General features: G+C 38.7%; 5 protein-coding genes across 10 annotated transcripts; 3 read left to right on the plus strand and 2 right to left on the minus strand.

Moving 5' to 3' along the window:
• The first annotated feature begins 2,664 nt into the window (after positions 1 to 2,664).
• Positions 2,665 to 57,346, plus strand: LOC131955520 (serine-rich adhesin for platelets). Its single transcript, XM_059319669.1, has 13 exons — positions 2,665 to 2,673; positions 3,841 to 4,010; positions 24,133 to 27,915; positions 30,367 to 30,407; positions 38,828 to 38,930; positions 39,827 to 39,951; positions 40,611 to 40,692; positions 41,290 to 41,396; positions 42,957 to 43,046; positions 47,062 to 47,151; positions 47,830 to 47,919; positions 49,262 to 49,357; positions 55,604 to 57,346. The coding sequence occupies exons 2-13, from the start codon at positions 3,962 to 3,964 to the stop codon at positions 55,643 to 55,645; spliced, it is 4,698 nt and encodes a 1,565-aa protein (XP_059175652.1). The 5' UTR covers positions 2,665 to 2,673; positions 3,841 to 3,961; the 3' UTR covers positions 55,646 to 57,346.
• Positions 57,347 to 58,170: 824 nt separating this feature from the next.
• Positions 58,171 to 68,164, minus strand: LOC131955521 (sperm-associated antigen 16 protein). Its single transcript, XM_059319670.1, has 16 exons — positions 68,079 to 68,164; positions 67,606 to 67,683; positions 67,142 to 67,209; positions 66,802 to 66,926; positions 66,500 to 66,637; positions 66,190 to 66,297; positions 65,644 to 65,807; positions 64,609 to 64,751; positions 64,069 to 64,202; positions 61,790 to 61,933; positions 61,322 to 61,422; positions 60,581 to 60,665; positions 60,119 to 60,245; positions 59,603 to 59,668; positions 59,297 to 59,488; positions 58,171 to 59,115 (listed from the first exon to the last, which is right to left on the minus strand). The coding sequence occupies exons 1-16, from the start codon at positions 68,116 to 68,118 to the stop codon at positions 59,005 to 59,007; spliced, it is 1,824 nt and encodes a 607-aa protein (XP_059175653.1). The 5' UTR covers positions 68,119 to 68,164; the 3' UTR covers positions 58,171 to 59,004.
• A 274-nt stretch (positions 68,165 to 68,438) lies between these two features.
• Positions 68,439 to 73,339, plus strand: LOC131955523 (glucose-6-phosphatase 2-like). Its single transcript, XM_059319674.1, has 7 exons — positions 68,439 to 68,624; positions 68,896 to 69,053; positions 69,372 to 69,481; positions 70,924 to 71,008; positions 71,423 to 71,541; positions 72,176 to 72,418; positions 72,811 to 73,339. The coding sequence occupies exons 1-7, from the start codon at positions 68,562 to 68,564 to the stop codon at positions 73,050 to 73,052; spliced, it is 1,020 nt and encodes a 339-aa protein (XP_059175657.1). The 5' UTR covers positions 68,439 to 68,561; the 3' UTR covers positions 73,053 to 73,339.
• Positions 73,340 to 73,702: 363 nt separating this feature from the next.
• LOC131955524 (myeloid differentiation primary response protein MyD88) lies at positions 73,703 to 83,034 on the minus strand. Of its 5 annotated transcripts, none has more exons than XM_059319675.1 (11): positions 82,822 to 83,032; positions 81,738 to 82,004; positions 80,719 to 80,866; positions 79,870 to 79,941; positions 79,387 to 79,440; positions 78,452 to 78,653; positions 77,265 to 77,356; positions 76,934 to 77,100; positions 76,300 to 76,410; positions 75,756 to 75,813; positions 73,703 to 75,209 (listed from the first exon to the last, which is right to left on the minus strand). In XM_059319675.1, the coding sequence occupies exons 2-11, from the start codon at positions 81,927 to 81,929 to the stop codon at positions 75,091 to 75,093; spliced, it is 1,215 nt and encodes a 404-aa protein (XP_059175658.1). In that variant the 5' UTR covers positions 81,930 to 82,004; positions 82,822 to 83,032; the 3' UTR covers positions 73,703 to 75,090. The 5 variants fall into 5 exon arrangements, with proteins under 5 accessions (XP_059175658.1, XP_059175659.1, XP_059175660.1 ...); XM_059319676.1 differs by having other exon boundaries at positions 82,813 to 83,032; XM_059319677.1 differs by having other exon boundaries at positions 82,809 to 83,032.
• Positions 83,035 to 93,824: 10,790 nt separating this feature from the next.
• Positions 93,825 to 106,403, plus strand: LOC131955522 (SWI/SNF complex subunit SMARCC1). Of its 2 annotated transcripts, none has more exons than XM_059319671.1 (25): positions 93,825 to 93,954; positions 95,468 to 95,587; positions 95,797 to 95,882; positions 96,377 to 96,627; positions 96,726 to 96,795; positions 97,147 to 97,219; positions 97,310 to 97,396; positions 97,514 to 97,567; positions 97,708 to 97,811; positions 97,963 to 98,090; positions 98,512 to 98,597; positions 98,829 to 99,049; positions 99,260 to 99,373; positions 99,486 to 99,642; positions 99,751 to 99,870; positions 99,959 to 100,157; positions 100,275 to 100,397; positions 100,527 to 100,664; positions 101,234 to 101,292; positions 101,428 to 101,517; positions 101,699 to 101,875; positions 102,331 to 102,465; positions 102,757 to 103,017; positions 103,673 to 104,414; positions 105,029 to 106,403. In XM_059319671.1, the coding sequence occupies exons 1-25, from the start codon at positions 93,841 to 93,843 to the stop codon at positions 105,112 to 105,114; spliced, it is 3,795 nt and encodes a 1,264-aa protein (XP_059175654.1). In that variant the 5' UTR covers positions 93,825 to 93,840; the 3' UTR covers positions 105,115 to 106,403. The 2 variants fall into 2 exon arrangements, with proteins under 2 accessions (XP_059175654.1, XP_059175655.1); XM_059319672.1 differs by having other exon boundaries at positions 105,053 to 106,403.
• The last annotated feature ends 37,776 nt before the right edge of the window (positions 106,404 to 144,179 follow it).

Consider the following 144,179-nt stretch of genomic DNA (forward strand, 5'->3'; position numbering starts at 1 on the left):
AACGTATGTGATAGAAAAATCTATCAGGGCTAGTTAGCACTAGGGTGATTAAACTACCAAGGTCTAGTTTTTACGCTATGTACGACTGTCAATATGGGATTTCAGTCTAGATTATGGTTGGTACTTAAGGCGCGTGGAAACTATCGTAAAAGGGAGATAAGTCTACGCCACAACGCTTACAACAGGGAGGTAAGCCGTGTATGCGGGCTGTAATTGTTTTTAACCGGAGAATAGATGGGATAAACTAGTATTAACAGGAGGTAAGGGGGAATAATTGTGTCTGCATCTGTGTTCATAATAGGGAGGTAACTCGTATAAGGGACTTAAATATTGATAAGGAAAGATACAGGGTTTATAATGGTGTAATTGTGATGTGGGGGGGGGGGGGGGGCGAGGGGAAATAAATCAATTTATGTCGTTGAAAAAAATGAATTATTTTTATATTCAGTCGCAAACAGCTGTGTTCTAAAAAAAAACAAAGTAAAATTTTAGCTAAATAAAACCTTAGCTAAATTTTTAAAATGTGTATAGTGCATATAATCATAATTTCACAATTATTATTATTCATTGAATTAATATATAATATGTCTGATGAAATTAAAAACAGAGGAAATAAAAGTGGGGAATAAATTGATCACCTTTTTTCTGCTGCAATATACACATTTTTGTAAAAATTTTGTATCAAGATACTAGGGTCGGCGTGGTCGAGTCGGTAAAGCTCATGGTTGCAAACCGAAAAGTTTCAGAGTTCGAACCCTCGGGCACATGAGCCCCTTGACTTCTGGGAGAGACAACTCCAAAATCAAATAGCAAATTCAAAAAGAAAAGCAGGCTGAAATCGGAGTCAACGGCCTGTATGGCCACATATCCAGCATATACTCAATTTGTGTTGGAGGGAATCTCTTCCAACACTAAAAATTGAGAACGCTGAAGAAAAATAAGAATAATGTTACAGACTAACGATTAGAAAAAACACTGATCCAATTGTTTTTATTTGGAAATAAAAGTAATTTTTGTAATTCCCACAAATATGATTCCGAGTTCGAGACTTTCAGGTTAGGCAGGCATGAGCTCTGCTGTCCTACCAACCCGTCCCACATTGTTACTCAGGGAGTCTATTTACCTGTAGCTACCAGAGGTGACGTCCATCTACTCTTTTTTGGGTCATCATTAAAATGACGACGCCATGCTTCGTCACAAAAAAGCAGACACTTCTAAATGAGTGTTCTCCCCCCCCCCCCACACACACACACCTAAACATAATACTAACCAAAACTTGTTTGTCCTTTTAAAATACTAAACATATGCTTTGTCACACACAGTCTTCAGCCAATACTTTGTTATACTTTGTTACACATTTGTTACACGTTTCCTCACACCATCACACACACAACCACTCACGCACGCGCAATACCCACAGGATAATGACGTCACGAAAGATCCTTTAATCCATCGGTGAGCAAATAAAATGCTTTTAGAGTTCCAAACTTTGGGGTAGAGTTGCTCTACAGTAACAAAGCGCTTAACCTTTCCACCAACATGTAAAATATTATCCCAATTGCCTTGTCGTTTTCTAAATATTTAAATTCAAACACCTAAGTCAAGTATTTATTTTTCATGGTTTTTTTTTTTCTTGGGAGTGGGGGAAGGGGGGTGATTTATTTTAGCAACGCCCCTGGCTTTCAAAAAGTAGGTCAGAATATAAGTGGTGATTACTGTCTATGACGAATCGCTCAACTTCCTAGCTCTCGTCCTACACTAGAATTTTTTTTTTGGGTTTTTTTTTTTTTTTACTTTTTTTTTTTTTTGGTTTTTTTTTTGTCAACTTTTATTTATTTTCGTTGCTCACATTTTGCCTACAGCTATAGTTTTTTAAAATGTGTGTGTGTCAATGTTTTTATTTTTTATTTTTAGTTTTTTTTAGTTTTTTTCAACTTTTTAATTACTTTTTTTTTATGGTTTTCACGAAAAGAATAACGAGGATAATTTAAACTGTCATGTTTGTCCAAGCTAATAACGATACAATTTTTACAAAACGGGAATAAAATTAATTAATAACCGGCACGTTTTATTGCGTAATCGGTGCTCGAATATGCATTAAATGCGAGGATCGATTATTTCCATACATAAACCGAAACGAGATTTGCATCAGGCCTTAGTTTTCGGTGAAAATGTCATCGAGGCGAATGGATGCAGAAAAACGGCTAAAGAGTCATTCTTAAAATAATGGTGATGTCTGGGCTGGAATTATACGACAGGGGAGGAGTGGTGGGGGGTGAGGGGAGGGGGGGGGGGGGGGGTTAAGCTGGAACTATGGTACCAGACTGTGTTTACAGCGGTAGCAGACGAGAGAGTTTCCGTTGCCATCGTCCTGCTGGCGTGGCCCAGGTCGTCCGGCACGCGTGCTGTGTGCACACACACACACACAAACACTCACACTCACGCACGCCCGCGTACACACACACTCACACTCACACACGCGCACACACTCGCGCGCCCCTCTCACCCTACACACCAGTCTGCAGTGAAAAAGAGAGAGGGGGGGAGCTATCGATTCTGGCGGTGACCTCATCCCACAGAAGCTCCAAGCCCGGCTCCATCGATACAGAAGTGTAGCCGCTGCCGGCTGAATATTTCTCTGGGATATTAATACATTTTTTTTTTTACCAAATTGTGAGTACCTATCAACGTCTTTATCAGCTACTCGTCTCGTCTTTTAACTCGTCTTCCGAATTACACTGTTTAAAATCACACTGTTTAAAATCTTATTTCTGAATAGTTATTAGGTTACAATAAAGATTTTTAAAGCTTACACTGGAATTGTTCCTCCCTAGTGTATGTCCTTTATGATAAAAAAGGCATCCATTTTGATTTATTTAAATGGAATCGATAAGGTTTAAACGTTGGGGGTTTAATGTTTAGGCCGGTATGTTTGAATGACGTTAATACCTTGATGGTTGGGTGGGTGACTGACGTAAGTGTCTAGAAATGCCAGACTGGCATGTATGTTTGACGTGGTTTTGACAGACGTGTGTTCGAATGTGTGTTTTTGAGTTGTGGAATGCTTGGGAGAAAATAATTCTGGGACGGATGAAAATGTTTGACGGATAGAAATTTTTTGACGGATGGGAATGCTGTGCAGCTCTGTTGATGTGTGACAGACAGCAGCAACTTCTGCTGTAGTATGATAGACGAGCTTCTTCTAATGTAATTCTATGACAGGCGTGTATTTCTTTACATGCTACGACAGACAAGTACCCCCCCCCCCCTCTCTGATATTGTATGACAGATGTATTTCCCCGATTTTTGTATGACAGACATATTTCTTCCGATGCTGTAAGTTTGACAGACAGGATTCCTCTGAAGATGTATGACAGACTGGTATTCTCTGATGTTGTATGACGGATCCCAATCCTCTGTATATACTGCGATATAAGATAACACAAAGCCCCGATAAATAGTCATATGACGTCATTTGTTTATTATAATAGTATCGAAAGAACTGCAATTTAGATATGATAAAGATCACGATAAATAATCATTTAGTTTTAATTTAGCAGAAACTCTCAGTGTTGACACAAAAAATAAACAAAGGATATAGTTTAAACTGCAATATTCGCCAGTCGAAAGTCTATAAATAAATCAATGCGTAAATTCTGGAACTTTCGTCACGTAAACAGTTTTAGTACCTTAATAAGTGGGGGGGGGGGGGTGGAATTTATGCGCAGGCATATTTGACTTTTGATCTCGCCGGGTTTTTTTAAAACACAAGACCAAAACAACAATGTAAGTTTCTGTGATTTATAATTCAATTTAAAAATATTTCTTTTTTTTTTTAAGGTTTCTTCGTTCATCGGGCCATAGTGACACTGGGACCTTCCCCTGGCCAGTAATTTTGGTCAGTGGAAGCCAAAATTTTATTGATTTTTGGCCGCGCTACTCAGGAGGGATTGGCACAAAGATGGCGGACTTTGAAGACGAGGGTAGTGCCAGACTGGCAGCGCAGACTGGTGAGTAACGGCTTTGGATTCTGTCGTGTTTCGCTTCCTCGTCTAACTGTGGGCGAGGGACTGTTTAGCTGCATAGCTGGAACACTTCACAGCCATAACGTGAAGATTGTTGTGACAACTCAAATCGATTATCGTGACATTGGTGTTTTATTTTTTATTGAAGAATGTTTCACGAAAAGTTGACACGACTTTCATAAGAATGCTAAAAATTTCTCCAAATGGTTTTAATTGTTTACAAAAAAAAAAATGCGTATTTACTGAAATATATAAAGGATTTAGTTTATTTTTGAAAAACTTAAAACAACTTTTACATTTGAGGAAACAATTAATGCTCGATTTCAACTAACATTTTACATTTTTACAAATTTTTTTCTGCTCATAAAAAATCTGTAGTTTCAACTATCTTGTTTACTAAACACAAAAGTTCGACCCTTAGCATATTTTTTCGCAATTTCTTTAAAATTGATAATCAAATGCTTCGAAAATTAATTTGTTTTTTGATGACTGGTTTAAAATATCTTTGCTTAAAAAATCGTATCAGTTATTGCAATCGATGTAAACTATACCCCTAGCAACAAGCATTCCAAACATATGCATCACAAACCACCTAGTATCTGCCACTGTCATCAAATTCTACTATCATACACATCACAACTACCCACTACCATCAAAGTCTACCATCATACTCATCACATCTACCCACTAGCATCAACCTCATTACAAGCTACTTCCTACCACGATATGATATACCCAAACCATCACTAACTTTACTCTGCCACCATTAAATATGCCATCACTAATTATGTAACCCCTACCAACCCCATCTAACCCCTACCATCACCATCTAACCCCTACCATCACCATCTAACCATACCATCACCATCTAACCCCTACCATCCCCATCTTACCCCTACCATCACCATCCAACCCCTACCATCACCATCTAACCCTATCCTAACAACACAACCAACACAACACCAGCCCTACCCATCCAGCGGGTATCACCACATTTAATTTGATAGCCCTCTAGTCGCTGGAGATCAGATAACATCACATAACCCAGGTCCAAGTTAAGTGCCAAAGGATCAAGTAACCTAAACCACTTAACCATGACCTGATTAAACTACCCAAAAAATTCATTAACAACGCCTAGCTTAGCACACACAAAAAACAAAAACAACTTCTAATAAAAGAACATGCCTTGCATTTCTTCCCCCGCTTCTGAATTCCACGTTCCTAGGCCGTGCCCTTTTTCTACAATACCTTGGGTTATCTCCCCTGCTACAATACCTTCGCATTATCTCCCCTTCCTACTCAGTCTAATCTCGCGTGAAGGATGCTGGGACGGTGCGTCCTGTCTACTGTCTGTCGTTACCGGGTAATGCTCTGCGCAAGTGTGCGGATGGGGGTGCGGGTGTGGAGGGAGGAAGGGTGGATGGGGGGGGGGGGTGGATATCGTGTTGTGTCCATTTTTAAACAAGCGTCTTCAGCCAACTTTAAGCTAAACGTCACACGCTAGACATCCAACATTCATTTTCAACAAAACCATACACAAACGTCCAAAACATCCAACTTTCCTCTAGAACCACGATAAAAAAACCTTTTTTTTTTCTAACGGAAATCAACGTTTATTTTTTAATCACCCTAATAAACACCCATCAACACTATTCAACACGTAGCCTTAGATAACACAACATGTGCCGTGACTTAGAAAACCTTTTTATTTAAAATCACGAAATAAATAATTGATACTCATAAAAATGTTTGAAAATAAATGTTAACTGTAAGTCACAGGAAAAAATAGTTTTAAACTTTAAAATTCATTTCCAGAAACAATTTTGTAATAAGTGATGCATTATTTTTTTTCTTTATTTCAACAACCCCCCCCCCACCCCACCCCAGCCCAACCCCCCCCCCCCCCCCTTTTCACGACTCATGATACATGAACCTGTAACATTTTAAAGCATCGACGTTGATGTTCTAGTATTTTTTTTTTATTATTAAAGCATTCCGTTTACATTTTTAACTCCTCCCCCCCCCCCCCACACCCCTACCTTACTATAACATAAGATTGGACCACCCCGTTGTTTTTTTTAAGTTATAAAAAATATCTCAATGTTTATATAACTTTATCTTCCGTGTCCGACATATTCGCCCATCAGACACGAAACTTTCCCGAAATATTATCAAGAACATGCATGTGCTTCTACCAAAGGGGGGTGTGGCGGGGGGGGGGGGGGTTGTTCGTCCCAGGGTGTCTTTAGTGAAGGGCACCGTACAACACGAACTCGCGCGTTCGCGTGTGGAGGCAAGTCGAGTGTTTTTAAGTCAAAAGACGAGGGAGGTAAAGAAAAATATATTTACATTGTAAAATGTCAATGGGTTTTGAAACTAACGCAAAGACAGCTTTAATAAATGTTATCAGCCGAAAAAAAAAATTAAAAATTAATCAAAAAACACTTCTGTTTGATAGAACGTACTCCAGAATTAACCCCCCCCCCCCCCACACACACACACACACCACAATATTTTTATGAAAAATACGTTATCAGCCACTGTTTTCAACCATCCCGCTCCCCACCCTTAAAAATTATTTATTTCCCTTTGACAAAAATACCCCCCTCCCCCTCGCCCTTTCATACTACAGATCTAATATCACGAAAGACATCACTAATTGATATAAAGCTTGCTGTTTGATGTGTTTGTTGACAAAATGTGCGTAATTTGATTGGTATAGATTTACCAGCGTTATAAATACGTAATGGCGTGAAAGATGACTGGATATATATATATATATATATATATATATATTATATATATATATATATATATATATATATATATATATATATATATATATATACATATATATATATATATATATCCCATGACTTTCGCTTCAAGGGATGTCACTGTGTCTTATTTATCTTAAGAAACCATTACTTCCCTTCTCCCTGCTTTGAGATACTATTTAAATACTAGATAAATGGCCCGTTGAGGAAGGGTACAACGGGCGCTAGGCTGATAGTGCTGTCTCTTTTCTCTAAACTAAAACCACCCCCCACCCCCCCACACACCCCACCCCCCACCCCCCCCCCCCACCCCACACACCACCCCCCCCCACCCCTCCACCACCCCCCACCCCCAAAAAAAACATGTATACCGTCCCATTCAACGAAATATAATTATATACTTTTTCCAGTGTCCGCCCCCTCCCCGAAAATTCTAACCCCCGCCCCCGAAAATTTCAAGTACCCCCACCCCTCTCCGGGGAGGAAAAAGTCTAAACTAAAACCACCCCACCCCCCACACACACCACCCCCACCCCCCCCCCACACACACCACCCCCCCCACCCCCCACACACACCACCCCCCCCACCCACCGCCCCCCCCCCCCCAAAAAAAAAACATGTCTACCGTCCCATTCAACGAAATATAATTATATACTTTTTCCAGTGCCCGCCCCCTCCCCGAAAATTCTACCCCCGCCACCGAAAATTTCAAGTACCCCCACCCCTCTCCGGGGAGGAAAAAGTCTAAACTAAAACCACCCCACCCCCCCCCACACACACCACCCCCCACCCCCCCCCACACCACCCCCCCCCCCCCCCCCACACACACACCACCACCCCCCCCCACCCCCCCCCCCACCCCAAAAAAAAAACATGTCTACCGTCCCATTCAACGAAATATAATTATATACTTTTTCCAGTGTCCGCCCCCTCCCCGAAAATTCTACCCCCGCCCCCGAAAATTTCAAGTACCCTCACCCCTCTCCGTGGAGGAAAAAGTCCTGAAAGAAACACTGGTGTCGCGCATAGCCACTACGCGAAGAATTGCATTAAAGAAATTGCAAGAAAACCACTTTTTTAGATTAGACACATTAATTAGGTGGTAATTTTATTATAGAGTATCGATGAGGAAATTTCTTTTGAGTTGGGGAGGGGGGGGGGGGCTCAGACGTTCTTACGCGGGGGGTGGGGCTTCGCCCCTACCCGAAGAATTGTATGCAAGAAACTCTTCACGCAAACCATTAAGATTAGACAACATTTCCTTTTTATTCAATGTTAACGCGAAAATCAATGACGTCATATAACTGTGAGCACTCTCTGGGTTTGAGATTATTTTCTACTCTGTGCTAAATGTGTCGACGTCATACTTCGTTTTTTCGAATTACTGTGCATGTTTTTAAATTGCTTGTCTTTTCTCTAGAGCGTTCTTGTCAGACAGATAGATAGATAGATAGATAGATAGATAGATAGATAGATAGATAGATAGATAGATAGATAGATAGATAGATAGATAGATAGATAGATAGATAGATAGATAGAGAGACAGCGAAACTATTATTATAGACTAGATAAATGGCCCGTTGAGGAAGGGTACAACGGGCGCTAGGCTGATAGTGCTGTCTCTTTTCTCTAAACTAAAACCAACCCACCCCCCCACACACCACCCCCCACCCCCCACCCCCCCCCCCGACCCCCAGACACCACCCCCACCCCCCACCCACACACCACCCCCACCCCCACACACCATCCCCACCCCCCCACCCCCACCCCCCACACACACCACCCCCCTCCAACCCCCCCCCCCTCCACCGCCCCCCCCCCCAAAAAAAAAAACCATGTCTACCGTCCCATTCAACGAAATATAATTATATACTTTTTCCAGTGTCCGCCCCTCCCAGAAAAATTCTACCCCCGCCCCCGAAAATTTCAAGTACCCCCCACCCCTCTCCGGGGAGGAAAAAGTCTGAAAGAAACACTGAAACCAACCCACCCCCCACACACCACCCCCACCCCCACACACCATCCCCACCCCCACCCCCACCCCCCACACACACCACCCCCTCCACACACCGCCCCCCCACCCCCACCCCCACCCCTCCAACCCCCCCCCCCTCCACCGCCCCCCCCCCCAAAAAAAAAAAACCATGTCTACCGTCCCATTCAACGAAATATAATTATATACTTTTTCCAGTGTCCGCCCCCTCCCAGAAAATTCTACCCCCGCCCCCGAAAATTTCAAGTACCCCCACCCCTCTCCGGGGAGGAAAAAGTCTGAAAGAAACACTGAAACCAACCCACCCCCCACACACCACCCCCACCCCCCACCCCCCCACCCCCCACCCACACACACCCCCCCCACCCCTCCACACACCCCCCCCCCCCCCCAAAAAAACATGTCTACCGTCCCATTGCAAGAAAACCACTTTTTAGATTAGACACATTAATTTTATTATAGAGTATCGATGAGGAAATTTCTTTTGAGTTGGGGAGGGGGAGGGGCTCAGACGTTCTTACGCGGGGGGTGGGGCTTCGCCCCTACCCGAAGAATTGTATGCAAGAAACTCTTCACGCAAACCACTTAGATTAGACCAAATTGCCTTTGTATTGAATATGTTTACTCGATAATCAATGACGTCATATAACTGTGTGCACTCTCTGGGTTTGAGATTATTTTCTACTCTGTGCGCTAAATGTGTCGACGTCATACTTCGTTTTTCGAATTACTGTGCATGTTTTTAAATTGCTTGTCTTTTCTCTAGAGCGTTCTTGTCAGACAGATAGATAGATAGATAGATAGATAGACAGCGAAACTATTATTATAGACTAGATAAATGGCCCGTTGAGGAAGGGTACAACGGGCGCTAGGCTGATAGTGCTGTCTCTTTTCTCTAAACTAAAACCAACCCACCCCCCCACACACCACCCCCACCCCCACCCCCCCGACCCCCAGACACCACCCCCACCCCCACCACACACCACCCCCACCCCCACACACCATCCCCACCCCCCACCCCCACCCCCCACACACACCACCCCCCTCCACACACCGCCCCCCACCCCCACCCCCCCACCCCTCCAACCCCCCCCCTCCACCGCCCCCCCCCCCAAAAAAAAACCATGTCTACCGTCCCATTCAACGAAATATAATTATATACTTTTTCCAGTGTCCGCCCCCTCCCAGAAAATTCTACCCCCGCCCCCGAAAATTTCAAGTACCCCCACCCCTCTCCGGGGAGGAAAAAGTCTGAAAGAAACACTGAAACCAACCCACCCCCCACACACCACCCCCACCCCCACACACCATCCCCACCCCCCACCCCCACCCCCCACACACACCACCCCCTCCACACACCGCCCCCCCACCCCCACCCCCACCCCCCACCCCTCCAACCCCCCCCCTCCACCGCCCCCCCCCCCAAAAAAAAAACCATGTCTACCGTCCCATTCAACGAAATATAATTATATACTTTTTCCAGTGTCCGCCCCCTCCCAGAAAATTCTACCCCCGCCCCCGAAAATTTCAAGTACCCCCACCCCTCTCCGGGGAGGAAAAAGTCTGAAAGAAACACTGAAACCAACCCACCCCCCACACACCACCCCCACCCCCCACACACCACCCCCACCCCCCACCCCCCCACACACCCCCCCCCCACCCCTCCACACACCCCCCCACCCACCCCTCCACCCCCCACCCCCCCCCCCCCCCACCCCCCCAAAAAAAACATGTCTACCGTCCCATTGCAAGAAAACCACTTTTTAGATTAGACACATTAATTTTATTATAGAGTATCGATGAGGAAATTTCTTTTGAGTTGGGGAGGGGGAGGGGCTCAGACGTTCTTACGCGGGGGGTGGGGCTTCGCCCCTACCCGAAGAATTGTATGCAAGAAACTCTTCACGCAAACCACTTAGATTAGACCAAATTGCCTTTGTATTGAATATGTTTACTCGATAATCAATGACGTCATATAACTGTGTGCACTCTCTGGGTTTGAGATTATTTTCTACTCTGTGCGCTAAATGTGTCGACGTCATACTTCGTTTTTCGAATTACTGTGCATGTTTTTAAATTGCTTGTCTTTTCTCTAGAGCGTTCTTGTCAGACAGATAGATAGATAGATAGATAGACAGACAGCGAAACTATTATTATAGACGAGAAAAATGGCCCGTTGAGGAAGGATACACCGGGCGCTAGGTTGATAGTGCTGTCTCTTTTCTCTAAACAAAAACCACCCCCCCCCCACACACACCACCCCCACCCCCACCCACACCCCCACCCACACCACCCCAACCCCCCACCCCCCCCCCACACACCACCCCCCCACACACCACCCCCCCCACCCCCACCCCTACACACACCACCCCACACACACACCACCCCCCCACCCCCCACCCCCCCCCCCCCCAAAAAAAAAACATGTCTACCGTCCCATTCAACGAAATATAATTATATACTTTTTCCAGTGTCCGCCCCCTCCCCGAAAATTCTACACCCGCCCCCGAAAATTTCAAGTACCCTCACCCCTCTCCGGGGAGGAAAAAGTCTAAATTAAAACCACCCCCCCACTCACCCCCACCCCCCCCCCCCCCACACACACACACCACCACCCCCCCCACCCCCCACCCATCCCCCCCCCCCCCCCCCCCAAAAAAAAAGCATGTCTACCGTCCCATTCAACAAAATATAATTATATACTTTTTCCAGTGTCCGCCCCCTCCCCGAAAATTCTACCCCCCGCCCCCGAAAATTTCAAGTACCCCCACCCCTCTCCGGGGAGGAAAAAGTCTAAATTAAAACCACCCCCCCCACTCAACCCCCCCCCCACCCCCACCCCCCTCAGACGTTCTTACGCGGGGGTGGGGCTTCGCCCCTACCCGAAGAATTGTATCCAAGAAACTCTTCACGCAAACCATTTAGATTAGACAACATTTCCTTTTTTTCAATGTTTCAATGACGTCATTACATTACTGTGTGCACTCTCTGGTTTGAGATTATGTTCTACTCGACGCTAAATGTGTCGACGTCATATTTCGTTTTTCGAATTACTGTGCAGGTTTTTAAATTCCTTGTGTTTTCTCTAGAGCGTTCTTGTCAGACAGATAGATAGATAGAGAGACAGCGAAACTATTATTATAGACGAGAAAAATGGCCCGTTGAGGAAGGATACACCGGGCGCTAGGTTGATAGTGCTGTCTCTTTTCTCTAAACTAAAACCAACCCACCCCCCCACACACACACACACACCACCCCCCCACCCCCCACCCCACACCCACCCCACACACCAGCCCCCCCCCCACCCCACCCACCGCCACCCACCCCCACCCCACCCCCACCCCCCAAAAAACATGTCTACCGTCCCATTCAACGAAATATAATTATATACTTTTTCCAGTGTCCGCCCCCTCCCCGAAAATTTTACCCCCGCCCCCGAAAATTTCAAGTACCCCCACCGCTCTCCGGGGAGGAAAAAGTCTGAAAGAAACACTGGTGTCGCGCTTAGCCACTACGCGAAGAATTGCATTAAAGAAATTGCGAGAAAACCACTTTTTAGATTAGACACAATAATTAGGCGGTAATTTTATTATAGAGTATCGATGAGGAAACCACCGCCCCACCCACCCCCCCACTCACACCTCCCCCCCCCCACCCCCCACTCCCCCCCCCACCCCCCCCACCCCCCCCCCCACTCCCAAAAAAAACATGTCTACCGTCCCATTCAACGAAATATAATTATATACTTTTTCCAGTGTCCGCCCCCCCTCCCCGAAAATTCTAACCCCGCCCTCGAAAATTTCAATTACCCCCACCCCTCTCCGGGGAGGAAAAAGTCTGAAAGAAACACTGGTGTCGCGCTAAGCCACTACCCGAAGAATTGCATTAAAGAAATTGCAAGAAAACCACTTTTTAGATTAGACACATTAATTAGGCGGTAATTTTATTATAGAGTATCGATGAAGAAATTTCTTTTGAGTTGGGGAGGGGGGGGGGCTCAGACGTTCTTACGCGGGGGGTGGGGCTTCGCCCCTACCCGAAGAATTGTATGCAAGAAACTCTTCACGCAAACCATTAAGATTAGACAACATTTCCTTTTTATTCAATGTTAACGCGAAAATCAATGACGTCATATAACTGTGAGCACTCTCTGGGTTTGAGATTATTTTCTACTCTGTGCTAAATGTGTCGACGTCATACTTCGTTTTTCGAATTACTGTGCATGTTTTTAAATTGCTTGTCTTTTCTCTAGAGCGTTCTTGTCAGACAGATAGATAGATAGAGAGACAGCGAAACTATTATTATAGATTTAGTCTTAGCATTTTGTTTCATTGCTTCTTATAATGGATTTAATTTTAGAAAGATTGTTTGTTATCAAGTGGGAATTTTTCTGTTGTTTTTTTTTTTTAAATATTATGAATCAGTTGTATGCTACTTCATAATGATATGTGACCATATACGGCGTATGGACTAACTTTGAATGAAAGCATTTTTTTCCGTAACATTATTGAGAAAAAAGTATATTAGTACATTTATGACATAAAATACGGAATCCGATAAAACAGAGTATCAAGCATATAGCCCTGGGCATAATGCCTATATATAGAGACATATAACACTAGGCCTACAACATATAGCCCTAGGCATATCGCATACATAGGCCTGCTACATAGACATATAACCTTAGGCCTAGTACACACATACAGATAGAAACATATGGGCCCTATGCATATTGCCTGCCTACATTTAGAGAAATATATCCCTATACCTACTACATAAATTACATAGATACATACATACAGACATATAACCCACCACCCAGCTGATAGAAATGAAATACGACCCGGAAATGGATCCTCAACGCGTGAGTCACTGCCTGGCCAGGATATGCCTGGTTGGATTTGGACTGGCTGGCTCTACAACTTAACGGTGCTTTTACGTGTTGTAAACCGTGAAATATTAGCACATTTATCTCATAAAAGCTGTGTGCTACAGAGTATAGAAATGATGGTTGTACGAGTGTGTTTTTTTCTTAGCTAGGTAAGTGTACAGTGGGGTTTGGTTTCATTTTCTAATTCTTTGAAAATTTTTATTAAAAATTTTGCTACCGTTTCCTTAATTAATAATTGTATGTATGCTTTAAACTTTTTAAAAAAATTTTTAAACCTATAAACCCCTTAGCCTCCTCTTTTGTTATACTATCGCATTATGTATAGAACCTTTACATATACATGTATATATGTATATATATACTTTATATATGTGTATGTATATATATATATATATATATATATATATATATATATATATATATATATATATATATATATATATATATATATATATATATATTTAAGCATGCTATTGCTACATAGCCTCCCTAAATGTCATACACCACACATGTATGTAACAGCCCCAACCTGCCCCATATATTGGCCTCCCAATAGCTCTTATTTTCATCACTACCGCCGTGTGTAACATTGTGACATAACGTTTCCATCAATCTCAAACACGTTCACTAAAGCGTGAAAACTCGGCGCTAAGCTTATTGAGCACAATACACACTTCTGAGCCCACTACACACTTCTGAGCACACTACAAACTTCTGCGTACACTACAAACACTACACACTGCTGAGCACACTACACACTGCTGAGCACATTACACACTTCTGAGCACATTAAACATCGCTGAGCACACTACACACTGCTGAGAACACTATACACTGTTGAGCACACTACACACTGCTTAGTACACTACACACTACTTAGCACACTACACACTGCTGAGCACACTATACACTGTTGAGCACACTACACACTGCTTAGTACACTACACACTACCTAGCACACTACACACTGCTGAGCACACTATACACTGTTGAGCACACTACCCACTGCTGAGCACACTACACACTGATGAGCACACTACACACTGCTGAGCACACTACACACTGCTGAGCACACTACACACTGCTGAGCACACTACGCACTGGTGAGCACACTACACACTGCTCCAAGTGTTTCACTTCCCCGTTTTATTTGGTACTCACTCGAGACTCGCAAAGGTCAAGTGTTGCACGTACATAACGTTGTGGGTGTGGGTGTTTATACGTGCTGCTGTGTTGAAGAGTGTGATATTATGTGTGTACTTGTATGTTAGTCAGCTGTGACAGTGTTCTTATCTTTATGTATGCTGATGTTGTTATTTTATATATATATATATATATATATATATATATATATATATATATATATATATATATATATATATATATATATATATATATATATATATGTAAATGTATATATATGAGTAGGATGATGTGTCATGATGTGTAATGATGTGTGTAAATTATTCACTTTGTAAGCGGGTTATAGCTCTGTATCATGTTGACCTGTTTAGTTACGATGTTGTTCTTTTTGTGATGGGACTGGAATGTATGTGTATGTGTGTATCTGTGCTAGGTCACAAGCTGAATCATAATATGTGTGTAATCCCCACTTTATATCTCATCCTATGTTTTATGCGTGTATGTGTTGCTTCTCCTATGGGTGGGGATGACTCCTGTAACCGTGTCAGTATCTCCCTGTGTATGTTTACATGTGTAGTGTGTTGGGTCAAGTAGTTAGTGCTTGTAAAGATGAATGAACGTAGGATCTTCTAAGCCAGAGAACTGCTCCTTTAATTAATACGCCTACACTTAACCCTTGTACTTGTAACCCCAGCTGGCTAGAATGTAATATAACCACTGGTATGTTGAAAGCTATGTGTGTATGTTTCTGTGTGTGTTGAACTCAGTCAAGCATGACCTCAGGTCATCGTGCACTGCAGACTCATCGAAAAAAAAATCTAATGTTCATTCATGGAGTAACAAACTGGTTTATCTGCCCCTTGTCGTCCCACGGTTTTGTCAGACGTAAAATTACGCTCACGCTCAAAACACACAAAGACCGTGCATATGCTGCACCCGACGAATCAGTTGAACAACATAAAGACACTTTTTGTGTGTACCAAAATTTAAAGCGATGGTGTGTTCATTGTTATGTCTAGTGGTATAGAACTTCAAAGACCACTTCAAACATTATAACCGCCAATAGCTCATACAAACTGCATACTCAATATTGATTATTGATCCTAGGCATATATATATATATATATATATATATATATATATATATATATATATATATATATATATATATATATATATATATATATATATGGACACATAACCCCACTCTATCCACACACCTACCCCCCCCCCCCCTAGACACCACACACACAACTACCCCAACACCTAGACGCACAACCCCCACATTACCCACACATCTGCCCCTTAACGCAACCCCACACACCACCCACACAACTACCCCAAAACACATTCATATACCTCCCACACACTTAGACACACAACCCCCCACACCACTCACACACTACCCCTAGACACACAACACCACAAACCTACCATTATGCACAACCCCCATACCACCCAAACAACTCACTGAAATAATTAAAACGAGCACACAAAAATGCCTCTGCCCCACTTTCAGCACTCCGTTCCTTCGTTGCCTAGTGCATGTGTATATCACCCACTCACACACACATAAACACACACACACACACACATGCGTACCACCCCCGCTCCCAGTAAAATTATCACCGTTTAGAGGGCCAGGGTGCGGCCCCCTTTTCTGCCCCAACTCGAGTGAGCTATACATTTTCAACACGTAACTCTGTTCTCACGAGCTGATACCCATCACTAAGGCTATGTGATGTATGAACTCAATACATAACATACATACACAGGGCATATTCAATGTGGAGGACAAGGCACAATATTGATGTTAGGCTTAACTTGTGAGACCTTGATGTAATATAGCATAAGAGAATATTGATATCGCACAGCAAGACCTTGAAATAAATTACTTAACATCGTGGGACTTCAATAATACATAGCTATAACATAGTGGGACTTAAATATAACATAGCTATAAGATAGTGGGACTTTGGAATAATTTTGATATAATTCTGAGACCTTGAGATAATTTAGCCATAACAAAGAAAGCCGATATGATATTGATACAACCAATTAGAATCTTGGTTAATTTGATATAACAACGTAGATCCTTGATATAATACTGGCATAATGGGACCTTGATGTATTGGTATAACTAGAGTGACACCTTGGTATATTATTTGATATAATGTGAGTCAGTACCTTGATATAATATATTGATATAACGCGAATCAGGAGCTTGATATAATATATTGATATAACGCGAGTAAGGACCTTGATATAATATATTGATATAACGTGAATCAGTTTCTTGATATAATATATTGATATAACGCGAATCAGGACCTTGATATAATATATTGATATAACGCGAATCAGGACCTTGATATAATATATTGATATAACGTGAGTCAGGACCTGGATGTAATATATTGATATAACGTGAGTCAGGACCTGGATATAATATATTGATATAACGTGTCAGGACCTTGATATAATATATTGATATAATATATTGATATAACGTGAGTCAGGACCTTGATATAATATATTGATATAATATATTGATATAACGTGTCAGGACCTTGATATAATATATTGATATAATATATTGATATAACGTGAGTCAGGACCTTGCTATCAATCATTGATACAATGTTAGCCTTGATACCCCATAGCTGTAGCCTACCACGGGCCGAGCAGCGCGCGCTGAACATCTATCGTATGCGATCGATCTAGTCGCATCTGGTGCCAACATTCCTAACATTCTTGCTAGGCGTGGATTTTTTATACATTCTGTTTACCTAGCTAGTATATTTACCAAAAGCTGCTTGTAGTTAGATGAAAAGGGGGATTTTTTTTTTATTTTGTTGAGCGCCTAAGATCGATAATTGTAATGTTAGTAATAGTAACATATTTGTTTCAATATTGCTTAGGTTAATTTTAGCTCTTAATTGAATCCATACTTATAAGTGTAATGTTAGTAATAGGAAAATATTTGTTTCAATATTACTCATGTTAATTTTAGCTCTTAATTGAATCCATACTTATAAGTGTAATGTTAGTAATAGGAAAATATTTGTTTCAATATTACTCATGTTAATTTTAGCTCTTAATTGAATCCATACTTATAAGTGTAATGTTAGTAATAGGAAAATATTTGTTTCAATATTACTCAGGTTAATTTTAGCTCTTAATTGAATCCATACTTATAATTGTAATGTTAGTAATAAGAACAAATGTGTTTCAATGTTGCTTTAGTTAATCAATACTATCAATACTTGTAATGTTAGTTATAAGAAAATTGTTGTTTCAATGTTGTTTCAATTTTGACCATTATGTTAATCAATACTTAGACTAGTATGTATTGTACAAAGGAGCAGATTTTAAAATATCATTGGGTTTGTATCGTATTTGTCTTTGTTGTATAATAGACCTATACCAGTGGTCCTTTACCTGGGTTCGATCGAACCCCAGGGGTTTTGGTGAGTCAGTCCTAGGGGTTCGGCGGAGGTTAAGACACACACCCGACTCATATGATTCACGATCGGATTTTGTCAGTGTGGACTATAGAACTATTAAGAAGAGTTCGATGAATGCGTAAATAAAACGGGGGGGGGGGTACCTCCAAAAAGATTAGAACCTCTTGTCTATAGTAAAGTAATTATAGTAAGCATTCAAGTCTAGCGTTCACGTTCATATGTTGTAATCATCGGTTTCTTTGACCTAGGAATATGAAGGTACCGTGTGGTCATGTCTATGTCCGGCAGACCTTCCTACGTGGACACAGAGGCGTAGCGACGAGGGAGGTACATATGTCCCCGGGCGCCGACCCTAGGGCGCCAAAATGGGTTAAAAAAATTAAAAGCTCATTTTAGCTGCAGTTTTGAATAATAAATATAAAAAATATATGGGGGGGGGGCGCCAAATTGAAATTTGTCCCCGGATACCGGGAGGGGTCGCTACCAGAGGCGTAGCGACCCTTCCTGGCGCCCGGGAACAAACTTTCGATTTGCACCAACCCCCCCTCGAACTTTTCATTTGCACCCCCGCCCTCAAACTTTCGATTTGCACCCCCTCGAACTTTTCATTTGCACCCCCCCCCTCGAACTTTTCATTTGCACCCCCCTCCTCAAACTTTCAATTTGGCGCCCCCCTAAGGTCGGCGCCCGGGGACATATGTCCCCCCTCGTTACGCCTCTGGTCGCTACGCCTCTGCGTGGACAGAGGCACCTACTCAGACAGAATGGGTAGACTATGGGGTATTATATCGACTTGAACTCGGTAACCGAACTAGAGGTAGCTTTCGGCTTAGCAATTATTTTTGCTTAATATTTCTGTATTTTATTAATATTATATTATTTTATTTTGCAAGCTAACTATCCGAAACAATACCGTTGTTTTAGGCAGCTTTTTGTTTTTTCTTACATTTGTTTATCAGGTACGCCTACCTGTTCTATTTTTAGCAAAGATTTTTTTTTCTTTTGGGGCAGATGTTTGTTATTTGTGAAACGGGTATACCAAGATGCTGAAAATAGAATCAAATGTTGAGTCATCTCCAAAAAAAACCCACCTCAAGTTAATTACTTAATTAATTAACACCTGAAGTCGATTCCAATGTTAGGATGGGTACCATGACGATTTAATGTAGTGCTCAAGTGGCTGTTTTAAGTCTATAGAGTTCATGCACATAACGAAGATGCAGTTTGTCATTATATTACGTTGTGTGAAATGGGGTACGGTGGTATAGAGTAATGCTTCATAACTTAGAGATGGCGCACATAACTGGAAAAAAAAGGGGGGGGGGGGTAGTTTATAATTTTGTGAATATGGTGTTGAATATATTGTTTATTAAGAGGAAATTTTATTACGTATACAACTTTGGATGAGGTTAGGACTAATCGAAAATCTCTCATTTTTGTTGTGTAATATTTATTGTAAACGATCTCTAACTATATATTATGTATAGAGTTTCTTTCAGGCATATCTATAACAGATAGAATTTGTATACAAAATACAAAGTATATACTTCTACCAGTATCTGCCCCCCCCCCCCCCGGAAATATAAGTCGTCCACCCCCCCCCCCTTTCTAGAGAAAATGTCTGAAAGAAACACTGATTGTGTTTGGTCAAGCCAAGCTTTACTTTTTGTCTCAGTGTAGGCCCAAATATTTTAGACTTGACAAAAAAACTTGACAGAAAGACAATTTTGTATTCCAACCCTGTGGCAAGTTTCACGCTATACTCTTGTTTTTAATTATTTTCTTTGTGGCAAGTCTCCATTCTGTCTAATAAATACAGATGGCTGACTAAAGCTTGTCATCAATATCTGTACGTATATTATTGGACGATCGATTGAAATGGACTTTTGTTAACATCGCTGTTTCAGAGTGAATAGGTTGGTTATAAAGTTAACATGAATTATTTTTTTTATTATCAAGTGTAGGTTTCTGTTTTCTTTGTCGTGGTTGTGTACGGGCTTTGGGTTTTTGTTCATGTTGACGGTGTTAAGGAAATATGGGTTTTTGTTTAAGGTTGTATGTGGGCTATGGGTTTTTGTTTAAGGCTGTATGTGTGCTATGGGTTTTCGTTCTTGTTGACAGTGTTAAGGAAATATGGGCTTTTGTTTAAGATGGTATGTGGGCTATAGCTTTTTGTTCTTTAGTGATGGTTTATCTGCGACTGGAGCAGTGGTGTACGGTCCGTTAACTCACGGAGACTATGTTAGTCTCAAAACAGTCTATTTTTGGCAAACTGCTATGTAACGGCAAGACCAAGCCAGTTGCGGATTTAGAACCCATGTTGTCATTGTGAATGTTTTTTTATTATTATTATTCTTTCTTCGTCCCTAGCTGGTCCATGGTGGTGATCCCACCGCATACCACTGGACTTGATTTTATTTTATTTTTATTATTGCCGGTGGCTGTGTATAATTATCTGGGCCTGTTTCATCATAATGATCAATACATCTAGTTCAACAATTGTCAGATTAATCAGTACCCATGATCATAGTGCCACTATCACCAAAGTAATCTTATACTTAAAACTCTACTGCCACTACTGCCTACAAAAGCCTCACATAACCACATATTGACTGGAACTTTTTTTTTCCTCACCGACGTAAACAAAAATATTGGCGTCGCATCAACGATTTTATGCGGTCTCTCACTGCGCATGTGTGAGCCTATCGACTGCGCGCATACCCTCAGTTGAACCTATTGCGCACTTTCATCTCTATGTGATCTAACTTATCTACCTGAGCTAACGGTGCAATAAAAGGCATTTTTTGTCACTTTTCCCAGTTCAAATATTTTTACCTTTCTGAAAGTAGAAAGTTCACCTTAACCTTACTGTTCTAAGCTTACTCATATTCAAAATATTTTTTTTATTTTCTATATCTAAACTTTCAAATATTAGAATTCATACAACATAAAATTTAGAACAAATTTAAATGACTATTTTAATGCAATAAAAATAATACTAATTAATAATAATTGTGATTTTTAAAAAAAGAAACTAATCGCTATTTTTTAATTGCATAGCCTCCCCTGTTCTGCCCCGCTCACCGGCGCGAGAATGCGACAAGTTCCGATTGGTCAATTCAGCGAGGACAAAAAACCCGTAGCCTAACTCACGCACAGCTTTATCGTCTGCTGAGCGTACTTCGCAGACTGTGAGTCACTTCTGGGATAAACCGTGTCTAAATTCATTTCTAAAATTTGCGTGTGTTGTTACATGACTTATCTTAACTGTGAATTGGAATAAGGTAAGGTGTTTCCAATTTTTATGTGTTGAACATTTGATTTTACTTGCTCTTTCTGTTGCTAATTTTTTTACTATTTTCCTGCCTTTAGACCATTTTAATTAAATATGTGGTAAAAATGACTATAGATAGGCTCTAAATTTTAAAACAAAATATTGAATGTCTCGCAACTTTGTTTATAAACAAACAAAAAACATGTGTTACATTAACTCTGTTATTGAAAACAAATCTTAATGTATCTACACAGCCCTAAATCGGGTTAGGTTTTGTTTCGTTAAATTAATTGTAATTTTTATCAAACACGATGCCAAACTATGAGTCTGATTTCTTAAAGATAGAAGGCATTAAAGATTCAATATTGAGGTTAGGTTTATTGTGCTGTAATAAAATCGGTGCTACCCTCCCCTTCTGTACACTCAACATACTCTCTTTCTCTACCTCTGTCACACAATAACTCCCCCCCCCCCCCACCCCCACCGCCTCTACAAATAAACAGGTACGGTACTCATTATGCATTGAGTAAATTTTTGTTAAGTTTCTTGCGGCAAAATTAAAATTACAATACATAATGAATGTCTAGACTATATTTCTATAAGATACATTGATAGCCTATTTAACCGTTATGCATCTGTTGTAGTTGTTTCTGTATTGTATGTAAAAAAAAATCAGTTGTTTTGTTTGGTCAGTTGTTATATCTTTTTATTATATGACAAGTGCTCTACGTGTTTCTATGTATTTGATGTTCTCCCCATATATCCCTGACCGAACTAGATCTAGTTACTTAATCGTTAATTCCCTAACTAACCGACACTACAAATAATGAAAATTAAACATACACTTCAACAATTAGTACAAGTACACAACGAAGTATAAAACCATAATTGTAAATGAGTTCAAGTTGAACATAGTCTATTTAAAACTAATTTAAAAACTAATTTATTTCCTTCCTATCAACCTAAATCTAGTGAGCGCCATTGTACAACCCGGGCCACGATAAACCCGTCATTGAACACCCCTCGGCGTGAATCATCGTTTGTAGCGCGGTTACCGACGGAGATTTGCTGGTCAATATGTTGCCAACATCTGTCTTAGCGCTGGGGATTTATGTGTGAGCTTGAATACATCGATCGTTTAAGTGTGTGGGTTAGTAGACAATGGGTGGGGGGCTTAGTGAGGTGGGGAGTGTGTATGAGTGTGTGTGTGGGGATGTGAGTGTGTGTGTCTAAATAAATTTGAGGATATATTCATATAAATGTACTTTTGTGTGATTTAGTACTACTCTTGATTCTCTTGTTGTAAGCTATAAGCTTCTTTGAAGGTTGGGGGAGGGTGGGAGGTGTCTTTATTATGACGTAACATACCTGGGAAGGTCACACATTTTTGTTTGATGTCTAAGGGTGGGGAGGGAGGGTTGGGGATTATATATGACGTCACAATGAATCTTTTTCAAGCATCTAATTTTTTATTTTTTTTTTGGCACAAATTTTGTTACGTCTCATTACCTACGTCACAGACTAAACCAAGGTGGTAAACGATGGAGGTACTAAACGCCTCACCTCTAGGCCCAGGGCGTAATTTCTGAAACTTTTTGGGGGAGGAAGGAATATTTTATGACGTCATGGTGTGAGTAAGCGCTCTACTGTCTACCCCCCCCCCCCCAAAAAAAAACAGGCTCCGTGGGGTGGGTCTTTTTTTTTTCTACCTGCCTCCTTTGTCATTCAGCTTTTGTAAATAGACTTCTCGACACTTGCAGGATAAGGTAACTAATGATGACGAATGTGCAAGCGCTATTTTATCGATTAAGGCCCTTTGCTAAGAAGGGTTTTATTTGACGGGACGGAGCTTACTAGTAATATGATTCGAAGATAAACATGTAAAAACGAAAGTGTATGCTGTCCACATTTTGTTTACACATCGAGATTAGGATTTAGTAACAGTGAGGTTAAGATAGGATTTTAAAGATTACGCTAAACACTCATATGATCCAGATAGAAACAATACGAAATAATGAAAGTTTATCAGTTAATATTGTGGACCATTTCCGTGTTAACCAAACTCTGGTTAGATTGTGATGCCCATGATAGACGATGGATAGAAACAAACTTTGTGAAGCCTGGGGCGCTAGTTAACTGGCGTTCTTTTCAGGCATCTCTTCGGTGGGCACTTCCCCACCTAGAGGGCATGTCCAAAGTCCCTCCCCTCCTCCTGGGACCAGTGTTTCTTCCAGACTTTTTTCTCCGGGGGGGGCGGTCAACATTTTTCGGGGGGGGGGGGCGAACACTAGTAAAAGTGTATGTTTACTATATAAAATCCATCTCGTTCGAAGAGACGCCTGGAAGAAACTCAGCCTGGGACGAAATTGAAAACGTATTTAATTTATATAGATAATATACCGCATACTTTAACCTGTGCCCCCCCCCCCCTGCCCGCCCGGAACTTCAAGTGCAGCAAATGAAAAAAATGTCTGAAAGAAACAGTGCCTATACTTATATTAAAGCGCGTTTTATTTACTTTTGAATCACGTTCAAACATGTTGTTTTTCTCATTGTTCCCAGATGAAGGCGCCGATCCTAGACTAGGAGCCGACCACCACACCGCATCAGACCTACAGTTTGACCCTCTCGCGCCATCCTACGGCACGGGGATGACCACCCACGGGTTCGAGGACAACCTGCCCGCCAACCTTGCCGGCTCCGACAGCTTCGGCTACCAGGGCGGCGACCACGACCTCCCGGCGAACTTTGCTAAGCAACACGTTTCAGACGATTACGGACACGATTCGGATGACGTCATCGACCACGCCAACGGGTCGAACCCGTTCACGGACGACGGCAGCCAAGACGTCCCGGCCGGGTCGTACAACGCCAGTGACGACCGCCCCATCATGGGGTACAACCCGTTCTTGAACGACGACCGCGGAGCTGGGGGTCAAGGTCGGTTTGAAGACGGCGGGGACGCTGGTGATTTTAATAAAGAAAACGAAACCAGGATGACCGGATACGGCAGGTTGGATGAGGAAGTGGAGGACGCGGATCTGGATATGGATCCAGTGGAGAACATCCAAGACAACCAGGGCGATTACAGGCACCAGGAACCAGAAGTGGGAGACTTTATGAGTCACGAAGACCCCAGGCAGATAGCCGCAAGGTTTAGAGATGACGAGCGGGAAGGGGAGTCTGGGGAATACGGTTACCAAGACGATGAACGGGGTCAACATGACCTGGAAGAGGAACCACAGAGCAGGGAGTCTTACAATTACGACGACAGTGAACAGCCTGTCAAGTTTGAGGCTGTTGGGTGTAAACTGTACGGGGAACAGCCTGCACAGGGAGAACAGCCTCAGTATGAAGAGGAACCTGAAGAAGACCACGCCCCAGCTGATTTTGGCGAGGGTGCTGGGAGTGAGCATCAAGCTGAGATTATCAGGTATGATGGCGAGTACAAAGCTATCGGGTGCAGCATCTATGGCGGTCCGACACAAAAGGAGCCCAGTCATGAAGAGGAAATAGAAGAACAAGAAAGTCCAAATGACGCTGACGACAAACCTGAATATAAACCTGAAATTGTCAAGTGTCAGCTTTTTGGACCTGCTGATGATGAGGCAGAACAAGCTGAACAGGGAGACCAGTCATACGATGATGAAACAATCCAAGAAAAAGAACCAGAAGATAACAAAGATGATGATGCAAATGACCCTGACGAGAGACCTGCATACAAACCTGAAATTGTCAAATGTCAGCTGTTTGGACCAGCTGTTGATGAAGCAGAGGCTGAGCATCCTATGGATGCCGGCAATGATGAACACGATGAGCCGGATCACAAAATTGAAGCCGTTGGTTGTAAACTTTACGGCGACGAAGCAAGCCATGAAGAAACAGAAGAACAAGAAAACAGAGAAGATGCTGAGGAGAATCCTGTGTACAAACCGGAAGTTGTCAAATGTCAACTTTTTGGTCCTGCCGTTGACGATGCCGGACAAGCCGAGCAAGGTGACGAGCAATATGGCGGCGATGAAGAAGATCACGGCGCAGCTTCTCAAGATGAGCAGTTGCCAGAACAATACGCTGGTGAAGAAGAGGACCACGATTATGAAAGAGAATACGAACAAACACCCAAACAGGGCAAGGATGAAGATTTGGGAATCGTCAACCAAGCTTTTTCAGACGACGCCGAGTTAGAAGATAAGAGAGTGATAGAGGAAGATGAAAGTGAAGAGCGGGAGTTGAAAGAAGACGACACAGACAAATTTAAAGAGGAACAGTTTGAAGAGGAGATTACTACAGCCAAAACTGTTGCTGGCGTAGAATCCGCTAACAACGCCACCTACTCAGACCATGAAGATGAGATAGGGGATGAAGATGTAGGCGATGATGAATATACAAAAGAAACACATGAATCACGGGAAGAACGAATAACGGAGGAATTAGGTCACCAACCAGATGTAACCGGTACTTCACAACAGTTTGATACAAAGGGAGACTACTCGCCTAATAATTTATCAGAAGACGAGGAAGAGTTTAAACAAGAGAAAATGCAGTCTGTAGAAAAAGGTTTTGAATCTCGTTTTACCGATTCAGACACAATGTCATGTCAGCAAGAGGACCGTAGTTTTGTTGATAATCTTTCAGAACTTACTTCCCCTGACACCATCCCGCAACCTCTGCCCTCCCCGCCTGAACCTAGAGACATGTCACCCTTTGACCCCACCGCCCCCTCCGATTCCCCGTCTCCTTGTCATGATAATCTAGGTCAACACGGTGAGACGATTCAACACGAAGCGACAGTGGATGAGAATAACACAGGTGATTTCTTAACGGACGGCGAGGTAGAAGGTGAAACGAAGTTCGGTGTTGATGGTACAGCGATTACATCAACATCTTCTAGGAATAGTGCGTTTTTAAATTCAGAAGACGAAGAGGAAGAAACAGAGGAGGAATCACAACAACTAGATCAAGGTTGTCTTACTACAACCGGCACGACGGAAACGGAAACTAGCGTTGACGATAAAAGCGGTGAGTACGGTACTGGTCAGGGTTTCGAACCTAACATGGAAAATAATGATAATGCTTTGATGTCCATGTCAATGGAGGGTAGCTTTTACGATGATGGGGGTGAACTCATAGGCGGAGAAGATAGGCGGGCTCAGGAACACCAACACTACACAGATGAAGACAGTTACGACCAGCATAGTTACGAACTAAATCAACACATTCAAAATGGGTTCCCCCCTCAGCCAAGTCAGGATGCATTTCAACAACCAAGTACAGATGCATTTGAGGCTCATGAGGATGAGTTTACATCCACAAGCCAGGATAATGTTTCCGCTGCCCCTCCTAATGTCAGTGAGGGTCAGGACTCCCTCCTCGACACCCCAGTTGTAGCTCAGGGTCTTCAAACTCCCGTTACCGAACACAGCTCTGTGGATTCCTCTGTGGATAAGGCTGGTATTGATTCTTTTGTTCAAGATTTTCAATCAAGTGTCCATGCTGCTCCTCCAGAAGCAGAGCATGAGGAGCCGGAGGTGGAAGAGCATGGTGAAAGCAGCATTGACGCTGTTGGAATTAGCAGCACCCCAGATGAAGGTGAAGCTCAGCGAAACTTAGAAGAAGCTTTACAGAGCTTACAAGTATCAGAACCAGTCCCAGAAAAGGCGGAAGAGCCGTCATCTTCCGTAGATGAGCCACCACCACCACCCTCCAAAACTGATGATGCTCTTGCGGCTGCCGCTGCCCCGGCCGCAGCTGGTGTAGTTGCTGCAGCAGCTGCTGCGGCTACAGCCACCACTACAAAAACAACGGTAAAGAAATCCACACCAGCCAAGGCTGGTACTAAAACAGCAACAACAACAACAACTAAAGTTAAGGAGACCAAAACTACCACAGCCAATGGTAGACCAGCGAGTGTGAAAAAAACCGAAGTCACTACTACAACTACTACAAAAACAGCACCAAAGAAACCTGCAGAAGCCAAACCAACTTCTGCCAGTACAACTGAAAGGAAGACATCTGCGAAACCTTCATCAGCGTCTCCAACCAAGACAGCAGCCCCAGCTGCGCCTAAACCCTCTGGACCTATGCCATCGTATGCGCAACCAATCACGCCTAGAAAACCCAGAGAGCCCAAACCTGCAAGTCCAGACGAGAAGAAAGCCCCCACACCCAGAACACCCTCAGCCACACCCAGGACCCCTAAACCTCATTCTGCTACTACAGCAAGTGCTACTACTACCACTAGCACCATCACTAAAACAACAGTCAGAACGACGTCTGCCACTGTTGCATCAAGCAGAACAGCTCAGCTGGCGCGTCCTAAATCTTCACCCACCAAACTTACTAATGGTAAGCATTTTTATTTATTTTTAAATTATACTAAACACTAGAGAATAAGCCCTCTTTGTTTACGTTTTAAAGGTACAATGCTTTTTATAGTAGCCACATAATGATAATTGAATCACAAGTATTGCAGATAATGATACTTCAGGTTGAACCCTTAAGGTTCAAGTGTTATTAACAATAACAGTAGGATTATTTAGGAGGAAAGGCACTAATGATAGAAAACAACCACTAGATGTTCAAATAAAAGAAAATGCCTGACATTTTAAAAATATAGGCCTAGGGCCTATAGCAGAAAATAATATAAATTATATACCATAATATTTTAGGCCAATAAAAAATAATACTGAAAAATATTCTCGAAAAATTCTAAACATAGCTCTCACTTAACTATCCTAGTTGTAAGTCTTATGTTAACTTTTGAAACATTCTTATTGCTCTCTTTTGGGCTTAGAAAAGATAAATGGATGTATGATTGCACAAGACATATTTTGGTTTTAGATGCTAAAAAATTTTTTTAATATTTGATAAAATAAATCATAAAAGATTGATACTATTATACATGTATAAACAGTGCTGAATGTAAAACATATTTGATTTAATATGTAACCTATTAATTAATTGAAAACTAATACTATTCTGTTCACCATATAGTATATACCCAGTGGAGTTTCTTTATTTCATGCTTCAAACTACCACTTCTCCCACAATTTTGTTTTTCAAAATTATTGTACTGATAAATTTATATTTCAATATTTTTAACCAGTCTTTTTTTATATGCAGATTACTGCCTAAATTAGACTTTTAAAAGTAAAAGAAAATAACTTCTTGAAATGCTAAACTGTGACATAGTACTTTCTTGAGAATACGCTTTTGTCATACGGCATTGGATACAAAACCCTCTCGTCCCAGGTGTAACATCAGTTATGGTTGAAACGTAATACTAGTAGTGATACCTGCAGGAAAAGTTCTGTATCATAGAAATAAATCGGTGAATAAAATTACTTTTATCAAATAATGGTATAGGACTAATACCATAGGACATTTTTTTATCACTAGCTTTTTAATTTATTAAGAATGAAGTATAACCAACAGTTCAGCTGTTTGTATGATTGGGTTAAAGTATCAGCTACACAACTGTACGGCTGTTTGTATGAGTGGGTTAAAGTATCAGCTACACAACTGTACGGCTGTTTGTATGAGTGGGTTAAAGTTTTACCAGAACTACCAGCTGTTGGTAAATGAGAGAAACTGCTGACTGCATAATTCTTTTGAAATCCATAATTTTGAATTACAAGCGCATTCACTCTTTTCTTGATTTAATCAGCAAGGAGACTTGTTTATCAAGTTTATTTTATTTGTTTTCTTTTGGTTTATTTTGCTTCTTGCAAATTTTTATTTAACTGCACGTGCTTTAAATTCAACTGTACTGAGAGCTAGTCTATTTCACATTTTTACAATAGCAAGATTTGTATCATTTATACCAAAGTTAAATAACTGTTCAAAAACTGATAACCTGAATACTTATATTTCCGAGTCCACCTAAAATGGGATAATGTGGTCTGTTCTATGCCCAGCCTCCTTTACTTTCTCTAACATGGGTCAGGTGTCCATAAGAGCTGGGCGGACTTAAGGATGTCTTACGGACTCAAATCTGGCATTTAAACTCTGGATTTTGAAGTAAGCAGTAATGCACTCTACTGTCTGACCACAGTGCCCCATTACTTGAGTCAACCTAGCTTCAAATTAATTTGAAGTTGAGATATGAAATTGGTTTTAGTCATTTCCTTATATATTGCAATATATATTTTAAAAAATGTTATGTTCAGTTGTCTAGTGTTGAATTTATAATAAATGGTCTAGTTATCATTTAGTTTACAGCATATAAGGGTAGGTGGTTTTAATAGTTTCCAATCTGAAAAGCACTTATTCCAAGTTATATTTTGGTTTCCCCTGCGAGAGAGATGCACTGGTGCAGTGACAAAAAGTGTGAAAGCAAAATTGGTATAGATATTAGTTATATTTTTTAAAAGTAAACTAAAGGTAAAAAAAAAAATTTTAATTAGCAAGTAATTGCTCGTGTACTGTAGCCAGGTATAGTGTGTCAAAGCTGTCAGTTTTTTAGAGGTGTAAGTACCAAAACAAATATTTCATAACTTTCCACTCCCAAACATTCAAACTAGTAGGGTTGTTTACTTGGCATATCCTGTCCATCATATGCTTGCTATTTAGGCCTTTTAACTAGTATTATGTAGGCCCTTTTAATAAGAATTCTTTTCTATTTTATATATAGGCCTATACAAAATTATATTTGTATGTCTGGATTTTTATCTTTTTATTTTATGATAATTCAAAGAAAAATAATGTTGCTGTTATTTGTTTTTTTATAATACATGTGTGTACTAGTGATAATACTTTAATGTTTAGTAAAATATCCAATTGCGTTTCCTCAAACAGGTACCAATGGAACTACTGCGGATACTCATAAATCCCCCACTGTGAGTAGCTTACCTTCTATATCATTCAATCATAGCTTAAAATTTCAGTTCAACCTGTTTTCATAAATACTTCTATGATCGCTGGCCCATATCAAGTATATTTTGCTGGTCCCATAGCTGCTATACCAGCAGAGAATAAAACCTCAATACAACACTGTATTGATTCACAGTTTATTGTCCTCTATTCAGTGTAATGTATTGTTCTACTGATATTGTATTGTCCTACTGATATTGTATTGTCCTACTGATATTTTATTGTTCTACTGATATTGTATTGTCCTGCTGATACTGTATTGTCCTACTGATATTGTATTGTCCTATTGATACTGTATTGTCCTACTGATAATGTATGAAGTGTATGGCCCTACTAGTACTGTATTGTCCTACTGATATTTTATTGCTCTACTGATACTGTATTGTCCTACTGATACTGTATTGTCCTACTGATAATGTATTGTCCTATTAATACTTTACTGTCCTACTGATAATGTATTGCCATCTGGCATCATAGCCTTAAAACCTCAAAGTTTAACTGTTCAACTGATACTTTACTGTCGTGTAAAGGCTCTACTAATACTGTATTGTCCTTCTGATACTGTATGACCCTACCCTAGTGATACTGTATTGTCCTACTGATAATGTATTGCCATCTGGCATCATAGCCTTAAAACTTCAAAGTTCAACTGTTCAACTGATACTTTACTGTCTTTAAAGGCTCTACTAATACTGTATTGTCCTTCTGATACTGTATGACCCTACCCTAGTGATACTGTATTGTCCTACTGATAATGTATTGCCATCTGGCATCATAGCCTTAAAACTTCAAAGTTCAGTAAAAGTAGCCCTAAACAAATCAATTGTTGTTAGACTCTGTTGTTAGAATATGTTCTACAAGGTATCAGGAAACTTGTTCAGTGAATAAGTTGAAGTTATCAAAAAAGATGTTCAGGGAATATATATATATATATAAGTTGTCTAGGTATAAGGCAACATGTTCAGTCATTTCATGGAACAAGTTGCCTAGGTTACAGGTAAAACACTTTAACCTATCTGTGAAGGTTGACATCTTGTATGAAAAGTAAATTGTATCCAGCAGTGTATGTGTGTAGTCTTGGGTAATGTTACTAGAGTACCTGTTTAGCATAACTGGTTTCACACATTACAAAAAAAAAAGTTGAAAAGGATTATCTCTCTGGTGTATTTATGTTTCGTCAAGCTTAAAGTTCTAGTTGTAGATTGTAGATAAACAGCTTAACATTCGAGTTAAATGATGAGACGGTTGATAAGAATTCACAATTATTTTTTTTTTAGGTTGACTTTAAAAAATGACCTCGGTAACAGTTTGCACAATGCATTAGGCCTAATCAGTTGCTATTTTTAGACACATTCCCTGTGCTTTGTTTTAGTAAACATGGATAGGTTTTATTGTGAAGCTTCCCGTTTTTTTTTTTACTTTTCATTGTTTCGTATCTTAAGTGTTTTTTTTTTTTTTTTTTTTTTTTTTTTTGTAAGAAACAGATTAGTCAGTCTAAGGTTCAGTTTTAAAAAAAAAAATGCAGCGTTTGAATAAGATGTAAAACTGAGGTGTTTGGTTACTCAGGTGTGAAGAGATGCTCCTCTAGCTTATGTTAGGTAGTGGGTGACATGCACACGCAATGTTTTCCGACCTATTTTTAGCCGGGTCACATTACCTCTCCCGACTAAACGCTTCAAGTGTTGGTTTTGTCACAGGCGAGTTTTTTTTTCCTGAGGCGCTTACTTTTATTTTTCTATTTAAGTGTCAAGATCTACAAAGCGTGTGCATTTTTAGACACTTTCCTCTGCTTATTATCTAGACCCAAGTTCATCTGCTCATTGTTAAAGTATATGACGTCTTACAAAGCGTATGCATTTTTAAACACTTTCTTCTGCTTATTATCTAGACACGAGTTCATCCACTCATTGTTTTAGTATATGACGTCTTTGTTCAAAAGCTATTTTATTTTAGAGCCTGTCTTCGGATGTTAGACCTTTTATGAGTGTTTTTTTTTTCTGGTCTACTTATGTTTTAGGTGTATTATCGTCTGTTGTATGTTTTACTCGTGATTTATCTCTTTGCTCATATAGTTTAGGTACTGGCTCCACCTGTCTTAGAATTGTCTTATCTGCTCTTTGTGTTTTCGTGGTATTAAAAGACGTGCAGTTCACATCCACGGTTCGATGGTGGAACTGCTTAAAATGGTGGGGGGGGGGGGGGGGGTATCGGAGTTTAGTAGTTAAAAGTATGTAGGGGGGGGGGGCTATATCAAAGATGGTGAGTTAAGGTTTGTTACAGGTTTTGGGTCATACCTTGGGGTGGAGATGGGGCTATACCTTGGGATGGAGATGGGGCTATACCTTGGGGTGGAGATGGGGCTATACCTTGGGGTGGAGATGGGCTATTATACCTTGGGGTGGAGATGGGGCTATACCTTGGGATGGAGATGGGGCTATACCTGGGATAGAGATGGGGAAATACCTGGTATAGTGATGGGGCTATGGTGGGATAGGGATTGAGCTATACAACGGGATAGTGATGGGGCTATAGCATGTAACAGATGGGAGGTAAGATACAGTTTACTACAGCTTTGGCTTATACCTTGGCATAAAGATGGGGCTATGATGGGATTAAGCCATACCACGTGATAGTGCATGTAGCAGACATGAGGCAATTGTATCACTGATGGGAGGCGGGGATGGCATGGGATGAGGTAGGGAGCGAGAGACTAAAATAGTTCTGTCTTTAGTCACTCGAGGGACGAGCTCCAGGCACTTGTTATGCAAACACTTCCTCACCGCGCTGTGTCCTGAGCAAATCTTATCCCGACAAACGTTGGCCAAAATAAGGTCACGTCTTCAACACGAAATCTCGTCATGCGGAATTTAGTTGAACATTTTTGACATGTTCCTTATTTTATTTTATTTTTATTAACCGAAGATATTTAGGGTTTTTTTTAAAGCATTTGTTTAAAACGTATTGATTGTATAGGCCTTTAGGTCTACCTAAATGTTAATGCAAGCGTTATATCTAATATGGATGTTTAAAATTTAAAATGCACAAAATGTATCGCCTACATCAAATATTGATTAACACTCAAGTAGAGAAAATTGTAGAAATGTCAAGATCTAGTATTGTTTTTTTTTAATACGAGTGTCATTTATTTTCCTTTTTTTTTAAATAAAGACATATAAAGCCTGAGAAAAAAGCTCTAAAAAAAATGCAGTAAAAATCAGTGATGTTTGGTCAATCATTAACCTACTTCTCCATAATAATACACTTGGCATCTGCTTTTGTTATTAGAAACCAACCCTAAACATAACTATAAAAAGGATTTTCGATAAAGGTAACAGTTTCGTAAAGAATTCACCGCTATGAAGAAATAAAAGGATGGTAGGTCTATATTTAAGCCTGGGTATCTTCGAAAATTCTTTCAAAAAGTATCTGCCCCACTACTTTATCGTCTGTTAGCTTGTCGTCTGTGGGTTGAGATGTTTCATTGATGCCCAGAGAACCCCTTTGCTAAGCATGAGGTCAGACACACCTGGTCATTAGTCATGCAGTACACACGTCTAGTCTCGTGTGCAGACGTGTTAAGTTATTGATAAAAGTTTTATTATCTGCAACATTTACACCTCTGATTGTTGGTGGTACGTGATCAGACTGCCATAAAATATGTACCGTGTGTCGTTGTACTCTTTATTAAATCTGTACAGTGTGTCGTTGTACCCTTCATTAAACATGAACCGTGTGTCGTTGTACACTAACCCGTCCCTACCCCAGCTGTTTCTATCTATTATCTCATTCTGTAAAAGCGATAAAGTGTGGCGATATAGGGTTAAAAATGAAGATAAGAAAAGTTGGATTGAAAGCAGCGGAAAACAAATTAAAAGGGATATTTGAAACGTTTTCTTTTTAATTTTTTTTTTGTTAGCTTAGGTGTCGATTTCGGTTTGCTTATATTTTTTTAAAATCAACATACAAAGCATAGTTATCTCATTAGTTGCCGAAATGGCTCCTGTGAGATCGGTACACAAGTGATATGTGCTTTTAAAATGTAAACAGAAAACATTTGTACTATAAGGGTTACTCGTAAAGTATGTCAATCAGAGGCGGGGACATATGTACCCCCCCCCCCTCGCTACGCCTCTGATGTCAATTGTATCGGGGTGAATGGAAGATCATACGTATGGATGATGTGCTACATGGCGGAAGGTGGATCAGGAAATGTTACGTTACATATATATTTTAGGGGGGGGTATCAAAATGTGCGTTATAATTGTAGCTATTGTGTGCGGAAGTGCTGAAACTGTGACTTCGTTTTCGGTGGAAGAGAGGGTTCTGGCTCTTTGTGACGCCGTGAGGCGATTTGGAGAGGGGGTGGTAGAAATGTTCCGTTAATGGCCTACACCTTAGTCAAATTTAGCTGGTCCATCTAGAGTTCAAATATTTTCGTTACCTACGACTCTCCACTCAACTAGCATAACCAGCGCCTCACAAAACAACCCTCAGTACCCGTGCATGTTTCTAATTAAATATTGCGTTCGTTGTGTGTAGAGTACGTCTGAGTTTCACCGACATCCTCTAGCACAGCTCGTACTTGGCGAACGTTCGTTTTCTCAACAGCCAACTTATATCACTCCTAGAATGCCAGCTGCGCTTTATCATTCTCGCCAATGAACGAACGGGAGAGGCTGCAGTCGTTGACAAATAAACATCTCTTCTTTGATCTTAGTTGTTGAGCTGTTAGTGGTCAAAACAAATGTATGCCAAATTATTATAATTCAGGGTCCACTTTAGGAAATTAAATGGACACTTATATTATTTTTATAGAGAATATAGCCCATCTGTTAAATGTAGTACTAAAGCTTAGCGTTTTCGCTGAAAATTCGGATTTTCTGCGAAATGGTTTAAAGAGGCATCGTAATGCGGAAAGTGCTATTCACACTCTCATTTGGTTTCTTGTTTGTCAACATGGCAACCCTGTTTTCATTTAAAGTCGTGACCCACTTTTACCTTGCGCTCGGCACTCACTTTTTTTCCCGCTGTTGGAGTGATAAACAACGAAGTGAGTTTTTGTAGCATTGCTCGCAGTAGAAAGGCTTTGGGGTCAAGGACAAGGCTACACACATCCAGTGTAGTTGGGTTAAATCATATCAGGGCCAAGATCTACTTACACGAACAATCATTCTGTTTCCTTTGCCACTTAAACGAATGCATTGCTGATTTAAGACCTTGTTCAAAGTTGTTTAATATGTATGAAATGTATTCGGAAAAACGGGAAAATCCTCTGACTAATTTAGAATCTAGATCTTGACTATCACAAATTAAATAAAAGAAACATTGCGATTATTTGAAATACAACTAGAACTCTAGATTATATCTAATCTACAGTAAATATAAAATTTAAAATTATTAAAAATGGCACACCAGTTTTCACATTTGACATATATTTTTTTTTTAACTGAAGAAGACAATGTGCTAGACTTAACGTTGTAGATCAGGATCCTTGAGCAGGCAGTCACTGAATGTCAAAACTAAATCTATCTAGAATCTAGGCATGCTTGAGCACGCTGCTGCATGTTTAAACCACCCTGGGCCAGTGTTAGCACATTCTAAAATATGTTTGCCAGAAGAGTTGGCATACAGCATCACACTATAGAAGTTTACAGGCCTTTCCCGTTGTCATCTCACATCACTGATTGAGATTTTCACAATAATTCTACCAGTTAAACCATTAGTCTTAGGCTAAATTAAACGTGAGCATTCTAGTTATTACGTAAAATATAGATCTACATATCAGTTGAGGCCAAACATAAGCTTATATATTGTTGATAAAGAATGGTATCTTGTTAAATCTTACTCATAAATGCTGTCTTAATAATTACTAGAAATTTAAATAGAACTAGTAGACAATACAAAATGCTATTTTTAGATTTTTTGCTGTGATTTTTTTTTTCAACAACCAGCTGGTATATTTTTAAAGGTTGTAATGTGCAGAGGTGTCCTTGAAAAGAGATAAAGGCCTGAATTATTTTAGTCCAAGCAACTAGCACATACATAAAAAACAACACTCCAAAACAGGTTGATCCCTAATTGCAGTTCACAGAAGTTGTCTTCAAAAAGGAAGAGCTACTATTATAGGTTTAGATACTGTGAGGTTACTTCTCCCCCTTTATCTTAGAAATCTTGTTTTGGATTTATTGCCTGGTTGTTGGGTTGTGTATGTACATAGGTAAAGTACATACCAGAACTGTTGTAATTTGGGGGGTGGGATTTGTTTTGCTCTAGCTCGCAGTGGACCAGTCCTGTATAAAAACTGATATCAACTCAGTAAGGCGTTAACCGTGTTTTTAAAAAAATGATATCTACTCCCTCGGGGTATAAAAACTGAAACCTAGTCCTAAGAGGCCATATTGTTTTTGGCAACTGAGAGGATTTGAACACACATTTCAGAATGAGTGAAAGTGTAAGAAAAATTTTATTTTGAACATTGTGTTTACTAGAGATGTTCTTCTAATATGTATTCTGTTAGTTGCTGACCGTATTAATTAGTGACACATTTTTTGTTCAAGTATTTGTTTTGGAAAATAGCTCAATAAGGTTTATCCTGCTTTTAGTGCAATGGACTTGTTTGCTTTTTTTTTATTGTTTAGCATTTTGAGTTTTGACCTTGAGAAGTCCAGTACATGACACAGTTAACAATGGTCTGAAAGGTCAAGTATGACTGTGATTGATACCTGGTGTCCAGTGTGTTACCTGGTCGTTTAATTAATTAATGACAACTCAGTCTAAGCCAGGGTTGTCAACCTGTATCTCCATTTCTCTCTGTGTTGAGGTGATGCTTTGTTTTATTTAGTGGATCTTTATAAGACTTTTGTAATAAGAAACAAATGGATATTAAACTTAATAAACTTAAGTTGTTTATTTTTTTTTATTTTTTATTTTTTATTTTTTTACAATTTGAAATATCAGAACTTATGATTTTAATTTTTGTGTGGTTCCATTTTTGTTGGGCTTAAGTAATTACTTGGCTGTTTACTCCAAGGTTGTTCGAGATCTCTTATCATAACATACAAGAGACCACTCTTTTAAAAACTATAATGGAATGAATATTGAAGAAAAAAAAACATTTTTTTATAGATGTGCAGCCAAACTATGCTGAAGCCATACCCAGAAAAGATAGTCTTATCTTTAAATCAACATGTCTGCTCAATTTTCATCTCAAGTGTCATTAGTTTTATCCTTTCTTGTGTAAGCCTGCTTGACAGGAATAGAAAATTAACATTTTGCCACTGGACGTTGTCTTTCATTCCCCAGGCCATAAAACCACGGTGCTGTCAGTTGTGATTAATAGTTTCTTATCTGTTGTTGTATCAGCTGTCAACATGACAGGCACCGTTCTTGTTGTATACACGTTTGGTCTTCCAAGTAGTGCTAATGTAGTCATTCAAGTAGAGCTAGTGTAGCCATTCATGTAGGGCTAGTGTAGTCATTCAAGTAGGGCTAATGTAGTCATTCAAGTAGAGCTAGTGTAGCCATTCATGTAGGGCTAGTGTAGTCATTCAAGTAGGGCTAATGTAGTCATTCAAGTAGGGCTAGTGTAGTCATTCAAGTAGGGCTAGTGTAGTCATTCAAGTAGGGCTAGTGTAGTCATTCAAGTAGAGCTAGTGTAGTCATTCAAGTAGGGCTACTTTAGCCATACAGGTAGGGCTAGTATTGCTTTACAGGTAGGGCTAGTGGAGCTTTACTAGTAGGGCTACTTTAGCCTCATGAGTAGGGCTAATGTGTAGCTTTACAAGTGGGGCTACTGTAGCCATTCAAGTTGGGCAGGTGTAGCTTTACAAGTAGGAGTAGTGTAGCCTTGCATATAGGGCTAGTGCAGCCTTTATTGACTCAAAATGTGTCCCACTGAAACCTATTTTCTAGCATTAAAATTACTAATCAGCATGGACCCCAATCACATTGTACTGTGTGAATCAAGTATTCTTGGTGTTAAGATATTTCTTTATTTTCATGTTGACTCTATCTTTGGAAATAGAATGGAGGGAGAAATCGCTTGTGTTTACAAGAATGTGTCTGACCCATATTTTAACTACAAACAAATCATGGTGTTAACCTTATTTTTTTTTTTGTTGTAATGTGTCTACACACAATAGACAAAATGGTGTGAATACACCAAAAGACTTGTCAATGTGTATATATCAACACACATGTTGATTATTTGCTAGTGTTCAACGTTTCCCTATAAACCTACATATTAAAAATTAGTTCATGATTTTCAATTGGTATTTCATCCACAAATGTAGGCATAGTTATAGTTATCTCACAATTAATACCAGATTAAAAGATTCCTCTTTAAAATGATTTTTTTTTTTAAATATTATGTTCTTTCTACTTGTAGAAAAAGCCAGCTGATTTGAAAAATGGTGTGAAGCCAGTAACAGAGAAAAAGGAAATAAAGGCCACATCTACAGCCACAGCATCCAAGCCCTCTACCCCAGCAAGTTAGTATAAAACTATTCAAATTGTTCTACTTTACTTCTCAAATGCTATACCGTCATGCAATACTCATATTATAGCATATCATATTTGTTTAGAATAAATTATTGGAGTGAAGTGGAAATTTTAATTTAGATATACTCTAATATAATATGCATTTGTAGCAATTAAAAGATTGAAAGGTATGATAAGCTACCTATCTATCAGGTCAGTTTTAACAGACTCAGCAAGTTTTTGAATATTTAAAAGATTAAATGACTAGACTGTAGCCATATGTGGTCAAGCCTCATTGACTGAAGTTGGTCAGGGGGTTTAATTTGGCTTGAAACCTGAGTTATGCAAAAATTTAAAGTAAATGTAACTTGCATTATCCTGCATGATGCCTCTTGTGTCATAACTTCAAAATTAAAATTTTCAACTTTGTGAACTCATTCTTTCTTCTTCTTTTTTCTTTGTTCTTAATTCTAGTGTTGAAAGGGATTCCCTTCATCACAATTATTACGTGTCAAATTGTTATGAGCCATTCATAAATTAAAAACTTGTTTGTTTTCTCTGTTAATTTGACAGCATACATCCCGCTGTAAAATTGTATATTGTATTATCCTTTATGAAGTTGCAGTCTTATCATTTCTTTGTTTAGATTTAAATTGTACTAAATTTACTTACATTTCCATCATACAGTTTTAATCTTGAATATTTTGTATTAGGCACTTTTTTTTAAAATAATTTTTACAATGAATGGTTTATTTAGAACCAAATAACAATGTTTGATTTTGATCGTTGCTTTTTTTTTACATACTTGTCCACTCACAAATTTTAGACATACTTATATTTAACAAGATTTAATTTTTATCACGTTTATTTTAAACTAATTTTTTTAAACCTTTTTCTAACTTCTCAGCACCAAAATCCCCAACAAAAACAGCATCACCCAGAACACCATCTGCAACTACACCCAAGAGTGGGGAGGTCAAGTCAAAGATTGGTTCACTTGATAAGGCAAACCACACCCCAGGAGGGGGAAATGTAAGTGCAGGGTCCTTGTAATAATAGGTTGGTATTCCCTCTAAGGTGTGTAATCAATCTGCCATGTAGTAATTGTCAACCTGCTGCACAGTCATGGTGTAGAATACAATAAACATTTTACTGGTTGTTGAACAAAAAGTGCGCACCAAATATTTGCGCACCAAATATTTGCGCACAAGTTTTTGCTGGTTAGAGAGACTAGTGGAGCTGGGTACTTGGCTATATTAAAGAAAAACAGAAAACTATGCCCTTGACTGATTAGTCTACAAAAAATGTAACTATTTTATTCCAAAAAATTATAGACAAAAATGTAAACACACGTGTTTCTTGTTAACAGTCATGGAGATGTAAGCACTGGACCAAACTCAACAGTCATGGAAATGTAACCCTTTTACCATAAACAATGGTCACAGAAAATAATTGCATGATCCTAGCTAGACTAATTGCTAATATCAATTCCTAAACCAAAACATCTGAAAATGAACATGCATTTTTACAAAACCAATCTAAACAATAAGTGATGCTTATTTCAACTGCAGTTCATTTAAATAGTTCTTTTCCTCTGCATGTAATAGAGATGTTAAGATAATCCAACATTTTTTTGTATTGATTTATATTCTGTCAGAATGATCTGCAACATGATTTAATGTGTTCCCCAGGTGAAAATTATTCACAAGAAACCTGACTTGTCAAATGTCACCAGCAAAATTGGGTCAAAAGATAAAATGGACCATAAACCAGGTATTGAGCAAACTAAGCTAAAATTGCGCTATTTTTAGCATTTTTAAAATCAAAGCTAGGAAGTCTACCTAGCTTTTAGTCATTCGCTGCAATTGTTTTTTTTTTTAAAACATAGCTAACTTCAAGGCCCTTTCAGCATTTTTATTAATGAAAAAAACGTTCTTTTTATACTAAAAGGATTTTTCTCTTTTTTGTCGACATGTGAAAAATGTGTCTAGCAAAGTGTGATTAAGGGGTTAGGGTGAATGTACACTGAAGTTTTCTGAACTGACTTTGACGTAATCCTTCGTGGCCCTTGGGTAGCATAGGTCTGCAATAACACCTCTCCACCAGATTTGGTTTTGGGCAGCTCTCCTTATATCCACCCACGTTGGCCCAGCGGCCTTTGCCTCCTCTTCTACTGATCTTCTACGTGATCTCTTAGGCCATCCCATTTTCACTCTTCCCTGGGGATTCCACCCCATAGTTTTGTTTATAATATCTTCTTCTCTTCTAAGGGTATGTCCAACATTTAGGGGCTTTTCTGAACTGTAATTATATTATTGCCAATAACCTTGTGTTTACAAAAAGTTCTAATTTTTAAAAATCTTGCTTCAGGTGGTGGCAATGTAAAAATTGAAACTAAAAAGTTGAAAGTTGAGGCCAAGTCTAAAATTGGCTCTTTGGAGAACGCCACACATAAACCCTTGGGCGGAGACAAAAAGGTATGTCCAGCATCTTCTTCTAGTGTCCACTACACCTAATTATTTCAGCTTAGTTTCACTAGTCATTAAAAAAACACTTAGCCATCTTTCTTAGATGTGAACCTGCACTTTAAAAAACCTAGTTTTCTGACTAGATGTGAACTAACCATTTTAATTGGGATTTGAGGTTTGTAGTTTAAAAACATTTTCTCACAAAATACTGTATGCCACGGACATTGCGGCATGTAGAAGACTCACATCACCCTTGATACCTGACATAGTGAATGTCATCCTCATATGCATGAAACATTCACAGCCCGAGTACCCTGAAGTACATCATCTCATATTCCCATTTTGAAAAAAAAAATTGTTTTTCATGAAGTTGTATTTAAATATTTATTTTTAATTAATGATGAGTATAAAATTTGTTTGATACAAATATTGTGTGAAATATGATTTAGTACAGTGTGTGGAATATGCAAGGCTGAAATGAGCTTAAATTTATGTAAATTTATTTTTTATTTAAGGATGTGGCTTGATGTGTTCATGTGTGTTGTGTTTACTTTTAATTGTGTTTAACAAAAAATGTAAAATATTAAGCATAAAATGTGTACGGTTGAGATAATTCATGATAGTATTTGTTTCTGTTTGAATAGAGTGAGTACATTTTGTGTAGTGTGAAAAATATTAACAACCGTTTCTCTACACTTTCATACTGTTTCTCTCATATTTACTTTCTACTCATTTCTTTTTTGTGTTTGTTGCCATAGAACACGGGACTAACTTTTTAACACCATTTTGTTTTTGTTATCCTTTGACTAATTTCTAAAATTTATTTTGTCATCTTTAACTTTTTAAGCCCAGAATTGTTTTCACATTTTGCCAAAAAAAGGTTTATTTCTTTATTTTGTACTACACCACAAGAAGACACAAGATTTTTCCTGTTATTTTTTTTTCATCAATTAAAAATGTGCTCATAATAGAATACTCTACACAATATAATTAATATTAAATAATGATTTTTTATATACTTAGTTGCAAAAATGAACAATAAAAGAATGTCAATTTTTTCTTCTAAAATTGTTTAAGATTAGATTAGTATTAGACCAATATTTTTTAAAGAGGGAGAGGTTGTGTTTTAAAAATGCCAATATACGATTGCTTAAAAAATTTTTTTTTACAAAATCTGGTGAGAAAAAAAGATGTAAACAAAACTGCAAATGGCTACTGTAGTGATATAGTGACCTACAGTAAAAACTTGGATTTTGTAAAACAACAAAGTATATGTATATATAATATCTTCTAAAGCTTGGAGCATCAGTACAATACCTCAAGCTAATAGACCAAATGACGGGAGCCTCATTCCAGTCTTAAAGAGTTAAAGCCCACAAAAAAATTATTTCAAATTTAACAACTTTTTTGTTGCCATTCTTTAAAAACCCCTACTAATTTTTTAACTTTGTTCTGTTGTCTTCAAAACTCACTGGATATGTTTTTTAAAAACTTGCTTTTTCTTCTCGAGCTGGTTCCTCCTTGCTTGGCTTTTTGGTTGCTATTTTTTTTCTAAGTTTTTTCCTGTAGATTGAGACGAAGAAGCTTGAGTGGAAAGTTGAGTCTAAAATTGGCTCTCTTGATAACGCCAAGCATATAGCAGGCGGTGGGGACAAAAAGGTATGATAAAACTAGCAGCGGAGGTGCTGTTATTTTTATTGATGCTGGTGATACAGACGTAACCTGATCCTCTTTGTAGTCTAGACGACCTTCACATTGTTACAGCTAGTCTTTAAAACTCAGTAGCTGCTTTCATTTTGTTCACCTTTTCTGCAATAAATGTTTTAATCAATAACTTTGAGCCGATGCCACTTAGCAGCAGTTGTTCTTTCTTAACTGCGCTGCAGCACATATTCACTTTTAATAAAACTTTTAAAATACGTCAAGACTGTATAAGTCATTTAAAAAGCCCCCTAAGACATGCATTTCTTGGCAGCTTCTAGAATATAACTTTAGATAAGAGAATTTAATATAATTATTACTGTGATTAGACTAAATGCACGATTACCTGTGCACTAAATAAATGGCCTGTATATTGGAGTCACGGGAAGAGCTGTTAACTATTTCCTCTATAGTTGGAAGAGGACCAAATTTCTTTGTACAATCTCATCAACAATCAGAAGCACATTTTCTATATTTGTTTTTTAAGAAATACAGAGGAAACATTCCTCACCCAAAGAGAGTAATTTTTTTTTTCAAGCATGCTTTAAGAACCTGAGGCTTACACGTTATGGCTAGGAATTCCAAATACCTGTGAAATAGATATTGAGCAGGTCTACAGACATTCCACTGATTAGCACTGCTTTACGCTGCCAAGTGGCCTTGCTCTAAATGTTGCTTCACTGTGTAGCTCTAAATGTACTCATTATTGCATATTGTGTAGCCACCATTCATTTCTTCATGTACTGGAATATTTACATATTTTCCATATTGTACTTAATACTCTTAAAAATCAATATCTGAATGTAATTTTAGATCATAGTGAACATATTTGCTAACCTTTCATCTGGGTAGTGTTTATGTATATATATGTACACGTGTCACATACATATTTATACAAATACCTACACACACAGAGTTAGATAGGCAATAAATAGACTAAGAGCAACCAAGGGCCCTTCAGGTTAATCCTCCTGTTCACGGATTAACTTTTGACATGACCCTGAGGTGTCAGAATCAAAAGCTGAATACTTAATGAATGAATGTACTGGGTTATTCAATGTTAAGGGTGGATTAAGTCTATTTATCTTATTTAGGGTGTTCTCAATGGGACTCAACTATGTTGCTAACTATTACTTTCATATAAATATTACAATAGATATGTAGTGTAGTGTGGAAAAAAAATTATTGATAGTAATGTAAAACTTTAAACTAATTACTTTTTGACTGTGTGGACTAATCAAAATAGGAAATAAAATCATTGTCTTTGAATCAGTGGTAAAGATATCAGTAGCATGAGTTAAAGAGTTTTGAAGTTTTAAAACATATACCTGGACAGACTCAAAAAAATGTGTAAATTTGCAATTAAAAAGTCTTGTCTTGTCAGCTGAAAGTCATGTAGATAGTTGAATTAGTTTTTTCCTATTTAAAATTGAATAATTTGACTTTTTAAAAATTCTAATGAAAGCAACCAAGCAAGGACTTTACCAAAGAGAACTGGTTTAAATTAATCCCGGGTAAAACCCTTTAATCTGACCCTATGTTCAGCTCCATATGTAACCAGGCTATGTCCTAGACATTTTAAATTATCGAGGGTATGTCAACATATCTTCTAATCAAATGTTGAATACACCAGTGGGATTTCCTTATCTAAAGATAAGATCCAGCACTGCACAAAATTGTTTAGCAGTAACCAAATTTAGTTCAAGACTCCTTAAGCACTTGTTCAGACAACTGCATAAAAGAAATCCATTTTTATTCCTAAGAGAAATGTTCTGACATTAATGTGAAAAGGTTATGAATGAGTGGAAGAAACATTTGACAATTCTGGTAATTGCAGGGGAGGGGAGGTAACTCCCACTTATTTTTGTGGCATTCCTTGAGTTGAATGCTTGCTCACTGAACTACTCAGCCAGCCATTATTGAATTAAAATATCTGTCTACTCAGTGTTTTTTGTCATAAGGAATTGCATTCTCTAAAATAGAAGTTATAATTAAAACCACAATAAGAAAATTAAAACTCCTTTCATAAGAATCATTAGTAATGTTCTTTTAAACAGTTTTGAAATTTAGAATTAGTGCATTTTATCAGAACTTTTATTTGAAAACAGAGTGTTACTAACATTTACTTTATTTGCACTTTAACTTATTTTTGTTTCTAACCACAAAAAGTTGTTGTAACTGGTACCTCCCTCTAGTTCAGCTGTGTTTGTGTCCCAACTACCACTACATTTTTATTCTCTTGTTTGTCAAAGGTCTAGGTTTTCGTTATCACTTTTAAACTTGTTTTCTCACCTTGGAATCTTAATTCCTTCACCTGAATACTTTATTTCTTCACTTTTAAATTTGTCTCTATCATTAAACTTTACGGATCACAACTAACACTTATGATAATCACAATTTTCTTTATCACTTTTAAACTTGTTGATTTCTCCCCTGGAATCTTAATTCCTTCACCTGAATTTCTTCACTTTTAAATTTGTCTGTCAGTGTCATTAAACTTTTCAGATCACAACTAACACTTATGGTTTTCAAAACTAATAAATGTGTGTGTGATAGAACTAGGGGTGTGTGACTAATTGTCTTGAGTCTATTTTTTAACTGGTTTTTTTTTTTTTTTTTCATTTTTTTGTTATAGTTAGCTGACAAGCTTAGCTTTCTGCATTTTTGCTAAATATCATTTATATTTTATTCTTTTTTTCCTTTTTATTTCCCATTTTCTCATTTACCCTACCATCCATTCATCATTCGCTGCTTTAAGATTGAGACAAAGAAACTTGAATGGAATGCAAAACCTAAAATTGGGTCTTTAGACAATGCAGCCCATGTTCCTGGCGGTGGTGACAAGAAGGTTTGTAACAGTCTTGCTCATTGGTCAGTAGTTAAAGCAAGTCACATGCTCTGTACCAAAAGTAGTTCACTTCCTCTGGAAAAAAAATTTTCACTATTAATTTAAAAAAAACGCAAATTAAAAATTAAATTTTCTTAGTAAAAGTAAAAGCGACCAAAATTTGTCTAGACAAGAGTTATCAAACTTGGTTAAGTAGAGTTATTGGAATTGATGAGACAGAGTGACTAAACTTGCTGTGACTACTTTAGGGGAAGCAACTTTGAGGTACCCAACCTCTTTGTTTCTGCTCCAGTATGAGATGATTGTTATCACTAGCTAATCTTCTAGAAATAATTGCTTCGGTTGTTTCTATACTTTTGTTAGTACCCTAACTGATATTTTATCAACTAATTTTTTTTTAAATTATTTAGTTAACAAAATACAAAGCTTCAACAAATTATTTTTTTTAATGTTAGTGGGTATAAAGTATAGATTACAACATTCAAAGTTTAGTTACAAATTACTGTAGTACAATCTGGCAAAGGGTGCTCAATTAGTTATTGTTAGTAAAAAAAAAAAATTTAAAAAAAAAACCTTTTACTCAACTAATTGCCAAAAATTAAAGGCATTTTTTTTTTCTTGAATGGACAAATAAGATAAAGTATCAAGAGAATCATTTTGGCTAGGTGAATGTATCTGTCGTCAAGCTTCAGAGAAAGCACTGCCTCCATCATTATCACAACCTCTTTGCTTGCATTCATCACACCATTATAGCATGAGTAGTGGCTGCCTTGTAGCATCATTTTATCATTATCATGGGTCAGCTGCCATGGTGTCCATGTGGTCACCACAATCAGTTGCTCCAGGGGTTACCATACATAGTAGCTAAGCTCGTCTGGTCACTTAACCTTCAGCTGGTCAGTTGTCCAGTTGACATTATCACTTTGAATTTAGAATCAATCTGCTAGATTTTTTTTTCGCTAGTTTGAGATATTGCTGCTAGCCTGTTTGGTCAAGTGGTGGTTTGAATAAGAAATATTAGCAATGATTGGCTGATCTGGTCATGTGACCGTGTCTGATTGGTGGAGATACAGTTGACTTGACGCAGGCGGACACTTGTTAAGATTGTATGACACTCTTTGTTAGATTGAGGTCCAAAAAACAGAGTGGAAAGCTCAGTCAAAGGTCGGATCATTAGACAATGCAAAACACAAGCCAGGTGGTGGGGATAAACAGGTGAGATCAGGTGTAACTGGTGAGAAAGGGGGAGAATCAATATCAGACTAAACTGGTGAGAAAGGGGGATAATCAAGATCAGGTGAAACTGGTTAGAAAGGGGGATAAGATCAGGTGTAACTTGTGAGAAAGGGGGAGAATCAAGATCAGACTAAACTGGTGAGAAAGGGGGAGAATCAAGATCAGGTGAGAAAGGGGGAGAATCCAAAAGTTAAATAGAAAGGGAGGGGGGATCAATATTATATCAGGCTGTAAGTTTCTATTCAAATGTTAGGTGGGGTGATTCAAGTAAGCAAAATAAAGAATTGAATCTATTTTATGTTGATTATCAGTGAGAAAAGGGATGAATCTTAGCAATTTCAGGTTATTTAACATTTTGGAGAAAGATACTCATTCACAGATAAAATTGAGTAAGGGTAAATTTATGTATAGCTCATTTAAAATGTATATAAAAGGGAGTTAATCCCAAATAAAACTGCATAGAAAAAAAGGGTAAATCATCCCCATGATAGAGTGCTTGTCATTATTGGCTGTATGCTGCTGCTTCTTTGAGTTTGGTGCTGGCTGGTGTAAAAACTGCATGTGGCACTGCTCTGAGTGGCTGCTGTTTTTGTTTCTTCACCCTTTCATTGCTCCACGCTTATTGTCCAATCATGCTGATAACATAACCCTATACAGATTCGATCAGAAAAGCTGGATTGGAAAGCTGAAGCTCGCATTCGCTCTCTGGAAAATGCAAATCATGAGCCGGGTGGTGGAAATATCCAAGTAACTTCTCCATGTCTAGATATTTTCATTTTTTTTCTTGGATTCCCCTTACCAGTGATGATGCCATCTTGATTTTTTTTCACTCGTAATATAACTTGATTATCTGGTTGTCTTGATATTTTCATATTTTTTTTTTTCATTTTTTTATATTTTTTTATTTTTTGGATTCCCCTTACCAGTGATGATAGTCTTGATTTTTTTGTTCCACTCGTAATAAAATTTGATTATCTGGATGTATTTTTTTTTCATCAACTTGTGATAAAACTTGATTGTTTCTCTAGATATACTTCTTTCTTGGAATTCCATTTTAAAATCTGAAAAGTTCATCCTATTTCATTTTTAATAGATTTTTTTGTCTTCGAGACTTTAATTTCCTTGTTTCTTGGCCATTGTGAAACCGTTCTATATATCACATGTTTTAGTATTGTTACGTGTAGATAATGGATGCACCAGTGTCTGACTACATTCTGTTGCCATATATATATATCATATACTCTCTGTAGTTTATTCACCAAAAGATGTTTTTATTTCTTTTTAAAAAGTTCATCGTTTTAAGTTTCAGTGACAGTGTATGTAGCAAATGTGTATATAGTTTACCATTATTTATTATATTCGTTGTTCTTTTTAATAAATTAGAAGGAAACAATATTAAGAAATAATTGCTAAATCATGATGATAAATACATATTAAAAGAAAAAAAAAGATTTTCAAGATCAGCATGTAACCATTTTTAAAAAATTCTCATCAATCTGAGCATTTCTTTTCTGAATTCATATCATTTGTTCATGATGAAATCTCCATTATTTCATTCTATGGTTATTTTTTTTTTCATTTAAGTAATCTCCCTTTGTCTGTTTCCCTCCCTTGAAGACTTCATATTTGAAGTTCAGCTCAGCATGATATGTGTGAGATCAAACGAGTGCATTTTTCAAAGGGTTAAATGTTTACAATTTTGTGTTAATTATAAACTATTAAAGAAAACACTTGCCAACACTTAAACCGTAAATGATTTCCCCTCATGCTAAGGTAAAAAAAAATATTAAAAAGTCAGCTTGGCAAGTTTCGATAATGGATGGACTATCAGCCAAGATGTGTGCTACTAGGCAGCTAAACAAAATACCTCAAATAATTGAATACAAATGTGATAACAAGCTACACTATTTCTCCTTAAGAGGATAATTCGTTTTTTTATTTACTTTTAGTGTTGTAAAATAAACTGGGGTTGGGTTTTTTATTTCTATGTTGAGCTAATGAGCAAACCCTCAGTGCGTACATACAACATGCTGAAAACAAAGTGTGTACAACTTGTGTACATGTTGACATGGCTGGCCTGTTTCCACAGATTGAGACCAGAAAATTAGACTTCAAAGAGAAGGCTTCTCCCAAAATTGGCTCCCTGGATCAAAAGAAGTTGAACTCAAGTACAGAGGGCGCTGCTGTAAGTTCTTTAATACATAACTTTCTTTTAGGCTGTAGAACAACACTATCTTTACTATTTATCTTTATTTTATATTCAAGTTTTTCTTGAAAAATGATGAGCCTGTGGATCAGTACTAGTAAAACAACTGCTTCTCTAGTCTGGTTGAAATACAATGTAGACCCACACATACTTCAACCTCCATGACACCTTGTATAGTGTTTCTTTTTTCTCCCGGGGAAGGGGGGTGGGGGGACAATGCCGGACACAGGTTGAAATATATATTTTGTATAAAAATTCGATTTCGTTTAGGGGACATTAGACGGGGGGGGGGGGGGGGGGCAAACACGTTAAAGAAATGCCTGAAAGAAACTCTGACCTTGTTACACCACCCACCCCTCTCTGCTAGAGTAAAATCTAGATAAGCCTGAACGTATGTGCTTCCACGTTGGCCCATTCTCGGGTTTTAAAGCATATTTCTCCATAGATTTCCACATAATGAAAGATTTTTTTTTTTTAAATACTCTTAAATGTCTGTTGATAAGCAAATGCTTCCTGCCATTATGTTGTTTGTTCTGTCGCTAACATTTTTAGCTAAACTTCTGGTATTTATATATATTTTTTAAACTTCTGTGTGTTTTATATTATTTGAATTGTTCGAGCACTGTTTATTTTTCTTATTACCCACAACACGTATTTGAGTGCCCTGAAATCTGACGCTAGTTTTCTCTTAAGTGTTTACTTTAACGGATCATTGTATCACCCTGCTGACGTCAAACCCTCGGGTAAATTGCTTTTATACCGTGTACCCTTTTTCTTGTCAACTCCAGTTCGATCGTTTTCGTTTCGCTGCTCCAACTTTTACATTGGTCCCAATTTTCAACCACGTGTTTTGACTTCCTATCCAACACCAGTTAGATCTAGATCTAGATTTAAATAGTTTCTCTGTACTTACTGTTTTTACCTACTTGAGATTTTATTTCTTGTTTAAAAAAACATATCTTGTGACCGATAAAATTAAATTTCCCAAATCGAACCTCTTACCCCGAGGTACCTCGCCGTTTATCTGATTGATTGATGTGTATCGATTTCTGGTTCTACTTTTATTGCTTTTTTATGTAAATGGGGTTTTTTTTTTATATCCGACTGTACCTCCGTTGTTTGTGTAAGAAAATTTTTAAATGGTTCGATTTCGTTGGTAGTATTTGGTCAAGTGTATATGGGGAGGGGTTGTGGTTCGCTATGGTTGCGATTGTTCAGTTGTAAAGGCAAAGATTAAATGGCTCTTGAATGCGGGTGACTTGATCTTTGACCTTTGGGTGTCTTGGTGTATAGGAGGAGCGATCAATGTCACACTCGAGATTTAACTTGTGTTATAGGGGTTGGTGTGTTTGTGTTGGGGGGGGGGGGGTTCATTAGATGGGGGTGGTTGTGGGGCGCCCTCTTGGTTTCACCGGCAAGATTGGGGTTGGGTAACTCAGGAGGATTTGTTTTTCATAGGTGTGAGAAGGTTGGGGAGGATCCGTTACTTGATTTTCAGTTCGGGTGGATCCGTCAGTGGATTTTCAGTTGGGGTGGATCCGTCAGTGGATTTTCAGTTGGGGTGGATTTGTTTCTTTTTTTCATTTGGATACCAACGATTTTAAGTTTCATATGTATGGTGTTGGGTCGTGTTCGTGTGATTAGGGAACTTACGTAATGTTAGCCATTTGTGTTTATCATATCCAATTGTGGTTATGTTAGCCAATTGTTGTGGTTATTTTAGCCAGTTGTGATTGTTATGTTAGCCAGTTGTGGTAATATTAGTCATTTGTGATGGTTATGTTAGCCAACTATGATCGTTATGTTAGCCAGTTGTGGTTTGTTAGCCATATGCGATAGTTATGTTAGCCAGTTGTGATGGCTATTTTAGCCAGCTGTAATGGTTATGCTAGCCAATTATGACGGTTATTTTAGCTAAATGCGATGTTTATGTTATTGGTCATTTGTTTTAGTGATGGTAACTCTTGATGAGAGTGATGTTAATCTGCCGCAAGCCAGTAGTGAAACTGATCTCAGCCCACTGTGATTACACCATCCACTGTGTCTAACCACTGTAATAACAACAACCGTTCAACATGTTAAAAATACACTGTCCGTGACGTCACCCCCGTGTCCCTGTATGACGTGGAACTCGTGTCGCGTGTCTGCGGAGGCTGCTCACATGTTGCTGACGTGCTAAAACGATTATCTTTACATTGTTTACGCTGTCGCCATCGTGTCAATGACGTCAGTTTCATTCTATATTTAACCATCCGTCGTCTGATTATAAATATTAAATTATTTTTTTCAAGCCGTATTTTTAATTGGAAATGTATTTTAAGATACATCTCAACACTCGACGGTGTTTCGGGTCAGACATCTCTCTCCTTGTGGAGTGGGGTCAGACTTTAGTGGCTATAAACTGCATGGTTTAGGGGAGGGAGACACTAGTTTGACAGCATTTTATACTGTTCAATCATTAACGTAATGAAATACGCTGATTTTTGTTGAGTATGGTATTTTGTGTAGGGGCTGACTTGTTGTGATGATGTATTAGGATGGGGGGGGGAGGTTAAGTAACATAATGCCGTTTATGGGGGGACCTCCCCTATCCACATCACCTAATCCTGAAGACACGGGTACCTCTTTACCTCACTTTTAAGTCACGCGTAACTCTCACAGTCTCTGTGAGTACAGTATACTACAACCTTACCGGCGGACTTACCGTCCCAGTTGTTGACTGAAGGCCAGACGACGCCCGCCACAAAATGAGAGTTGCGACTGTCCCGGCCTAGGCTATCTACACCATCCTACCCTCGACCTGTGTTTTACACATGACAAAAGTTTCACACACCTTTGCCAATCGTATTCGGTTGCGACATAGACTCTAGATCTATTCCGTCCTGCCCATTATGTTTAAAACTTCATCCTCTCCTACCGACCTATTACCGGGTCCTACCCTATCGGAAAATGCGGGTAGGCGTCCAGGGACACGATGTTCCTTTCTAAATTCGGAGAGACAAATGGTTTAGGTTTTTATTCCCCACCTGTAGGCTTAACTGTAGGTTTCATGTAGTTGGGAGCTGTAAATGTTGTGTACTCCATCTTGTGCTGTATGTTTCTTGTGGTTAGGGGAAGCTGTAGGTTTAGTGAGGTTGGGGAAGCTGTAGGTTTAGTGAGGTTACGGAAGCTGTAGGTTTAGTGAGGTTACGGAAGCTGTAGGTTTCGTGTGTGGTCGTGATCTGTAAGTTTTGTGTACTCCATCGTGTGCTGTAGGTTTTATGAGCACGGCTACTCACAAATCAACACACTGTAGCCTGAAGCTGTATATTGTTCTACCCTGGTAAAACCGACTCAGCCTATGATGACGACCTCACATATTATTTCCTTTCAACACGCGGTAGAGACGTAGACAGAGTAATAATCACGTATGGGGGGGGGGGGGGTGATTGGTAATTTTTAACGTGGCCCTAGCACCGCTATTTACCACGTTTGAACGTACTTTCAGAGCTGCCGTAGTGCTGAATTTGAATGTTAATTCTAACCACCCTCCATACCCAACCAACACCTTATACTGGCCAACTCTGACGTCACTTAAAAGTCCTCCGCCCCCTCCTTTCCCCTCCTTGCCAAAAGTAATGCCGTCCTTGCATTCTCTTGATATATTCATATATGTAGATCCTCTCGATGTCTATAGCCTTCGTTTGGTTGCATATTTCTACCCCATTTCTATAAATAGAAAACCTGTTGTGTGTTTACAGTGCCGGTGCTGGGGTCAACCAATAGATCAGTAGAGATTGAAAGGTCTTTGATCACCATTTAGCTAGATATGGGGGGATCACGTTGTATGGTATTGTATGGGGATCAAGGTGTGTGATATTGTATGGAGTTTTTTAAGTGTGATCAAGTGGAATTGGATCTTATATATTCCAGTAGCTTGAAATCATGAGTGATAATTCCTATGGTTTTATGGATACTATCGTGTAGATATTGTTTGGTAGTTTTATTTTAAAAAGTCAGGACTTAGAAATTTTGTTATGTTAACTTGTCACAGTTGGAGGACTACCCAATAAAGCAGTAGTTTTTGTCAGGTTTCTATTGTCATAATTTCTTTCTGATTGGAGCTGTTTCTGTTTTTATAGTTGCTGGCGTGTTGCAAATATTCAAAATATTCATATTACATCTGTAAAAATTAAATGACTAAGAACAACAATAAAGAACTAAGTGGCCAGACTTTAAGACACATTAACAACTAGAAAATTGATATGACTGATGAAAATTTTGGCTTGACTGATGAAAAATCCAACATGGCAGATGAAGTGGAAGAAAAACACGGCCATTACCTGGCCACATACAACGGGAATGTGACTCACAGTGAGAGGAAATCTCCCAACAACTCTCCGCGCCTTGGTGAATCTCCACGCCCCGGCGAATCCCCTCGCTCTAGTCCGTCACGTCTGTATGACGGCATGGAGTACCACGATGGGTACCGGCCAGACTGGAAGTACTGGCCTAAAACTAATTCACTGGAGATTCCCAAAGACACGGGGAAGCTGCCCCCTATAGACCTGGGCTGGCAGGCTAAGCCAATGATAGGATCTCTGTCTAACCTTAACCACAAACCTGGAGGAGGGGACAAACTTATTTTTGATGAGAAGATCAAGTGGAAATCAAAAGCCAGAGTTGATTCGCTGCAGAATTTCAACTACCCTGGGTCTCAGGTCGACCTCAGCGATCCGTCTAGCCCACGGGTTGTCGTGGTCAATAAATACTACATCCCCGGGGTTGGGGAAATACCTACCGTCAATAAAAAATTTGTCGAGGTCAGCCCTAAAATAAATTCTTTGGAAAACATGTCCTACTCATCAAGGGGGGGTAATGTTGTTATACCCAACCAGCATCTGTCATGGAAGGGCAAAGCTAGAGTGGGCTCCCTTGAGAACATCCACTATCACCCTGAGACAGGGGAGGTGTACATCATGAACCAAACTGTCAAGTGGAGAGCCAAGGCTAAAGTCGGCTCCTTAGAGAACATCCACCACCAGCCCCGCACCACTATAGGAGCCATCCCCAACTTGAGGGAGAACTGGGACGGCTCACCCAGGGTTGGCTCTCTAGAGAACATTCACCATACCCCCAGGGGAGGTAATGTTGTGATACCAACATGGAGACTCAACTGGAGGCCGAATGCCAGGCCTCATTACTGCCACATAAAACATGATCACGCTAAACATCATCACTAGCTTGTTCAGGTAATGATTAGCTCCCTTTTTATCCCCACCTACTTTTTATCACGGAGGCCAAGTTGGTTCAATTTTTGTAGTTGGATCTTGTGGCTGTAAAATTAATTTCATTTTAGAGAATTCTTTCAATTCTGCCTCCACATAGTCTCTACACATTTCTAGTCAATTAAATTGTGACGAAGTAGCCTAGTGGTAAAGCACTAGATGGCTAACACTAAAGTCTCAAGTTCGAATCTGGGTTCAAGTCAGTACAACATCCCAGAGTCCACCTATCTCCAATGAGTACCTTACTCATGTTAGAGAAAGTAAAGGCAGCTGGGCATTGTGCTGACCATACTATCCCTTTAAAAGCCGGGGTAACAGAAACAGGTGTATTCTTCACTTGTTCTGTGGACCATCAAGTTCGAAAAAGGAACTTTTTTACTTCTAAGCTTGAGTCTAAATAATAGTGAGGAAACATTTTGACAGATTTTAATAAGGGATTACTACGTAACAGGTGTGGAGTAGATGTCACAAAGAATGGAATTGCTATTGCTGTTTTAATTCTCTTGTACTTACTTCTGGAAACTTCTTTTACATTAAAATGCGGTGTTTGCATCACAGAGTTTTATATTGTCAAGTTTATTTTCTCTTGTTTGTTTTATACTCCTTTAGCTGATGCTAAAACTGGCAATGATGTGACTGAACACATCATCTAGATTAACTTACCACAACACTAAGACAGACAGTTTAGCGGTCTAGAATTGTATCACTGCTAGGCACCTCAATAATGAAATAATTTAAAGCAATAACATTGTTTTTATTGATTTTCATCCTCTATTAGTATTTGCACAATGGATTAAATTTATTACTCAGATTTTCTGTTCTGTGCGTAAGGGCTATCAGTGTTAAGAATGTTGTTGGACTATTTTCTTTACTTGATTTATATCATAATGGTCTTGATATTATTTGATAATTTGAGTGTCTATTGATTGTCTGTAATTTATGCATGTGTTTGTTTCAGACTGAAGTCCCAGCAACAAATGGAGCAGTGTCAGACAACTGAACCCAACCCTACTAGTGGCTCATTAGACCATAGCAACTGTGTGACAAAGTCGTCCAATGAAGAGCAAGCATTTTATCCATCCAGCCAATGACATGCTAGCTTTCATTGCCCCAGACACAAGCTACATCTAAATTAAGAATATTTTTTCTCTCATTGCTACCATATGAAGATTTGACAGTGTGCTGATGTTAATCACTCTAAAATATTGAGATTTATACTTTTAAAATTACATTATAGTGGTAATTTTTTTTCATTTTTACTTATATCAGGGAGACCCACTTGTAAATTTATCTTTATTTAAACTCATTGATTTGAGAAAAATCGGGGGGAAAGTGAATGCTCTCAGACAAAAGTACTTTTTATAAGCAGTCCTTTCATTTCGACAATTTCGCGTGGTTTAAAAAAAAATTGGTTCTGACGCTAGCGCTGCCAACATGGCACAGTAAATTAAAAGGACTGCTTTGAATAGAAAGATAAATCCTTTTATTTTACTGATAGCAACTTAAATCATTTTTATATCACTACTTTGTGAAAGTATTTAATGACACAAATTTTCAGATAGCAACTGGTCATAAACAAAAGGCTATCGTACATTTTCTTGTGAGCCTCCACGTAGTCATGTCATGAGACCACTTTGGTTGCGTCGCTAGCTTTCTGTTGACATCTCTCGTGTTTATATTGATATTTGTTATGTGCATTCAGTTTAGAAAGATGTCTATACTAATGCTTCATTGAATCAATTACTTTTTATTAGAATTTTAGACAACATAGGAAGATCATCTCAACTTAATGTATTTGTTTTCCCTGGAATTTTTTTGGTATTTGATCGATTTAAGTCTAAAAATGTATGGTGCAATTCACAGGAAGTAGACTAGCCTGTCTTGTCACATAGTGCAGGGTACAGCTAACAGCGTGTTGCTGTGTATAAGATTGGTGTAGACTTGTCATATTTTTCTCTCTGCCATCACGTCGCATTTTCCAGTAGACACTTTAGAAAGTTTTGCCACCATTTTTTACAGTTTAAAAAAAAAATTGATTTCTTTTTTGACCATATTTAAAAATTCCATGTAACTTTTTTTTCTAATTTTGCAGAGAACAATATTTTGCTCACTATTCCATATAAAAAAATTATTTTATAATCATGCTAAAAATGTCATAAAAATATGAATGCATTATACTTTAAATATTTTTCTTTGCTGTTAAAAAAAACTTTTATCAATTATTTGGTTTATATTAGTCTTAATTTGTGCCTCCGTGTTTGCAATAAACGCTTCCGAAACAAAGAAATTTTATTCATAGGTGTTTTTCTACTGCTCACACCTATGTTATTGAAATTCTTTTCACACAAAGAGTTCTCTACTAGGTATACAAAATTTTCACTAAATCAATTGTTACTGATATATTTTTTTTCTTTGCTTTAAATGTTGATCAGATGCTCCCAATTTTTTTTTTTTTACTTTATTGTGATAAAGGTTAATGCTTTCTATGTGTGTAATGATATCATGCAATATTTGTTCCATTACTGTACATGAAAACATTTTTACTGCGTCTTATTTCTAACTTTGTACCAACTAAACAGTCGAGAGCAAACCGCTTTTTTATGAGTTAACACCAAGTTTTTTTTTTTATTTCCCTCAAAGTGGATAGCTAATACTTTTTTTTTAACATTTGTATTCTCAAATAAAGTATGTTAAAAATGTATCTCTGTTCTAATGTCTATGGCATCTGATTTAACGCTTGTTTGTCGTCTTCATTAACTAGCCACACTTTTAATTTTTGTTGCAAAAATTAGAATATGTATATTATGTAAACAGTAAAAAACAAACTTCCTGTCTGAAAGTTGGAACCATTTTGTTATAAATCTAGTAACTGGTCTTAAAATTATCCAAAAATTAATGAAAAGAAATAATTTTGGATTAAGAACAAATAGAAAAAAAACTTGTTATAAGTTTTATCCTCAGGGTTAGAATAATATTGATAATTAAATTTAGTCTTTTTTGACAAGTACTGAATCTCACTTGTAGCTGAACTACCCAGTTTGGTGTCCAGTTCCAGAATCAACGCTTGATTAAACCAATAAACACGATTCTCTTAGAGCAAACCAGTTTTAAGGCTTAATCTTCACTTGTTCATCAGTCCACAGCTGTTTTATTTGTTGTTTTGTTCCAAGTAACACAAACGTGGTGTATAAACCTAGTGTAAGGCGTTTTCTCTCCTCAGTTTTTGCCTTGCTGCTATCCAATGCTGGATGTTCAACCATTTTTTTATGAATATTAAAACTTGTTCTGATTCTTCATCATCCTTATTAATTATGATAATTATTGTACGCATGTTTTATTGGCTGTAAACAAGAGTCAAAATAAACACAAAAAAATCTTTGTTAGAAAAAAGCTCAGTGTTTCACATGCAGATTGTGTTAAGACTTGCTTTACTGCTCAACTTACCAGAGCCATTTACTAAGTTATTTTTTAGTCATTAGCATGTAATTTAGCTAGGCTGCAGAGATTAGTATAGAACAATAAGCTGAGCAAAACCTGGAGGATTAAAGTTCACAAGTCTCAGAATACTAAGTCATGATTAGTTTATAAGACCAGTCTTTCATACAAGTATCTCACAATGTATTCCTGGTAAAGGAATTATCTAACATCCAAAAACAGTATCACAAAACCAACAGTTCATGAACATACAAACCCAGTTTCAAGCTATGGTTTGACTAGTAAGCAAAATGCTCACTAGTTATGTCAGTTTTCTTACCCATTCAAAAAAAATTATTTCAGAAAGTATTTTATTATATATTATACATATCACAGACATTACTTTTAAGAAACCATATTTTAGTTTTCCAATAAACTTGAAACATTTACTAACTATATAATGAGCTGCATTAAAATTCAAAAACTTTATGAAATATAGATCTAGGTGTCCATGAACTTCACCACTTTTCTAGATTTGTGTGTAATCATACAATCATTGTATGTACTTTCCAGCATTTGAAACAAGATAATTTTCTTACAATTTAATTATCTGGGAAATATTAAAGTTTAAAAAAAAACAATGTGTCAGCATATTTTCTCCATGACAGGCTTGTGGGCATAATGATGCTTTATCTTTGTAATACAAAGGTATCCATTTCATTACCAAACCTGTGCTGTGCATTATTAAAATTAGAAGTTAATGGGAAGATAATTACACTGGTAGAAGATGTGTTTGAAATTTTTAAAATTTCAAGTTATCTTGATTACAATACGTGTTTTTAAATTCAATCAATATTTAAATTAAGATTTGCATAAAGACATGGAAAAATTGTATGTCATTAATATTTGTATAAAGACATCATGGAACAATGGTTGTATGTTGAACTAGGACCAGATGCGTACAACGTTATCACTTCCTCCAGACACCATAAATTCACCACCAACATCAAAAATCAGACACTGTACTGCATCCTCATGACCAGCCAAAGATGTGATCTGTAGAACATCATTTGATTACAGATTCACAATGGTTCTTTATTGTTTAGACAAACTAAATACATTTACGTATACTTTTTTAAAAATAGTTTTTTAAACATAATTTTAAGAGATGATGTATTGATGAATTAGTTATACATTGTCTAAATGTTAAGAGCAAAGTTTTAAACTTGTAACTTACAGTTCCAGTGGCAATCTCATACATTTTAAGCATGCTGTCATTACAGGCAATAGCCACGACTCCACCCGAGGTGTCAAAACCAATTTTATTGGCAGAGTGGGGTCCAATTTCAAAACTAGCCATTGGGGCTACACTGCGGACATCCCATAATTTGATCACACCGTAAGCATCACAGGAGCCAATAATATCACCCTAAAATTAAAATTTTAGAATTTATAAATTTTGCTTAAGATGATCCAAACTATTGTATTTCCAAGGTTAAGAGATGAATAAAGTATTTAAAACCAGATAAGAAAAATGGCTTACTCTGAAGCTGAATGTTGCATGATTGACAGAATGCATGTGGCCATAAAATGTCTGTGCACATAGACCCTAAAATTATAGAGCATAAAAAAAATTAGTTATTGGTAACAGCAATGTAAAAATCACACTTTTTTTATGAAATAATTCATAAAAAGATAAATAAATATAAATATTTGAGATGGCTAGACTTAAAGTATGATAGCGAGTGGCACCTATAATAATCATAGAATTAAAAAATTTTAAAATTTTACAGTACTGATAAGTATTCATTTTTATAATTTAGCATGGAAGGATTCTGTTTTGTACATGCCGAACAAACTTTTTAAAAAACCTCTAAGACTGCTGGGAGCCTGTAGCAGGGAACAGGAATCTTAAGTAGATCACAAATTAACCTCCCCTCTATGGTTTCTCCTCCCTCCCTTTTCCCCAATAAACCAGAGATGAAAAAACTCAGGTAAATGGAACATCCAACTAAAGTTTCAAATACCTTACGCCCAACCTAGAAAAGCAATGACTTACAGTTCTTCCATCCCAGAGTGAGACAGTTTTGTCAGCCGAGCTAGTCAGTAGAGTGTTGCTGTAAGGTAGAAACTCCACGCTGTTCACTGAATCCATGTGACCTCGCAATGAGTAGCGACAGCGCAGGCTAAAAGAATTTTTTTTTCCATTTTAACAACATTGGGAGGATTTAATTTGAATTAGTAAATTAAATGCAAATATTTTCACAACATTATGGTCCACAAAAACGACAACTGTCTGATGTTAATTTAACAACTAGTGATGGCCTCTTCATGTCCATTTTAATGCTTTTAGTTTAATATGCAACTTTATGTTCACAAAAACTTGTTATATATGTGTAAATAGAGAGAGACAGATACATTATATATAAATGGAAAAAATATGTAACACCCCACCCCCACCCAAGATAAAATCCTAAATACACCCTTATCTGTATGTTTTACAACACCCCTTCACCCGTACCTGTTGAGATCAAATACTTTAGCGGTGTTGTCCATGGAGCTTGTGGCAAGGAAGTTGCCGCAAGTGTGCCAAGAACAGCTCCACACTGTAGAAAAAATAAACATTTAATCACACACATCTTTACACAAGTCTGCCAAGAACAGCTCCACACTGTAGAAAAAATAAACATTTAATCACACACATCTTTACACAAGTGTGCCAAGAACAGCTCCACACTGTAGAAAAAATAAACATTTAATCACACACATCTTTACACAAGTGTGCCAAGAACAGCTCCACACTGTAGAAAAAATAAACATTTGATCACACACATCCTTACACAAGTGGCAATCTCAAACAGGATAAATTATACGCAATGAGCAACTACAGAATTAAAGTTAATGCCATTTCTAAAACAATATAATTTTTTACAAAGGTTACAAGTCACATTCACATCAGGATTTTTGTCAAATGGCCAAAGGTCTGATGGGTACCTAACTCATGTTAGGGAAAGTAAAGGCTGCTGGGCATAGTGCTGACTACACTACCTCTTTATATGCAGAGGTCACAAAAACAGGAGAAGTCTACTTCATTAGCCCCATGGACCATCAGGTTCGATAAAAAAAACTTTAATCACTACTTTAAATGGCTAGGGTTAGGGTTAGGGTTATTGATAAAAAAAAATTTCTATGTGGGAGTTGGTGTGATTTCGTGGAATAGATTTGACTGAGTATTAAAAAAATATTAAACAGAAATTCCCACCTGCAGCGGTGTGGTCTGTGAAGGTATGCACACAAGCAGCTTTAGAGAAGTCCCAGATTTTTACAGTTGAATCTCCACTGGTTGTAGCAAGACTTGAGCCACTAAAAAAATTCAAATTTTCAAGTTTTTAAAAAACAAATTGTCAATTATCTGTCTCCTATCATTGAACAAACAGTATGATGTCAAGCCCTAATAGAGATAGAGAAGCCAGGCACCTATACATCAATTTTTATATATACAAATATTTACAAATACAATATGAGAAAAAATATCAAGTCTTCCCAATTATAAGTATATCTACATTGTAAAATCAAGAGCTTGCCCTAGGCATTGATGCAATCTGCTACTTACTTATAGAATAAAGGAAGTCATCATCTGTGTAAACCTTTCCTCCCCCTTTCCTCCCCCAAACACATACTTACATAGGATGAAAGTCACATGTGTGACCTCCCCTAAACACGTACTTACATAGGATGAAAGTCACAATCAGATACCCAGTCTGTGTGACCCTCCCCTGTCATGATTATCTCTCCACTAGGAATGGCCCAAATTTTCCATGTCTGATCATCACTTGCTGTGGCCAAAATTTGCTTTCTAGGGTGTAGAGCTAAACTGCAAAAACAGAAAACATAAACATTAAGTAAATAATGCTTTTAAGTCTGTTATACTATATTTATTGAACAGGAAGAAGTAATCAATAAATAAACACTACATAAATATTCTACATATGGATAGAAATATTTTGAAAATAGAATTATAATTTTACAGTTCTTAATTAGTTAGGCATGTCAGAATTATTTTTAATTTAACTATAGTCCCACAAATCATGTTACATAATAATATATTTACAAACCAAAATAAAGCTATCTCAAACTTTAAATCTAACCATAACTGATATTTTTTAAATAATCCGGCATGACAGTGAAAACAACAAGAGTGTATTTGTGTTTACCAAATGCTTCTACTTGATTATAAAAATAAGGTTTAACTCAAACATCAACAAATACAAGATAGGGCCATATGGGTATAACAGTAAACAAGACTGGCATCAAGTATCTACCATTACATACAATGGAAATAGAATATTTGTTATAATAGCAAGGCTTTATCTAGGTGGTAACATTTCCTGGATTTAAATTATCATTCAAAATTTGATTGCTCTTGTAGCCATTACATAACTTTATATTATTACTATGTAGCCTGTCTTTATTGATTGTATATTAAATGAAAGGATTTTTACCATAAAGTCATTTGAAAACAAGAATTTCATAAGAAGGAATCATGAAAGCACCAAGTCTCTTCAATTATAGAGAACTAACATAATTTAGTTTTCTCCATTTTAGTAAACTTTACAGAATTTTTTTTTTTATTTTGGGCAATAAACCAACAGAGTGGCATTGATAGACATCTTTACAAACTACATACATACAAATATTTTGTTTGTAAAATTTGTAGCAAAAATAGTTGATATACTTGATAATTTTTTTATAAAAAATTAAAACATCCCCAGGTACATATTGGATAATATTACAGATCTTGAAAGAGGCAACGCATAGAATGTATAGAAATATTCTGTAATGTGTAAACTTCTAGAATTAAGTATTAAAAACTATGTCACCTAAATTACCCTTGAAAACAGAAACTATAATTAAATTACTTTAATTTTTAAATTATGTTTTGTCTAAATGATAATTGATTTTATAAAATCCATAATTTCACCTTCATAAAATGAGTACAATATTTTGTTAAATGGTTTTGAATTGTGTAATACATTCATTATAGTGGAAGCATTTATTGAAAGTCAATTTATTTGAATCAAGCCAAAAAAAAACTTTGGGAAAAAATATGTGTATGCTTATGAAAGAGCCATGTAACCCTATCTAAAAAAACAGATGTATGTGTTAAAGGACCATAAGAGAAATATCAAAGTATGAAGCTACATTACATGTTGGCCCTCAATAATAACCAGTGCACATAATTTATCATTAACAGATTAATTAATTTTTAAAATGTATAAAATTTACATCTATCAGTCAAGTCATTTTAAACTAGATCTGCAACTTGAAGGAAATCACATTAAGATTTTTAAATAAAATGTTTTATATATTTACATAGTTTGGCTGAAACTTGTGAGAATTATGAAGTCCTTTAACACAGCAAGAATTTAATACCAATTTTAATTTGAAAGAACATGTTACTCTACAAACCCTGTAACAGGAAGTTCATGGGCTTGAAATTTAGCATGACTCTGGAATGAGAGGCTTCCACTATGGAAACAGTTCATTTTTATTTCTTTAACTCCAACTTTAAATGACTTTTTTTTAGATTGTTTGGCTTTTACGTCTTTATTTTACTATGAAAGTGGTTTTTTCTATATTTCTATAGGCTAAATTTGAATTCCAATTTCATTAAAATTTTACATGCATTGCTTTAAATACAACTATCTAATTCTTAAATACTCAGAAAAATACTGTATATTTCTGCTTTAAACATAAAACAAATTAAGAAATGTCTGCTAAATAAAGAAAAATGAACCCACTTAAACCATTAAGGTGGACAACTTAGTCTTAGAATGCAGGGGTGGCGTAGGGGGGGGGGGGAGAGGGGGGTTAATGAATTACTTAAATACCATAGGAGGTCAGGGTTCATAGAGTTCAATGTATTAAGTTAATCTAACTTTTAAAATAATTTTTCTTGAAATAATACTTTCACATAATATTAATTTTCAAGTATAAAAGAGTACCAACCCACTGATAGCATGAGTATGAGCCACAAAAGAATTGGACAAACGGAAGCCACCAGCTCTTGCAGCATTAGCTGTCATGTATTTAGACTGATTTAGGAATGGATTGATGCCATGATCCACAGGAAATTCTGAGTCCTAGATAAATAAAAGCAGCATTAAGTTAAACAAATCACATTAGGGTTCACAAAAATCACTAGTAAAAACAAGTTTAATGAATATTTTTTTTTAATTTAATAAGTGCATATTAATTATAAACGGAAAAGGTTACGCAATTCAAATGTTCTGACATCATAAATAAAATCATGTAGTCTGAACAGGGCTGATTATTCCTTTAATTTTAAATGATTAACCAAAAGATGTAGTACAAGAATGTTTTCAGTTGTTAAAAAAAATCAAAAAATTATTTTTATCTAGATAGGCTATTGAATATAATGATAAGCTGACAGTTTTCTAACAAATAAAATGAAAAAAAATGTTATCCTATTATCCTGTTTTCACATAACTGTGTGTAAATAAACATATTATGTGACTGTATCCTTACATTGACATATCTTTTGAAACCAGGGGCTTGGTTCCCAACATCACCATCAGCACCAGCAGATCTTTTCTGTCTCTCCATCAACAGCTGTTTGTGTGTTGGACCTTTTGTGTCTTTCTTCTCCTCTACTTTTACACCTGAGCCTCCTATATAGTACAATATTGTTGGACATTGTTCACTTTATTTTAATTGCATTTGGTGTTTTATTATTTTACTAAACATTTACTTTAGTATAATTAATTTATCTGGCTATGTGATGTCAGGTTTTTGGGCATGTGACATTTAACTTGGTATGTTACATTTAACTTGGTATGTTACATTTAACTTGGTATGTGACATTTAACTTGGTATGTGACATTTAACTTGGTATGTGACATTTAACTTGGTATGTGACATTTAACTTGGTATGTTACATTTAACTTGGTATGTGACCTTTAACTTGGTATGTGACATTTAACTTGGTATGTTACATTTAACTTGGTATGTGACATTTAACTTGGTATGTGACATTTAACTTGATATGTGACATTTAACTTGGTATGTGACATTTAACTTGGGATGTTACATTTAACTTGGTATGTTACATTTAACTTGGTATGCGACATTTAACTTGGTATGTGACATTTAACTTGGTATGTGACATTTAACTTGGTATGTGACATTTAACTTGGTATGTTACATTTAACTGGGTATGTGACATTTAACTTGGTATGTGATATTTAACTTGGTATGTGATATTTAACTTGGTATGTGACATTTTACTTGGGTTGTAATATTTAACTCTGCATGAGACATTAGTTTATTTAAGCATGTGACATTTGTTTATCTGGGAATGTGACATTTGTTTATCTGGGCTAGTGACATTAGTTTATCTGGGCATGTGACATTTGTTTATCTGGGAATGTGACATTAGTTTATCTGGGCATGTGACATTAGTTTATCTGGGCATGTGACATTAGTTTATCTGGGCATCTGACATTTGTTCATCTGGGCATGTGACATTAGCTGATCTGGACAAATGACATTAGTTAACTTTACCTTGAGAGAGTTCCAAGTTCTTGATGGTACTTTGTAGACCTGTGACTTGCCCAAGAGCACGATCTCGCTCCAGGTTAGCCAGCATTTTTTCTTTCATGGCAGCTTCATATTTTTTCTTGAGAGCCTGCATGTTATCTGGGTACTGGGAGTAGTGGCGCTTTAACCTAAACACAGACAAATTACATTTAGCAAACACATATTTTGTCAAACTGTATCAGATGTATTTGTTAGAAAGTGCTCATCCATAAGTGATGTTACACACCAAGAGGACAGTATGAGTTAAGACGTGTGACTATGTACTAAGTGAGGGAGAGGAGGTGTCAAGAATGATGCTATAATTTGAAAATTTAAAAAGAAAAACAAATGAAAATTAAAGTTATTTTATTGATGGGTTGAAATTTATTTTGACTTAAGGGTGGGAGCAGTAGGACTTTTTGCAACAAAAATGTGACAATAGCTGACTTGTAAAGGAGGGTGGAGAGGTAAAAATTAGCACAAATAGGTTTCATCATTTACCGCATACTCCCAGAAAGTGTTTGAACGTACCTCTTTATGTCATCAATAAGTTTGTTTTTCTCCTGCACAACACGTTTATGATGCATACGATGAAAATCTCGCTCCTTCCTCAGTTTAACATAAAGATCTTTGGCTTTACTGTGATGGAGGAGGAAAAATACCCTTTAAATCCATCATAACTTTTATCTGTGTTACCTTTAACTATCCATCATAATCTATAGGTTACTTTTTACTCAAATATATTTAATAAATACATTGATTTACTTCGTAGCTTGTAGAAACATTGATGGGCAATGACACATTGTAACTCAAGATTAGATTTTTTTTTATTTCGACCTACATGGCTGCATTTTGAAACTTGGTTGCTTCTTTTTGCAGAAATTCTATTTCATTTTCAAGTTCTTGATTTCTAGTGTAAACATCAGGAACTATTCCTATATCAGCATACTTTAGAAGTCCTCTTTCTTGCAATTCATACCTTAGAATAAAGGGCAACATTAGTATAAGGAATGAAATTAAAGCCTAATCTAATTCCTTTATTATTTTTTTAACAAGGTTTGCAAAATTCATCACTTAAGTTATTTTTAAAGGAATGTTTTTGTGGTTTTTATTTTGTTCTTTCATTTAAAGTTTTTAACTCACCATTCTGTTTGAAAGCAATCAAGCGTACGAGACATTCCCATATGGATGAGAAAATTTCTGACAAAATCATCAACAACCTCTGGTTTCTGATAAACTGCAGGCTTGGCAACTGGTGGCCCAGGAGCCTAGAAAAACATTATCTAAAAATGTAAACTAATTTTTATATATATATATATATATATATATATATATATATATATATATATATATATATATATATATATATATATATATATATATATATATATATTCTTTCTAAATTGAGATCAATATTAAATACTTTTATATATTGTTTATTTGTTATCCAGACTATTGAAATACATTGATGATTTAAACTTACTCTTGCAATAGCATCATCATTGGCTTCACGGATTGTCCTAACAGCAGCATCCAAATCTTCTTCAAGCTCTTAAATCAATAATATTTTAAGTCAAAGTTATGTTGGTGTAAGGTTTGTGTGATGTTCTTTTGTTTGAATATGTTTTCAAAGTGAAAAAGATTTATAAATTAAATTTTTAATTAAATTTACTATACTAAAATAATGTATTTGAGTAACTATATTCTGCTTGGTTAAATAATTTTAAGGACAAAAGAATTTTTTTTTTAAAATAACATTATTTTTATTTAATATGTAACTCAGGCATGTAGCATGCTCAATTTTGTTTAAAATTGCCAATATAAAGAGAATGTCATATGCATGATAGGAAAACTACAATGTTGTTGTGAAAAAAGATTCTGAACATCTAAGAAATCGATAGGAAAAAAAACACTGTTTTAAAAAGTAAAATAAGATTTTTTATTTACCTGGTGGAACTAAGTCATCTTCAACAGGGACTTCCTCATATGTATAGTCATCATCAGAATCTAAAGCAACTTCCTCCTCTGTTCTAAATTTAAGGAAAAATCACTTCCACAAAAATCTTAAATATTCTTAAATATCCTAGACTTCAGTATTATTTTGTAGTTCATAGTTCTTTTTTTTTTTTTAGGTAAAACTCCTTTAAAAATTACATGCTTTTATAAATATAGGACTCATGCCTATGATACTTTCTAAGCTTAGCCTTACCAGGAAAGTATGAGAAAAAGCAAATAAAACTAATTCTGATGTCTGATGTGAAGAAAAAGAGAAAGACAAGTGAGTTCAGAAAGTAGGTCTTCAAATACAATACCTACACATTTTTTAACTAAAAAAATAGCAAATAAGGTTGAATTTTACTTCGTTATTTTTCTACTTAAATTAAAAGATGTGTTGTTTGGTGATGCATATGAAAGGATACTTTCTATGTAATATTTCTCCGTGTCGATGTTCAGCGCCATTTTGTTGCCTTGTTACCATAGGCAACGGTAGGAAGTAAACCATCATCGAGTTTTCTAAACGTAAGAGTTACAGTCCTTTCTGCTTCAACACCTCATTTTTACCGGAAAAGCGCTTTACTTAGTTGTCTTAGATCTTCATGATCACCTACTTGATCTTGATATAGCTAGTAGGCCTATAATTAAACTATAGCGTCCTTAGTAGATCTTACTTGATCTAATATTTAATTAAATGCCGTTGCGTTTGTTACACACAAGACAAATAAGAAAAGCTATTAAAAAGGAGCTCCGCTATTTTTTAGATTAACCGGCCTTTATATGTCAACTTTCGATATCGACCAACGTTTCACAGTTCATTCGTTTAATAACTTTTGTCTTGTTTTTAGCTAATTCTAGCGTTAGTAGAAGAAGCAGACTAACCATTTTTTACTTGACGGTTGAAAGAAATGATTTATTCGCTTCATCTTTGGGGGATCTCTGTTATCCAGAACCTGCAAATATGGTTTAAGGTCTTAATAAATTAGTTTTAATTATATATTATTAATTAATAATAATTATTAATTAGTTAGGCCTAACTGTTAATTTAATAATTATTAATTAGGCCCCTAATTATTTATTTTTAGAGTTATTAGGCTAACTTTAAAATTCACTTAATCAGTACTAAGAGTACTACTTTCTTTACTTTTGCTTTCAACATGATTTTTAAACTTAAATATTGTATATTGTAGCCTATATATATTATATATCTACATGTAGTTTTAATCCTCATAATTTTTACAGGGCTATGATGGGATGATGCTTCTCTTATCAAATTTAGGGGATCCAAGATTTGCTTTCACGCTTTATTTTCCTGTTGCCTATTTTCTACACTCAACGGTCGGCAAAAGAGTACTTTGGGTTGCAGCTGTTTCTGAGTGGCTCAATGCTATTGCCAAGTGGTAAAAAGATAAATCGCAAGTGTAGTATGCAGTAGTGCTGGCAGCAACACAACCCCCCCCCCCCCCCCCCCACCTGCATCCTTTATATGTTTAAGATTTTGAAATTTCATAAAACTACAATTTAATTGTGATAAAAAAAACATCGGAACCCACCACCCCTCACTGCTTACATCATTGTTAGGAAATGTACATATTTTTGCTTTTAAATAGTTCTGAGCAATGGCCACTCGTCACTTTAGTTCCAATATTTTTAGCATCAATAATTATTTATTTTTGGCGACTGTACAACTGTAAAAATCTATCTTTTTATCATTATAGGCTCTTCCATGGTGAGCGCCCATATTGGTGGATTCATGAATCTGGGGCTTACAGCAAAGAAAAAATGCCCTACCTGAGGCAATACAACATAACCTGTGAAACAGGACCAGGTGAGTGAACAGCATTGTCTCCTAGAGTATGCAGTTGGCGATCTCAACAAGTCACGCTTTTTAATATATTAATTTTCTTCTACTTCATTATTCCTTGTGCAGATTTGTAGTTATAGAAGTATTATAAAAAATTATTGTAATCAACAAGAACAATTACAGCACAAATAAATTAGATCACTGAATATGCCCATAATAGATTATTAGAAGCATCTTGTTTATAACAACTAAATTTGTAATTGTTAAATGAACACTTATGTTATTAACTTTATTCTATTTTGCAGCTACATTTATATTTAATATTAGTTTTTAAAACGTTTTTCTTAACTCAGCTTCGCGTTTGTTTGTTTGTTTGGTTGTTTGGATGTTTGTTGTTAAAATTGACATCGAAAATTAGCCCACTTTTGATTGCTCTAGAGACCTGAAATTTGGCATGCATGCTACTTTCGCCTAACAATTTCAGATGCAATCATAAAAACTAGCAATTAGTGACCGTAATTAGCTTAATTTAATTACGCCCCAAGGTCCATAAAATTGAGGACATGATTTCTAAAGATACCGACAAGACTCGAGGCCTATTGACACAGTTACTTCGGCCCCAATCGATGTGAGCGCGCTGGCCGTGATCGTATAGTGGTTAGTACTTCGCGTTGTGGCCGCGACAACCCAGGTTCGAATCCTGGTCGCTCAAGATTTTTAGTCCGTGTATTTATAAACACTTTTTTAAAAACCACGTTTTTCATGTGTAGCAACGGACTAAAAAGGAGAAAATAAAATACTTAAAAAAAACTTAAAAAAAAACCACGTTTTTTATGTGTAGCAACGGACTAAAAAGGAGAACGGACACGGTAACACATTGTTAACGGTGACACGGTTGGTACGCTGGGCATTCAAAAATACACATAAACACGTTTTTCCTTAACTCAGCTTCGCGTTTATTTGTTTGTTTATGGGAGATTTGATCACGTGATTCGTGAGTAGATCTCCACGCCAGCAACGTAAATTACACCCTTTCTCTGTTTAAAGCGTATCGGTCGCTCAAGATTTTTTTAGTCCGTGTATTTAAAAACACTTAGTCAAGTCATACTTAATCAAGTGATTAGATAAAGTAGAAAATAAACTATATAAAAAACTTTTTAAAAACCACGTTTTTCATGTGTAGCAACGGACTAAAAAGGAGAAAATAAAATACTTAAAAAAAACTTTTTAAAAAACCACGTTTTTCTTGTGGACTAAAACGTAGAAAATAACTATTTACATACATTTGATGACAAAAAACGTGGGTACGTTCACCATCAAATTTCCCGACCCATCTGCCCGACCCACGTTTTTTGTCATCAAATGTATGTAAATAGTTATTTTCTACGTTTTAGTCCACAAGAAAAACATGGTTTTTTAAAAAGTTTTTTTTAAGTATTTTATTCTGAATTTATTTCAACAAACAGGAAGTCCATCTGGTCATGCAATGATCACATCAGCTGTCTGGTACATCCTGATCTCCGACTTTTTGTACTACAAACAAGTGCAAAGGTTTGTTCCCTTTAATTATTATAGAAACTAGTGTTTAAGATCAAGTAACATTGAAGCCTAATTGAACTTCCTTCATGTTTAAAAAAAGCTAGTGAAATAAAAGCCAGGTGTATATGCAGCTATGTGTTATCAGATGTTTAGATTCATTGAGGTGAAATAGAATACTTAAAACACTTTTCAACCAGTTCACATGTTGGTCTCTAAATTAAATTAGTCATAAGATATAAATGACAAAGAAAAAGATTTCTGAAAATAAATGCTGCTATTCGACTTAGTCATTTTTTTTTATACTTGGAAAGTTTAAAAGAAAATTTAAATATATTATATCTATCCCAAAACAATATAGTTTTTAACCTGAACTAACAATTTCTCCTAACATAACAACTAAACTAACATGTATTGTTCCTTTTCCAGTATTTTAGCTAAATCATTGTTTTGGATTGGTTATCTTTTATTTATGTGTTCTGTCTGTGTTTCCCGCCTGTTTGTTGCAACACATTTCCCTCATCAAGTGCTGGCTGGTGTATTTGTTGGTGAGATTATTTTATAAATCTTAACCTTAGCCATTCTCACTTAAAGTGTGTAACATTCTTAAAATGGATAAAGTTTTACTAAAATGGACATAGTTTCAGATGACATTGTTTATGGCACAATAGTTTTTTTTAACAATTTTCAAAAATACGAAGTAAAATTTTGCAATTACACTTTTTAAAATAGTAAATTTTATTTAGATCTAACTGTATTACTTTGTTTTGTTTTGTTTTTTTTTGGGTTGTTTTACAGATTTTATCATAATTGATAACTTGATTGGTCATATAAATGATCAGATCTTTAACTAGTGTCTACAGCACTTTGAAACTTTTCCTTATTTTCAGTTAAATGTGTTCCTTTACTACCATAAACCATACTTTATTTACAGTTCAATATTGCCTCCCTTACTACTATAAATAGCAACTTATTTACAAATATGTGCTCACCTCCTGCCTGCCTTAATAAAACAGCACCTGATTTAATGTTAATTGCTTTCCTTTTGGCATATATATAAAGCTTTGTATAGGAATGTAATTACCACCAGTAATTATTTTAGCTGGTGGGCTGTCATTTGTGTCTATATTAATTTTACTCAAGAAAATGTGAACCTTACCAATATTGTAATACTCTCTACAGGAATTCTCTTAGGAAAGATACTCAACTCGATCTCTATCTCATCCCTGGTCTGGCACCATTATGTTCTGGCATCATTAGTTTTATCAGCTGTAGCTGCTGCCACCTACATTCTGGTGCTAGCTCTTGGCGTTGATCCCATGTGGTCTGTTCAGGTGGCTCTAAAATGGTGTGCATTTCGAGAATGGGTGCATCAGGACACAACTTTATTTTATTCAATTATTCGGGATGTTTCTAGTTTGATTGGTAAGTCACAGAAATACAATGTGTTTTTAACTTGATCTATTTTAAGAGAGCTACCTTATCAATTTGAATTACAGTAGGTAGTTAGAGATTATAAATATTAAAAAACATCTCATTGTGAAGTTAGTTGTATTATTTTCAAAAGTGAGAAGGGCTGATTTACATGATTTAAATCAGTAAAATGAACTATGCAGTTTGGCATTGCAAGGATAAATACGCGGCTTAATTTTCTTCCTCCAAATACATTTTTTTAATCAAAAACCTAATTTTAAAATGCAGCAAATGTGGGTAGCAGATGGTGGAAGTACAGTTTTAGTTATTCCCCATAATCACCCTTCCTATAGGACAATAGTTTTGGTTTCAGCTTTAAGTGGCTCTTGTTTTTTCTCTTTCAGGCCTGGGTATAGCAGTCACTTTATTGGGCCCTAAGCAAGAAAAGTCTGAAAGTATATTTCGAGTAGTTGCACAAATAATAATTTCTTTGTTACTGGTTCTCGTCACAGACAGGCTAAAACCTAGCCAAGACAACATGCTTCTGTTTTATGTTTTAGCATTTTTTAAACATTCCTTCACCATTGTTTTACTTACTGTTGGTGTACCAACAATATTTGGACTCTGTTCTAAAAAAAAAGATTAACATCAAATGTTTAAGGACATTATTGGATGTAATTATTACATTTTAGTGTCTTGTTTTTTAAACTATTTAACAAACTTGTTTAAGCCTCATGAACAATGCTTTTAAAGTTCAAGGGAGATTATGAGACACTTTAAAATAAATGTGAGGCCCTGCTGGATTTAATTGTTTAAACTCTTGAAGATGTTCCCTTGTTGTTTCAAAACAGTTGTTACCTTATAAGAACATATCTGTGTACATATTGGTGGGCATTATTCATAAAGGTTTTGATGTATAAAAATTGTTCATATGTGGGCTTTCATGATAATAAAATTTATTTTGGTTATAAATTTTGAATTGTAAGCTGCTTGTCTGCTCATGTTAACTCAAGTTTAAAAAGACAGATATGGATATTTAAAAGTAAATAAGTAACTCCTTTGCATTTAACAAATTTTCCTGATTAAGTTACACATTTTTGTTTCTTCATTTTGAGGGCCTGCTTAATGAAGCTGGTTAATAGTGTTTTATGTTTTGGCAATGGTACTACTGAATTGAATTAAATAATTACATGATTGTTGAAAAACTGATTTTGAGAAACATTTGTTAAACATGTGATCCAATAGACAATTTTTCATTTAATTAAAAAAAAAGCCATTTATACAAATCAGAAAATATTCTTTTTACAGATTTTAATATTAATCAGCAGTGCAATTTCAGTTTTCAACAGTTTATACAAAAAAGTCTTTGCATAGCAAAATGTATATAGCCTTATTGTTGTAAATAAAAATGAACTAAAAGTTCATGATTTAGCAGAATATTACACAGCAGTAGAATGTAAAGTCAGTAAAACTATGAACAATATAAATTCATACTGGAGCTAAGAATCATAACTTTTCAACTTTTGATAGAAGTTAAGATAGATCAAGAGTTTGTTTGCTCCTTCAATCTAGTGTATTTACAAGGTTTATCCATTATTGTTTTTAAAAAAAATGACGCAACATGGAAATATTTTTTTACTGAAGAGATTCATGAATGTATAGGCCATCACCAAAAAAGCGAGCTGTGTATAGACATTTTAGATAACTTCAAAATAGTTTAAAATTTGATGAATTATAATTCTAGATTAGATATGCATGGTGTGATCTTTTACAATGTAATATACTCAAACAAGAATACTAAAAGTATTTAAAGTATAATACCAGCATTTACATCAAAATACTCATGAAAAGTGACTTTTTTCTGACAAGAATACGTCATTTAAACTTTCTATAAAATACTCAGAGCTTTTTTCAAAATGTACAACTGTCATTACATGATGCGCTAATTACAATACATTAAAGGAGTGAAGACCTTGTAATTTATGTACACAAACATCACAAGACTGCTCTTGTTTATAGCAAACTTTAACAAGTTAATTGTTTCATCAATCAAGAACTATTTTAAAGTAAAATAGGCATTTTTAGAGAAAGAAAAAAGTATCACAAAACGTCACAATTACGGTTACACAGTCAATCAAAATAGATGTATATTTTTTTCTGTTCTGTTAACCAATTGTTGACAAAATAAAATATGTCAACAAAAGAAAACAAACAGCACAGAATTCTTTTATCACAGCACAAAAGGTATCTATTTTAGAAATTGATGCAACTTTTTAATTACAAAAATTTTTTTTTTAAAAATTACAAGCATTCAACAAAATAGCACGTTAAGAATGAATCTAAATGATATCGCATATATGATGCTAAACTGGACCCCTCATAGAAAAAAAAATGGAAGGCCAAGGGAGATGTGGAGGTGCATGGTGGGGAAACAGGCAGGACTGTCTTGGAGTACTGCCTGGAAAATTGCTAGAGGCAGACAAAAGAGGAGGGAGCTTTCTGTGGCGGCCTAATGTGTTTTGGGCATAAAAAGGAAAAGCTAGTTTCTTTCTTCCTGCATTTTCCAGAAGAAAAAACACTTCTAATAAATTACAAGCATTTAAAAAAAGTTAGCGAGGTTCTTTCTTCCTGCACTTTCCAGCAGTAAAAAACATTTTAAATTACAAGCAAATTCAACAAAATAATTAGCTAGGTTCCTTCTTCTTGCGCTTTCTAACGTTAAAAAACTTTTTGATCCTGCTTTCACTTGAAGTCTTGGGTTGTGACTCAACCTCCATGGTCAGAGAGCTGGAAGAGGAAGATTCTAGAAATAAGGAACAAAAGAATTTATTTCTTACCATTTCATCAGGCAGAATGGCATACATTTTGTGGGAACATTTTTTCACTAGGCTTTTATTTTTACTTGTTCATAATTTGAAGTTATCCAAAACTCACTGACAAAAAATGGAAAATGTGTTACTTTTATCACTCCGATGAAATATTAGATTTAAATGGAAGTAAAATGTTTGAAAGAAACCTTGCTTGAAAATCTCTTAGAATCTATATGTGTATAGTGTGAAACTTGTATAATAATTGAACTTTATTCATTATTTTTAAAAAAGTTCCTTGTTTTAACACTACAAAGTATGCCTCAAGTCTTAAAGTTCTGGAAAATTGTTTTAAATAAATGTAACTGAATTGGGTTACATACTTAAAACAACTCAGTAGACTAGTTGTAAAATAATATGACATTTTGCCTTCATTGATTACCTAACATGTTCTACATAATGTAAGAATAGCAAACTAAAATGCCCCACCTACTTTTAGTAGATCTTTTTATTTATATTACTCATATATTTGCTAAAAATACCTGATAATTCTGCCCTTGCTGTCACTGGAGAGTCTGATCTACTGTTGGATGGGAAAATCTGTGTGAAGAAGGGACTAAATTAGTGTTTATACAAATCTAGGTTAACCCAATTTTCTGATTAAGTAAATATGTTATAATTAATCTCTCAGATTTTAAAGTATTTGGATTATTTATATTCTTAAGTTTAACGGTGAAATATAATAACAAAATGAATTTCGAGCAAACTTGACAAAAGTGGATTTTACCTACGTGCAATTAACTTTTGATACACATGAGATTTAAGGCTATTTATCATTGGTATCTGAACCACTGGGATAAGGAAGTGTTAATACTCTCAACCTTTTCATTCTTAAAGTTTCATTGCACAGGTATAGTAATTTTTATCTTTGAAGGATTGTGTGGATAAAATCATGCCCTGCCACAATAAATATTACACAACTACCTGTCTTTCTCCTGTCCATAGAGTTTTGTACACTGTCCACCAAATAATGTGAACATTAGGACGGTTATATTGAACAGGCTAAAAAAATTACAATAGACATACTGGCAGACTAGAAAACCCTGAGTCTTGAGATGGTGATGGGGATGGTGTTGCTCCAGGCAAGTGAAAGCTGTTGGGCCTCAAAAGCCCATCAAGACTTGGGGAGCTTGTCAGCTGAAAAAAATATTGAAATTACTTTTTTTAAAAGGAAAAATTATGAATGAAGATAAATATGTATGTACTGACTGTCTAGTAATACTGCAGGTAACTGAATACTTCACTGAACCAAAAGATACATCTGTCTAATACCATTGGGTTCAAATATTCTAAAAGCAAAGAAACTTTGAAAGATCAAGTACAAACTTGAAAATTCTAACCTCATTATCTCATACCATTGAGCTCAATATTCTAACAGATGAGAACCTTAGAATAATCCTGTACAAACCTAACCTATCCCATACCTGAAAGTCTAGAATAATCCTGTACAAACTCTAACCTCATGACCTAACCTATCCCATACCTGAAAGTCTAGAACAATCCTGTACAAACTCTAACCTCATGACCTAACCTATCCCATACCTGAAAGTCTAGAACAATCCTGTACAAACTCTAACCTCATGACCTAACCTATCCTATACCTGAAAGTCTACAATAATCCTATACAAACTCTAACCTCATGACCTAACCTATCCCATACCTGAAAGTCATCTGAGCTGAGCTGAATGCTGATTGATCTTGCTAGCCTGTCCCAGGACCAGACCCACAAATCTTTTTTAGTGAAGTCACAGCAAGCCATAATTCTCAGAATGTTCGGCATTTCACACTCCTCAATCTTGATGGGAACAATTCGCTTGTTTCTGGCACCTGACCGCATTTAATTAAAAGAATTTAGCATCTCTATGATATGAGAAAGTTATGTGAACATTACTTACTAATTACATTTTAATGATGAGATACTTATATTATAGAGAGTGAAGGGTTACATTTTAAAATAGTGTCTTCACAAGGTTATAAACAAATGTTATTACCTGGTGACAGAGCATGTGCAAAAGTACTTTGGAACTCACACGCCTCACTCTTCAGGAAGTTGGGGCTTAAAACCACAATCATGTGCCGACATCTGAAAACATTTTAATACTCCTTTAAATCTGAAGTCACAAAACAATAGAGCTTGTAAACTGAACTCATGTTTTTATTTAATTTGTAAATGAAGAAGTCAGTGAAAGGATCACTAGTGCAATTGGTCCTTTTGAGTCTACTGAGCATAGTCAAAACAAGAAAGCTGAGATGGTATAGGCATGTCACACAAACCAAGGGCCTATCCAAAACAATTATTCAAGGCAATGATCCAGGAGGGAAAAGAGTGGGAAGGCAGAGATGTCACTGGAAGGATGACATCAAAGATTGAACTGAGCAGCCTGTTTCAGAACTACTCATAGCAGCAAAATGGGAAGGAGTGGTCTAGCGGTAGAGAGCTGGACTGCTAACCCATAAGTCTCGAGTTCGAATCCGGGTTCAAGTCAGTAAACTGTCCTTGAGTCCACCCAACTCTGATGGGTACCTAACTCATGTTAGGGAAAGTAAAGGCGGCTGGGCATAGTGCTGACCACACTATCTCTTCATATGCCGAGGTCACAGAAACAAGTGAACTCAATTTCACTTGCCCCATAGACCGTCAGGTTTGAAAGGGAAACTTTACTTACATAGCAGCAAAGGACTGAGATAGATGGTGGAAAATTAGGAGAAAAACATCAGTGGTGCCCCAACTACCCCAAGAAGAGTTAAGGGATGATTGATTGATGCTTTAAAGAAAATACAATAACAAGCATAAATTGTATGTTAGTAAAATATAATTTTTCCAGGGAGGATATGATTTTAGCTTAAGTGTGTTACGTCTCAAACAATTACAAGAATTGTTTTATTTCCGCTGCTTTTTTCCATCAAAACTTGTCAAATGTAGCGAGAGTTAAATGATTTTTAAGTTTTAAGATTAACAAAAGAAAATTACTCAAAATAAATGTACTTTCTGAGCCTAAATAAATTAACTGATATAACCTTTATATAAGGGTTTTTTTTACACAGTACTAGCTGTACCATAAATATTTTTACTCCTGAGATATAATCTTGGGAGTGATGTAATGGCTGATTAACCCCCCACTAACAAAATGTAGGCATTGATTATGTGGTAGTTCAATCCCACTAAATCTATTCTTACCGCTCAGATATAATGGTGGCATTGATGTTGTGCTCGTTTAATCCCACTAAATCATCTCTGTGGGGTACAAACAGTTTAAATTTATAATCTGGGCCCTCAAGTCTTGCGATCATCTTTTGAACAAACTCCAAATCCTTGCTTGAGTCTCCAAATGGATTGTAACAAACAAATGCATCGTAGATAGTCTGTCTACCCTCTATCACTAAAGAAATAAAAGTAAGAAGTCTCTAAATGGATTGTAACAAACAAATGCATCATAGATTGTCTACCCTCTATCACTAAAGAAATAAAAGTAAGAAGTCTCTAAATGGATTGTAACAAACAAATGCATCATAGATTGTCTACCCTCTATCACTAAAGAAATAAAAGTAAGAAGTCTCTAAATGGATTGTAACAAACAAATGCATCATAGATTGTCTACCCTCTATCACTAAAGAAATAAAAGTAAGAAGTCTCTAAATGGATTGTAACAAACAAATGCATCGTAGATAGTCTGTCTACCTTCTATCACTAAAGAAATAAAAGTAAGAAGTCTCTAAATGGATTGTAACAAACAAATGCATCGTAGATAGTCTGTCTACCCTCTATCACTAAAGAAATAAAAGTAAGAAGTCTCTAAATGGATTGTAACAAATAAATGCATCATAGATAGTCTGTCTACCCTCTAGCACTAAAGAGATAAAAATTAAGCATGGTAAAAAGTCTCCAAATGGATTGTAACAAACAAAAGCATTGTGTTATCTCCTAAGCTATTCTGTACTCATCCCATCATACTTACATAGACACAATCTATCAAGTAAATTAAACATCAAATACTCTCAAAACATTGTCTACCACCAATACAAACTGATTCTACCCTTCATAATTTTGTATGCCTTACTCTCCAATTAGTCCAGTTACAAATAAATCTACCACCCATCACTAAAAATACTTACCATCCTGCCTAGTTATAAAAACAGGGGTCTGTTCAATACCAGGGCCAGGCGTAACTGAAACAAACAAAAAATATCATATGATAACTTTACAGCAGGGGTCTCCTAACTTTTTAGTCCGAGGGCCGCATTAACTATCAAATTTCAGTTCGGGGGCCAGTTTCTTCCAGGTATGTCTTTGATTTTTCTGGGCAAAGTTCCTCAGCCATCACCAACAAACGATTTTTCCTTGGACAAAAAAATCTCTGCGGGCCGGATGAGAGGACTTAGCGGGCCACACCCGGCCCGCCGGCCGTAGTTTGGAGACCCCTGCTTTACAGGATTACTGTAGTAATTATTTAACTATGGTGTTTGGTGATAATTAGCCTGATATTTACTTAATTATGGTGTTTGGTTCTGATCTCAAATAAACTTTTCCTTTTATCTTATTTTCTTGTTATTAATTTGCCAAAAAAAAAATTTAAAAGTTGTAATAAAGTAATTTACCAGTTTCATCTTGTATTGGTCCAATTCTGTTGAACCTATCAGGTCTATTAAGAAAATCTAAAACATCTCGATCTGTAAAGAAATAAATGTCAGTGGAGAAAATATTTTAATAGTTTTACACTAACAAAAACTTGAATTCCTAAAATATTTTAAAAATTTAAAACAGTAAACAAAACTTCAATTGCTTAAATCTAACTCATGGTACTGGGAGAGTGTGGTCAAATGGTGGAGCACACAACAGCTAGACCAAAAGTCTTGAGTTAAGTTCCCAGACTCATCTCAATAACATGTTCCAGAGTCCACCCGTCCTTAGCATAATGCTGACCAGCAATAACACAGATTAAGAAATTAATTTATTTTATTTATCATCATTCCTTTGTGGCCCCTGGGGAGCAAAGGGCTGCAACCACACATCTCCAGCAGACTCTGTTTTGGGCTGCTCCCCTAATCTGTGCCCATGTGAGCCCAGCTGTTTTCGCCTCTTCTTCAACCGTTCTTCTCCATGTCTTCCCTGGGGATTCCAGTCCAACGCATGTTTTGTGATGTTTTCTTTTTCTTTTCTTAATGTGTGTCCGATCCATCCCCATTTATCTTTCTCTATTGGCTGTTGCTTTAAAATTTGCCACAGGTCTTTGTTGATATTTGTCTGGCCATCTTATTTAACGTATATTATATGTCGTAAGCATTTGTTTACGAATGCCTGTAGCCTATCAGTATTCGTCTTTGTAACCCTCCAAGTCTCCGAGCAATCATAAAATCTGAAAAGTTTTTTAATTGGTACTCAAGAAATAAATTAGTCAGAACTTAAATCAAACCTTGAAAGAATGACATAACACATAACAAACTTACCAATCAAATTTCTTAAATCCGTGAGGACATCCTCTCTGCCCAATCTTACAAGAAACTCAACAAGTCTTCCAACTGTTGGTTTTAAATCAGGACGGTTTCTCCAGTCTTCAATCAACTTCAGTGTAGGGCTGTCTGCTCTTTCGAAAGCCTTTAGGGGTGAAAAATATCAGAAATATTTAACCTATTTTTGTATTTTGGCAATAAATAAAGAACTTTAAGATCTAAGGCTGCTGCATGTAATAAAAACAGCATTTTAAGTACATTGAGTGAAGGATGCTCATGTGGTATGTCCCCAGAAAACATGTTTTACAATACTGCACTATGTACCAACAGACAGTCTAGACTCAGGCTCCAGTCAGAGAAAAATTATAGAGACGCCTGCCAAGTTGGATACTATTGTGCAGTTTGTCTGCAATGTTAAACTAGTTGTATGAACCTCCAATGTAGAAACATTCGAAAATAAGGTAAGATATTAATAATCTACACTTACCATACAAATTGTAGTTAAGCTGCACATTTGATTTGTTGCATTAAGTTTCACAACACTACACTAACATATATCAAAGAGATTCACAATAATTTTATTTATTTACTTTTTTAATCTTCTTCATTCTTAATTCTAGTGGTGGAGGGATTCCCTTCAAGACAATTAGTATTACGTGACAACTGGTTATGCCCCCCATATAGGCGGATGAATCCGATTTCAGCCTGATTTTCTTTTCGGATTGCTTCCATAGCCTTTGTCCAACAAAGAACAAACTAAAAGGCAGCAGTTGTTTAATTTTGGAGTTGTCTCCTAGAAGAGTTGCTGTCCCCAGCTAACGAGACTCATCTGCCAGAGGGTTCAAACTCCAGATTTTTCGGTTTAGCAACCATGAGCTTTACTGACTCAACCATGCCGACCCCTTTTTAAAATCAGTTTCACACTACATTTTTTTGGACCCACCCCCAATGCTCCAGTATTATTGACATATTTTGTGCAACATCTACTCAGTGTGCAAAACATTTCATTTTCCTACCATTATCTCTAATCCATCGAATGATATCAGTTCAGCAAGACCTCCAAAATTAGGAACAAAATCATCGCGCACCATCGCATCAGCATCCAAATAATTTGCCAGCTTTCGACAGGCTGTATATTTCAAGGCATGTAAGGGTACATCATAATGAGAAGGATCAAGAAATTCTCTCCAGTCTGGAGAATCAGCCATTTTTCAAAGTCAATGTCTTTACTGTTTCTTTTTTACTTTTAGTTGTTACAACCTCTCATTGTTGTTGCACATTTCCTGTTGGTAAATGAAAAAGAATGCATGGTTATCTATCAAAGCCGAAGGAGAACTCATTAGGGCTATTCACAGTCATGACTGTTTTTTTATAATTTAATGATAAAAACACCTATTTATGCATGAAACTGTGTGGTAGAGTGTACATGTGTGTTGCAGTCATGCTGGTTGTTGCGGGTTCAAACCCAACAAGTGCTTTCAAACCATAACATTTATTGTGTTGTCCAAATCTTATTTTTTGCTGTTTATCATGAAAGAGTTACTTTCGTTGTTTTTTTTTCATTTCTGACGTGAATGCTGACATAATTGCAGTGAGAAAAAAGACACCGCCTTTAGATTTTTGCTAAGAGAAAAAACAACTTGGGAAAACTGCAATGGAAAAATATGAACAATAGGTCCGGATTTCAAAGGGTCCATTCTTAACATCATCCCATAGAGTCTAACTAAATCTTCAACCACAGCTGCCACAATTTTAGATTTAAATTAAATGTACTATTATGCTAGTTAATAACTAACTAGTAGGCCTACTATTATTACTATTAGATTTTAGATTAGCTCTAGATCTAGTAACAGTACTCTAGCTAGATTTTACTCATTACTCACTAGATATACTTACTACTAGAATCTACAGCTACAGACAGTACAGTGAAACTATCACTGATTCAACTGTGATTGGCGATTGTTGAATAACTTATTAATTAAGTATTATTAACTATTAACTAATGAAATAACTAATGGTCTAGAATCTACTAACTTTAGTAACTTCACTTTAAAAAGTAATAAAAAGTTGATTAGAGTTAGACTCACTCACTCAACTCACATTTCCTAACTTAGGAGTATGTGCTGAGTACTGTAGTAGATCTGGATCTAAATAACGTGTCGCTTAGTAGTGCAGGATAAACAATCTTGTGTATAGATCTAGATCTAATAACTATATACAACTAGATCTATAGATAGATCTATAAGATCTAGATTCTATAAGTATAAGATAGGCTCTATTCTAGAATGTAGATAAGTCAAGTTTTTCCCAGAGAAGTAATATCCTACGCGGACTTCCGGAATCGTATGCTGGGCCTACCCTAACCTGGGCTACTTCAGAGGGGAGTTTCCATTAACTAAAAATAGCAGCTACACGATTGGCCTGTGCTAAATTGGCATTTAAAATATTTTAAAATTAGCACTAGGCCCTTAGTCTAGTCGTTTCTTAATCTCATGTAGTATGTAGGCATAATCATAACTCTCATTTAATAATTGGGACTAGGCCTAGGTTTCGATTAAAGGAATAGTATTAAAATTAAGCCGCAGATTTCCAGTTTGTCTAAGTTAAGTTAAAAAGTAGGCTTAGGCCTTAGGGTTAGGGTGAAACCTAAATGAAAATTGTTAAAAGGGACAGTAACATCCAGTGTTTCTTCCAGACTTTTTTCTCCGGGGCAGAGTTTCTTCCAGGCATCTCTTCGGGGGGGGGCAAAGCCCCCCCGAAAAATTTTTACCGCCCCCCCGAACGAAATGAAATTTATATAATTTATATAGAAAATATATACTTTTAACAGTCTCCGCCCCCCCGAAGAAAGTTTACCGCCCCCCCGAAGATTTCAAGTGCCCCCCCGGAGAAAAAAGTCTGGAAGAAACACTGCTCCGGGGTGGGGAGGGGCGGCGGACACTGTTAAATTAAAAATATATACTTTCTATATAAATTCTATTTCGTTCGGGGGGGGGGCGGTAGATTTTCTTCGGGGCGCCTTCGCCCCCCCCCCCCCCGGTGCGGCACTTAACGGTGTCACCCCCCCCCCCCAGAGGCGTAGCGACCCTTCCCGGGGACAAACTTTCAATTTTCGATTTGCACCCCCCCCCCCCCCCCCTCAAACTTTCGATTTGCACCTCTTAAAAGACTATTTAACACTCGAATTAATCACTTAATTAAGTGGAACTATCATTTTTCTCTATATGGTTTGCTATTTTCTGCCTTGGTGTCACCCCCCCCCCCCCTAAATGGTGTCACCCGGTGCGGTCCGCAACCCCCCCCCCCCCCTCGCTACGCCTCTGCATCTTATGGTCCCCGACCTTTCCAAATTAGTTGATGGTGCTTTTTCAGTGAATAAGTATAGGCCTATATTAATGTGGTGGGGGTGCAAAATCAATAGTTCATGCCGGGCGCCGGATTCTGGGGTCGTCCATAAATGATGTCACACTCGTAGGGGGAGAGGGTCCGTAATTTTGTGACGGTGTGTGATGAGGGGGTTCGGTTGGTGCGACGTCACACTTTTGCATTGCATTATAAACATTATAAAAAAGCAATGTTAGAAAACGAACTTTAGACGTTAATTCGCGTTATAGAAAACTGTTTTAATAAATTGTAATAGGAATTGATTAAAATACTATATTTTGACAGAGTTCAGACAAGATTTTCGAAAAATATCGATATTTTAAAAGGCTGACTAGGTGTGACGTCAGGGGGGGGGTCTGGCTTTTTGTGACGACGTGTGACGTAGGGGAGGGGGAGGTAAAAATCGTCCAAAAAAAGCGTGACGTCATTTATGGATGACCCCTGTGTAGCTACGCCTTTGAAAATAACTACTGTTTTCTCGTGATGGGAGGGCATTCGAAACTTCCGGGGGTGGGGAATAATTAAAACATGCCTATATCTTCTCCATGTGAGCATTCGAAACTTCCGGGGGTGGGGAATAATTAAAACATGCCTATATCTTCTCCATGTGAGCATTCGAAACTTCCGGGGGTGGGGAATAATTAAAACATGCCTATATCTTCTCCATGTGAGCAATGCCTCCCCTCTAACTCTCCCAAGGGAGATATACATATGCCCAAAAGAAACATTGAAAGTTATGTAGGAGTGCTAATCAGAGGCGTAGCGAGGGGGTGCGGGGGGTGCGGACCGCACCGGGTGACACCATTTGGGGGGGGGGGGGGTGACACCAAGGCAAAAAATAGCAAAATATATAGAGAAAAATGATAATTCCACTTAATTAAGTGATTAATACGAATGTTAAATAGTCTTTTAAGAGGTGCAAATCGAAAGTTTGAGGGGGGGGGTGCAAATCGAAAGTTTGAGGGGGAGGGGGTGCAAATCGAAAGTTTGAGGGGGGGGGGGTTGCAAATCGAAAGTTGAAAGTTTGTCCCCGGGAAGGGTCGCTATGCCTCTGGGAGGTGACACCATTAAGTGCCGCACCGGGTGACACCCGACCTCGCTACGCCACTGGTGCTAATTACTTACACTTTCTTAACACCACCACCCCCCCCCCCTTCTGCCAAGTTTACTGATAGGGACCCGATCGTTCCTGTTGACAATTTAAATTGTTTGTTTTTCTCGTCACTGCTAATGTGATTGCATTGTCAATAAACTAAGCCTTGTTTGTGAGGGTGTAGATATGTTTACGTAAGGGTAGACAATACACGTGACCGGACTAACGGTAGAAATAGGTTAGGCAGATGATTTGATTAAATTCGTTTTAAGGCTATGCTTGTATATGTGCTATTGGGGATCGTGTAGTGAATTAGAGTAATGCTATATAGATCTATATACTTGATGTGTTTGTTATGATCGAATAACTAGAATGACGCAAGTGAACGATGGGTGTATGCAGAGGCGCAGCGAGGAGGGCGGGGGGAACATATGTCCCCGGGCACCGACCTTAGGGGGCGCCAAAATAGGTTGGAAAAATAAATCGAAAATTTGAGGGGGGTGCAAATCGAAATCTTGAGGGGGGGGGGGGGTGTAAATCGAAAGTTTGAGGGGGGTGGCAAATCGAAATCTTGAGGGGGGTGCAAACCGAAAGTTTGTCCCCGGTCGCCGAGAAGGGTCGCTACGCCTCTAGTGTATGACGTAAAGAACATGAAAAAAGGCAAGGCTTACTTGTTGGAGAGGGGAAGGAGAAATAGATTTAGCGATAAATAATGTGTGTAGAACTGTTGTATTCAAACTAAACTAATTTCTGTCATCGGAAATGCTTCAAAAGGAATCAAAAGATAAAGACCTCCAAAACGGCACTTATGTTATCGGTACTTTAGAATATTTTTAGACAGACAGACATACAGATATACAGATATGCAGATAAGGAGATATGCAGATATGCAGATATGCAGATATACAGATATACAGATATACAGAATATACAGATATACAGATATACAGATATACAGATATACAGATATACAGATATACAGATATACAGATATACAGATATACAGATATACAGATATACAGATATACAGATATACAGATATACAGATATACAGACACACACACACATACACATACAAACTAATTTATAGGCTATGTAAATTGGTGCCCGAATTTTTTATTTTTTTTTTGCGGGGGAGTCTTTTTTTTTCTAGTTCCGCCAATGGGGGAAGTGAGTGGTTACATATATTTTTACAAGCTTTTATTTAACTCACTTCCTCTGTCGACAGTCTGTCGACAGTCTGTCTAGATGGAAACGCAGGAGTGAAAATTCGGGCAGTTCTACTTGACCGATACGATTCACAGTTGGCACGTGGGTCAAGACATAAAGACAATGCAATCTGAAACTAAATTTGACTTAATTGGATGCCTAATTAATGTTTTATGAATTAATTAAAATTTGGACCGAATTAGTAGGCATGTCTAGCCAACCACACCACACGCGTCATCACCTTCAATAGCTTCAATGGCTGCGTTCAAAAACCATTGCGCGCCTACTGAACGTGATGTTCAGTGGGCGCGCAATGGTTTTTAGTCATGTAACTCTATCTATATATATAAAGCAAAGTGGTCAGGTGCCCGATAGGGCACTTCCCGGCGCCGCAGGCGCGTCAAATTTGGCACGATGGTGCCTTCCGGCTATAGAACACGAAGGCCGGTGACGGTTGGCCGAAAAGTCTACGGAGAGGGGGTCAAAACGGACCTCGACTGACCGGCGCCTTATATGGGCTATATTACGAAAAAAAATTTCCTCCGACGACCCCCCTTGAAATTTCGTGAGGTGGTAGAAGAACGCCTTGGGGTGTCACAAAAAACTCGCCATGTCCGGGAAAAATCGGGAAATGGGTCAAAACTGACCAGTCGTAATTCCCTATATAATCTTTGTATTTTATGGGAAAAACAGAGGGTCATTTCAAAACGGATTTTAGGGCACTTACCCTGTTTACATCTGGCTAATTTTTGGCATGTTTATAGGTAAATGGCTTGACCGTAGGGCAGACCTGTCGGTTTGACTCAAAGCCCTCGACGAGGGCTAAAAAGTGACCGCGAGTGAAATTCTCTTTATATGAGCTCTATTACGAAAAAAAATTTCCTCCGACGACCCCCCTTGATATTTTGTGAGGTGGTAGGAGAACGCCTTGGGGTGTCACAAAAAACTCGCCATGTCCGGGAAAAATCGGGAAATGGGTCAAAACTGACCAGTCGTATTTCCCTATATAATCTTTGTATTTTATGGGAAAAACAGAGGGTCATTTCAACGCAGGCTTTAGGGTACTTAAACTCAGTATATCTGGCTAAATTTTTGCATACTCTTAGGTCAATGGCTTGACCTTTAGGGATAACTGTCGGTTTCACTCAAAGCCCTCGACGAGGGCTAAAAAGTGACCGCGAGTGAAATTCTCTTTATATGAGCTCTATTACGAAAAAAAATTTCCTCCGACGACCCCCCTTGATATTTTGTGAGGTGGTAGGAGAACGCCTTGGGGTGTCACAAAAAACTCGGCATATCTGGGAAAACTTCGTAAAGCGGTCAAAACTGACCAGTTGTATTTCCCTATATAATCTTTGTATTTTATTGGAAAAACAGAGGGTCATTTCAACGCAGGCTTTAGGGTACTTAAACTCAATATATCTGGCTAAATTTTTGCATACGCTTAGGTCAATGGCTTGACCTTTAGGGAAAACTGTCGGTTTCACTCAAAGCCCTCGACGAGGGCTAAAAAGTGACCGCGAGTGAAATTCTCTTTATATGAGCTCTATTACGAAAAAAAATTTCCTCCGACGACCCCCCTTGATATTTTGTGAGGTGGTAGGAGAACGCCTTGGGGTGTCACAAAAAACTCGGCATATCTGGGAAAACTTCGTAAAGCGGTCAAAACTGACCAGTTGTATTTCCCTATATAATCTTTGTATTTTATTGGAAAAACAGAGGGTCATTTCAACGCAGGCTTTAGGGTACTTAAACTCAATATATCTGGCTAAATTTTTGCATACGCTTAGGTCAATGGCTTGACCTTTAGGGAAAACTGTCGGTTTCACTCAAAGCCCTCGACGAGGGCTAAAAAGTGACCGCGAGTGAAATTCTCTTTATATGAGCTCTATTACGAAAAAAAATTTCCTCCGACGACCCCCCTTGATATTTTGTGAGGTGGTAGGAGAACGCCTTGGGGTGTCACAAAAAACTCGGCATATCTGGGAAAACTTCGTAAAGCGGTCAAAACTGACCAGTTGTATTTCCCTATATAATCTTTGTATTTTATTGGAAAAACAGAGGGTCATTTCAACGCAGGCTTTAGGGTACTTAAACTCAATATATCTGGCTAAATTTTTGCATACGCTTAGGTCAATGGCTTGACCTTTAGGGAAAACTGTCGGTTTCACTCAAAGCCCTCGACGAGGGCTAAAAAGTGACCGCGAGTGAAATTCTCTTTATATGAGCTCTATTACGAAAAAAAATTTCCTCCGACGACCCCCCTTGATATTTTGTGAGGTGGTAGGAGAACGCCTTGGGGTGTCACAAAAAACTCGGCATATCTGGGAAAACTTCGTAAAGCGGTCAAAACTGACCAGTTGTATTTCCCTATATAATCTTTGTATTTTATGGGAAAAACAGAGGGTCATTTCAACGCAGGCTTTAGGGTACTTAAACTCAGTATATCTGGCTAACTTTTTGCATACTCTTAGGTCAATGGCTTGACCTTTAGGGAAAACTGTCGGTTTCACTCAAAGCCCTCGACGAGGGCTAAAATGTGACGGCGAGTGAAATTCTCTTTATATGAGCTCTATTACGAAAAAAAATTTCCTCCGACGACCCCCCTTGATATTTTGTGAGGTGGTAGGAGAACGCCTTGGGGTGTCACAAAAAACTCGGCATATCTGGGAAAACTTCGTAAAGGGGTCAAAACTGACCAGTCGTATTTCCCTATATAATCTTTGTATTTTATTGGAAAAACAGGGTAATTTCAACACAATTTTTACGTTACTTAACCTCTGTACATCATGCTAATGTTTTGCATACACTTCTATAGATGACTAGGCCGTATGGAAAAACTGTTGGTCAGACTCAAAGCCCTCGACCAGTGCTAAAAGATGACCGCGAGTGAAATTCTCCTTATATGAGATATATATAAATAATTTGACGATCGATCCCGTTAATATTATTTGAGGTCGTAGACCGACCCTGGAGGGTAACAAAAAAACTTTAATCCCGTCGGAAAAAGCTATTGTAGTCGTTAAATATGTTTATATATCGTATTTTCTTATATAAGCATAGTAACTGTTTGTTTAAAAAAAAAGTAAACACAGAGATACGTCATTCGGTTAATTTCCAAGGGAGGTAACCTTTTTAAATAATTATTTTTCAAATAATTGTATACTATTTTAAACAGAAACAGAAAACGACAAAGTATAGCATTTGTTTTAGATAAAAATAAGTTATTAATTAAGCTACGTATCATAATTAAAAAAAAATTAATTTTGAAAGTCAATGTAATATAAATTATGAGATATACTGTTCATGGAACCTCTGTAGTTCTATTTCCATCTTAGTTATAAATTGCGTACTTTCGAACACTTTCTCTGAAAGCTGATGTTAAAGAGCATAGGCCTACAACATCTTCTCTAAAATTAGCATTACTGTTTACATTTAAGCACTCCACGCCTCATCCATCACCTAATAATTACTATTCAAATTATCAAATGTTTTTGAAAACCTAAGCGAAGCTAGGCAGTATGCCTAGTTGTAAATAAAACATGTAAAGTACTGAAAAAAAAATTCATAAAAAACGTTTTAATAACAAGCTTTTATGTAATGATGCACTAAAAAGTAGAAAATAAATTATAGACTACTATTTAAATAACTATAAAGAAAAGCGTGGGTGTCTTCCTTAACATTAGTAAAGGTATCCAATAGATACTAAAGTGACCCACGCTTTTCTTTATAGTTATTTAAATAGTAGTCTATAATTTATTTTCTACTTTTTAGTGCATCATTACATAAAAGCTTGTTATTAAAACGTTTTTTATGAATTTTTTTTTTACAAGCTTTTATTTAACTCACTTCCTCTGTCTGTCGTCAGTCTAGACGGAAACGCAGGAGTGAAAATTCGGACAGTTCTACTTGACCGACACGATTCACAGTTGGCACGTGGGTCAAGACATGAAGACAATGCAATCTGAAACTAAATTTGACTTAATTGGATGCCTAATTGCTTTTTTATGAATTAATTAAAATTTGGACCGAATTAGTAGGCATGTCTAGCCAACCACACCACACGCGTCATCAATAGCTGCGCCATTACGACCACGTAATGGCTGCGTTCAAAAACAATTGCGCGCCTACTGAACGTGATATTCAGTAGGCGCGCAATGGTTTTTAGTCATGTAACTCTATTGTAGATAAAACATGTAAAGTACTGAAAAAAAAATTCATAAAAAACGTTTTAATAACAAGCTTTTATGTAATGATGCACTAAAAAGTAGAAAATAAATTATAGACTACTATTTAAATAACTATAAAGAAAAGCGTGGGTGTCTTCCTTAACATTAGTAAAGGTATCCAATAGATACTAAAGTGACCCACGCTTTTCTTTATAGTTATTTAAATAGTAGTCTATAATTTATTTTCTACTTTTTAGTGCATCATTACATAAAAGCTTGTTATTAAAACGTTTTTTATGAATTTTTTTACAAGCTTTTATTTAACTCACTTCCTCGTCATTCTGTCTGTCGTCAGTCTAGATAGAAACGCAGGAGTGAAAATTCGGACAGTTCTACTTGACCGATACGATTCACAGTTGGCACGTGGGTCAAGACATGAAGACAATGCAATCTGAAACTAAATTTGACTTAATTGGATGCCTAATTGATTTTTTATGAATTAATTAAAATTTGGACCGAATTAGTAGGCATGTCTAGCCAACCACACCACACGCGTCATCAATAGCTGCGCCATCACGACCACGTAATGGCTGCGTTCAAAAACCATTGCGCGCCTACTGAACGTGATATTCAGTAGGCGCGCAATGGTTTTTAGTCATGTAACTCTATTGTAGATAAAACATGTAAAGTACTGAAAAAAAATTCATAAAAAACGTTTTAATAACAAGCTTTTATGTAATGATGCACTAAAAAGTAGAAAATAAATTATAGACTACTATTTAAATAACTATAAAGAAAAGCGTGGGTGTCTTCCTTAACATTAGTAAAGGTATCCAATAGATACTAAAGTGACCCACGCTTTTCTTTATAGTTATTTAAATAGTAGTCTATAATTTATTTTCTACTTTTTAGTGCATCATTACATAAAAGCTTGTTATTAAAACGTTTTTTATGAATTTTTTTTTATTACAAGCTTTTATTTAACTCACTTCCTCGTCATTCTGTCTGTCGTCAGTCTAGATAGAAACGCAGGAGTGAAAATTCGGACAGTTCTACTTGACCGATACGATTCACAGTTGGCGCGTGGGTCAAGACATGAAGACAATGCAATCTGAAACTAAATTTGACTTAATTGGATGCCTAATTAATTTTTTATTAATTAATTAAAATTTGGACCGAATCAATAGGCATGTCTATCCAACCACACCACACGCGTCATCACGTTCCATAGCTGCGCCATCAGGTTGAATAGCTGCGCCATCACGTTCAATAGACGCGCAATGGTTTTTAGTCATGTAACACTATTGTAAATAAAACATGTAAAGTACTGAAAAAAAATTCATAAAAAAAACGTTTTAATAACAAGCTTTTATGTACTAATGCACTAAAAAGTAGAAAATAAATTATAGACTACTATTTAAATAACTATAAAGAAAAGCGTGGGTCTCTTCTCAAATATTAGTAAAGGTATAAAATAGGTACTAAAGTACTAAAGTGACCAACGCTTTTCTTTATAGTTATTTAAATAGTAGTCTATAATTTATTTTCTACTTTTTAGTGCATTAGTACATAAAAGCTTGTTATTAAAACGTTTTTTTTTATGAATTTTTTTTTCTACTACAATTTAAATTTATTATTTTTAATATTTTATCCATTTCGTCCCGTGGTGAAGCTCTTGAAGTGCTGTTGGGGGTTGCGACAGTTACCTGAAAGAAATACTTCTTGGAGGGGTGGCAATTTTTAAAAATCAACTGCTCTGGATTACCAATTAGGCCTACATGTGATGTATCAATTCTGAAAAAAAAATGTTTTAGCCCACAGCCAGATTGCGTGTGAAGGCATTAAATTCTAAAGCTGTCACAAAAACTGCTTAAGTAGATATATAAGAGATGAAACGTTCCCTTTCGAACCTGGCGGTCCATGGGGAAAGTGAAATAGAGTTCACCTGTTTCTGTGACCTCAGTGTAAATGAATAGTGGGGTCTGGATTATGCCCAGCTGACTTTACTTTCCCTAACACGAGTCAGGTACCCGTCAGAGCTTGGTGAACTCAGGGACGTTCTGCAGCATTGAGCTCGGATTCAAACTTGAAACATTCCGGTATGCTCTACCATTACGCCGTCCCATTTTTAAGATATGAGATGAAGCACACACAAAATAATAATCAAGGATTATTTTTAATCTATATTATAATACAGATTAAGTAAAACATTAAATTTTTTGCGTCGTTTCTTACATGTAAGAATTGGTTATAGTTGATGATTGTGTGTTACGTTATTTGTAAGCACAGTACAGTAGCCTACTTTTTTTTTTTACACAGGTTTGTATATATTAAATTACAATGTCTCTACATTCTACTGCAGTTTAAAATCCTTTTGGTCGGCTTACATAAGTGAAAATGTCCCATCACCCCCTCCCACACTAGGATTAGTAAAAAATAGCGGACCTTTCCTGGTCACTGGACAGGAACGCATTATATAGGCCTATATATTTATTTTATGTTGCTGCTGTACAATCGATGTGGGGGAAATGGGTAAGCCTGTTTGCAAAGTCTGCCAATTATAGAAACATCGTAATCTGTGTGGGCTATAATTCAATATTTCAGATATTATTTTTTTATTCCCCCTTTAGGTGCCGGTGGGAGGGGGAGCAGGCAAAAAAAAAAAACAACAACACGCAATTAACTGAGAGTGAAGCTTTGTTAATTAATTACAAAATATTTGATAATTTTACGTATTTATATAGCGAGATTTTTTATTAACAGGCTGCCGATATGCGTAACTCTTTTTGTTTATTCCATAATCCATGCAGATACCAGGCGCGGGCGGGGTGTGATCCGCAAGGGGTGACAGCACTTTGAAAAGTTATAAACTTTTCTGTCAAAAAAATATTTAGGCCTATCTATATAAATTACAATAGTTGGGGGAGAGGCGTTACACCAAAAAAAACAACAACAAAAAAAAAAACGGCAATTGGATGGGGGTGGAGTTACAACTTTAGGCTGCCGCATCGGATGATACCCCAACCTAACGACGCCACTGTACACTGCATGCATGTCTAATTTTCTTGATTTTTAAAATTATTTCATAGTGGCGTCCCAAGTTGAAAATGGGGGAGAGTGTATTTTAAATAATGTTATTTGTTAGATTGGACGATGTGAGGATTTTGTTAAAAAGACTAAAACCTGATCCACGAATAAGCCTAGGCTAAACTTTGTTATTGATAAGCATTTTCTGCGGTCCTTGCCACGCTCTGTATTTCCAAAATGGCGCTCCAGAGGAAGAAAGACGGCGGACCTAATGTAAAATATTTTGAATCTCAAGAAACTATAGCTCAGTTCGACCCAGTTCGTACGTGGCTTCTCAAAAATTGTAAAAAAGTTGGTTTACTTTTAATTTTTCATATTTTAAATATTTTAGGAGGGTGATAATTGTGGTTTTTAATTAAAATAAAATATTTTTTTTTCAGTCTGCTGGAAAAAAAATTCGCGAGAAATGAAAATTCGGCGAAGATTTCTAACTTAGAAATCTAAGACTAAGATTACTGAGTTATTTAGATTCTAAGCCGTCTAGATCTAGCTAGAATCTAGATCTATTAGGATCTATCTAGATCTAGAAGTTAAATCTTAAATCTAAATTCAGATCATTCGAATTTTTTTTTACACAGTACGTACAGTGTGTGCCAGCTGTAAAACTAAACTGTAGTTCATGACCCCGGAGCTCCGAGTTTGAAACCGGGGTCAGCAGGATCGATACTAGATCTAGTGTCTTTTTTACATTTTATTTTTTTCATTATAGAGAATGACGTGTGATTCTTTTTTTTTTTTAATAAAATTTCCAAACATCACGGGCGTGATTGCTTGCTTGCCTTACGTTTACCATCCTGTGAGTTACAGTGAGTAGAAAATCCCACCACGGCCCACGGTCGGCAAGGTCACTGTGAGTTCAGCAGGCCTAAAGCGTACGTCATAGAATGAACACAAGTTCACAAGATCGTCTGTGTCTTCACTTCTCTCCCCCGCACAAGCAAATTGAAATTTTTCTAAGGATAAATAATATAGACTAGTATCTAGCATGCCTGATTGCTGTTAAAACAATTTACTAAAGGACAATTTGATTTAGTTAGATTGCTGCTTGATCTAGGGTCTAGGACTATCATCTGACCCACTACTGACACTGGCTTTTTTTTTTTTTTACAAGTAGGCCTACTAGACAAGATTGAAATTCTTAGGTGTTGAAATACACTTAAACTAGATCTAGATATATGTCAACATTAAATCACTACCACAAAAAAAAATCGGGCAGTCCTGATATCTTTTTTTTAGATCGCGTGCCACCTAGAGTAAAGATTTAGCGTAACGCGTAGCGAACCGCACAAATGCGGCCAAACATTCCCCTTAAAAGGGATATTCCAAAAGACATAGCAGGCTTAAATAACAAACATATTGTGTAGGTAGTGCAATTACAGCTAATTTTCAAAAGAAAAGATGTTCATCTACAAAAAGTCCTGAATGGCTATTTTGTAGTTCACTACAAATGGCCTTCAGAAAGCTATAGATGGTAATTCTCAAATAAGCAATTCTGAAAAATTGAACTAAATAGTTTGGCTCTACAAAGATTAACCATAAATAGTTTATTTATTAGGCTTATACATATACTATACATATAGCCTATACATAATCCTTTTATCTTATATTTAATACTATCAAAGTATGATAATTATAAATCCCTTAACTGGTATTTTCATTTTCATATTGTTTTAATTATTTTTTTCCTCAAATTAGTAATTTTTATGTTTCATCATCATTTAAATGTTGCATGACTCAATAACAATCAAACTACACTTGACCAGGAAAGTACCTCAGTTTCTTAAATGTTTCTTTCTTTTTAAAGTATGTTCAAGCTGATCCCCCAACTAACAAGAATTTGGCTACACTGCTGGTACAGTTACTACAGTTTCAAGAAGAAGCTTTTGGTAGACATGTTACAAATCCAGCGCTTACCAAGTTGCCTGTGAGTTGAAAGGAGTATATTAACATTCAGGAAGCTACTTCTTCCGGGCTTAATTAGTTTTTTAAACTAAATTAACAAACAAATTAGATAAAATTGAGATAAACTTTTAAAATGTATCATTTGAACTAAAATACTGAATTATGAATGATTTGTGTATGCCACCATTTGAGGATTTTGCTGTTATTTCTGGCATTCTTATATTCTCACAGATGAAATATTTTCAAGATTTTAAACCTGGCTCTGGTCTCTGTCAAATTTTTCAAGCTGTTTTTAAGTTTAAAAGTGAACAAGGATGGTGAGTACTTAATTTCATGGCAGATGGCAGTCGTTGGGTCTATATTGTGAACTATTGACCCAGCGAGTGGTCTGTGTTACCTCATGAGACTGTGATGTCCGTCAAGAAAAACGAAATAGTCTGTGGTCTAAATCATTGAAAGTCTGGTCGCGCATGGAAAATATCTAGATTAAAATTAAGCTCTTTTTTTCTTCAAGAATAGAGAAACATTAAATTGTTATTTTTTTTGTGATAATAAATTTCTTTATTTAATAAGTGAATTTTTTGCCTTTTTAATACTTAAACACAATATTATTTTAAAGATAATTTGTTAGAGGTTACCTCCCTTAGCTTAGGGCCTGGGGAAAGGTTTTTAGATGGGCATTAGTAGCAAATGGGCTCAAATAATATCAGTATGTTTTTTACTTTGTTTAAATGTTTGCTTAAAATCATTGACTTAAATTAAAATGCTCTGCAATCCTAAGAAAATTAATTGAATAATATTGTGTCTGTAGGAGACGTTTTGATTTTTCTTCTCCTTCTCGAATGGACCGCAATGTGGAAATGTTTCTACAAGTGGAAAAGGCATTGGTTTCTTCCAAGTGTTTTGTTCTGCCTCAGATTTATATTAGACCTGATGTAGACAAACTCTTGGTACCAAAACTTAAAGACATCATCAAACGTCATCAAGGAGGTCTTGTGGAAGATATTGAATCATCAACTCATGTCATTTACAATGTTTCTCAAAACCCCCCAGCGACTGAAGGTTTGTATTTAGCATTCACTTTTTTTCTAGTAAAAATTTTTTTTAAAAATTCCATTGAATATTAACTTTTTTCATTCACCATTTCAATATTTCAACAGAAGAATATTTTCGTCCAACTTTTAAACGAGATAAATGTTATGGAATTCATTGGTGGTATTTTCCTGACAGGTAATTTTATTCTGTTAAATTCCATTGAAAGTTAACTCCATTTATCATGAATTGTGATTCAGTTTATCTCTTGCAACTTTCAACACGATGACAAAGTTAAGCTTAAAGACTATATATTCAATGGACTGGAGAACATTGTTTAAATTGGTAACTTAATGAGTTTCCAATAGACAAATAGATTTAGTAGGTAATATTTTTTTGACGTAGCAGTTTTTCAACTGACTGATTCTTTTACAGGTTAATATTTCTCAACTTATTTTTGTAATAGGTTCATTGTAACTATTTTTTGTTTTGTTTATTGTTTTAATTGCATTATTAAACGAGTGTGTTATTAAATTTTTCTGTCATCAGTTATGACTCTTGGGTGTCAGATATTAACATTGAGTATGATCTAGAACAGACACCTCCACCAGAACAATGGGAGGTAAGTCTAATAAAAACTTTTAACACAAGCGTAAATTAGGCTGAATGTAAACAACATAAACAGTTCATGCATTTAAAATTTAATCTGCAGGTTACAGCACGATGGCTTCTTGACCTTGATGAATTTAATGAATGGATGAATGAAGAGGACTATCTTATTGAGGATGAAATAACCAGTGTACAACTTTTACTTTTATCCTCAAACTACTTAAATGCTTTGTAATGTTAAGTATTTTAAACTGTTTCCTGTAAGCTTTCTTTCATTCTGTTTATTAAACTTCTTTAAATTCTGTAGGGTGATGGGAAAAAATCCAAGAAAACGGGAAAAGTGCGTCTTACTATTGATGATGTAAGTATTTTTAAATGAGTGATGTGATGAATTGTTAAAATTCCCTTTGTGCATGTTCTGAATAACTTTTGTGTTAAACCGATCCATTTATAACTTTTTCTAACTGAAACTGACGTTAATTCTTTGAAATGTTATCACAGATTAGGGATAGCTCTGATGCTGACAAAAGCAGACGGCCCAAAAAAGGCAACAACAAACGTAAGCGATCTCCTTCACCAGCCCAGGAAAAGACAAAACGAAAAAGGTAAAAAATACTGTTTGTGTCTGGTGTAAAAATCTTAGGATTTGATTGAAATGTTTTGTCAGCGTTTAAAATTCCTATATTTAATATTGTAGTTTATTTGGTTATGTTTAAGCCAAAAATCCGAAGCAAATGTTTACTAATTTAAATCCAGCTCTAGATCTACTGCCACTGGTTCCAATAAGAAACGCAAATGGGAAGAAGATGAAGAAGACAGTACTAAAGACATGGAAGACCCCCAGCCTGAGACCAACATGCAAGAGGTTCATAATCCTAAATCTGGTAATTTTTTTTCATACTTTCATTTTAAAACAGTCCTTAGGTGTGATCTTTAATGATCTGAGAATGTTATTTCATAAATCATCAGAGGTCCAAGAAGTGATCCATTTTTTAAATAATTGTAAAATAGAAGTGCTTTGTATTATATTTAGTAATTTCTAAACTATTCTTTGAATAATGTATGTTTTAACTTATTATAGTCTTTCTGGCAAAAATTAGATGCATTGGCCATATAATTATATTGAATATATCTTAATTTTGTAACAAGCAATTAAAACATTTAATGTCTAGCTGAGCTGTTTGCATACTAGCTCAGAAATCTTTTTACAATATGAAATTTGTGTTGGTGATAGGCAGAATTGGGGTTAGGTTGTTGGTCACTTTGTTCAATACATGTTAAAATATATATTTATTGTATCGATAGGATTTGGGGCAAGAGGTGGAAAAGATGAATTTACTCCAATCAAAGGCGGATCTATTATGGATTTAGATGAAGAACAAGCAGACAAGGTACTTTCTCACACACAATACATAATTATTCATTATCTTCCATATGGTTATTGTCTCCAGAAATATTTTTGAAGAAACTTCTTATAGGAATAGACTTATAATTGCATTAAGATCAATAATAACTTTTAAAGGTTGATTGCTTTATAATTAAAATGTAATAAATAAAGACAATAGTAGATCTGAATCTTATTAATGTAAAAATTAACCCAATTTTTGCCATTTCTTGAGCAGGCAGATCAAGAAAGGCCTGAAGGTGCTACTGGAACTACTGGTGAGGAAACCGAGAAGAAAGACACACAGGAAGCAGGAGATGACACCTTGACCGAACAAACACATCACATCATTGTCCCTAGCTACTCAGCCTGGTTTGATTACAACTCTATCCACGCGATAGAAAGAAGAGCATTGCCAGAGTTTTTCAATGGGAAAAACAAATCTAAAACACCTGAGATGTATGTATACTTCTTTTAACATAAACACTTTAAAATAATTCATGATTATCTTGTTTACTATTCAACATTTTATCTTAAATTATTGTCAACCACGTAATGTAAGATTTAATTCTACCGATTTCGTTATGGTTAACAAATTAGGAAAATGTATAACTCATGTATGTAATTATTTAAACTGGAAGAATAATAAGAATGACTCGTGTTTTTCAGATATGTTGCATACCGTAACTTTATGATAGACACATATCGTTTGAATCCAACCGAGTACCTCACATCCACAGCTGTAAGGAGAAATCTAGCGGGAGATGTCTGCTGCATTTTGAGGTGACAATTAGATGACTTGTTAAAATATCAATGTTAGCATATTGTTTTTGTAAAATTTGATGAATTCACTCGAATGAATTGTCAAATTGCATGATTGTTAAAATCTGTACAGAGTACATGCCTTCTTAGAGCAATGGGGTCTAGTCAACTATCAAGTAGATGCTGATAGCCATCCATCCCCAATGGGGCCTCCTACAACTTCACATTTCCATATCTTGGCTGACACACCTTCTGGTATTGCATCCATTAACCCTCCAAGGCTTAATCAGGTATACATTTGGTTTTTTAAACCCTTGAAATTGTGTTTATATGAATACAAAATTAAGCACCTTGTTCAGGTGTTAAGCATAAACAAGTCTTTAATGTATTTACAATAGCCATCAGCAGCACAGGAGATTTGTGACTTTAGTGAAAGGAGGGACAGAGAAGATGACACAAGAAAGGACTTGTCCAATGTTGGGTTAAAAACTGATATCTACACAAGAAAAGCTCTCAAGGTGTGTGTTTTCATTTAATTATTTTGTCTCTATTTAATGAATGATTGTAACAAATCCCTGAAAGTTTTCATGATTTTTGAACTTTCAGGACAAAAACCCATCTCTGCGTGTCCGTGAATGGACTGATCAAGAAACCCTCCTGCTGTTGGAAGCGTTGGAGCTCTACAAAGATGACTGGAACAAAGTATGTGAACATGTAGGCAGCCGTACTCAAGATGAATGTATTTTACACTTTTTGCGGTTACCAATTGAAGATCCATTTCTTGAAGATGATGATGGTCACCTTGGTGAGTACATCTTAGCCTCTTAGATCATGTCTTGTAGATGTTTTGTTTGGAACTTTAGTGTCCTATTAATATTATGTTCCACCAATTGAATTACATCTTTCACTTCTACCTCCACAGGGCCTCTGGTGTATCAACCAATCCCATTTTCCAAGAGTGGAAATCCAATCATGTCTACAGTGGCTTTTCTGGCCTCTGTTGTTGATCCAAGGGTCGCCAGTGCTGCTGCTAAAGCAGCTTTAGGTCAGTTATTTCTTAAAACATTTTTCTGCTGTAATTATGTATTAAATAATTTAAAAAGTTTCTTTATTTTAAAAAAAAATTATTATTTTTCTTAAGTAAAAAGCTCATATTTTTAAAAAAATGTTGCAGAGGAGTTTTCTAAAATGAAAGATGAAGTTCCTCCTGCTATTGTGGATGCTCACACTAAAACAGTTGTTACTGCTACTAAAGAGGGCAAGGCTGTTGATCCAAATTATGGCCTTGAAAAAAGTGGCATTGCTGGTACAGGTAAGAAAACTAGTTATGTCAACACTTAATTAAACTTGCTTTGTATTGCATATGTTTTGCTGTAGGCATTTGATAAAGTAAATGCTTGGTGCTCTTTTTGTAGAAAATAACCAGTCCACAGTGCACCATACATTAATATTTTTGTTAATAAGATGGATATTTATATTAACAAAAATTAGTGGGTTTAAAGCAAAAAAAAAAAAGAATCTTCTTTAGACTTAGTGTTCCATTGGGCAGATGAAGTTGAGTTCATGTGTTTCTTGACTTTGGCATATGAAGGGAAGGTGTAGTCAGTTCTTTGCCCAGCCGCCTTTACTTTCCCTGAGTTGTATACCCATTAGAGCAGAGTGGACTCAAGGGCGGTCAACTGACTTGGATCTGGGTTTGAACTCGAGACTTAGGGGTTTGCAGCCTAGTGCTTTATTGCTTAGGCTATGCCATCCCATAAAAGCATAAGAAAACCCTTATCAATTTCAAGCTATGAGGTTCCTGTTTTTTATTTGTATATTCTATGATAAACGCTCACTCTCAATTAATTTTTCAAGTATCTATTGTTTATCTTACTTCAGAGATTGCAAGTGATGAAAATGGTGATGCTAAGAAAGAAGACAAACCAAAGAAGGATGAGGTAAGTTAATGTACTGATTACATTAAGTGAGATTACTTTATGCAGACCAATCAAATTTTAGAAAAGTTGATGTACCGAACATTATTTTCAACTGCTACTCATTTTCTACTCTTTTTGTGTTGATCACTAAAATAGGATGATGAATGTATGGAAACAGATGGGACCAAAGAAAAAGATGAAGAAAAAGAAGAAGATGAGAAAGAGAAACCAGAGCTGGAAACAAAGGTACATTTATGTTTTAATATGTGTGTGACTTGTAGCTTTGTTTAAAAAAATTATTTTTCAAATTCAGAATTTGATTTCAAGATTTACCATCACCATAATGGAGGCACCTACTGGTAGCTAAATACTTTTGTTTGGAATGTATTGTTGTAAATCAACTGATAACTTAAAAATTTTACTTCAGGATTCTGAGAAAAAAGATGAAGACACAGAAAAAACTGAACCAAAGAGTGAAGAAAAAAATAAGGAAGAAAAAACCTCGGCTGTCCAAGAGAAGTTGCTTGATGGCCCGGACGACAACGCTTCAGTTGTTTCAACAGCAGCGGCTGCAGCTCTAGCTTCTGCTGCTGTCAAAGCTAAAGTAATTTTTATTTAATTCTAAATATGTTCAGCACTTCTCTCACAGTGGGATGGCGTCGCCTACAGTTGAGCACTAGACTGCTATTCCAAAAGTCTTGAGTTCAAATCCGGGTTCTAGTCAGTAGAACATCCTTGCGTTCACCCTGCTCAAATGAGTACCTAACTAGGGAAAGTATAAGTGGCTGGGCATAGTGTTGACCACTATCCCTCCATATGCCAAGGTCACAGAAACTGGCAGGTTCAAAAAGGAAACTCTACAACTTCTCTCAGGGGAAATGCATTAAATCAATTTTTTAATTTTGGATAAAAACTACTGACTCATTCTGTTTTGTAATCCTTGTATGTAAATACTTTCACTATGAATTGTCTAATATTGTCTTTTGTTACTTATTTTAGCAGTTGTAAAATATCTGTTTCCACCCATCCCATTTTTAAAACATCTATTTCTGTAATCAGCATTTAGCAGCAGTTGAGGAGAGAAAGATCAAAGGACTTGTAGCTCTGTTAGTTGAGACACAGATGAAGAAACTGGAGATCAAGCTGAGACACTTTGAGGAGCTTGAGACCATTATGGATAAGGAAAGAGAATCTGTAAGTTATCAGACTTGTCAAGTCCTTAAACTCTGGATACTCTTCTACTACTGTAGTTTAAAATTGAATCCAGTCTGAATTGTTGGAATTATTTTCGTATTCTGCAGTAAAAAGTTGAATAGTCCTTTATAATACCAGCTCATTTAAGTGATTTTCTTCCTCTATAGAAAATTTTCGAATTCAGCCCTTAATATTTTTGTAGCTAATTTGATTTTCTTCCACTTTATAAGTAGAACCCAACCATCAATGTTAAAGCATGTTATTACATGAAGTGATCATCTCACACTGCAGCTAGAGTACCAGCGCCAGCAGCTGTTACAAGAAAGACAACAGTTCCACATGGAGCAGATCAGGGCAGCAGAGTACAGGGCCAGGCAGTTTGCCAACCAACAGCTGACAGACAGCAAGCCCCAGCTGACCCAGCATGGTGACAGCACACCATCAAGCTCTGGTGCCCCACCATCTGTCCACAACCCTGCCCTGGCAGCGGCTGTTAGTCACGGCTCCGGTTATGTCATGCATGGATCCCCCATGCCACCCCAAGGTCCACAGGTATGAAAGTTTTTTTATTTTATTCTTATCACTAACTGGAACATAAATCACATATGTCTGTTAATATTAAGCACCATTTAATAGGTTATTAAATTTTGTCATAACAATGGCTCACCATGTTGATCAAAGTTTCAAGCTCATGCTTTTTGATGTTATAATTAACTATTTCCACCTTATCTCATTCTAATAAAGAAAAAATCTTTATTTTGTTCTATTTCAACATTTATGTCATTTTATGGCTAGCTATTTTTACTGTTAGAAATCAATTTGAAAAATATTAATGCTTTTAGATGTCATGCTTGTTGAGGCAGCAATCCTTGAAAATTCAGTATGACAAATTGAACACTATAGAAATCTTTATCTTAAAAGTTTAATTTTTAAATCTTAAAGACAAATTATGTTCTCGAGTTTGTAAGGAACATAAATGTTCACATTCATTTTATATTAGTACTTGTAATTTTTATTAATTTTAAGAAAATAAAAACCACTGTTTTGTTGTAATCAACTAGATTACTGGTCATAAACAATTTATTCCCACAGCTTTTAACCAAACTTGTACTAAGCTTTAGCCTGAAAATATTTTAATGTCCATGTTGTGTCAGATCCGTGTGCTGAGTGTTAGCTGCTTGTACTTAGGCTTTGTTTTCTTCACCAGGTGCAGGCAACTCAAGTCTCCCAGGGTTCACCTGCTGCCACCCCTGTCTTATCTAGCACCCCCGCACCTCCATCCCTCGCTTCATCCGTACCCACATCAGCCATCTCATCGCCCTCCACATCATCGTTAAATGAACCTGCACCCTCCACCACCCCCACATGTGTCAGTTCATCATCTGGTGCCCTCACCCAGGCTTTACAGTCTTCTCCACAGACACCCCCACCCACACTCACCCCTAGTGGTACACCCACACCACAACAGCAAGCCGCCATGCTGCCCGTCAACCAGCAGCCACACATGCACCTCCAGCAACCTCTCGGACAAAGTTTCCCCCCTAATCCATACACCAACCCTGGCTCAACCACACAGGGTGGTCCATATTCTTCAAGCCCCCACCCCCAGGGGGTTGCGGCTTACCAACCAGGTACCCCACATACATACCAGCACCCCATGGGAATGAGCCAAGGGTCATCTCAGCCCTACCCTGGCCCCCAGACACAGCCTGGCCATTATCAGGGCTTCATGAACCAGCCCAATCAATACCCACCCCACCCTGGTAACCCACAATTTGGGACTCCCCAGCAAGGTTACTCTCAGTACAGTGGGGCCCCTTCATCCGGCCCTTACCCTAACCAGCCCATGCAGCAGTACCCAGGCCAGTATCCTCAGACAGGTCTGGGGGCTCCCCAGGGCGCCCCTCCCCCAGGTGTAACTAGAGGGCCTATGTCTGGAAATGCTGCAGGTAGGTACATTTAACCTTCCCTACCTATACCCGACTGATTTGTTTGTGCTTAAATGTGTTATGTTGCACTCTAATAAATAGTACAAAACTATGCTCTTCAAGCCTCTACTTTTTTTTACCTAATATAAAGGTGTGAATATTTAAAAAACTGCTCACTATAAAGGTTAAAGTAAATCTAGGTTTTGTATGCTGGCTTTTTGTTTGATGTTTCTTCATAAGTTAGCTTTAGGACTCTGGTTAATTTGTTATAACAATTAATAAATTGATAAATTGCACAGATGATTATAATTTTGTTTCAGTCTAGTTTAAATATTTTTTTTGACACGTGTCCCACTAGAATTTAACTTTCACTTATCACTACAGACAAATTAAACAATATTTGAAAGCCAGCATTAATTGCTTTTGAGTGTCTGCTTATTAAAGGATTGGTTTATTAGCCATTTGTATAAGGTTAAAAACCAATTGAACTGGCCTTTTTTTGAAAATTGGGAGGGGGTGAATTTGATGTATAAAAAATAACATCATATTATTTAATACAATACAAAATGGACTAAACCAATCCATATGTAGCTTAAACCCTGAGAGCGGATCAGCCAACTGTAAATCCTAATCAGTCTATCGTCTACTCTGTGCTTTAGGTACAGGTGATTCACAAGAGCAGATGATGATCTCCCCCTCCCCCCCAAGTGCCAACAAGTAGGACAACACAAAGCATTGACTGTTATAATGGATAAACACATCGTTTGGATTAGGTGTCTTATATTTTATGGCTAATTTAATTTTTGTTTGTTGAGAATTGCATTTAATATCATTATGTGAAATGTCTTTATGTGCAACCTTTTTTTTTGTTAACATATTGATTTTGCAGCCTTCAAAAATGTGTATTTACTATTTACATGGTGCATAAAAAATATTTTTTGCATTAACACGCGACCCTGACATTTATTTATGTAACTTGAAAATTCGACCATTTTATTCGGTTTAACTTACACTCTTAGTTTCAGATTTTAAAACATAATTAAACTAGTGCTCTTTTTAAATGTAAGCTTTTGTTAACATTTAGTTATACAAAGGCTGGACATACTTCCCTCTTCTATAGTAGTTTGAGGTCAACTTCTTGGATAAAGGCTAGTCAGCAAACTACTTTATTAATTACTTTGCTATAGTACCGTACCTTTACTATTAAAATTCCTAATCAAATCGATAATTGCTTTTAGGCTAAGTAAGTTGGTAGAGGTTAATTTAGCTGAGCTAACTATTGAGGTTCTCTAAGGCTAGTTTAGTTAGTTAATGTAGGGGGTTGCCAGTATCTCATGTGATGTCAGTACAGAAAAAAAGCTATTGTGGTTTGTCCTTTTGGACTTGTATGTGTTAAATCAATGTTTTCATTGACTTTATTCAAGTGCATCAAACTATATTATAAAACAATTTTTTTATATTTTTAATAATTTAATATACTGAAGAGCATAAGATATAAATATGTAAATACTTGTTGATAAAACCTTAATATAATCCTACAAATATACTAGCCTTTGGATTTCTATACGGTGTAGAAGCTTGACTCTGTTTCTTGATGACCAGCTTGTCATTAGTTCTCGTGTAGTTAGTGTTGCTTGAAACAAAGTTATGTGTAAGTGTTATTTATTGTATTCTTTCTAGAGAAGCTGGAAGATTTTTCTTGTCAAAAAACTAGTTTTGTTAAATTAATTTGTTTTTGTAAAAGCAGCTTTACTAGTAGTAACAGTAATTGTATTTTGATATTTTTTTTTCTTTTTGTAAATCTGTTGAGTAATATTTAGATTGTTCTCTCATTAGTCTAAATTTGTAATGGCACCAAGAATTTTTTTTACAAGTATTACCATAATAATACTGAAATTGTTTTTTTTTTTTAAACCTGTACTGAAATGATTTCATAAGAAAAATATTTTCTTTCACATTACTAAAGATCTTCATGTAAGCTTTGTTTTACATTATATTCTTAAAAATTGATTAATATGAAGGAGTTTGACTTTTTCTTTACATTGTTGTGGTGTGATTTTCTGGTTGGTGTTTGGTTACACAAAATTTTTTCTAACAAAATATTTGTTAAAAATTTACACAGCAATTCACTAACATTGTAGGTTAATAATTTCGACACAGATAAGTTGAATTGGATAGTGACTAGCAGTTGCTATACAATAATTTAGGATTGGAAGTCAAGTATGATTTAAATTTTAGAAAATGTATTTTTAAAAATTCACCACTGAAGTGGCTTGAAGTGCATAGCAAGTACATTTGAATGTGATCTTTACTTAGGATGTCTTAAGGGAGATAATCCAGGTAATAAAGAAATGGAGAGTATTCTCCCTTCGGTCGCTGTGCTTTTTACGAAATAAGGTAGCATGAAAAATAAAGCGGTAGTGATTTCCCCTAAACTGTCAAATATTCTGATATGGCAACTCGGGACATAGACATGATTTTTAATCAAATTTGACATACTCATACTTTTTAAAATATAATAATCTCGTCAAAAAAAGAGTTGTGCACCAAGTGAACAGCAAACAAATGTGTGTATAATGGTGGCCAGAAAAAAGCGCCCAAAGAAAAATACGCAAACAGAAAAAGTCTATAGGACATGATGATGGGAGGGTGAAGAGACGCGTCTATAGGACATGGAGGGTGAAGGGACGGGTCTATAGGACATGGGAGGGTGAAGAGACGCGTCTATAGGACATGGAGGGTGAAGGGACGGGTCTATAGATTAGGACATGGGAGGGTGAAGGGACGGGTCTATAGATTAGGACATGGGAGGGTGAAGGGACGGGTCTATAGATTAGGACATGGGAGGGTGAAGGGACGGGTCTATAGATTAGGACATGGGAGGGTGAAGGGACGGGTCTATAGATTAGGACATGGGAGGGTGAAGGGACGGGTCTATAGATTAGGACATGGGAGGGTGAAGGGACGGGTCTATAGGACATGGGAGGGTGAAGGGACGGGTCTATAGGACATGGGAGGGCGAAGGGACGGGTCTATAGGACATGGGAGGGTGAAGGGACGGGTCTATAGGACATGGGAGGGTGAAGGGACGGGTCTATAGGACATGGGAGGGTGAAGGGACGGGTCTATAGATTAGGACATGGGAGGGTGAAGGGACGGGTCTATAGATTAGGACATGGGAGGGTGAAGGGACGGGTCTATAGGACATGGGAGGGTGAAGGGACTGGTCTATAGGACACGGGAGGGTGAAGGGACGGGTCTATAGATTAGGACATGGGAGGGTGAAGGGACGGGTCTATAGATTAGGACATGGGAGGGTGAAGGGACGGGTCTATAGAACATGGGAGGGTGAAGGGACGGGTCTATAAGACATGGGAGGGTGAAGGGACGGGTCTATAGGACATGGGGGGGCGAAGGGACGGGTCTATAGATTAGGACATGTGAGGGTGAAGGGACGGGTCTATAGGACATGGGAGGGTGAAGGGACGGGTCTATTGATTAGGACATGGGAGGATGAAGGGACGGGTCTATTGATTAGGACCTCCGTGACCCATAAAGCTGCCACTGTTTTACTTTGTATTTGTGAAGTCCCTATGGTCAGTGGTCGGGAGATATATAACAAGGACAGAGAGCCCATATGAAGGCAGATACGGTGCCCACATATGAAGGCATATACGATGCCCCCATAAGATGGCAGATACGGTGCCCCCCCCCCCCCCCACATAAGAAGGCAGCGGTGACCCATACGATGATATATGACGATAATACATCTAGCCTTAGTCCTACCACATGACATGCCCTTTACACCGTTCTCAGTCCTCTCCTTCCACCGTTCTCAGTCCTCTCCTTCCACCGTTCTCAGTCCTCTCCTTCCACCGTTCTCAGTCCTCTCCTTCCACCGTTCTCGGTCCTCTCCTTCCACCGTTCTCGGTCCTCTCCTTCCACCGTTCTCGGTCCTCTCCTTCCACCGTTCTCGGTCCTCTCCTTCCACCGTTCTCGGTCCTCTCCTTCCACCGTTCTAGATCCTCTCCTTCCACCGTTCTCGCTCCTCTCCTTCCACCGTTCTCGGTCCTCTCCTTCCAACCACCGTTCTAGGTCCTCTCCTTCCACCGTTCTCGGTCCTCTCCTTCCACCGTTCTAGGTCCTCTCCTTCCACCGTTCTCGGTCCTCTCCTTCCACCGTTCTCGGTTCTCTCCTTCCACCGTTCTCGGTCCTCTCCTTCCACCGTTCTCGGTCCTCTCCTTCCAACCACCGTTCTAGGTCCTCTCCTTCCACCGTTCTCGGTCCTCTCCTTCCACCGTTCTCGGTCCTCTCCTTCCACCCACCGTTCTAGGTCCTCTCCTTCCACCGTTCTCGGTCCTCTCCTTCCACCGTTCTCGGTCCTCTCCTTCCACCCACCGTTCTAGGTCCTCTCCTTCCACCGTTCTAGGTCCTCTCCTTCCACCGTTCTCGGTCCTCTCCTTCCACCGTTCTCGGTCCTCTCCTTCCACCGTTCTCGGTCCTCTCCTTCCAACCACCGTTCTAGGTCCTCTCCTTCCACCGTTCTCGGTCCTCTCCTTCCACCGTTCTAGGTCCTCTCCTTCCACCGTTCTCGGTCCTCTCCTTCCACCGTTCTCGGTTCTCTCATTCCACCCACCGTTCTCGGTCCTCTCCTTCCACCGTTCTAGGTCCTCTCCTTCCACCGTTCTCGGTCCTCTCCTTCCTCCCACCGTTCTAGGTCCTCTCCTTCCACCGTTCTCGGTCCTCTCCTTCCACCCACCGTTCTAGGTCCTCTCCTTCCACCGTTCTCGGTCCTCTCCTTCCACCGTTCTCGGTCCTCTCCTTCCACCCACCGTTCTCGGTCCTCTCCTTCCACCGTTCTCGGTCCTCTCCTTCCACCGTTCTCGGTCCTCTCCTTCCACCGTTCTCGGTCCTCTCCTTCCACCGTTCTCGGTCCTCTCCTTCCACCGTTCTCGGTCCTCTCCTTCCAACCACCGTTCTAGGTCCTCTCCTTCCACCGTTCTCGGTCCTCTCCTTCCACCGTTCTCGGTCCTCTCCTTCCACCCACCGTTCTAGGTCCTCTCCTTCCACCGTTCTCGGTCCTCTCCTTCCACCGTTCTCGGTCCTCTCCTTCCACCCACCGTTCTAGGTCCTCTCCTTCCACCGTTCTAGGTCCTCTCCTTCCACCGTTCTCGGTCCTCTCCTTCCACCGTTCTCGGTCCTCTCCTTCCACCGTTCTCGGTCCTCTCCTTCCAACCACCGTTCTAGGTCCTCTCCTTCCACCGTTCTCGGTCCTCTCCTTCCACCGTTCTAGGTCCTCTCCTTCCACCGTTCTCGGTCCTCTCCTTCCACCGTTCTCGGTTCTCTCATTCCACCCACCGTTCTCGGTCCTCTCCTTCCACCGTTCTCGGTCCTCTCCTTCCACCGTTCTAGATCCTCTCCTTCCACCGTTCTCGCTCCTCTCCTTCCACCGTTCTCGGTCCTCTCCTTCCAACCACCGTTCTAGGTCCTCTCCTTCCACCGTTCTCGGTCCTCTCCTTCCACCGTTCTAGGTCCTCTCCTTCCACCGTTCTCGGTCCTCTCCTTCCACCGTTCTCGGTTCTCTCCTTCCACCGTTCTCGGTCCTCTCCTTCCACCGTTCTCGGTCCTCTCCTTCCAACCACCGTTCTAGGTCCTCTCCTTCCACCGTTCTCGGTCCTCTCCTTCCACCGTTCTCGGTCCTCTCCTTCCACCCACCGTTCTAGGTCCTCTCCTTCCACCGTTCTCGGTCCTCTCCTTCCACCGTTCTCGGTCCTCTCCTTCCACCCACCGTTCTAGGTCCTCTCCTTCCACCGTTCTAGGTCCTCTCCTTCCACCGTTCTCGGTCCTCTCCTTCCACCGTTCTCGGTCCTCTCCTTCCACCGTTCTCGGTCCTCTCCTTCCAACCACCGTTCTAGGTCCTCTCCTTCCACCGTTCTCGGTCCTCTCCTTCCACCGTTCTAGGTCCTCTCCTTCCACCGTTCTCGGTCCTCTCCTTCCACCGTTCTCGGTTCTCTCATTCCACCCACCGTTCTCGGTCTTCTCCTTCCACCGTTCTCGGTCCTCTCCTTCCTCCCACCGTTCTAGGTCCTCTCCTTCCACCGTTCTCGGTCCTCTCCTTCCTCCCACCGTTCTAGGTCCTCTCCTTCCACCGTTCTCGGTCCTCTCCTTCCACCCACCGTTCTAGGTCCTCTCCTTCCACCGTTCTCGGTCCTCTCCTTCCACCGTTCTCGGTCCTCTCCTTCCACCCACCGTTCTCGGTCCTCTCCTTCCACCGTTCTCGGTCCTCTCCTTCCACCGTTCTCGGTCCTCTCCTTCCACCGTTCTCGGTCCTCTCCTTCCACCGTTCTCGGTCCTCTCCTTCCTCCCACCGTTCTAGGTCCTCTCCTTCCACCGTTCTCGGTCCTCTCCTTCCACCGTTCTCGGTCCTCTCCTTCCACCCACCGTTCTCGGTCTTCTCCTTCCACCGTTCTCGGTCCTCTCCTTCCACCGTTCTCGGTCCTCTCCTTCCACCCACCGTTCTCGGTCCTCTCCTTCCACCGTTCTCGGTCCTCTCCTTCCACCGTTCTCGGTCCTCTCCTTCCACCGTTCTCGGTCCTCTCCTTCCACCGTTCTCGGTCCTCTCCTTCCACCGTTCTCGGTCCTCTCCTTCCACCGTTCTCGGTCCTCTCCTTCCACCGTTCTCGGTCCTCTCCTTCCACCGTTCTCGGTCCTCTCCTTCCACCGTTCTAGGTCCTCTCCTTCCCCCGTTCTTGGTTTTGTCCTTTCACCGTTTTTTGTTCTGCCCTTCCACCGTTCTTGGTCGGTTGGTCCTGCCTTTCCACTGTGCTTGCTATTTGAATGATTTTCTTTTTTATTAACGCGATGAATGTTTAAAGAATAAATATTAAAAACGTATCGTTTATTTAGTCGAGTCATATACTGATTTACATGTTTCACGTATTAAACAAATGTATCATTATTAATTTCCAAATTTCTATTTTTCAAGTAAAATAATTTCTACTGTTTCAGCCCGTGTAGACTTTAGTTGTCGTAAAATGCTGTATCAAGTAAAATAATTTCTACTGTTTCAGCCTGTGTAGACTTTAGTTGTCGTTAAATACTGTATCAAGTAAAATAATTTCTACTGTTTCAGCCTGTGTAGACTTTAGTTGTCGTAAAATGCCGTATCAAGTAAAATAATTTCTACTGTTTCAGCCCGTGTAGACTTTAGTTGTCGTAAAATGCTGTATCAAGTAAAATAATTTCTACTGTTTCAGCCTGTGTAGACTTTAGTTGTCGTAAAATGCCGTATCAAGTAAAATAATTTCTACTGTTTCAGCCTTGTGTAGACTTGTCGTAAAATGTCCTGCCACGCCCCTCGGTCAGGTGATCCAGTTAACACGTGAACTAGGAAGTTAACCAATTTCTTCCGTGTCAATGCGCACGCACGCCATTTTTATCTACCCACGCTCATCCCCGCTCGGATTGATTGAGTCCATTCAAAGATGGCGCGTGGTCGTATTGTTTCTTAGACCTGCCCAAAGGTCCGGCCACGTCCTCCCTGCCACCCTTCTGCCATCCTTGTTTTGTTGACCGATCCTCGCGCAGAACTGCCCAAAAGGGGAAGTTAATTATGTCGTCATGAGGCCTGGTGTTGGCAGTTGTCTCCCCTTGTTTAGACATATACCGGATCATTTTCTCTATTTCAAACAGTGGGCGGGAATCCGCCTTTTCATCGGTGTTCGAACCACGTGACTTGCCACGCGCGGGTCTGTTTACTAGCTTGATGAATTTTTGGGGAAATGAACCCTTGACTACGCGAGGCCGCCATTGTTTGAGTTTGTATAACCACGCATGCGTGTGTGTGGGGGGAGACGAATGGGGAAAAAAAGAGAAGTAACTTTAATCCTAGCACCGTCCAGCCTCGGCTCGAGCTAACCCGGAAGTCGTTGCAGCCTGAATTCGTGCTCTGATTGGATGCAGAAGGTTTGACGAAGTACGAGCAGTCGCGTGCTTCGTGACCTCGGTTGAACTTTTGCTACTCTCCACATTTTATTGCTATCGATATGCCCACGAATTGTTCTGCTTTTTTATTTTTTTCAGTTCTGCAATACTCAAGACCTCGCATCTTATTATAAAAGAAAAGACATCCTTACAAAATCTTACAAGCAAAAAAAAAAAAAATGAAAATGGGAAGAAAAGAATTGAATTGTTCAGATGGCTTTAAAAACCAGACAACACTTTCATCATTGTCGCGTCTTTCTATACTAGTCCTTGTAGTTAGGGTTAGGGTATTTAACATGGGTTACCTGTCGTTATAGTACTTGAACTTAGCTCAGCGGACTTTGTTCAAGATTCAATAGTGGGGTTGACAAGGCCAGGTGGCCGTCTTGACGGCTAGGCTGTTGGCCGTCAATCAAACTCGAGTTAAACAGCTACAATGGGAACGTGGGTAGCCTCCGAACAAAACTGGTCGAGGCACAATGGCACAGTGATAAATGGTAGAATAGCTACAATAGGTGTAGCCAATGTTAGGTACCCTAGCTAGATGGGTAGCATTGGGTAGCTACAATGGAAGGATGCTACATAGTTTATTTTAATGGAAGAATGGCTACAATAGGTGTAGCCAATGTTAGGTACCCTAGCTAGATGGGTAGCTACAATGGAAGGATGCTACATAGTTTATTTTAATGGAAGAATGGCTACAATAGGTGTAGCCAATGTTAGGTACCCTAGCTAGATGGGTAGCTTCAATGGAATGATGCTACATAGCTTATTTTAATGGTACAATAGCTGCAATAGATGTAGCCATGCTAGGTACCCAAGGTAGATGGGTAGCTACAATGGAAGGATGCTAGTTTATTTTAATGGTAGAATAGCTACAATAGATGTAGTAGCCATGTTACGTACCCAATCTAGATGGGTAGCTTCAATGAAAGGATGCTACATAGTTAATTTTTATGGTAGAATAGCTACAATGGACGAAGCCAATGCTAGCTACCAAAGATGAGTGGATCGGTAACTTAGTGAGTGTCATGTGACTTTTAAGTTTACACAGCGGGTAGACTGGTATAATACATACCGCCAATGTTAGGCACATAAGAAATGTGAATAAGTCATATCGCGTAAGTAATAAAATGTATATATGGGTTGGACAACAAGTAAGTATCAAATGTTTCACAGCTGTATAAAGGGTAGCTACAAGGTAGCAGAACACGTAAGTATCAGATGTTACAAAGTTGTTTAAAGTATAGCTAGAACGTAGTAAATTTAGGGTTCTTTAAGCGAAGTAGTTTTTTTTAGATGCTTGATACCCATTTTTCATTTAAAAATGAAGTTATATAACACACACACTACACTGTTCTTATAGAAGCTATATTTTTTTATTCAAACAAAAATAAGTAAAAAGTAAATCAAAGGTAAAGATTTTCTTTTGTGACCTCGGCATATGAAGGGATAGTGTGGTTAACTTTTTATTGCGCATTTTATTTTTCATCAAAGGCAGAGAACTGATGCCTTCAAAGTCACGGGTCACTTTATAATTGCAATATCCAATAATAACTAAATAACAAAGTGGATGGGTTCATTAAATAAATACTTTTTAAAAAATCAAAGCTCTAACAGGCTCATTACAGTACGGATTTTGGTATGGGATGTGTGTGTGTGTATGTCGAATTCAGTGTGTCGAAGTTTGTGTGGGCATTAGTGTGAGGTCATTTGTGTGTGTTCATTGGTGTGTGGACTTTTTTTGTGAGTGGCCATTTGTGTGGAGTCATTTGTGAGTGGCTATTTTTGTGAGGTCATTAGTGTGTGGGGCATATAGTGTGAGGTCATTTGGGTTGGCCCAGTAGTGTGAGGTCATTTGTGTGGAGTCATTTGTGAGTGGCTATTTTTGTGAGGTCATTAGTGTGTGGGGCAAATAGTGTGAGGTCATTTGTGTGGGGCCATTAGTAGGTGGTCGTATTTGGCCATTTGAGCTTGGCCATTGGTGTGTGGCCATTATCAAGTAGTAATGCCGATTTTCTTGGAATACATTTCTTCAGGTAGAGGCTCAATGCATTATAACATTATAGCACTTGGGTAAATTTAAAGCCTAAATATGCTACGTTATAAAATAAATAAAATTAATAAAATTAATAAATAGAACCTTTCATTGTGTGGTAGAGGATGTGGGTAAACCACACTGTTGTCAGAAAAAAAATCGACAAAATTATTTTAGGTCCATGATGAAATGTACACGGGTGTGGTACACTCGCAATGGACTGGGTATCACATACAGAAACAGGAAGGTATTTCCCTGTCAAGTTCTTCCGACATTACCCCTCCCCCCTCCCAACCCTGGGATAATCCCCCCCCCCCCCTCCACCACAACCAGAGGAAAAACTGAAAAATCAATCACACATTGAACCTTAAATTAATCCTTACATTTATCCTGAACCCAACCAAAGGTAATGTTAATGGCTCCAACTAGATCTAATGTTATTGTTATGATTAGGGTTAAGGCTAAAAAAAAAAAACTTTAATGAAAGGTAATGTTAATGGCTCCAACTAGGTCTAGTGTTATTGTTATGATTAGGGTTAAGGCTAAAAAAAAAGTTAATTGAAGTAAAGATACCCTGTCGTGACGACGTGAATGAATAATGTGGTCAGTTGTATGTCCAGCCGCCTTTACTTTCCCTAACGTCGGTCAGGTATCCATTATAGCTGGATGGACTCAGGGGCGTCCTGCAGAATCAAGCCCGCTATTTAAAACTAGTACAGAGGGAATAAGCTTTTTTCTTCTACTTTTTGACGCATAGCCTGTTTATCATTCCATTGAACGAAGAGGTAAAGAACGCAGTGGGGGGGGGGGGGGGGGGGACGATGACACTGTTAAAAGAACATATTTTCTATATAAATTCCATAAACTCTGAAAGTACGAAATATTATTTCTTTGTCTATTCTGCCTGTTAAGTTAAGCTGTGCTATGTACTGACGTAATTCTCTATTTGATGGTAAAAAGTAAGCTTATAATAGATATTATTGAAAGAGGGTAATTATCATGGGGGGGGGGGGGAATTAACAATGGTTAATTGAGCTGGGGGCTAATTGTTAGCTAATGGCTTGGGGGGGGGGGGGGGTAATAGACATGGAGGTAATAAACAGGATGTAATGACCTAGACCCATCAATTACATCACAAGGTAAAGGTTAAGTTAAATGAATGCGACGGGTCCAGTTCCGTGTGATCTTCGTCCGGCTGTACGTGTCATTAATCTCAGCAGACGCCCGGCTAGCCGGCAGCCATGACTCTTCACACGGCATCGACACGCCCCGTTGCCATGGTTACCGGAGGAGTCATTGCTCCTGGTAAAGTTCAAGTCAACGCGGCCTAGCCGACCCACAACAGGTTGTGTGCGTTCATCCCCCCTCCCTCCCCCCACTCCTGCAACCCACCTCACCTCATCACCGGCGCATTAGTCTCACCTAATCAAATACTGGAGGTAATGTAATTATGTTAGTTGATTGTGTCCATAGAGCTAAGTAGTCGAAACATAAAGCTATAACGCCATTGGTACTTAAAACTCAATAAATGTAAAAGAGCGCAGGTCTAGTAAAATTATACATTTAGAAAATGTAAGTGACATTGAGTTCCGTGTAATAAAAGAAGAAACCTACAACCAAATACAGATATAGAGTTGTTTTAGTGACGATCAACTTTAACATGGGACGGCGTGGTCAGGTGGCTCAATGCTTAAGTCTCGAGTTCGAATCCCTGAGTCCACCCCGCTCTGATAGGTACCTGACTCACGTTAAGGATAATTAAGGTGGCCTTTGGGACTTAGGCCGCTGACAAGAGCTTTCCAGGCGTCTCTGTCCTGGGCTAGTCTCTCCAACTGTCCCCAGGTGTATCCAATCTTCTTGGTGTCTTCTTCCAGGTACGTCTCCAGGTCTTTCATAAGTTGCTTCTTTTCCTTTTGCCCCGTGGATTCCAGGTGAGGGTCTGTCTTGTTATGCTGGATAAGGGCTTCCTAACTATATCATCCCTTCATTTGCCGAGGTCATAGAAACAGCTGAGCTCTACTTCATTATTGATTACTAGGTTTGAAAGTGTAACTCATCAACTTAAAAAGTTAAGTTCCCTTTGGTGGTCTATGGGGCAAGTGGTGTAGAGTTCACCTGTTTCTGTGACCTCGGCATATGAAGAGATAGTGTGGTCAGCACTATGCCCAGCCGCCTTTACTTTCCCTAACGTGATTTAGGTACCCATCAGAGCTGGGTGGACTCAGGGACGTTCTACTGACTTGAACCGGATTCGAACTTAGAGACATACGGGTTATCAGTCTAGCTCTCTACCGCTAGGCCACTCCGTCCCACATCTGATCATCTTTAACAATGCATACATTTTTTTAGCGCAATTTCCATTCTGGAGAATTGCGTTTATTAACCCGTCATTTCTGGATGGATGGATGGATGGATGGATGTGTGTTCGCAGCTTTAATTCGTATCTCCTCCTCAACGGAGCAATATCGAGGACTAGTTCCAAAAGCAATGATGTTAAGCTAGTTACGAGGATGATAGTGGGCCAAAAAAATTCCGGAATTCCTTCCTGAATTTCCCAGAAAAGCCAAAAAAAAACTCGAAAAAATGCGACTTGAAACATTTACCAATCGATTCCTGCCATAATTTAGAACAATATTGCCGAAGAAAGTTTTCAAAAATATCCTTTCGTTCGGTCACAAAAAATTAATTAAGGAAATTGCGCTTAAATTGTCACTAGACTTTTTATTAACTTGTTTAAAGTTACATGTTCTACAATTAGATGTGTTGTGAAAGCCAAGTGATCTAATTATAAAACAATTGATCTAATTAGTTTAAAAAATCGACTTCAACAAATCTCCAAACATCAGCACAGAACAATGTACCTTGAGGTAAGCCCAGACTAGTTAACGATTGTTGGCCACCAAAACGTGGCCAGTCGATACAAATGTTATTACCATCTGGCAGGTTCGCTATCTCAACACGTTGGTTGATCTAGTGACGACTGTTGATACGAGTCAACAGCGGTGTTGATACCGGCTCAACTAAAAATCATTTTCTTGTTGTCGTTGGTGGAGTGGGTGTTGACAGATTAGTGTGGACAGATTAGTGTGGACAGATTAGTGGGGACAGATTAGAGAAGTCGGAACCGGAAGTCTCCAGGTGAGGACCTGCAATATGGCGGATGTGATCGGGGTGGCTGTGCAGGTGTTAGGGTTAGAGTAAATGTTTAGGTGAGTAACTGGTTAGGGTTAGGGTTAATGGTGGTTTTGGTGAGTAACTGGTTAGGGTTAGAGTAAAGGTTTTGGTGAGTAAATGGTTAGGGTTAATGGTGGTTTTGGTGAGTAAATGGTTAGGGTTAGAGTAAATGTTTTGGTGAGTAAATGGTTAGGTTTAGGGTTAATGGTGGTTTTGGTGAGTAAATGGTTAGGGTTAGTTTTAACTTTATTTGGCTTTAAGTTGCTGTTTACGGCTTGATAGAGGTAGGGTTAGGTTTATGGTTCTTTAATTTAAAGTTAACTTTGTTTGGCTTAAATTTAATGTTCAACATACGATTTCAGAGTTACGTATGGAGTTAGGGTTAAATGTACAGTTATTTTGTTGAACAATACTACGCTGCGTTATTGTGATGATCAGAAAGCACCCTTTCCCCCCTCCATATGGGATTTGATCCCACGTCTCACACCAAGCTGTTATATCTGCCCATGACACAAGCGCCTCACTGGTCATAAAACCTACTCCAACTTTGTAAGGTGTCTTCAGAAGCGTAGGGGGGGGGGGGGGGGGGGTATGTCCCCGGGCGCCGAACTTAGGGGGTGCCAAAATGGGTTAGAAAACAAATTGAAAGTTTGAGGGGGGGGGGTGCAAAGCGAAAGTTTGAGGGGGTGTGCAAATCGAAAGTTTGTCCCCGGGCGCCGGGAAGGGTCGCTACGCCTCTGGGTGTCTTCAAGGTGAAAGGTGTTTTTGTAAAGTGTAAGATGTGTGAGAGGTGTCTGTAAAAGCGTGTAAAGTGTGCCGTAAAGTGCCTGGTTAGGTGTCTGTAAGGTGAATTGTATGGGACGGCGGGGCCTAGCGGGAGGGCGCTAGACTGCTAACCCGTAAGTCTCGAGTTCGAATCCGGGTTTAAATCAGTATAACCTCCCTGAGTCCAACCAGCTCTGATGGGTACCTATCTCTAGTTAGGGAAAGTAAAGTCGGCTGGGCATAGTGCAGACCAAATTATCCCTTCATATGCCGAGGTCACTAAACAGATGGACTTTACCAAAATTGAACTGGGCCGCCTGCTGCAGAACTACTCAGAGCCCCCCCCCCCCCCCCCCCCCAAAAAAAAAGTATCCCGATACAAATGCCATAAAATTAATATAAGAAAATCACCTGTGGTACCACAACGACCCAAATAAATGTTGATTGAATGATAGTCAATAGCTTAACTATATACTCAGCTAGATCTATCTATGATATATATATATATATATATATATATATATATATATATATATATATATATATATATATATATATATATATATATATATATATATATATATATATATATATATATATATATATATATATATATATATATATATATATATATATATATATATATATATATATATATATATAAAATTGGTAATATGTATGTCCATTTATGTACTAAAAATTGCCGGGTACCCATCACAGCTGGGTGGACTCTGGCTAGTCATAGTTTTTAATCGCGGCTTTATGTTCTGTCAACAGTACCTTATGTTTCAGCGTACACGGAGAACCCTTTAACTTTTCCATTCAAACTATAGCGTCTGGTATACAGCAGCCCTAAAGTTGACACCTGGGGTATAAAACATTCCCCGAGTTTAAGAAGATTTTCCTTTCTCAAAGTCAATTGTAAAAACTTTTGAAGTCGTCTAAGTCGCCAGAAAATACGGTAGCTGAAAATAATTTTTAGCACGATTTAAAAAAATTAATTAATTAAATAAAGATGACCTTGAATAAACGATGATATTTGAGTTTAAAATGAACAGACTTTTAAAATCTATCCCACCCTCCCCCTCCCCCTACATTTTCTGTCTCTCCACATTGATGAGCTCCACTAGATCAGTTCCCAGCTTCAAAGAGCTAGTCAAGGCGAGTCCCGCTAGTAATTAATAATCAAACCATGAAAATACGGCACGCTCTTCCTGAATACCTAATTCCGCAAACTCAATCACGCGCATGCGCCGGGGATTACATCACATCTGGCGCACGTGCAGTCCTCAGGTAAAATAACTGTCCAGGACAGAGACGGGCGCGTGGTGTTGCCTCAGGTAAGCAGGCGCGGAGGAAATCCAATCACCGCGAAGCCAGAAACATGAAATTATGGAATCCCCAGAAGCGCGAAAAATCTTGCTCGACCTTTGTCCGGTCACGTGGCATCGAGAAGTGAAAGTAGAACGAAACAAACAAACCGGCAGCGGTTAACGAAACGAAAAGCCGAACACGGCGCATGAATACAAAAAAACACAACTGCCACTTCACGAGGAGAGAGGGGGAGGTTGGATAAAAACATGGATCGGGAAAAAAAAAACGTAACCACGGAAGTCTTAAATGGTTGCGGTGTTTGGTGACAATGGCGAGTTACAGGAAACCTGCCTAAAGGTGTTTTGTTGTCTTTTGTGGGGGGTTCAATGGAGAGGGGGTTGGGTGTTGGACAATAAGTCGCGTTAGACAAAAAAAAAGTCGCGGTTCGACGCTTCTCCCTTCCATCTGTGCAGACTCAACACGTAACAAATGTCGTTTTCTGTTCAAGGTCGTTTGAAAATGTGAGCGGTTTTTTGCGTGCCTTTTTGCACTCTTTATCTAACTCCATTTATTTACAACTACTTAATTCAATTTTAGCTAAGTCTAGATCTAGTTACTACATACTAGTCTTTCAACGGTTACTTCATTTTCAAACCACTTCATTTTAAACACTTTTATCGCGCCGCTTTCATCTAACCCCTTTCATCTAACAACTTTCATCTAACCACCTTCATCTAACAACTTTCATCTAACCACTTTCATCTAACAACTTTCATCTAACAACTTTCATCTAACAACTTTCATCTAACCACCTTCATCTAACAACTTTCATCTAACAACTTTCATCTAACAACTGTCACCAAACCACTCTTATCTAAGCACTTTTTAAACTAGTTTTTGCCTAACTCTACTTTTATCTAAATCACGTTTTACCAGAAAGGACATTTTCTTCCCTTTAAACTTTTCCAATCTTCTGAATAGTAGCCTTGGTATTATTTAACGATACACATCAGATCGACCTACACAAATACACAGTTATGTACAATATGTGTATACCAATTTTAAATCTTAAAACTACAAACATTCATTTTTTAGACGAATTCAAATTTTGGCACTATATCACATTGCAAGGATACTCTACAGTTAGACAAATCTACTTTGCGACAAAAAATGTCCATCAGCTCCTAAAGCCACAGACCAGTTCATAAGATACAGACACCTCCCATAATAGCAGACACTTCCCATAATGGCAGACACTTCCCATAATGGCAGACACCTCCCATAATGTCGGACACCCCCCGCCCCCATAATGGCAGACACCTCCCATAATGGCAGACACCCCCCATAATAGCAGACACCTCCTATAATGGAAGACACCTCCCATAATGGAAGACACCTCCCATAATGTCAGACACCCCCCATAATGGCAGACACCCCCCCATAATGGCAGACACCTCCCATAATGTCAGACACCCCCCCATAATGGAAGACACCTCCCATAATGGCAGACACCTCCCATAATGTCAGACACCCCAATAATGTCAGACAACCCCCATAATGGCAGACACCCCCCATAATGGCAGACACCTCCCATAATGTCAGACACCCCCCCCATAATGTCAGACAACCCCCATAATGGCAGACACCTCCCATAATGTCAGACACCCCCCATAATAGCAGACACCTCCTATAATGGAAGACACCTCCCATAATGGAAGACACCTCCCATAATGTCAGACACCCCCCATAATGGAAGACACCTCCCATAATGGCAGACACCTCCCATAATGTCAGACACCCCCCATAATGGCAGACACCCCCCATAATGGCAGACACCTCCCATAATGGCAGACACCCCCCATAATAGCAGACACCTCCTATAATGGAAGACACCTCCCATAATGGAAGACACCTCCCATAATGTCAGACACCCCCCATAATGGCAGACACCCCCCCCATAATGGCAGACACCTCCCATAATGTCAGACACCCCCCCATAATGGAAGACACCTCCCATAATGGCAGACACCTCCCATAATGTCAGACACCCCCCATAATGTCAGACAACCCCCATAATGGCAGACACCCCCCATAATGGCAGACACCTCCCATAATGTCAGACACCCCCCATAATGTCAGACAACCCCCATAATGGCAGACACCTCCCATAATGGCAGACACCTCCCATAATGTCAGACACCCCCCATAATAGCAGACACCTCCTATAATGGAAGACACCTCCCATAATGGAAGACACCTCCCATAATGTCAGACACCCCCCATAATGGAAGACACCTCCCATAATGGCAGACACCTCCCATAATGTCAGACACCCCCCCATAATGGCAGACACCCCCCATAATGGCAGACACCTCCCATAATGGCAGACACCCCCCATAATAGCAGACACCTCCTATAATGGAAGACACCTCCCATAATGGAAGACACCTCCCATAATGTCAGACACCCCCCATAATGGCAGACACCCCCCATAATGGCAGACACCTCCCATAATGTCAGACACCCCCCCATAATGGAAGACACCTCCCATAATGGCAGACACCTCCCATAATGTCAGACACCCCCCATAATGTCAGACAACCCCCATAATGGCAGACACCTCCCATAATGTCAGACACCCCCCCATAATGGAAGACACCTCCCATAATGGCAGACACCTCCCATAATGTCAGACACCCCCCCCATAATGGCAGACACCCCCCATAATGGCAGACACCTCCCATAATGTCAGACACCCCCCATAATGGAAGACACCTCCCATAATGGCAGACACCTCCCATAATGCCAGACACCTCCCATAATGGCAGACACCTCCCATAATGTCGGACACCCCCCCTCCCCATAATGGCAGACACCTCCCATAATGGCAGACACCTCCAATAATGTTTCACACCTCCCATAATGGCAGACACCTCCAATAATGGCAGACACCTCCTATAATGGCAGACACCTCCCATAATGGCAAACACCCATAATGGCAGTCCTCTCCTGCCGACACCTCCAATAGTACGAACACCTCCCAGGATCGTGCTGTGGGACCCAGGGCCCCTAGCTAATTAACCGGCTATGTGACAGTTGCATGGTAGTGTCAGCGATTCGAGGTTGTAAAGGGAAGAATAGTTTAAAACAGGGGGGATTAGCAGTTTAAATAAAAGTTAATTAGTAGTTTTAAAAACCCACTACATAACTATCCCATCCACCAAAACCAATATAAAATAAATATACAATCCACGAACACGACTATATTACTACCCCACACACCAACAACACTACATTACCTCCATACACCAATCACTACTTCACACACCACCCCCATTACATGCTAACCCCCTTCCCCCACACTATCGCCACTACCTCACACACCGTCACAACTACATAACCACCCCACACACCATCACCACTAGATAACCACCCCACACACCATCACCCCTACATTACCACCCCACAACCACTACCCCACACACTGTCACCACTACATTACCACTCCACACAACATCACCACTACTCCACACACCATCACCACTACCCTACACACTGTCACCACTACATTACCACCCCACACACCATCGCCACCACCCCACACACCATCACCACAATACAACTACCCCCCACACACCCTCACACACCCTCACAAGCCCTTATAAGGTAAGTTTCCCCTTACCTCCAGCATGTACATTGACTTTCTTCACCCCCAGGTCGTCTCCCCTGTCCTGCCTGTGTAAACACGAACTGGCTGGATAATTGGATTAGCCAGACCCATTGATTTGTCGAGTTCCCTCCCCGTGACAGACACACTTCTGCACCGAGTTATTTTATACAACACCCGACTCCTATACCAAGACATCAGTAGCAGTACTAAGACAAGAAAAAATTTTCTGCTGTTTTTTTGACAGTCTTTTGGTCACTATGTCATATTGTTTGTTATGATTAGATAGAGTGGCGTCACTAGGTCGGGTGTCATCCGGTGAGTTAAACGTAGGTATTCACCCCGTCCCCATTCAACAATCTTGCATTTTGAGTTGTGTCCGTTCCCCTCTCTACTAATTTTTATTGTTTTAATTGGATAAATCACTATACCATTTTTTTTAAATTTGGTGTCACCCCCCCCCCCCCCTAAATGATTACACCCGGCGCAGACTGCACCTTTTGACACTATAAATAAGATCTAGTAAGTCATTGTTTGATTTTTATTGTAAGTCTTCACGTGGGCCTTTCCGATGACAACGTTAAAAAGGATGAAATAAATGATTTTCTTTAAATGTATAATATTACATTACTATTTAAATAAAGAGAAAAGCGGTTTTTTAGTATTTTAATTTTTTTAAATTCAATAGAGTTTTATGCCTAAAAATATTGCGCACCCAATTAACATGATAATGCGCGTATAATAGTGCTGAATAGAAGTAGATCACCCTACTAATTTCAGAAAAATTTAATTCATAGAAAATTCATTAGTCATCCAATTAAGTCAAATTGGATGTCATCGGGTCTTGACCCACGTGCCGAATTTTAGAGAAATAATTTGTCAGTTAGAAATGCTCGAGAATTTGCTCGCCCGTTTCGATCTAGACATGACGAGAAAGCAAGTTAAATAAAAGCTTGTAATAGGCAAACATTTTCCTTACCTAAAATAGTTTAAGTAAAAGCATAGTTTGCAAAATGGAAAAGAAAAACGATTTGCTTTAAATCTGAATATTATAGCTAAAGAAAAATTAAGTTTATTTATATATTCTTCGATAATTTAAAACCTTGAAATTGTAATTTTTAAAAAATAATTGTTTTATTAAATCATAGTAAAATTTCGTTATAACAAAAAAAAAACAACCTTTTTTTAAATTTATCATTATTATTTATATCTTGATCTCTGAAATCCAAACTGAAAATAAAACACAAAAACAAAATAAAATGTCTTTATTTTTAAACAGATCTATTGTTGAGCCTGTATATCAAATTACACCTCCCCCCACCGTTTGTTTAATCAATTTCTTCATCGTCCGTCAATTTTGTTAGAATTTTCCGCATGGTTGACCGTCACGCTCCGTGCACATGCGCAGATAGGGCCATGGCGAACAGACCCGTTAAGGCGGCCCGCGAACATGTGGTCAAAGTGTGAGTGGTATCTGCTTAGGGATCTGCTCGGTCGTGCTCACTACACCGCAATCTGCCGGGGATTCATCACAAAGTTGGAACAAATGTTCATCTTTGATCTTTGAAATGTTCTACCCATCTTTGGTCTAGGTGTTTGTCTCTTGTATTATATACTCTGTGTTCATTACTTCATGTCGTGGCTGTTTACCTAATGCTCTTCTATACTAGAAAAAATGTTCTACTCATCTTTGATCTAAGTGTCTGTCTCTTGTCTGTATAATACTCTATGTATTGATCAGTGGCGTAGCGAGGTCGGGTGTCACCCGTTGCGGCACTTAATGGTGTCACCCCCAGAGGCGTAGCTACCCTTACAGGGGACAAACTTTCAAAGTTTCGATTTGCAGCCCCCCCCCCCCCCTCTCAAACTTTCAATTTGCAGCCCCCCTCAAACTTTCGATTTGTACCCCCCTCAAGTTTTTATCTATATATTTTGCTATTTTTTGCGGTCCGCCCCCCCACCCCCTCGCTACGCCTCTGGTATTGATGATGTGTTTACCTAATGTTCTTCTATACTAGAACAAATGTTCTACTCATTTTTTTATCGAATTATCTGTCTTTTGTCTGTATAGTCAATGTTTTGCTTTGACAGTATAATCTCTGTGTGTTGATGCCGTTACTGTTTATCTAATATTTGTTCTTTTATATGGTGATACTGCATGTCTGTTTACCTATGGTTTTTCTATACTAGAACAACTATTCTACATAATTATCTTGACCTAGGCGTCTATCTTTTATATGGTGATACTTTTTGCCTGTTTACCTAATGTTGGTAAACTTTTCACACAAATCATATGTTCGTTGTTTGCTCAGCTGAACTTTAGTCATCAACAATATCTTTTAGCAGCTCATCATCTACGTTTGTTTAGATAAAAAAAGGATTTGTTAGTTAACCATACCATAATTTTAAAGTAGTTTACATTAACCCCCCCCCCCCTCCCCAGTTAACCTTAACGTCTCAGTTCATACATTAGATATCGGCCATATAAATTTATGTTTTTTAAGCAGGTGAAGTAGACCTCACCTCTACACGGAAATGTGTACATGGTATGGCTAACCAATTAAAGCGTGTTATTCGGGACTGACCCAATCTCTCCCCCCCCCCCCACCACCACAGTACCATACGAAAAGGGGTATTAGTCGTATGTTCAACATACCAAATCTTCATACGTTTTGGGGAAATGCAACACAATACACCAACATGTAATCCGATGTGTGTGTGTGGTGGGGGGGGGGGGCAAATCGAACACACGTCATTAGATCAATCAATGTGAAGCTTTAGACTAGTGAATATAATGTTTGTCACATTTCTCATATGACTAAGTTTAATCAGTTAAGTATATTGTACATATTTTATATCTGTGTTCTGTACATGTGTTCGTAAAACAGTAGTGTACACAGTATGTGTGACATTTTGTGCGTGTTTTAACTATTATATTATATCAGTCCCATAAATTCATTGTGTTAATAGGTTGTACAACATTTGATAGACACATTGTTTATGGGCTGTACATAATTTATTCCATAATACATTTTTACACACTGCACATATTAATTTACGTGACGCATCGTGTACATGCGCGGTGCCCCATTGAATAGAATGATACATTTTTCATCTGGTTTGTGTGTTTTGTAGTCGTGACATTTAGAAGACAGCACTTCAAAGACGACCGACGAGGCCCAATCTTCTCAGGTTTTCAACAAAAACTTGGACTTGACCCACTAATGTAATTAGTGAAAAGTACCGCTAGGTGGGGTGGGCGTGTGTCCAACAATCATGGCCGTATCGGTCACATGATCTCCGTTAAATATCGCCGACTCCCGCGAGGGTTGGGGGACCACCTGTCTAGAACGGGTTCGGTCGCGTGCTGGTATTGTCCTGCGATTAGGGAACAAATGTCACGGTCTGTCCTACTTGAGGGGGGTGTCGTGGTGGTAGGGGTGGGGTCGTGGTGGTAGGGGTGTCGGGGTGGTAGGGGTGGGGTCGTGGTAGTAGGGGGTGTCGTGGTGGTAGGGGTGGGGTCGTGGTGGTAGGGGGTGTCGTGGTGGTAGGGGTGGGGTCGTGGTGGTAGGGGGTGTCGTGGTGGTAGGGGTGGGGTCGTGGTGGGGGGTGTCGTGGTGGTAGGGGTGGGGTCGGGGTGGTAGGGGTGGGGTCGTGGTCGTAGGGGGTGTCGTTGTGGTAGGGGTGGGGTCGTGGTGGTAGAGGTGGGGTCGTGGTGGTAAGGGTTTTGTGGTGGTAGGGGTGGGGTCGTGGTGGTAGAGGTGGGGTCGTGGTGGTAAGGGTTTTGTGGTGGTAGGGGTGGGGTCGTGATAGGACTGGGGTGGTGGAATAGGTGTCGTGGTGGGGTCATGAAGGGGGTGTCGTGGTGGTAGGGGTGGGGTCGTGGTGGTAGGGGGTGTCGTGGTGGTAGGGGTGTCGTGGTGGTAGAGGTAAGGTCGTGGTCAGGTGGGGGTGTCGTGGTGTTAAGGGTGGGGGTCGTGGTGCTAGGGGTGGGGTCGTGGTAGGACTGGGGTGGTGGAAGGGGTGTCGTGGTGGTAGGGGTGGGGTCGTGGAAGGGGGTGTCGTGGTGGTAGGGGTGGGGTCGTGGTGGTATGGGTGGGTTTTGGGTGTAGTTTGGTCTGTTTGATTTTACTAAGATGTAAAGTTTTATAAATCAATTCAGACATTTTTTTAAATTGCCAAAGATTCTCGATTGGAAAATTGATACACATTTGTCCATTTTTTTTCCCGCGTAAAAAATAATTCATAGAATAACTGAGTTTTATTTTAGTCTTTTGTTATAAAAAAATATGAACTAAGAGCACGTTGGTGTATAATGGATATCGATCTCAATTATCAATTACTAAATACATGATTTTTGCGTGTTAGTCATAAACCATAGCTCTTTCCCCTCCCCCCCCCCCCCCACTCTTCATCCCCCACCCTCCCAATCGTCCATGGAGTTCCTTCATATTTCCTTATTGACAATAATAAAAACAACTTCGCATTAAATGGGTACATTAACTTACGTCGAGGTTTTATTTCTTTCTAGAAATATATTGTATACATGTCTCAGGTGTAAAGGCGGTGTTTGGATTAATCGATGTGCTTTGGTTGAGTATCAGAATAGGGTTATGTTAAGGTTCTATTTTAGGATTAGTTAAAGTTTTATGTTTAGGACAAGGATATGTATTCACCATAAATAACGTAGCCAATCGGGGTCAGGTGACCTCTTCCAATTTAGATAATACTAATTAAAACAGCCGACGGCCCCATTAATTATATTAATAATAACGCGTTTGTCTTTTGAAAATGAATGAACTAGCCAGTTTCCCCCCCCCCCCCCCCCCCCCCCCGAGGAGCAGGCCGTTGACCGTCACGCCGATAACCCGCCACCACGTCCTCTTGACCTTAACAGATGACCACCAACTGTCTCGGTGTGGCCAGCAAGCCATGGTGGTCATAGGTCGGTCCAGACTCGCTATAGGTCATAGGTCAGTACAGCCTTGAGATAGGTCATATGTGAGTACACACTCGTTATAGGTCATAGGTCAGTACACACTCGCTATAGGTCATATGTCAGTACAGCCTAGTCATAGGTGAGTACACACTCGCTATAGGTCATAGGTCAGTACATACTCGCTGTCATAGGTCAGTACACACTCGTTATAGGTCATAGGTCAGTACAGTCTAGACATAGGTCATAGGTCAGTACACACTCGCTATAGGTCATATGTCAGTACAGCCTTGAGATAGGTCATATGTGAGTACACACTCGTTATAGGTCATAGGTCAGTACAGTCTAGACATAGGTCATAGGTCAGTACACACTCGCTATAGGTCATATGTCAGTACAACCTAGTCATAGGTGAGTACACACTCGCTATAGGTCATAGGTCAGTACATACTCGCTGTCATAGGTCAGTACACACTCGCTATAGGTCATAGGTCAGTACAGTCTAGACATAGGTCATAGGTTAGTACAGTTTTGACATAGGTCATAGGTGAGTACACACTCGCTGTAGGTCATAGGTGAGTACAGTCTAAACATAGGTCAGTAGTCTAGACATAGGTCATTAGAGTCTAGACATAGGTCAGTAGGGCCTACAGTCTAAACATAGTTCAGTACAGTCTACCTTCTATACTTCTACGCCCTACTTTCTACACATCTACGTTCACCCCTCTCTCTCTCTCTCTTTCCCCAATTTGTAAACATAAAGCGACCAAAAAAAGATAAATTCAAGTATTTATCCTTTTAGAGGTTGTGTGGAACAAGACCCGATACTTGTGTTCTATATAGCCAAGGCTTGACTATTTGAAATATGTCAGGTTTAACTAAATTAGCAACAAATACCTACCGCTCCCCTCCTCCCCCCCCCCATTTTTTTCAGCCCCCCTCCCTCATATTGAAGCACAGGAGCCTGGGTATCATTCGTCTAAATTAGCAAATTAATTCTATTACATGTCGAGCAAGCACACCGCCAACCGAGCCTCGTTTATAATAGCAGGGATGACTAGTACTAGTACTTTAGCCCGTGAAGCTACGGGTTCAACGAAATCAACGCGTTACCGGATAGCTAGACAATTTTTTTGTGGCCTTCTGCATGTCGGACAATCAAGCATTTCGGATAATTAGACGAATTTAATGGGCTTTTACATGTTGACCAAACACGAAAACATTGTAAGGAAACATAATCGTTTAAAGAAAAAACATTGCTCAAAGGGTGGTGGTGGCGGTTTAGGGGTGGGGTATCACAGCTTGATGTAGGAAATATGAAACAACTAATGTAATAATAATCAAATGACGTCACACAGGATTTTGAAAGCGTTTACCACCATTTTCCCAGAAATTTTTTTGTCATAAATTTGCAACACCCCCCCCCCCCCCCCCCCTTTAATTCCACGACCTTTGCTAACTAAAACATGTGAATTTTTTTCAACGTTAAGTATGGCGGAAACACGTGAAACTATTTGAACTTAGCATACAATTAGGTAAGTATGGATGCTAATGGAATGGAGATAAAGGGTTGATTGGGAGAAGTCGGGGGATGGGGGGGGGTGTCATTTTTAACAACCCATCAACCCATTCGCCATGATTTTTTTGAGGACCAGTCAATCTTCATTTAACCCCAAACTTTACTGATCACACATTTGCTTATTCACAACGAAAATGCCCTCCCCCGGCCTAAGCACCCAAGCAATTAACCTGTCCTTATATCCAACCCATCCTAGCAGCCAACCTGTCCTTATAACCAACCCATCCTAGCAGCCAACCATTCCTTATATCCAACCCATCCTAGCAGCCAACCTGTCCTTATATCCAACCCATCCTAGCAGCCAACCTGTCCTTATAACCAACCCATCCTAGCAGCCAACCTCTCCTTATATCCAACCCATCCTAGCAGCCAACCTGTCCTTATAACCAACCCATCCTAGCAGCCAACCTCTCCTTATATCCAACCCATCCTAGCAGCCAACCTGTCCTTATAACCAACCCATCCTAGCAGCCAACCTGTCCTTATAACCAACCCATCCTAGCAGCCAACCTGTCCTTATAACCAACCCATCCTAGCAGCCAACCTGTCCTTATATCCAACCCATCCTAGCAGCCAACCTGTCCTTATATCCAACCCATCCTAGCAGCCAACCTGTCCTTATATCCAACCCATCCTAGCAGCCAACCTGTCCTTATAACCAACCCATCCTAGCAGCCAACCTCTCCTTATATCCAACCCATCCTAGCAGCCAACCTGTCCTTATAACCAACCCATCCTAGCAGCCAACCTCTCCTTATATCCAACCCATCCTAGCAGCCAACCTGTCCTTATATCCAACCCATCCTAGCAGCCAACCTGTCCTTATATCCAACCCATCCTAGCAGCCAACCTGTCCTTATATCCAACCCATCCTAGCAGCCAACCTCTCGGTATACAACCAACCCATCCTAGCAGCCAACCTGTCCTTATATCCAACCCATCCTAGCAGCCAACCTGTCCTTATAACTAACCCATCCTAGCAGCCAACCTGTCCTTATAACTAACCCATCCTAGCAGCCAACCTGTCCTTATAACTAACCCATCCTAGCAGCCAACCTCTCCTTATAACCAACCCATCCTAGCAGCCAACCTCTCCTTATAACCAACCCATCCTAGCAGCCAACCCATCCTAGCAACCAACCAGTCCTTATATCCAACCCATCCTAGCAGCCAACCTGTCCTTATAACCAACCCATCCTAGCAGCCAACCTCTCCTTATATCCAACCCATCCTAGCAGCCAACCTGTCCTTATATCCAACCCATCCTAGCAGCCAACCTGTCCTTATAACCAACCCATCCTAGCAGCCAACCTGTCCTTATATCCAACCCATCCTAGCAGCCAACCTGTCCTTATAACCAACCCATCCTAGCAGCCAACCTGTCCTTATAACCAACCCATCCTAGCAGCCAACCTGTCCTTATATCCAACCCATCCTAGCAGCCAACCTGTCCTTATAGCCAACCCATCCTAGCAGCCAACCTGTCCTTATAGCCAACCCATCCTAGCAGCCAACCTGTCCTTATATCCAACCCATCCTAGCAGCCAACCTCTCGGTATACAACCAACCCATCCTAGCAGCCAACCTGTCCTTATAACTAACCCATCCTAGCAGCCAACCTGTCCTTATATCCAACCCATCCTAGCAGCCAACCTCTCGGTATACAACCAACCCATCCTAGCAGCCAACCTGTCCTTATAGCCAACCCATCCTAGCAGCCAACCTGTCCTTATAACCAACCCATCCTAGCAGCCAACCTGTCCTTATAACCAACCCATCCTAGCAGCCAACCTGTCCTTATATCCAACCCATCCTAGCAGCCAACCTGTCCTTATAACCAACCCATCCTAGCAGCCAACCTGTCCTTATAACCAACCCATCCTATCAGCCAACCAGTCCTTATAACTAACCCATCCTAGCAGCCAACCTGTCCTTATAACCAACCCATCCTAGCAGCCAACCTGTCCTTATATCCAACCCATCCTAGCAGCCAACCTGTCCTTATATCCAACCCATCCTAGCAGCCAACCTGTCCTTATATCCAACCCATCCTAGCAGCCAACCTGTCCTTATAACCAACCCATCCTAGCAGCCAACCTCTCCTTATATCCAACCCATCCTAGCAGCCAACCTGTCCTTATATCCAACCCATCCTAGCAGCCAACCTGTCCTTATAACCAACCCATCCTAGCAGCCAACCTGTCCTTATAACTAACCCATCCTAGCAGCCAACCTGTCCTTATAACCAACCCATCCTAGCAGCCAACCTGTCCTTATAACCAACCCATCCTAGCAGCCAACCTGTCCTTATATCCAACCCATCCTAGCAGCCAACCTGTCCTTATAACCAACCCATCCTAGCAGCCAACCTGTCCTTATAACCAACCCATCCTAGCAGCCAACCTGTCCTTATATCCAACCCATCCTAGCAGCCAACCTGTCCTTATAGCCAACCCATCCTAGCAGCCAACCTGTCCTTATAGCCAACCCATCCTAGCAGCCAACCTGTCCTTATATCCAACCCATCCTAGCAGCCAACCTCTCGGTATACAACCAACCCATCCTAGCAGCCAACCTGTCCTTATAACTAACCCATCCTAGCAGCCAACCTGTCCTTATAACCAACCCATCCTAGCAGCCAACCTGTCCTTATATCCAACCCATCCTAGCAGCCAACCTGTCCTTATAACCAACCCATCCTAGCAGCCAACCTGTCCTTATAACCAACCCATCCTAGCAGCCAACCTGTCCTTATAACCAACCCATCCTAGCAGCCAACCTCTCGGTATACAACCAACCCATCCTAGCAGCCAACCTCTCCTTATAACCAACCCATCCTAGCAGCCAACCTGTCCTTATATCCAACCCATCCTAGCAGCCAACCTGTCCTTATAACCAACCCATCCTAGCAGCCAACCTGTCCTTATAACCAACCCATCCTAGCAGCCAACCTGTCCTTATAACCAACCCATCCTAGCAGCCAACCTCTCGGTATACAACCAACCCATCCTAGCAGCCAACCTCTCCTTATAACCAACCCATCCTAGCAGCCAACCTCTCCTTATAGCCAACCCATCCTAGCAGCCAACCTGTCCTTATAACTAACCCATCCTAGCAGCCAACCTGTCCTTATATCCAACCCATCCTAGCAGCCAACCTGTCCTTATATCCAACCCATCCTAGCAGCCAACCTGTCCTTATAACCAACCCATCCTAGCAGCCAACCTGTCCTTATAACTAACCCATCCTAGCAGCCAACCTGTCCTTATATCCAACCCATCCTAGCAGCCAACCTGTCCTTATATCCAACCCATCCTAGCAGCCAACCTCTCGGTATACAACCAACCCATCCTAGCAGCCAACCTGTCCTTATAACCAACCCATCCTAGCAGCCAACCTGTCCTTATATCCAACCCATCCTAGCAGCCAACCTGTCCTTATAACCAACCCATCCTAGCAGCCAACCTCTCGGTATACAACCAACCCATCCTAGCAGCCAACCTGTCCTTATAACCAACCCATCCTAGCAGCCAACCTGTCCTTATAACCAACCCATCCTAGCAGCCAACCTCTCCTTATAACCAACCCATCCTAGCAGCCAACCTGTCCTTATATCCAACCCATCCTAGCATCAACCTGTCCTTATAACCAACCCATCCTAGCAGCCAACCTCTCGGTATACAACCAACCCATCCTAGCAGCCAACCTCTCCTTATAACCAACCCATCCTAGCAGCCAACCTGTCCTTATAACCAACCCATCCTAGCAGCCAACCTGTCCTTATAACCAACCCATCCTAGCAGCCAACCTGTCCTTATAACCAACCCATCCTAGCAGCCAACCTGTCCTTATAACCAACCCATCCTAGCAGCCAACCTGTCCTTATATCCAACCCATCCTAGCAGCCAACCTGTCCTTATATCCAACCCATCCTAGCAGCCAACCTGTCCTTATATCCAACCCATCCTAGCAGCCAACCTCTCGGTATACAACCAACCCATCCTAGCAGCCAACCTGTCCTTATAACCAACCCATCCTAGCAGCCAACCTGTCCTTATAACCAACCCATCCTAGCAGCCAACCTGTCCTTATATCCAACCCATCCTAGCAGCCAACCTGTCCTTATAACCAACCCATCCTAGCAGCCAACCTGTCCTTATAACTAACCCATCCTAGCAGCCAACCTGTCCTTATATCCAACCCATCCTAGCAGCCAACCTGTCCTTATAACCAACCCATCCTAGCAGCCAACCTGTCCTTATAACCAACCCATCCTAGCAGCCAACCTCTCGGTATACAACCAACCCATCCTAGCAGCCAACCTGTCCTTATAACCAACCCATCCTAGCAGCCAACCTGTCCTTATAACCAACCCATCCTAGCAGCCAACCTGTCCTTATATCCAACCCATCCTAGCAGCCAACCTGTCCTTATAACTAACCCATCCTAGCAGCCAACCTGTCCTTATAGCCAACCCATCCTAGCAGCCAACCTGTCCTTATATCCAACCCATCCTAGCAGCCAACCTCTCGGTATACAACCAACCCATCCTAGCAGCCAACCTGTCCTTATAACCAACCCATCCTAGCAGCCAACCTGTCCTTATATCCAACCCATCCTAGCAGCCAACCTGTCCTTATAACCAACCCATCCTAGCAGCCAACCTCTCGGTATACAACCAACCCATCCTAGCAGCCAACCTGTCCTTATAACCAACCCATCCTAGCAGCCAACCTGTCCTTATAACCAACCCATCCTAGCAGCCAACCTCTCGGTATACAACCAACCCATCCTAGCAGCCAACCTCTCCTTATAACCAACCCATCCTAGCAGCCAACCTGTCCTTATAACCAACCCATCCTAGCAGCCAACCTGTCCTTATATCCAACCCATCCTAGCAGCCAACCTGTCCTTATAACCAACCCATCCTAGCAGCCAACCTGTCCTTATAACTAACCCATCCTAGCAGCCAACCTGTCCTTATAACCAACCCATCCTAGCAGCCAACCTGTCCTTATAACCAACCCATCCTAGCAGCCAACCTGTCCTTATAACCAACCCATCCTAGCAGCCAACCTGTCCTTATAACCAACCCATCCTAGCAGCCAACCTGTCCTTATAACCAACCCATCCTAGCAGCCAACCTGTCCTTATAACTAACCCATCCTAGCAGCCAACCTGTCCTTATAACCAACCCATCCTAGCAGCCAACCTGTCCTTATAACCAACCCATCCTAGCAGCCAACCTGTCCTTATAACTAACCCATCCTAGCAGCCAACCTGTCCTTATATCTAACCCATACTAGCAGACAACCAACAGCCGTACACAACCACTATTTTCTGCTGCCCAACCCATCCTCAAATCTAATCCAACCTGCCATCCCGCGTTCTCGTCCAACCACTTTTCCTATCAAAGATCAGCTCATTTGTATGCCTAGCATGTAAGCTCCGGACAGAGCTAATCAATTGAAATGTAAGAGACTTTGTAATCGCTAGCAGCGCCAATTACTTCCTGGCCAATAAAAAGTGACAGTTTGATTCCATTTGAAAGTGAGGCTCGCGATTGGAGGCATGCGGCCAGCCAGCAACGGCCGGCAGGTCACGTGTGCAATCACATGACTTGTTTCGTCGAACGAGAAGACACCCGCCGTGACGTAAGACATACCACGTGGTTTAATTGCCCGTATGATTTTTAACCGTTTAATTCGCGGTGGCAGGCAGGTTAAACCGTGGAGGCCATTGTCCGAAATAAAACAAGATGGCGGTTTTTACAACTCGCTACTGCAGAGGACGCATGCCGAAAAGTGAAAGTCAGACAACGGGGAAATAAATCTTTGGGGTAAATCTGCGTTTTCTTTGTTTCGTATCAACGAGATTTGTAAATTTCTGTTGTTTTTTTTAAAGCGTTTCTTAAGGACAATGCAGTATTGTTGCGTCGTGTTTTTTTTTTATGGGAGGTATAGCTGTTCAGAAAGGGGGCTAAACTATAGTTAAGTTCAAGGACAGGGTATGGCAGTGGGGTCACAATGCGGGTGCGGGGGATGGGGTCCTCACAGGGCGAAACAAATTCTAGGGGTGCCACTTGCTAAATTTAGGAGCCTCAAATACAGTTTATCGAAGTTTTAATACGTGTCAATGTTACATATGTAGAATTTGTTTTATCTAAAAAAAATTGTAAATTTATACGTAAAATTTGCTATATTGATTACTGTTACTGATACAAGTTTATATGTGAAGTTTGTTTTTGAAATGCTTCACGTTTAGATGTAAAATTTACTGTATCTAATATAGTTACAATATTTTTCTTGAGTCATATTGTTCGTGAGTTGTGATAGTGAAAGGGTTTATGTGATGGTGATATGTGGGGAATGTATGTGTTGATTTAATTTATAATGGAACAATATTCTAAACAAATGCTTTGCAGAAAAGTGAATATCTAATTACAACGCAAGTACATTCAAATCAATATAGGGATTTTAAATAAGAAATTGAAAGTCAATTCTTTGGTCATTGAAATAAATGATAGGATTTTTATCTTAGATTTAGGTCTGCAGGTTGTCATGGAAACAGTTGGACTGCATTTAGACCAACTCTGTAATGTGGAGTGCAACATCTGTAACTGATGGCGTAATCTAGCTAAACGCGATGATGACGTGGAAGGTGTAGGTATCATACGGAACCCATGTGACGTCATCTATTGCGATCGTGTAAGTGCCAATTGAACAACGTGACGTCAACCACAAGTGTGACTGGACAAAGTTGTAACTTAAATTACTGAGAATTAAAAAAAAATGAATTAGCTGGGAGTTCATTAAAAGCCGATGCTGTTAGTTAACTTCTAAAGGGTTAACAGATTCCAGGCAGTAAACAAAAGCTCCAGAAATATTTATACACAAAATAATGTACAGCCTGTAAGTATTTTGGGTAAAGTGTGGTTAATGTGTAAAGCCAACCATGGACCATACCTAACCACAGAGCATGGAGTTCGGACCTGGAAGAAGTTAATATCTCATATTCCATCTACTTCTGATTGGTCAATACCTCAAATTCCATCTGCTGATTGGTCAATACCTCAAATTCTATATACTTCCGATTGGTCAATATTTCAGATTCCATCTACTTCGGATTGGTCAACACTTCAAATTCCATCTACTTTTGATTGGTCAATATCTCAAATTCCATCTACTTGTGATTGGTCACCATCTCAAATTCCATCTACTTCTGATTGGTCAATATCTCAAATTCCATCTACTTGTGATTGGTCAACTCCTCGAATTCCATCTATTCTGATTGGCCAACATCTCAAATTCCATCTACTTCTGATTGGTCAATATTTCAAATTCCATCTACTTCTGATTGGTTGCTAAATTCAATCTTTGAAAGTTGTATGGATATGACGTAGGCCATTCAATTCCATAAAATACCCTGGTCACAGAAACAGATGAGCTCTACTTCATCTGAATCATTATGTTTGAATCCCTAACACAGTCACAGAAAGATCACTTACGGTTGTCGGTTAAGAATTCACAATATCTTTCCTTCCAAAAAAAAAATACTAAAAGACTGTTGGGTCATGTGTGGTTTTCTGGCTCATTGAAACAAACTATGTAGTTTGTTCTTGGTTGGACAAAAGTTTTGGAAGAAATTCCAAAAAAAAAAAGCAGGCTGAAATGTCAATGGACTCAATGGCGCATAACCAGTTGACACGTATAATTGTGTTGGAGGGAATCCCTTCCAACACTAAAATTAAGAACGAAGAAGAAAGAGAAGAAACAAAATAATTTAAAAAAAAAAACGTGCGGATACGTCTTTTTAAAAATAATAAATATTAATAAAATATCAACATAATATACTAAAATATCAACAAACAATATAAAAATATTTACATTAAAAATATCAAGATGCACTAATAATATCAACAAGCAATAAAAATATAAACATCTAATTAAAATATCAACATACATTAAAAATGTCAATATACAATAAAAATATCAACATAGAAAAATATCAACATACAATAAAATGTCAATTTACAATAAAAATATCAACATACAATAGAAGGAAGGTGGTCGACGGTTGAGCTCGAACTAGCCCCAAAGAGTACCAAGCATAAGTTGGTCAGATGAAACGGGGTAATGGCAACACAGCCTCTTTTCTATGCTTTGACCACGGCAACAGGTGAGCTCTACTTCACCTGCACATTTGACAAGTAGGCTTACCCAAATTACACTGATACTTTTTAACACAAATATTGTTCTAGATTTTTTTTTAAATGTAGTATAAAAAATTCGTGTAAGTTAATTAATTAACTAATTAATAAGTTTATATTCTTTCCAATAAACATTGTTTAGTTTTAATAGATAATTACTTCTGCCGCTACGTTTTTCGTTAACGATACCGTGGTTGTCGCTCCGTGGTTGCCCATCGATTACGTTGTGCATTTGTCTGTTGTTCAATCGTTCATTCATGACTGCTTCACCTGAATGAACATATCTGGCTTCGCGTGTGCCGCCAAAGTGAACATTACAACCACCGGTCTGTTCTTACAGCGGACAAAACCTAACCCTAACCCCATCATCATGATTATAAATCGCCTACAATCAGGAGCCTGCTTTAATTACCAAAGCAAACCCAAAGGCTTTCTATGAGGGCCCCAGAAGGGCGTAGCATTCTATAAGGGCCCTAAAGGGCGTACCATGGGCCTTTGTCCCCGGCTGAGCACCCCTAACTCGGCCAAATGTCGAAGGGAAGGTCCTCAATGGCGCGCCGCGCATGCGTCGAATACGACGACAGATGGCGGAATCTAGCCGGGCGCCGATATTTTAAATTAACTGGAACTTGGTTTCACCCGTATCACGTGATGCCCGACACGGGGCTCCACTTCACTGTCCCGGGAAACGTGAAAAACGTTTTATCCTATCTCGACATATCTGAACATCATCGGGGTAAAATACGCGATGGAATCGTCCAGAACATAACATAATTTAACAACATGCATAAAGAAGTGTTAAAAACAAGCCAATAATTATATTGTGACAGTGGCGTAGGCAGGAGGGGTGTTAGGGGGAGGGGGGGGGGGGGGCAAAACCCCCTTTTAATGACTCATGCCTCCCAAATGACAAAGTTCTCATATCATTAGTTAGAGGCGACGGTGTGCTGGTTTCGCTTTAAATGCTTGTAGTTTTAATTTAAAAATAGAGAATATAATAAAGCCACATTTTTTTGTTATAAAAAAAACAAAACAACAGCATACATATGTAAACATACATGCATACATATATCTATATCTTTATACATACATACATACAAACATACACACATATATACATAAATACATACATACACACACACACACACACACACATATATATATATATATATATATATATATATATATATATATATATATATATATATATATATATATATATATATATATATAGACTATTTAAATTTGTTCTTGAACAATTCTTTAGCCCCCCCCCCCCCCCTCGGATTCGTGATGCCCTGCTAGTATACCTACATGCAACAAAAAAAAAATAAAAACATAGGCAACATAAAACAAGCTACAGGCACACACACATACACACACAGACACACACACACACACCTAGCCAAATCTCAGGTGATCTCGCGCCGCCACACGCCGACAGAAAGATGACAAAGGTAACAGCACCTTTTGGGAGGGCAGCCTCTCACCTTGGTGTAACCACAGATCCCCGGCACGCTCGATTGTGTTCACACCTTTGTGCCCGGGGAGAATGGCCCCGTACCTTGGAATTGTCCCCCATACAAGGCCGCGCGCGCTACAATGGGCGCGCAGCTAACCACAGCAGAGCCGAACAAATCTGGCCAGGTTAGGGGGCATGCAGTGGGTAAGAAAGGTGTGGAGGTTGGGGGGGGGGGGGGGGGGGGACGACGACAGTTCAGCGCCGAAAGAAGAGGATAAATTGTTTGAATAGAATACTATCGTTCTGTAACTATTACTCTCGGTGACTTCTCAGTGATCTTTGTTGACAGTGACCTTGAATCCACCTTACACCCTCGTGACCTTATGTGACCCCGATGCAGTTATTTGTCGCTTTATATTCATTCACGACTAGAAAGGGGAGGGGGCTCTTAGTATATATAAATATAATAAATAAATAAATATAAATAAATAAATAAATGAATATATATATATATATATATATATATTATATATATATATATATATATATATAGATGCTCAGGCTTCTCCCCTCCCTAGACCCATCGTCAGGTCGCCAATGTAGACTATATGTATATAGGCTGTTAAAGTAAGTATAGCCCTATATATGCGCGTGTGTATCGTGGCCCAATTTAAGTACCCTTGACCAGCAGTTCTTCGTGTTATCCATTTAATTAATGAAAATGCAAATGCCTTTTTGTGTTCGATAATTATTTTAGCCGATAACCAATTTTCCCCAATTTTCAAATTGCAGGGCGGGGCACGGCTTCAAACAAAACTTAGTTGTCACTTCGCTTCTTGACTGTGGGGTAAATATCGCCAACCTATTAGTACTCACCAAAACCACGCCTCTTTTGTTTTGTTTTTTGTGGAGTAAAGGTTCCGGCACCAGTTAGTGCCATATGGCGCACCGCAACCGCTTTTAGTTACTTCATCTTTTTTATTTTTAACCGCCATTTTTTATTCGCCTTTTTTTTTTCGTAATTGAATTGCTTTTCTCATTGGTTCGACGCAACGCGCTAATCAGCTAATTAGGGTCGTCGCAAAATTGGGTTTAGTTATGATAGAGGAAATAAAAAACCTTTTGTGGATTCTACATTCAAGGTAAAAATTAGTTCCAGAATTTTAATGGCATCCTTTATCGGTGGCCTTTTTCGAGCATAAAGAGTTGTTTTGACGTCATCGCCGCCGACCCGCCCTCGCCAGAAGGCTCAGTTTCTAACTAATGATAAACCTGGCCCACACAAAAGGTCACACCAATATGCTAATGTATTACAATACTGGAGGGGCGAGGCATCGGGGGTGTATGTGCAACGGGGGGAGGGGGGGGGGAGTAAGTTTTATTGATGAACCTTGAGAATAAACACACAAATGACGTTTTTAAAAATGTTTCCTCATAATCAGGAATATTAATAGGATTCTTGATAGGGAGACGGTATGAAGATACCAATTTAAAAAATGTGGTATATATATATATATATATATATTGAGCTTTGAATACCTCTTGTGATACGATAGAGCAAGTGACTGCTAGCACGGAAGTCTGGAGTTCGATTCCCAGTTTTGATTATTTGGTGCTCCGATTCGAGTTCACCCAGCTCTTAAGTGTAATTAAGTTCATCCAATTTTGACGGGGATCTGAGTCCTTAATACTGACCGGACCACATAGACCCATCATGCTTGGAGTTGCTAGTAACATCATTAGCGATCCTGTGTATACATCATACCAAGAAATAGGGATTATTAGTTGTGTACTTGTCGTTTTGTATAATGTTATATGAAATAGTCTTTTTTCTTCTTCGTACTTATCTAGTGTGAAGGATTGAGTGGGGTGTCATAAAGAAATCAACCAATGTAAAGGGGAAATATCTATTAAAATAGAGGAACACTACTTCATCTGTCGAACCAAGTATAGTATCTTGAATAGACTTAAAAAAAAGTTAGATGTGTCCGGTCTATGTTTATTCTCTAATGATGAATTCCATGTTTACCGTTTAACATTATTTTACATTTTGATTATTATTTTTTTTTACTTTTTTAAATTTTACTTTTCTGGTTTAAAAAAAAATTATCGCTTATATTGTGTTTTATCGTTCACGGTTATTTCTATTTTTCTCTTTACTTGCTTATTTTAAGTTTTTAAAATTATCGCTTCCCCTTTAATTTTTCTTTCGAATAAATTTTAAATTATTTTTTTCCTCACTTTATATTTAATTTTTTTTTAAATTTCCGATTTATGTTATCATTTATGTTATTTTATGTTTCTTTCATTAAGTTTAAAATTTACTTAGAGTCTACTTAAAATGTTTAAAAAAATTTTTTTTGTTAGGGCCGATAATTTTATTATTCTGTTGTCATTTATTGTATTTTTTTTATATTTTTAAGTGTGAACGACCTGATACTAAGGTGTCATTATATTAAAAAAAGCCGGTCGTCTTTAAGTGCAGCCATGATAATACTAACAGAAGGAGGAACCACTCCAAGCCTTGTCCCCGCCGTTCTGTTCCAGCGACTCGACCTAATTTGTCCGGCTCCCGCGGTACCGTTATACTCGGCTTGTCTCCCCTTGTGTGTGCCGGGAGAATAGGAACCGTCCTTTTGATCTCTGGAACCGCGGGCTGAATTGAGATGGAACTCCCTGAGATGATCGAGGTCCTTTGTTGAACGGAGCCGCCCGTGAAAGTGAGCAGTGGGTTAACACCTGTCCGACTATGTGTTTGTTCATACTAAATGGGCGGAGACAAGGGGGGTGCGAGTGAAAAGGGGGAAGGGGGGGGGCGCTAAGTCTGAAACTGGCTAATACTGCTGAGCGATGCTTAATTACTTCTTTTTTTTTCCTGTCGCTAATTTTGAGAAATGGAAAGATCGCAAGTGAAATGTCGGACGCCATGTGTAATTAAGGGAGCCTCCCTTCTGTCACGGTTTGAGTGGCTGTCTTCCTTTGAAGTGTGTGTGGGGGGCGGGTAAGGGGGAGGGGTAATTACAGAAGAAATATCTTGGTAAAAAAAATTTTTTTTAGGGATGGAACCATATGACCTGATATGGGTTATATAAAACTTTATTCGTAATTAGAACAGAAATCATAATCTCAAATTGACATAGGGGCTTAAAAAATAATTTCTACATTAAGATTTAAATGAACTGTTAATCTCAGCTACATAATGTATGAACTGTTATTGATAATTTGAGTTTTTAATGTCGGCTATTTTATGACCATACAAATGTATACTTTTGCTTATTACTTTTTGAAATAATTTATTTTATAGATTATTTATGGCTTAGATCTAATCCTAATTGTAATAATTTATTGTATCTCTTACTTAAGATCTAAACATCATTTGGTTTTTACATTTCCGCCAATACTAATGTGATAGTTTTCAACTAATCAGTTGTTATACAACCCTTTTGCATGACTATATATCAGATCTTGGGTTAGTGGTAGAGTTGTGACCAGAGTCATAGCTGCTTCAATACGGCCTTGGGCTTATTATAACGAAATAAACTATTTGAGATCATATGGTTACATCATTATGTAGTGTAAAAGCCATGGCGTCACTATGTCATATATATATATATATATATATATATATATATATATAAGGCATTTTGGTGTCACCCCCCTTTCGTTAGGTGTCATGTGTATACAACTTCGATTCGATAACCTATCAAATTTACTGGAAAAGAGGAATGTTTAAAATTAAATTTAGCTAATTTAGTTTTGGTATCAAACATGAGTGGTTTCATCCTTTTCGTCCCTGACTCCCCGCCCCGCCCCTGTCTTGCTACGCTACCGAATGTGGGCATTAAATATTAAACGGGCGAAAATTCAGACGTAAAATTATTTTTAAACATCCACCACAAATTACCAAATACCAAAAGAAAATATAATAAAGCAAAGCGATTAGTAATTGGTGGGGAAAAGTGCTTGATTAATAATTAATTTAGTGATGTCACACCTGAGCTGATTTGAAGAGTGTTACGAGCCTTGGATTATGTGGCCCACTTGATGAGGCTCCGTGGCCCTAATCGCTGTAGCGCGCTCATGGGTTGCTGTGTATTAAACACCTACATAATTTATCAGGGGCGTCAACAGCGACCCTTCAGGTGGGTGGGGAGGGGCTGGCTCAATGCGATACTCCATTATGGGGGGGGGGGGGGCTCTTTAGGAGTTGGTTTAGATGTACAATGGGGAGTTAAGGGTTTTGGTTGGGTCTGTTTTAATTGACCTTTTCGGTCTTTTCGAATATGAAGGGATAGTGTTTTCACTAGCGAGAGGTAAGCCTACCTGCCAGAGCTTAGGGGGGGGGGGGGTCTTACGCACTCGAGCCCTGGGATCCGAACTCGAGACTTTCGAGTCAGCAGTCGAACGCTCTACCACTTGACCACGCCCTCCCTTTGTTTTAAGTTGTTTTTTTTTTGGGGGGGGGGGGGGTCGAGAATAAATGACATCACAGTCTAATTGGGTTGGGGTGGGGTTATACTTTTGTGACGATGAAGAAGGGTGGGGGGAAGGGGGGTAAAAAATTTATGCATTAGCCTTTTTTTTTAAAGTTTTAAAAAAAAAAAAAAAAAAACTTAATTGTAGCAGTTATTTCCAAACTTTTTGAAAAATAAATTGTAA

Source organism: Physella acuta, unplaced genomic scaffold (assembly GCF_028476545.2).
Source record: "Physella acuta isolate Inbredline_101_S28 unplaced genomic scaffold, ASM2847654v3 ptg001073l, whole genome shotgun sequence".
In the NCBI taxonomy this organism is placed as follows: domain Eukaryota; kingdom Metazoa; phylum Mollusca; class Gastropoda; family Physidae; genus Physella; species Physella acuta.

Coding starts and splice junctions, on each gene's coding strand:
- LOC131955520 (XM_059319669.1), top strand. CDS start 3,962: ATGGCGGACTTTGAAGACGAGGGTAGTGCCAGACTGGCAGCGCAGACT. Junction 43,047..47,061: donor CAGGCGGTGGGGACAAAAAG/GTATGATAAAAC, acceptor ACTCTTTGTTAG/ATTGAGGTCCAAAAAACAGA. Junction 47,920..49,261: donor CGGGTGGTGGAAATATCCAA/GTAACTTCTCCA, acceptor CTGTTTCCACAG/ATTGAGACCAGAAAATTAGA.
- LOC131955521 (XM_059319670.1), bottom strand. CDS start 68,118: ATGGCGCTGAACATCGACACGGAGAAATATTACATAGAAA. Junction 66,638..66,801: donor GATTGCTTTCAAACAGAATG/GTGAGTTAAAAA, acceptor CTTTATTCTAAG/GTATGAATTGCAAGAAAGAG. Junction 60,246..60,580: donor AAAGTATTTGATCTCAACAG/GTACGGGTGAAG, acceptor AAATTCTTTTAG/CCTGCGCTGTCGCTACTCAT.
- LOC131955523 (XM_059319674.1), top strand. CDS start 68,562: ATGATTTATTCGCTTCATCTTTGGGGGATCTCTGTTATCCAGAACCTG. Junction 69,482..70,923: donor AACCTGTGAAACAGGACCAG/GTGAGTGAACAG, acceptor TTCAACAAACAG/GAAGTCCATCTGGTCATGCA. Junction 71,542..72,175: donor GCTGGCTGGTGTATTTGTTG/GTGAGATTATTT, acceptor TACTCTCTACAG/GAATTCTCTTAGGAAAGATA.
- LOC131955524 (XM_059319675.1), bottom strand. CDS start 81,929: ATGGCTGATTCTCCAGACTGGAGAGAATTTCTTGATCCTTCTCATTAT. Junction 76,411..76,933: donor TCAGCTCAGATGACTTTCAG/GTATGGGATAGG, acceptor TATTTTTTTCAG/CTGACAAGCTCCCCAAGTCT. Junction 75,814..76,299: donor CAGGGTTTTCTAGTCTGCCA/GTATGTCTATTG, acceptor TTCTTCACACAG/ATTTTCCCATCCAACAGTAG.
- LOC131955522 (XM_059319671.1), top strand. CDS start 93,841: ATGGCGCTCCAGAGGAAGAAAGACGGCGGACCTAATGTAAAATATTTT. Junction 96,796..97,146: donor TGGTGGTATTTTCCTGACAG/GTAATTTTATTC, acceptor TTCTGTCATCAG/TTATGACTCTTGGGTGTCAG. Junction 104,415..105,028: donor TATGTCTGGAAATGCTGCAG/GTAGGTACATTT, acceptor AATCCTAATCAG/TCTATCGTCTACTCTGTGCT.